Consider the following 141,537-nt stretch of genomic DNA (forward strand, 5'->3'; position numbering starts at 1 on the left):
ATGTTTGTTAACAAATTTGGCTTCAAACAGAAACAAATATTTATACTCATAATTATACTCATAATTGAAAAAATATGCGTTTAGGTTGATAACAACAAGCATTTATGGTATGTCTAAGAGAAACTTTTGCTTAAATACATAGTTTTCTTCATTTTTGAAGGTTTAATTTACAGGGGTCCACTTTTGGAAAGGTTTGGATTTTCGTTGTCCTATATTGGACCCCCCTAATTTTTGCTCGAAAATGAGCAGTTCTTCGCTTTATTTTAGTAAAGTTCCTTAAAATTACATTATTTCGACTTGCTGAAGTTAAATGATCAGTCAAACAATGATTGAATAGTTAATTCAATCATGAAATATAAATGCAGTTTTGTTGTGAAAATGCTAGTGGCCATGGCTGATTTCTGATGTCGAACTCAAAACACTTATTTTGGTAAAAAGGACAATTCAAGATCAGTCAACATTGATTTAAATGATGCTGAACATGTCAAATAAAAGATTTGTAGGTAACAACACGCTTTAAATTGTGATTTTATTGAATTTTTCATCAAAAACCTTTCAGAGGGTCCACTGTAGGAAAGGGGTCCACTAATGGATAACGTACCCGACACAGGAACGCTCGCGTGATCACTTGAATCAAATTTTGTAATATTTTCAACACAAAAATATTATTTTTGATTAAGCACGCCATTTCCCTCGCCATTTCCCTTTTTTATGTAAACAATCAGGAGACACCAATACCAAACCAATACTATTATAATAAACTGAAAATTTGCGTTTTGGGTGTTTTTTAATACCCCTGACTCAAGGCGGTTTAAAAACACCCAAAAAGCAAAAACTGAAAATTTGGTTTATTGGACCTTTAAAAAAAACTCCAGACATGGACGAAGGCCATGTAAACAGTGCACTCGAGCTGTCAAATGACGTCACGGCGTAAAATCTAAAAGAGGTTTCTACGTGCACATGTATTGCGTGTGCGGACACGAAAAAGATTGTGGTTAAATTTTGTCCCGCCAGCAAAATCAGATGGTGCGCTAGTGCGCGTACGCGAAACGTCATAAAGCTCTATTAGGTTTTACAGCGTGATGTCACGAGCGCACACGAACACACATTTTAACTGAGACACGTGTAAAAAATGTAAACAGTGCAGCCAAGCTGACAAATTTCTAACCTAAAAATCGAGTCGGCGTAAAACCTAATAGAGCTTTATGACGTTTTGCGTACGCACACTAGCGCATCATTTGGTTTTGCTGCCTGACAAAATTTAACCTCACTTTATTTCCATGTAAGTACACGCAATACATACGCACGTAGATTACTCTATAGTTGCAACTCTCAAAAAGAGTCGACTTTGTACCAAATCACACTTTGACCCAAAAAAACAACTCCCATACCAATTTATTGAAAATTAGCCGACTTCTGCTCTAGCTTCTGCTTATGAATTTGCTTTTAAATTTAATGTTCAAGGTAAAGATTCACTGATTTCCACTGTGAGTGTATCCAAATTAAAGATAACGCCAAGGGTAACGCACACATTTAAAATGATAACGTCTCATAACACCCAACATTTCTAGATTTTTAATTTGTGCAACACTGCAACTGTCAAACGTCAAACGCGTGTAACGCAAGTTTTTTTTTTTGCTCATTCGTGTTTCTGTTTTCTCCGCGAGCAAACAAAGTGGAAAAAAGTGATGAAAAATGCGTAAAATTCACCCCTAATTGCCGATAGAAACGTGAAAATCCCATCTGAATTTTCGTTTGCCCTTGGCAGCAATCTACGGCACCGTGTTCCGGACGAGGTAGGGGGTTCGGAATTTCCCAATCGAAATCTGGCTTTGTTTTGCTGTCATCGGACGATTCGATTGGCCTGCTGCCACAACGTAGCAAGAAGTTGCACAAAGTTTCAGGGTGTTTTTTGTTTCTTCTGTTACGGGCAGGTTCTGTGCGGTTCTGTTCCTGTTCCGATACGAGCGCGGTGGTTGAGTGTGTTTCGAAATGAACCAGGAGAAGCTGTTTACCAGCGTCGAGGAGGAGTGTCTTTACTGGAAGGAACGGTGCTTGAAACTCGGTCAAGAGCGCAATGACGTGCAGCGGGAGTTTGACGACTTTACGGTATGGAATTGCGAGATTCGGTGAGATGGGGTTTGTTGTTTTATGATGTTGTTTTTGCAGGAGGAATCGAGGCAGCTGGAAGCGGAGCTGGAGATGACCGTGGAGCAGCAGGAGAAGAAGATCCGAGATTTGAACCAACTGGTCAGCCAGTTGCGGATTGAATGTGAGTCATTCAAGCGTAAGGTCGCCAACAGCGAGAACGAATCCAACAAGATCGATGCCGACTATAAGCAGCTGGTCAAGGAGAATGAAAAGTTCAAGGTTTACATCCGCGAGCTGGAGCAGAAGAATGACGACTTGGAGCGTGCGAACCGGGTGGCCAGCGAAAGTGTGGCAGAGTTCGAGTCGATGCTGAACCAGGCTTACGAGAAAAATGCTCTGCTAGAATTGGAGGTGGACGAGAAGGAACGTATGCAGATTAAGCTGCAGCGGCTGATGGACGAGGCACGGGATTTGAAGCAGGAACTGAAGGTCAGACACATCCCCAAGGGCGAGGACGAAGAAGACATGACAAGCGTTCCGACGACGGAAGGCGCAGCGGAAGAGAAAACACTTGACGTTCCCACCGAGGAAAGACCCGAAACGCTCGGATCCAACACCACTGCAAACGTATGCCTCAGTACGACCAAACTGGAAACTCTCAACAACAACATCAACAGCAGCAAAAAGACGGACCCCAGCGTGGTGGCCCTCACGAAAGCAACCAACAAACTTGACCTGGAATCCACCCTTGGATCCCTTAACGCCGTCGTTCCCACGCAGCTAGACGAGAGCACACTGCAGCAAAAGCTGATCATCGAACGTAACGGAAACCTCAACAGTCCCTCCTCGGCGCTCATCCCAGCGCTGAACAATGCCGCGATGGCCCCGAGCGATCGCGTCTCCACACTCAGCATCGTAGCCGATTTGTTGCGGCGGCTGGACAACATGGAGGCAAAACTGAAGGCGTGGAAAATCCGCAAACCCTCGTCCCGCACGAACCTGGCCAGCTCGGGCAGCCATCGGCACCGGGTCGGAACGGGCTCGAGTGGGCTATGTTTGCCCGGCGGTGACAGCAACGCATCCCTCAATTCCATCGGAAGCGGCGAAAGCTGTGGCAACGTTCAGCTACACTCGTACCAACCGGGAGTGTCCACCATCGGAACGCAAACGGCCCAGCAGGCGCAAGCAAGCAAAGCCGAACTTCGAACGAACAAGTAAGCATATATTTCACTCGCTCTTTTACACTTATGCGTATACAATGTATTGTTTTTTTTTTAATTAAATTATTAAATTTAATGGCTAATGTTTTACAATTAAGTTCGTCAATGTGTGTTTTGTACATACGTGGAGCCATGTGTCGAAACGAGCGCAGAATTATTTGCAACTTTACGTTAGGCCGCTAATCCGTTTCAAACATATAATCATAAGACTTACTGTTTTTTCCCCAAACGTGTCCCATTGGCTTCGTTAGAGTTTCTATTTTGAAGAAAAGCCTTCGTCTATATTTTTCGAAAGACTTTAAAAAACGTAATAAATTGTAACGATTAAAAAGTAAACTTGTCAGAGTTTAAATTTCCGCACTACTCGCTTTAAAAAAAAAACCCTGGAGCTAAGCAAATCACAATACAAAAATAATAGCACACACACACTCACACAAACGCGTGTAATCACTCAAAATAGCAAACTCAACTAGTTCTGTGTGAATAGAGAAAAAAAAGCATCATCTGCTTCAAAACTAGATTTGCTCCCTTTGGAATGAGTAGCAAACGTGACTGTTAAGCCCATGAACATTAAATAAACCGTACCCGCATGATTTCTCGACTTTATAAATGCTAGAAAAGAGATTCAAACCTTTAAACAGAAATACAGTTCAAAGATTACGGGGGCATAACTGAGCCCACTGGGCGGATAAAAAAAGAAAAAGAAAGATAAAACTAGCAAACGGATAAATAAAACAATGACAGTGTAACATTACATGAGCATACAATACAACTGTTGAATAAAAAGGATATTTATTGGAATAATTCTAACCACATGGAAAGGGTTTTCAATGGCGGAAGGTATCCGAAAATCCATCGATAATCAATTCAAAGCAATCCGACGAGCGCGGTAAAATCAATCAAAGATTTAAATTTCCTGAATGGAAAGAAATAAAAAAAAACATTTTATCATTTTATTTATTTGGTTTTTTTCCGTTACATTGCATTGGTTAGCTTGAGGCAAAATTACTCTACTGCGTAATTTAAAGTGCACATTTTGCTTATCATACTTTAAGGGGTTACATACATGCAAATCGGCAAAATGTCAAGGTTTGGTATGAGCACACACTCAAATTTTTGTTAAATTTGTTTTCAGGATATTGAAAATACATTTTCAACAATTACCAACATAAATTTAAAGACACTTGGCTGCATATTTGCCGAGATATAGCTATTTGAAGTTAGCAGTTTCACGTGCCACAATATCTCAACACTGCTTTGCCCAAATCTACTCAAAATTTTGATGAAGAATCATTAAACAAACCCCGTGTGCATGACGAAGGCCGATTTCCAAAAAGTGTATTTAAAAAAAGATAAAAATATTTTTTTTTTGTTTTGCATATCGTCAGTTTTTGAATTTTTTAATTAAAAAAACGAACTTTCAAAATCGGGCTACGTCATGCAAACGGGATTTGTCTTAAGAGTCCTCACTCCAAGTTTCAGCCAATTTGGTCCACCAAATCTCGAGTTATCGTGACAACTCGGTGTTTCGAGAAAAACGCTCAGAAAGTTTGACAGTTCGCTTTGCGCATGGTAAAACTTTAAACTTAAATCGTCTTCTACTCACTTAAACCATAAAATAACTTTATGAAATTTTTAGGAGTGATTGGAAATTATTTTTTAAAAGGATTTAACAAATATACGGAAGTATGAAATTTTGAGATTTTGTACGTGTGTGTAACTCCTTAATGTACCTTTTTTGCAATTCTTTCGTATAACTGTTTATTTTTCCAACCGCTCTCAAACTCAGACACGAAGAACACCCATGAGAGCTTTATTAGTAGAAAGTTGTGTTTCGCCTTCCTGATTAAGAATACGTTAGATTAAAAATAATATAACGGCGAAATCTTTCCATTTAGCTGCAGGCCAAGGGTGCACATGATACTGATGATACTCGTCGGTTGACACACCTAGGCGAGGAACATCCCGAAAAGAGCCCAACTACATCCGTAGTGCTGTTTGGACAAAACAGCATGGCTCTGGTTCCTTGCAAGTGTCCTATTTTCTTACCTCCACGTTGGCTTGGTTTAGTCATCATGATGACAAGGTGTAACCTAGCTGGTGGCCTGTGGAAACGACTCGTAAACCTTTGACCAGCGAGGGTCAGAGTAGAGACGGCTAGAAGAAAGGGGCGCGACAATGTGGGAAAGGAAAGTAATTTGTGATTGTAGACGGTATTGTTTTGATTCGCAGTATGTTGAGTCAACTGCTGTGGATGTACCTGAAACATCGCACAACGGGGTTTCTCTTCTCTTCATTCTCAGCTACCACCTATCTTCTGTTTATTTTGTTTCACTGATTTTCTAACGCGGCTTCTGTTTACTATCCTCCATTTGATTTCGATTTTCCTCATTTGATTCTTTTATTTCTCAACGCTTTCCACTCTATTTTACCAATTGATGCTGCTGTAACAAACTTTCTGCTTTCCCTTAATTTGGCAGCGATGTCAATTTGGTTTATCATGTGCCTTTTCTTTATTTATCTATTTGAATAATTTCTCATCTTCCTGTAAATTGCCCTGAGTACAATCTAAGCTTGTTTGTTACCTCATTTTATTAACTATTGTTAATTTCTATATCTACTTCATAAATTACTATCTTCCTTTTACTATTGATTCTTTACATAGTATATTTCTTTCACTGTCCATTGTTTTGAAACTTCACCTTTTTCATAAGCAAGTGAGGTTCGAGCCCTTACTCAATTTTTGGAATGATTAAAGAATTAACACAAATATTACTATTGTACTTTTGAAAAACGTTTATAAAATGCTTAGGACCAAAAATTGTAACAAAACACCGCGACAAAAGAAATAGCAACATATAAACACGACTCAACACTAGGAAAGATTTCAGGAGAAAACAAAACACAGTAAATAACAATTAGTTTTTGAATTCAAACTAAAAATAAAACAGTTTTTGCTTTAATGAAAGTTGATAGGCACACTTTAAACGGTTAGGCGCTTATACTTACATCAAACCCTACGTAATGTACCACCCCCGGCCGAGTTAAAATGCGTAACCGGAAAAGAAGGTGTGCATGCCTGGCACGAACACTCAAAGCGTGTTCTAGCGTGTTGCTCGTACTGACTCAGAGCAAGGGTGAGATGTAGGTGTAAGGGCAGTGCGTGTTCGTCGGGAACCTAGTGCATAAGATCGGTCAAGGCCCGTTCTTACACTGAAAATTGCGAATTGCGAATTGCGAATTGCGAAATCTTTCCATTTAGCTAAAGAGATAAATCATTGTTCAGAATACTTAAAGAACCTGCAGTTTAATTTTTACCGAAAACATATGAGTGTAAAAAATTAAATCAATGGGAGCAATCTAGAGTTTTTTAAGGTTCAATAAACAAAATTTTCATTTTTTTAGCTTTCTGGGTGTTTTTGAATATCCGTGACTCAAGGTGGGTTTAAAAACACCCAAGAAGCAAAATATGGTAATTTTGTGTGTTGGACCTTTTAAAAAAACTCCAGATATACCCTTTCCTATTAGACCGCACAACAAAATTTACAAATTCAACATAATTCAAATTGCATAATAAATTGTCCATACAAAACTTCGGAAATCAAGCTTCACGGGTTCTATGTACAATAGGGTGGCTCGACATGATCGAATTTTCAGAACAGGCATTTTCCGGTCCCATTTGGGCCCCCAAACAACCCCCCAAAATTTGGGAGCGATTGGGTTTAACCCGGCTTTCCGCAAAGCGATTCAAATTTGTATGGGAAAACCCTCTTTTACAATTTAATTTTTATCATTTTCATTTTTCACTCAATTTAAAAACTAACACCGTAGAAGTATAGCCCTGAATGTCCTCTAAAACTTTCCCCAAGAAAGTATGGTCCTATCTTGCTTCTGGAAAAAGATACAGAGTTTTTAAAAGAGGCATTTCAAAATAAGTGCTGAAAATTATATTTCTTGCCAACACTGCCAGTACTTCGGTAGATATTTAGAAATCCTATTTTTTAACATAATAAGGAAGTCACCTAGCAAAATGGTGTCTTAGAAAAAGTTGTTGTATATGAATGTGGCTTTTATTTAAAACTATTGACATGCACGGTGACACACCTACAGGGTGTCAACCAAGCCCTAACTTCTACTAGTGACCTTTTAAAGCGTTGGTGTCTTAGGAAAAGTTGTTAGGCTACTTATTCGAAGAAATTTTGACATGGTTGGAAGACAGGGTGGCACATCTACAGGCTGTCAACCCATTTCACGTTTCTATTTAAGACCTTTTGATTTGGGCGAAAAAGGGCACAAATCGCAAAAGGAACAAAATAACGTCAATTTTTCACATAAAATTTCCTGAGGAATCGATTGCGTATGATTAAAAACAGTTTCTGATCTTGCAAATTTAATTTTACATAAAAAATGAGGTAAACAAATTTTAAGTACCTTCTGAATAACTTAAAACATGCGGGGTTTTGTCACCTAAAACATAAAAAAATCAAAGATTAAAAAATACGGATTTTGGGAAACAGATTTTTTTGTAAAAAAAAAGTTAATTAAAAAAATCACCAATTCTTGTCCATGTTTCTATTTTTTCGGAATAGTCTTCATCAATCTACAACTTTACCCAAGACACCAAACCAATAAAAAAAAAATCTTGAAAAGTTACAGATTTTTGAATATTTACGTACCATTTTTGTATGAACAGCTGCCAAAATTGTTTGGTATAATTGTATGGGTGAACCAATAACACAAAATGGCTACTTTAAAAAGCCTCCACAAAGTTTGAGCCAAATCGGCCGATTTTGTAGAGATTGCTCAAATGTTCTGAACATTTCTACAGAAAAAATCCATTATTCAGCTTCCTTTTATTTTATAGAGCAATTTACAGAAAAAATACAACTTATCAGAAAGTTTCCAAACTAGCATCTTAACCTTCTTACCGTGTTTTTATCATGTGCAATCGATTCCCCAGAAAATTTTACGTGAAAAAATGACTTTTGACGAATTTTTGTTCAGCCTACTTTTGCGTGGCAGGCCTAATTTGCGATTTGTGCCCTTTTTCGCCCACTTTACAGTGGTCAAAATGGTCTTAAATAGAAACGAGAAATGGGTTGACACCCTGTCTTCCAACCATGTAAAAATTTCTTCGAATAAGTAGCTTACCAACTTTTCATGAGACACCAACGCTTTAAAAGGTCACTAGTAGTAGTTAGGGCTTGGTTGACACCCTGTAGGTGTGTCACCCTGCATGTCAATAGTTTTAAATAAAAGCCACATTCATATACAACAACTTTTTCTAAGACACCATTTTGCTAGTTTTTAAATTGAGTGAAAAATGAAAATGATAAAAATTAAAATGTAAAAAAGGGTTTTCCCATACAAATTTCCATACATATTTGAATCGTTTTGCGGAAAGCCAGGTCAAACCCAATCGCTCCCAAATTTTGGGGGGGTTGTTTGAGGGCCCAAATGGGACCGGAAAATGCCTGCTCTGATTGAATTAGTCGATTTTAAAATTTTCCCATACAACTTCAAGCCACCGTAATGTACAATTTTACAAAATCTGAGTGTTTTTTCAAGGCCGTTGCAAATATTTTTCAAAAATTATTTAGGCCGATGAAAATATTTAAAAAAGTTTTTGTCCCTCGGCCCTGGCCAAGGTCAAGCGGGGGTCTTCACATTTCAATGAAAAGGTGTTTTAAAATGCATTTTACACTAGTTCAGTTGTTTTGCAATCATTAGTTTTCAAAATCTAAGATCTGACAAAAACAAAAATTGTAACGAAAAAAGATTTTGCATCGAAAATTTTCAAAAATCTTAAGATTTTTAACAAACCCAAACATGCTAAAAATGATTTTAAACGCAGGAGAATGTATTTTAATTTGATTTCAGCTGGTTGCACTTGAATTTTCATTGAAATTTTGAAGTTTATTGTAAAAATATTTTTTTTGCCCCCTGATTTTTCGGGCCAATTTTGAAGGGGGGGGGGGGTGACAAAAACTTTTAAAAATATTTGTACCAGCCTTATTTCGAAAAAACTTCAAAATTTCCATAAAAATAAAAGTATAATCAACTGAAAACAATCTATAATGCATTTTTTGCAATTCCGCTTTTCCTGTCCTTCTGGAGAAACGAAACGGCCTACTTTTCCCTACCATAAATAACAGAAAGCAAAATTAATACCTTTCAATACCAGTGCTGAAAAGTAGAACTTTTCAACACTATTATCGAAAAGTAACACTTTTAAATATTTTTTTGTTTTGAACGGTGAATTTACTAAACACATGAATGTTTGACATAAAATTCCATTCAATAAGCGTTTTTTCGGAATTGCAAAAAATGTTGTAAGCATGTCGTTGCAAAACTTGATTTTTTCAACACTCGTCGTATTTATCCAACTCGGTAAACCTCGTTGGATAAATGTACGACTCGTGCTGAAAAAATCTTCTTTTTGCAACTTGTTGCATAAACTACTATTATGAAATTTTCAGGAGTGATTGGAAATTATTTTTTAATAGGATTTAATAAATATACGGAAGTATGAAACTTTGAGATTTTGTACGTGTATGTAACTCCTTAATGTACCTTTTTTGCAATTCTTTCGTATAACTGTTTACTTTTCCAACCGCTCTCAAACTCAGACACGAAGAACACCCATGAGAGCTTTCTAAGTAGAATACGTTAGATTAAAAATAATGTAACGGTGAAAATTTTCCATTTAGCTAAAGATATAAATCATTGTTCAGAATACTTAAAGAACATGCAGTTTAATTTTTACTAAAAACCTATGAATGTAAAAAATTAAATCAATAGGAGCAATCTAGAGTTTTTTTTAAGGTTCAATAAACAAAATTTTCATTCTTTTTTTGCTTTCTGGGTGTTTTTGAATATCCCTGACTCAAGCCGGGTTTAAAAACACCCAAGAAGCAAAATATGGTAATTTTGTGTGTTGGACCTTTAAAAAAAATCCAGATATAAATACCCTTTTCTATTAGACCGCACAAAAAAATTTACAAATACAACATAATTCAAATTGCATAATTTATTGTCCATACAAAACTTCGGAAATCAAGCTTCACGTATTCTATGGACAATTTTACAAAATCTGAGTGTTTTTTTTTAAGCCGTTGCAAATATTTTTCAAAGTTTTTTTTTTTCCAAAAAACTTCAAAATTTCCATAAAAATAAAAGTATAATCAACTGAAAACAATCTAAAATGCATTTTTCTGCATTAATAATCATGTTTAGCATGTTTGGGCTTGATTAAAAATGTTTTGAATTTTTATAAAATTGCTATGTACAGCACCGCAATTTTTTTTTCGCAAATTAATAAAATTTTCGTCAATACTTAGATATTTTGGAAACTAATGATTGCAAAACAACTGGAAAGGTGTAAATTAACTTTTTTATTTTTTTGAACGGCGGTCGATACCAATGATGTCGATGTCGTCAGCGCATCCAAGCAGCATGTGCGATTTGGTGATGAGTGTTCCGTTTCTTTCCACGCTATGATGAGCATCGCCCTGCTTCAATCCATCCAACGTTACGAAAGCTTCAGATATCTCGTTACTCATTCGCACGACTGTCGAGCGTTGCACGAATCAGTCTTATTAGCTTCGCCGGAAAGCCGTGTTCTAGCATAATTTTCCAAAGTTCGTTTCTTTTGACTGAATCGTAAGTCACCTTGAAGTTGATAAACAATTAAGAGGCAGTATTTGTAAATATTGCTCGGTTTGTTCTAGAGGTCGTATCGAGGTGCTCCGATTTGGATGAAACTTTCAGCGTTTATTTGTCTATACATGAGATGAATTCATGCCAAATATGAGCCCTCTACGACAAAGGGAAGTGGGGTAAAATGGGCTTTGAAGTTTGAGATCCAAAAAAACCTAAAAAATCTTAAAATTGCTCGCATTTCCGTAAAACTTCATCAATTCCAACTCTCTTAGATGCATTCGAAAGGTCTTTTGAAGCACTTCAAAATGTGCCATAGACATCCAGGATTGGTTCGACTTTTTCTCTTAGCTTTTGCAAATTACTGTCAAAAATGGATTTTTTTAAAACCTTAATATCTTTTTGCAACAGCCTCCAACACCCATACTCCCATAGGTCAAAAGATAGGTAATTACATAGACTAGAAGCCTACGGAAATAACTTTTTGGCCGATCGCAGTTTTTCTCATAGTTTTTCGATTTTTCTAGAACAAACATTTTACAACGTTAGTTTTTGCCCTGTAGGCCGCCATAGCGGCACTTTTTGCTCTCAATTTTGTCATATTCGAAATCCTCGGACAATTTCACGTATGTTATAAGTATTGGAGTTGTAAATTTGATTTAATAAATAATTAAATAAACATTTTGAAAAAAGAAATAGATCTTATTTACCCTGTGATCAATACGTCAAATGCAGTATCAAGTAGGCGAAAACCTGTTTTACCCCTAATTAAACAAATTGTTAAAAAATATTTTAATTCATTCTTCATGGCAATTTTTCCAATCAAATTTACAACTCCAATACTTCTAACTTACGTGAAATTGTCCGAGGATTCCGAATATGACAAAATTGAGACTAAAAAGTGCCGCTATGGCGGCCTACAGGCCAAAAACTAACGTTGTAAAATGTTTGTTCTAGAAAAATCGAAAAACTATGAGAAAAACTGCGATTGGCCAAAGTTAATACCATAGGCTTATAGTCTATGTAATTACCTATCTTTTGACCTATGGGAGTATGGGTGTTGGAGGCTGTTGCAAAAAGATATTAAGGTTATAAAAAATCAATTTTTGACAGTAATTTGCAAAAGCTAAGAGAAAAAGTCGAACCAATCCTGGATGTCTATGGCACATTTTGAAGTGCTTCAAAAGACCTTTCGAATGCATCTAAGAGAGTTGGAATTGATGAAGTTTTACGGAAATGCGAGCAATTTTAAGATTTTTTAGGTTTTTTGGACCTCAAACTTCAAAGCCCATTTTACCCCACTTCCCTTTGTCGTAGAGGGCTCATATTTGGCATGAGTTCATCTCATGTATAGACAAACAAACGCTGAAAGTTTCATCCAAATCGGAGCACCTCGATACGACCTGTTACACATTGGTGAAAAACTCGCTCTTAATAGTATGCTTGCAGGTTGTACTCCCGGAACTTGTCAAGTATTTGTCGCAGAGTATGTCATAAATTCTTAATTAATCTAAATAATTCGTTGACAGGTAGCCTTAATCATAGGAAAGTCTCACAAAATGTTTCAGCCAAACCTAAAAAACATAAAAATTAAATTTCGTAGATGTTTGCGAAGGAGTATTTGTTATTTTACCAAGAGAGCGTTTCTTTCATTTTGAAGTAAAATGTCTGCGATTAATATTAATTAGAGCTAAATAAACGTTTATTCAAGAACATTTAAGCGAAATATTTTCCATCCCGTCACATTAACAAAATTTTGCGAATATACAAATATATATGTTCTATTTTTGTAATCCCAATACAAATTTACTCACAACAAACAACGGAATACGTCTAGGAATTTTTAAATTTTTATCAATGGTTTTTATTAATTAGTATTATATGGAATCACAACTTAGCGCCGCTATGAAAATCTTTGGTTAAATAATGATTCGATCAATCGTTGGTGCAATTTATAACGATAAAAGAAGCAAAAGCATGTTTTGGTGCAAACCTAATAAATTATTGCTAATGTGGTGCTATTTATTTCAAATAAATTTCACAAATTCCGACGGCATTTTAAAATCAGACTAGTCAAAAATACGTAATTTTATCAGCAACATTTGACAAAATCTTGTGCTTGCCAACTTCAAACCACAACTGCACCCGCCTCTGATCGGCTTGTCGGCAACTCTGGACAGTGCTTCCACTGGTCGTTTATCGGATCATAGCATTCGAACGAAGCGATGGTAACCTGCGCCCGGTAAAGTTAATCTCGCACGGTTGATCGCCACCGGCCACGTACAACAGTCCGTCGGCGGCGGCCACCGCAGGGCTTGCACGGCTCACCGACATCGGTGCCACCATGGACCATTTGTTTTCATCGAACGAGTATTTTTCCACCGTGCAGAGCACTTCCTGTTGGCTGCTGTTGCCACCGACGACGTACAGATAGCGATCCAGAATGGCGACACCCATTTGACAGCGGGACGTTTGCATCCGGGCCAGCGAGTTCCACTCGTGCGTTATCGGATTGTAGCTAATAAGATCCGGCAGGTGACGGCTGGACGTTGTGCAACCTCCAACGATGTAGATTAGGCCTGCGAAATTTTAAGGTTATTAAATATATTGTTTGATGAACAAGTCAACGAAGTAAATATTACCTTCAAAGCTAACTACTCCCATGCTGAACCTTGGTTCAGGCAGGTCGCCAACCATACGCCAGGAATTTTTCATTGGATCAAAGCACTCGATCGAACCGCCTATGTCCTCGCCGATCCATCCGCCCATGGCGTACAGCGTTCCACCCAACGCACACAGGCCAAACTCGCACCGCGGCACGATCATCGGTGCCATCGCTTCCCAGTTGTTGTTCTGCGTGTCGTAAACCTCTCCGTTGGCCAGTATCTGACTGCCACGTTCGCCACCGATCACAAAAATCTTCCCCCCGAGAGTGGCCACTCCGGGCAGAATTCGTCCAATTTGCATCGGTGCCGATTCGACCCACTCCCGCCGGAAGATGTCGTACTTGATGACGCTCTCGAAGATGCAATCCGCCGGAGTCCATCCGGCATTCTGCTCGCGCCTCGACCCGCCAATGATGTAAATGCTCTTCTTTGCACAAACCCGTGGACAAACGCGCAACGGCACCAGCTGTCCGCGCTTGGAAGTCAAATCCTTGCGCACCGAACGCAGAGCGATTTTCAACGAAACGTCCCTACAGTCAGCAATCGCCTGATCGATCAGACCCACCGGAACCAGCGCCAACCGGACGTGCGACAGAATCTCAAACACGTACCGACGACGTGGCACCACGTCGTGCTTGATCCAGCGCAAAGCCGCCTTAAACACCTGATACTCCGTGTCCACCCGAAGCGATTCCGACGAGATCACCTTCATCAGCAGCGTGTGGGGAATCTCCAGCAGTTCGTCCTCGTCCAGTGCGACCTTGGGGAAGTTGGTGTACACGTAGGTGGCGGCCGTTTCCGCCAGCTGGCGACAGTTGTGGGCTTCGGCGAACCGGAGAATGCCAAGCGCGTTAGAAGAGTGCAGCTCCCGGCACAGATACTCGCAGCATCCGTCGACCACTTCCGGCAGCTGGATCATGTCGGCGGCCGCGAGCAGCTCCTGGACGTTGTTCTGGGAATGACAAAAAAAAAATGAGTGAAACTGTTTCACACAATAACAGTTCTCTACATTTACGGAAATTGAATTTTCACTGTTTAATGGTTGCGGCTTCTGTCTCACAAGCTGAACGTTGAGGGATCAAATCCCGGCGGAAGGGATCATCGATCCGTCCGCATTGACATACTTTTTTTCAATTTTCTTCTTGTCTACATGTTTTACATTGTTTTTTTTTGTCTTGTAAGGAGATACTGAGCACGATTTGTTATCATAGAAACCTCTTTTTACGCGATGCGTTACGTTTTTCTTATTTGTCGATTTCTGTGGAATAGCGCAACATTTTTGCAATCTTTTAAAAGCAATTTGTAGGTTTCGTTCAGATCTACAAAACGTGTTGCGTCATTCCAAAGAAATCGACAAATTAGAAAAACGTAACACACCGCATAAAAAGTGTTTTCTCTGTATATATTTGCTCCGTCCGCATTGACCTTTTCTCATCCATGATTTTCCTTCTTAATAGACGTTAAAAAGCCAAGGATTGAGGTGGGATCATCAGGGCTGTGGACATTTTGCTTCAATGGTGGAGACTGGATGTGGATTGTGAAAGACCTGAACTACGTCACAAGGGGAACATAGTTTTTTAATTGTCAAAAAAAAAAATCAAATTATTCGCTCTACAGCATTGCCTTGGCGTTCTCGATTGCGAGATTCCTACTCGAAACTAGGTGTCCGAAGGCTTGATTGTTGAGGCAATTGCAAACCTATTTTTACACCTTAGCTTCCATCCACCCCGGGATTCGCACTGACGACCTTTGGATTGTTAGTCCAACTGCCTACCAGCGACTCCGCCGAGACAGGACCCAGGGAGACGACTCCTACACCTGGACTGAGCAAACGACCTAACTTTCTGGGATCGAACCCAGGCCGACTGGGTGAGAGGTAACCACGCTTACCCCTACACCACGGGCCCCGACTAAATGAAATGCAATACAATAATAGAATGCATAAAAATAGTTAGTTATTTCTTTCGAAAAATACCTATTTATTCAAATTAGGCTAGGAAAATAAATTTCATTGAAATTTTATGGCTCCGGTCGAGGTCGAGAAGGGCTTTTACACATTAAAAAATAATAATTAACGAAAAAAAATATTATTATAATTTTTACTTTTTTCTATTAAGGTGGTCCCACTCGAAATTTCTAAAAAGATAAAAAAAACTTTCTTTTGATTTTTTTTTTTGTATTTACTAAGTACCTTTTCAACTTTTTTTGATTAAAATTGTTAAAATATTATTTTAAATATAAAATATGATGTAAATTTTAATTTTAAGCAAATAATTATTTTGGCCGATTTTAGCGTGACATACTTTATGGATGACGCCTTGAACAAGTTTTGGAAATAAAAAAAAAACAAATTACAGTCGACTCTCTGGCTGTCGATCTTATGGATATCAATAGGTCTATTCCCGTACTGCAGAATTCTGCAATTCTGCACAAAAACGGCAGCAGAGCGTTCCCGTACTTTTCTGCAACAAAAGTAACTTTTCTCTCAGGTAGAACTTCTGCAGTGAGAGAGGTAGAAGTTGCAGCAAAACCGTTCCCGTACTTTTCTGCAAGCTCTCTCTTCTCTTTCTTGTTGAAAAGTTACTGCAATTTGGTGTGATGGATGTTGACTACACGCTTACATAAAATGAGCAAGTTTTGTGAAATTAAGCATTATTATAAGTTGTAATTATAGATGATTTTGGGGTAGTTTTTTGATGTCTGGTTTTATTGAGAACGATTTTTTTATGTTAACGATTTCAGGCTTAGTTCAAACAGCACGGCTAGTACCCCAACAAAAAATTGTACTACAAATCAAATTGTTTTTAAAAACTTTTAAAAGACACATTTCTTTTGAGTTTAATAATTTCAAATAAATATTTGTTTAGGAATAATTTTTGATCTTTTGTATCGCAGCAACCGTGCGCGAAGTTGGAAGCGAAAATTTTTAGCTGTCGTTTTTTCACCCATTTTTGTTTTTTGTGAAAAAAGTATTTCAATATTATGAAGATCAACGCAAAATTTCTGATGATGACCAGTGGAAGTTTTGGAAGCGAAGCTTTCGCGATTATCTGGACCAGCTCAATTCCTCAAGTGTCGTCGTCGGATGAAATGGCAGTTTTAGCCAGATGAGGTCTGCGGTCCGGGCCCCCCTAGCTGCAGCCGTTGTTGGAGTGGAGATATTCGGAGTTAAGGAACACTTCCACTTCATTCGATCGGCCTGTTTTTTTCATCAAGAATTTGGGATCTGACGATCGGGACCCCACCAACCTGGCTGTGTCTTTTGAAGATTTGCTGTTCCTTGGTGAGAGCTTTCCATCATTATTTGCTTTTTGACTATATTCCCCTTTATTATAATATAATATTATAAATTCAATAACCCTCCTACCCCTTTCTCACTTTCCCATTCCCCAATCCCAATTTCCCCAACCCCAATTTTCCCATTTCCACTTCCCCCCTAAAAATATAAATAATTGCCAATTTACACTAACACACCACACCCAACTTATTCGGAGCGTTTGGTACGGTATGTCCACGCATCCTTCCTCCCTGTTGATTCTGTGAAATGTGGTCCGTTCACAGAATCTGTCTCTGCGGTTAATGCAACGCAGTAGGCCTGGCCGCTTTAATTTTTGCAATACATTTTCGGGGTAACTCGGATGTACTGCAATTATTACTATTGACAAGAAAGAAATTGGGGCGTAATCTAACCACAAGTTCTTCCAGGATGCTTTCTTCGGACTGGCTGCGTTTGTGTTCGATTAGATTAGATTAGATTAGATTAGGAATAATTTTTGATCTTCAATTGTTTTTTAATATACCTCGGAATATACTAAATATGTGTGTTAAATAACAGGTAAATTTAATTGGCTAATAATAAATTATACCTTTAACGGTGTTACCAATTTGTATTCTTATATGAACCAAAAAACAAATGTTATTTTGTCTTAATTAAAATGCTTAAATTCTTAGATTCTTAAGTTCTTAAATTCTTAAAATCTTAAGTTTTTAAATTCTTAAATTCTTAAATTCTTAGATTCTTAAATTCTTAAATTCTTGAACTTTTAATTTCTACGCCACCTTGAATCATATAAATACACATTTTTCGAAGTCATATTTTAGGTTAGAAACTCAAATTTAGAGGATTTAGAGATTGGAAATTTTGACTGTTCCTATTTTTTTTTATATTTGAGTTTTAATAATTTTGATTTACAGAACTTATTCATTTTACTTGTATTTGAAATTTCAATTTCTTTAAGTTTCTATCTTATAATTTTCAACTGTAGCTTTTGAATTTGTTGTGTTTTGATCTCATAAATATTAAAAAAAACTTTTGTTGTTTTATTTTATTTTTTCAACGTTTTTTTTTTTTATTTTGAATTTAAATTCGCAATTCGCAATTTTCAGTGTAAGAACGGGCCTTGACCGATCTTATGCACCAGGTTCCCGACGAACACGCACTGCCCTTACACCTACATCTCACCCTTGCTCTGAGTCAGTACGAGCAGCACGCTAGAACACGCTTTGAGTGTTCGTGCCAGGCATGCACACCTTCTTTTCCGGTTACGCATTTTAACTCGGCCGGGGTGGTACATTAAGTAGGGTTTGATGTAAGTATAAGCGCCTAACCATTTAAAGTGTGCCTAACAACTTTCATTAAAGCAAAAACTGTTTTATTTTAGTTTGAATTCAAAAACTAATTGTTATTTTACTGTGTATTGTTTTCTCCTGAAATCTCCCCTATTGTTGAGTTGTGTTTATCTGTTGCTATTTCTTTTGTCGCGGTGTTGTGTTACAATATTTTGGTCCTAAGCATTTTAGAAAAGTTTTTCAAAAGTACAATATTTGTGTTAATCCTTTAGTCATTCCATAAATTGAGTAAGGGCTCGAACCTCACTTGCTTAAGAAAAAGATGAAGTTTCAAAACAATGGACAGTGAAGGAAATATACTATGTAAAGAATCAATAGTAAAAGAAAGATAGTAATTTATGAAGTAGATAAAGAAATTAACAATAGTTAATAAATAGAGGTAACAAACAAGCTTAGATTGTATTGAGGGCAATTTACAGGGAAGATGAGAAATTATTCAAATAGATAAATAAAGAAAAGGCACATGATAAACAAAATTGACATCGCTGCCAAATGAAGGGAAAGCAGACAGTTGGTGCAGCAGCAGCAATTGGTAAAATAGAGTGGAAAAGCGTTGAGAAATAAGAGAATCAAATAAGTAAAATCGAAATTAAATGGAGGATAGTAAACAGAAGCCGTTTTAGAAAATCAGTGAAAACAAAATAAACAGAAGATAGCTGATAGCTGAAATGGAAAGAAGAGAAACCCCGTTCTGCGATGCTCAGGTACATCCACAGCAGTTGACTCAACATACTGCGAATCAAAACAATACCGTCTGCAATCACAAATTACTTCCCTTTCCCACATTATCGCGCCCCTTTCTTTTAGCCGCCTCTACTCTGACCCTCGCTGGTCAAAGGTTTACGAGTCGTTTCCACAGGCCACCAGCTAGGTTACACCTTGTCATCATGATGACTAAACCAAGCCAACGTGGAGGTAAGAAAATAGGACACTTGCAAGGAACCAGAGCCATGCTGTTTTGTTCAAACAGCACTACGGATGTAGTTGGGCTCCTTCCGGGATGTTCCTCGCCTAGGTGTGTCAACCGACGAGTATCATCAGTATCATGCACCCTTGGCCTGCTTTTTTATTTTGAATTTAAATAAATTAAATATTTAGTTTTTAATTATTTGATTTTTCAAGCTTTGAACTTGTGATTTATTGTTTTTTCCTGATATAATTATTTGCATTTTAAATTTCTCAAATATCTGATTTAATGTTTTTTAATGTTTCTTGATGTGGAAATATTAGTTTTCTTTATATTTTTAATTATGGATTTCTTAATTTCCCGATTGCTTAATTCATTATATTAAAATTTTTGAGTTTGTGATATTTTTTTTTATTTGTCAATTTTACTGCGTCACCGTTGTTCTTTAATGTGACATCCATTCATAATTTATTTATGTTATCCTGAATAATCTTTCAAACATTCTATTAAACATGTATTTTTGGTCCCGTCTATATTAAACCTTTGTTTGTCTTTTTTTCAAATCATGTTTTTTAAACGTACCTGCCACTCTCATTTGTAAGATATTTTACCTAATGTAAATTTTTAAAGTTGTTTCTAATATATGATTTCTACCTAAGCATAATTAATTTCTAGTTACTTAATAAATAATACATCCTTGATTTTTCAAATAAAATATTGTGCTGCATTCCCATTGCATTGCAATGTCCCAGTTCTATAGGTAAACTTCTTTGAATTACCTTTTTTGTCAACCTTTTTTTTAATATTTTGAAATAATAAAAAAATAATACCCAATTTGAGTAAATCCACTCAACTGTGTACAATGTTGCAGAAAAAGTACTGGAACGCACTACCCAGGCAAAATTTTTGCCGCTTCTCTACTTGCAGAACTTCTGCAAAAGAGAGAGATGAAGAGATCGAGCTGAAAAGTACGGGAACGTGCTGCAAAAAAGTTACTTATGCCGGCTGCAGAATTCTGCAGAGGCTGCAGAAATTCTGCAATTCTGCAAGTACGGGAATAGACCTAATAATTCTCCATCTATCGATGAATTCTTCAGTCCCTTCAATCTGCATACTTCAATTATCTTCATTCCTCGATATTTTCCCTTGCTTGAAGGATCTCTTCCTCGACGGTCCCTTAGATTCTGTTTGCTTTACAAATCTCTTCCGGTAGTCAATAATTTCAGTTTCTCATGGTTTGCATAGACATTTTTCTTAGCGAAACGAAGCTTTGAAGGGTGTTTGACATTAGTTTGTTTTTGTTTGATGAACGTTGCCATGATTCTCTCCCAAAGCTGGGTATCAAGAAAAAAATATTTTCAATCGAGTCTTCATTTTGCATCGTTCTGGAACTGTAATACAGTCGACTCACTGGTTGTCAATATCCAAGGGACCGTCGAGGAAGAAAATCATCAGTTCCAGAATGATGCAAAATGAAGAATCGATTGAAAATATTTTTTTCTTGATACCCAGCTTTGGGAGAGAATCATGGCAACGTCCATCAAACAAAAACAAACTAATGTCAAACACCCTTCAAAGCATCGTTTCGCCAAGAAAAATGTCCATGCAAGCCATGAGAAAGTGAAATTATTGACAACCGGAAAAGATTTCTTAGGCAAACAGAATCCAAGGGACCGTCGAGGAAAAGATCCTTCAAGCAAGAGAAAATATCGAGGAATGAAGACAATTGAAGTATGCAGATTGAAGGGACTGAAGAATTCTTCTATACATGGAGCAATATTGATACCGAGAAGATCGACAGCCAGAGAGTCGACTGTATTAATATTTTCATAAAAAGCTCACTTTCGAGATAATTTCTGGAGTTTTTTTTTTTTTTTTTGAAAAGGTCTAATAAACCAAATTTCCAGTTTTTGCTTTTTGGGTTTTTTTGAAACCGCCTTGAGTCAGGTGTATTAAAAAAACCCAAAAAGGAAAAATTGGTTTATTGGACCTTTTCTAAAAACTCCAGATTTGCTCAGTATATTTTCACCCGAAAGCTCCACATTCCACAGTCCATAACAAGCATCCAATCGTCGAAACCCCAACACTCACCTGTTTGATCTCAATCTGGCCGGTGTACACAAAATCGATCAGCAGCTTCAGTATGTCCGCCCGCATCGAGTGCAGCGTGACGGACTTTTGCTTGCCCTCGCTCAGTCCCAGCTCGGGTCGGAACATGGCCTCAAAGTAGGCGGAAGCGGCACTCAGCACCGACCGGTGCGCCTGGAGCGACGTGTCTCCGACGACGATCTCGACGTCGCAAAACCGCGAACTCTGCCGCAGGGCGTTCAGATTGAGCAGCACCTTTTGCGGATACTGCGAGCAGGAAAAGACGGGCGGTCGCCCGTTCGGACCAACTTCGTTCCCCGGCTGGTTGATGGCCATCTGGGACTGGGTGAGCGAACAGATGATGTCGCTTGCGGTGGTGCCTCCATTGCCGTTGTTGTTGTTGTTGTTGAAGCTGTTGAGCGGGGGCATAGCGCCAGCTGCGGAAGGCTGCGTCGTTGCGGGTTGGCGGGGAGAGCGGAAATAAATTGAATCTCGCCCGCGGAAGATCTGCTGCGAATGCCACACTCAATTTCCACTAATTGTCCGCTCGCGTAACGAGAGTCGTGTGGAAGCTCACTGCTGCTGCTGCTGCTGGTGGTGGTCGTTTGTCTAAAACGCCCCAAATTGAGAATAGTGGGGCATGATTTCGATTTTCGTTTTTTTTTTGCAAATGGAGTGCAACTCTTGATGTCTGTGCCCGTGTCAGACGATTAATTGCTAGGAATCAATTTAAGTCCCCTCTTTCACTCCCTTCACTTCACTACACATTCACACTAAGCAAGCAAGCACCAACCATCGGCAGCAGAATCTGGTTTACGCCCCAACTCGAAAGAGAGACAATGCAGCTCTTCTACTATACACAGAAAGAGCTATATGTAGGTACTAATAAAGCTTCCCAGACTCTGCTGCGACTGACAGGATATGATAACACCCCACAGCTCAGTTTATGTTTATGCTGCTTTCGATGTATTTGCGGCCAATGTTTTTGGAGCACTATTTGGGGTTTCTATCGTTGTTTTCCCCGGTTCAATATGTTTTGTGCCAAATATCAAGCTTTTTTTTGGCTCACACTACTTTCTCTTGCGATATTGCACTCTACTTATGTTTCGTTTGTCACTGTTTTCTGAATGTCCATGACTTTGAACCACTAAACAAACTTCAATTTGAGTTTTCTTAGATTTTAAAGAAACTTCACATGCATTTTCGCTTCTTTTAGACCACCAACAACTATATTTACAAGATCATCAAAAACAATTAACATTCACTAACAATAAAAACGGAACTGTTACGACCATGTCTTGGATAACAACTGCGACCAGCTGTCAATGTTGTACATGACGTCCCGTCGAAAGCAAAATAAACAAAAATACCAACTCTCTAGCTCTCGTCAAATCGGACAACATAGGGCAAATGCACCCATTTTTGGGGGGAGGATTTTCTATCGAGGTTCACGTGTTGCTGGTGGATGTACGCAGTTGCCGGTACAGTGAAATGACGTTCTCACTCCGTTGGTCACTCTGCGTCAGCCGGAGTTGGATTGTCTGGAGAATGAAGAAAGAAAGGGAAATTATATTTAACGACTTTAAATTATGTTGAAACAAATAGTTTAAAGATACCTTGTACATATTTTTTGGATTTTATAACATTCTTTTATTTTTTAATTTTTGAATGCCGCCATCTGATATCACAAATGTAAATGTATAACAGTAAAAATACGATCAAAAAAAAAATAAATTGACAAGAGATCATTTTTTCGATAGATCAACTATAGTCCCCTTGGAACGATCTGTCAAGTAGGACCTTTTCTGTCAAGAAGGACCTCGAGGTTAATATCTGGAGTTTTTTTTTTTTTTTAAATGTCCAATAAATCAAATTTTCAGTTTTTGCTTTTTGGGTGTTTTTTAATACCCTTGTCTCAAGGTGGGCAGAATGGCCCGCCTAAGTAAAATGCGCCAAAAACCATAGAAAAACATACAAATTTATGAATTCAGTGTAGTAGGCTTATGCTTTGGGATGTTCCCTTCACTGTGTAATCACCACCAAGCCTCTAAATAGACGAATCCAGTTTGAAATGGCCGCTAGGTGGCCAATGGTGTTAGAAATGACAGCTTCCATGTTTTTGAATATGGGAGCTCAGGAAAACTCAATTTTTAAGCAATAAAATGATTATTTATGATAAAAGTATTGATTGATTAGGTGCACAAAATGTGTCTAGAACATTATTAAAATAAAAACTGTTCGAAAAATTTGCAATCGAGATAAGTACACCATTCGATTTAGCAGGAATTTTGGGCACCAAAAATATGGGATTGCCACAAAAGGCGATAACTCAATAGGCGAGATCTCGAAAGGCGAAAATTCAAAAGGCGAAAAAGTAGACCCACCACGCTAGGCGAAATAGCACAAAAGGCGAAATGGTTCAAATGGCGAAAAAGTATTATTTGATTAGGATTCCTCCTTTCTCTCAGACAATGAAGTACGAAGTGTAAACAAACAATTCATCCTGCTCGTTCGAGGATGGATTGTTGGTTACACATCTACACTGAAATAAAAAAAAGTACCAAATTCCTAAATTCTAGGCATTTTGCCTACTTTTCTTATCTGGAGCAACATTTGAAAGGGGCGGTACGACATTGCTATTAGGGCCTTTGGTCCCATTTTAACGCGTGTAATGAAATGCCGTAAGAGCAATGTTGTACCGCCCCTTTCAAATGTTGCTCCAGTTATTAAGTAATCAAAAAAAAAAACCCCAATTACTAAATAAGGAAAGGAGCCAAAATTCCTAGAATTTAGGAATTTGGTACTTTTTTTTTATTTCAGTGTAGAGTATTTTTAAAAGGTTCTATAAGCTATTGGCTTTTATAGGTTTATTATGTTTATAATCGGATTGATAATTGGATGTAGACATTTAAAAATGCTCTAGACTTCGTATTTGAACTTTTACGTGGTTTGGTTGATCTATAGTTTTATTGTGTAATGTTTATGCATTTTTAATTCTGAATCTTTATCATTCGGGATTGGGCAACGAACACACGACCTCTGGAAGTCCAGTACGCTGCTAGTTGAAACCCCTACGGTCAGGATTTCGAGTGAGCACTTTGCTGCCGTTCTACGCATATTTGTCCCATGTTCAAAAAAGTGCAACTGAGAAAAATTCGATTGAATTTTTTCGACCGATTTCTGTGTTTCTACGCATAATTGTCCCGTGGGTTCCTATTCGCCCTATGTGTCCCTAATCGCCCCAGTTAGCAGTTTATCACCCTTATTTGTGATTATCTTGCTATACAACAGGTAAACAAGACATAATGCTTAGTAAAACTAATGATTCCGTGTAAGAAAATACTTGGTGGGACAATCATGCGTAGAAGTTCAACGATGGGACAAACAGACTTGGTGTTGTTTTTGATGAGTTTCCGAACAAAGTACCAGATTTTATGTGTTTTTCTTAAAGTACACATCAGACTAAACTTAAAAATGGCATAAAGTCAAAATCGTCAAAAACTGACATGGGACAATTATGCGTAGAACGGCAGTTTGCTCTTTAAGGGAATCTGACTTTGGCGTGCCAAATAGTAATCTAGAGGCTTTGTTTTGATCTAAAAAATTGTTGACAAATTTGTAATAACTAATTTGAAAAAAGAACGGGAATATTTGAGGAAATGCTTTATAAAAACGTTACTTAATCCACCCTTAGGTGGTTGGTGCCTTCCTCTCATTCAAAGGGTAATGCTATCCAAAATAGACACGCTCGTGGGAAGGTCTTTAAATTACCTATCCAAAGATAGGTCGCATGATATGTTTGGAATACGTTTTCATCTAAATATCTGAGAACTAGCCTCCAAAAAGAGTATAAATAACTCTTAAGTGCTTATAACTTTTGATAGGGTTGTCAGATCTTCAATGTTTTTGACGCGTTGGAAAGGTCTTTTGATTACCTGTTCAACGACGGGTTGCATGATAGATCCGGACAACGTTTTCATCGTGATATCTGAGATCCGGCTTCCAAAAAGTGCATAAGTAACACTTAATTTCTAATAACTTTTGATAGGGTTGTCAGATCTTCAATGTATTGGTCGCGTTGGAAAGGTCTTTTAAATACCTTTCTAAAAATGTATAACATGCTGGGGTTTCTTACAAGAACCACCCTTTTTACAATCTTCCGGACTTTAGTCAAAATCGTTTTTTTAGCATAACTTTTGAAGTACTTTACTAAACTTCATAATTTTCAATAGGGACTTATGGGACCCCAAGACGAATCGAATGAGACCAAAACGGTCCAAATCGGTTAAGCCAGTGCTGAGATAATCGAGTGCATATTTTTTGGTGCACAGACCCACATCCCTACACACACACACACACACACACACACACACACACACACACACACACACACACACACACACACACACACACACACACACACACACACACACACACACACACACACACACACACACACACACACACACACACACACACACACACACACACACACACACACACACACACAGACATTTGCTCAGAATTCGATTCTGAGTCGATAGGTATACATGAAGGTGGGTCTAGGAGGTCTAATTGAGAAGTTCAGTTTTCGAGTGATTTTATAGCCTTTCCTCAGTAAGGTGAGGAAGGCAAAAATACATTTAGCGAAAAAATACCCAAAGTACGCGCCAGGTGGCCGTGTCGAGTCTTCGCCAAACGTAGGAGACTCAAAAATATATGTTAAGTATTTTATTTTAAAAGAAAATTAACAAAAAATATGAAAATCCAGACATTTAGTATGGGAGCTGTCAAATCTCTCACCATCAAAAAGCAGCGTTGAGCTTTCGCTGGATTTGTCTATCGATTTGAGGTTCCGTTGTTGTTTGATTACTTTCGTAATAGCTCCTGGTAACATTATAAACATTGAACAAACTTTTTCAAACATCTAACAATCTAACTTTCGAGAAAGCTTATTTAACAATCTAACTTTCGAGAAAGCTTATTTAAGAACCTCGAAATAAACAACATTTGCGTAGTTTTGTCAGTAAATTTACATTTTTGCTCATAATTTGAAATATACAATGAATTCAAACGTGGTTTTCGGTGTGGTGATGTTATTTGACGTCCTTTATAAGACCCTTGCCTTACAGTTGGTTTAAATCCATTCTAAAGCCCAAAACCAAGGGTGGCCCATTCGGCCCCCATGAGCCATTCTGCCCCCCTCCCCCCTGCTCCTATCATTGTGAACAATAATATCAGCAATCTAAGCTAAATTTTAGGACCCAATTTTGGAGTTTTTTTTTGTCAAACTTAGGGTTAGAAACCCACATTTTGAGAAAAATAAAAATCGTGAATTTTCCAAAGTGAAAATTTTGTGAGGACTCTTGAGCAATTCTCTCCACCAAAACTGGAAATGGATTTTATTTATATTTTTGAATTGGCCAAACTTTTTGAGGACCTTTCATATGACCAAAGAAGCCACTTTGTGCCTTTTGTTCACCCATACAAGGATCCATACAATTTTGACAGCTGTCCATTGTCTTTTGCAAGCAGCAACACCAAATTTTTCGGCACCCTCTCAAGATGGTATTAGACTACCGCAAACAACCAAACAAGCTCGCACATTTTGACAGTTTGTCTGCGTTGTTTGTTTGCAGAAACGTCAGTCTGCATATATTTTGTCTTGTTTGCGAGTTTGGCAAACTGTTAAACGTAAAGAAGTGCGAGTTTGTTTGTTTGTCATAGTCTAATACCACCTTCTGCAAACGTCAATTTAACACAAATTGCTGCCAAATCTGTCTCGGAAAATATCCGGCAGCAATTTTGTATGGTTTGACATTTGCTGAGGGTGACGAGAAAATGTAAACAAATCATTTCGTGCATCAGCTAATTTTAAAACGTTATTACGTAAACATGTAGGTTTTTATTCTCTATTTTTATTTTTTCCGACGTTTTAATTAATTTTTAATGGCTTATTTGGTCACAGGAGAGGCCCTCACAAAGTATGAACCAAATAAAAAAAAAAAAAATATCTCTTTTGATAATCGAGTACATACGAACTGTACTTTATTTTTTCAAATCCCTTTTATTTTTTTGAATATAATCAAGCACGAAGTGAGGTGAGTAACAAACTGTGTTTATTTTTTTCAAACCCATCGATTTTTGTAATGTAAATTTTTATTTTTTTCAGTTTTTTTTTAATTTTTAAATGTTTGAGATTCTGAATTTTAGATTTTTTTTTCCAGAAAATAAACGGTTGTTAAACTGGGTTTACCCAATGTTTTACTTGATTCGAAGCAGAAAATTTTGAATTTGCTTATAAAGTAATTTTGGATTTGTTTTTTTTTTTATTATATAATATATATAGATATATAATCGAATACAACAAAATTAAAACCTCAATGTTTTCTGTCAAATGAGAACGTCAAACGTCACTTTTCGTTTCTGATTTTTTAGAAAACATATTTTGAGAAATTTATCAATCAAATGATTATAACATTAAACCTACCTTCAATTTGTCCATGCTTACACCATCCTTCGACTGAACTCTAAAGCTCGCCGTTTTCACCAGCTTCAGAATCGCCGGCGAGCACGATTTTAAGCAAATCTCACTGCCCGTTGCGTCCCACCGTACTTCCACTTCGGCTCCTCCCAAGGAGAGGTAAACTTGCACCGTCGATTCGCTAACCGTTTCCGGCACCGCAAACCCAGCGCGGGTGAGGAAGGTTGCCAGACTTCTAACGGATGGTAGCATTTTCAAGCGATACTCAATGCTGGCAGTTGTTTGCAGCGGGCGTCGCTCGTTCAAGTTGATCAGCGACCGGATGGTATCGTGCCGATCTTTTCTCCCAGCTGCGAGTTTTTTGAGCGGTTGAGCTCGTCCGAATTCAAGCAGTTCGGCGAAATCGTCGTTGGATTGAAGCTTGATTGGTATCTGGAGGCTAAGGCAATCGCGTGCGTGGTGGACCAATCGCACTAGGGATACGATAATGGTTGGAAGTCCTTTTTGGATGAAGTATTGCTCCGAGAGGGGATACAGCAAGCGGATGGAGTTGTAATCTGAATTGAATGCATCGAGCTGTATGTGGTGCACTTTGGCGTCAATTGCCACGACTATCGTCCACTGCTTTTGCAGGTTCAGTATTCGCTGGAAATCGTTCTTGAACGTAAGTTGCACTTCGGCCATTAGTCTTATGTCGCCGGAAACCTCTCCCAGCAATAATACGTCAGACGAAAAGGTCGGCATCTTCCGGTGAAACCGTAGGTGGGCATTGACGAAGTTTTTGAAATACGACTGATTCGAGACGCTTGAAAGGATTTCAATCTTTGTCTTTTCCTCGCCGACTTGTTGAACGGTTTTGCGATTTAGTTCGGCTTCGTTCGTGAGCAAGCAGGTCATCTGCTTGGCTTGACTTAGGACTTCGTCGGTCAGTTCGAAATAGTCGTCGTCCGATCGTCACACCATGCCAGAGATCGCTCCGATCTCGGATGTGTTCCCTCAAGCGTTCGACACTCGCGCGACGATGGAAACACCACCAACTCGCCACTTTCCTTCAGACCCACGGTATGATCCACAAGCGCAACGATCTGCACCAAGCTCGCGTCCGCCAGCTTAATGTTGGTCACATTGTGCGGACTGCCGCAGGAACGGATATTTTCCGTTAGGTTCTTCACCACCAGCGTGTAGACATCGCGATCGCCCGGAACGATAAACACGGTTTTGTCCTCGTTTCCCACACTGTACAGCGAGCATGGGTAGAACGATCCGCTGGGGAACCGCCAGTTGGTCACTAGCTTCGCGGACATCACTTACGGAATCGAATCACGACAAACGGTCCACTCGAGTTGGGTTTGTTTTGATTTTGACACGCGCGCGCTCACGCTCACCCAAAAGGGAGTTAGACTTTGACTTGGTCATTTTAGAAAGAAAATTTAGGCAATGTTCGTGCAGAACCAGTTTAGTGTGTAGAGCGGTTTTTAATAAAATCAAAACAAGACAGCTTTGGCGAACTCATTCGTGTTAAGTCGTGAATCTGGAACGAATCATTTCGATATTCGTGAATTATAAAAACACCTCATAATTTGATTGATTTACATTAAAAATATGGCGCGTACAAAGGTGAGAACAACTTAAATTTGTAATGTTTCAAATTCAAACAAGAACACACAAAAATCGGCGGGATTTTCTTGGAGACGTCATTGAACCATGACGTAGGACTACTTCAAAATTAATCAGTTGATTTTGAATTTTCTCGAAAAAATACTACTAAAACGTAAAAAAAAGAAATCTATTACTTTTGTTTTTTTTTTTTTTTCAGGAAGCCTGTATGCTGATTTTGGACGTTGGAAAGGACACCTTGGTCAAAAGTGGCAAGAATGATCTGACGTTCTTCGAAAGGGCCAAAGGATGTGTTACAAAAATCGTCCAACGGAAGGTTTGTAGCACTATTTAGTCAATATTTTAGGTTTGTTAACTACTACATATTTATTTGGATACCTGCCAGAAAATCAACAATTTAAAACAATTTTACAATTTAAAAAAAACATATACCCAAAACCTTTTTAAAGCTATGATTCCTCCCATTTTTTTTCCAGATTTTCAGCAAGCCACACGACGAAGTAGGGTTGGTGCTGATGGGTACGGATGATACGAGCAACCAGCTGAATGTCGAATGCGGCGGGTACGAGCACATTGCCGAGGCGTTCGAGCTGGGACCTTCAAACTGGAAGATGCTACGGATTTTGGAGAGCCGCATCCAACCGTCAAAAGTGAACGCCAACTGGTTCGACGCCCTGCTGGTGGCGACAAACTTTTTGAAGGTTGGCGCTCAGGCCAAGAAATTCGCCACCCTCAAGATCATTCTGATATCGAAGCTTTCCGGCGTGGTTGAACTGGAAGCCGGTGAGCTTGATTCGTTTGTTGATAAACTTACCAACATGCCCTGCGAGCTGAACATAATCAACGACAATGTCGAACACCAGTGGACGGACGAGCAGGAGGAGGATGGTGTAGGGTTCGACGCGCTTGGAATATTTAGCCAGCGCGGAAATAGAAGTAAGGAACAACGTAAAAATGAGAAATTACTGGCGGATATCGTGTTCAAGTCGAACGGCGCTCTCTGCAACATTGACTCGGCGGAACTGCTGCTGGTCCACTTCGAGCGAAAGGTAACTCGATCAATGCCGTGGAACTGTATGCTGACTATCGGGTCCAAGCTGCAAATCAGCACTTCAACGTATGTACTGATATCTGAAGAGAAAGGGCTGAGCTCGTTCAAGACTGAATGTGTCGATCCGAACGCGGTCGTCAAGTTGAAAACGGACCACTTCAAAAACGACAAGCTGTACGAGCCCGACTTCGAAAACCTCATCAAGGGCTACATGTACGGTAGTACCGTAGTTCCGTACGACAGCCAGATGGACTTTGATTACAAATCCGGCGAGCAGTGTCTTTCCTGTTTGGGATTCACGGCGGCTGGTAACATACTCGAGGAATATCTGTGCGGCACCGGCACGCACGTGGTCGTGGCCAAGAAGGATTGTGCTGCGTCCGAAGCGAAGCTAACTGCGTTGATCAAGGCCATGCTCGAGTTGGATGTGGTGATGATCGCTACCAAAGTATACCGACGGGATACCAAGCCAAAGATTCAAGCACTTTTTCCCACATTCCGCAGACGGTTTCCCTGCCTGACGATGTTGGAGCTGGTTTTTCAAGGTGAGATGGTTGGAAGTTGTGTTTTTTTCGGTTTAAAATATATAACTATTTTTTTATTCAGAGGAAGTGGCCCTGCTAAAGTTCCCACCTTTGTTGTCCAACAGACACAAGCCAACCGACGCGCAGTACGAAGCCGTTGATAAGTTGATCGATGCCATGGACCTGATGGACGGTCTGGACGACGAAACGGGTTCGAAGGAGGCGTTCGCCCTCCACAAAACCCTCAATCCAATCCATCAGCACATGTACCGTACGGTGGCCCACCGTGCAATCCACCCGAAAGCACCACTTCCGGCGATGGACGAAGAGCTGCGACAGCTGGTTGACGTCCCATCCAAGATACGAGAGCGATCCAAGGAAGCCCTAGAGGACATCAAGAACTTGTTCCCGCTAAAGGAATTAAAGGTGAACGCTCGGCTCAAGTGGCTTCAAAAAACGGCCAAGATCAACGTTCAACCGGATGGCGATGCGGCGGGCAGTAGCTCACAACCGAACGATGGCTCCGCCGACGAAGAGCTGGACGATCACAGGACCGTGGTTGAGGTGGGCACCGTTACCCCCGCGGAAGACTTTGCCCTACTGCTGAAGCGCGGTGAAAAGTTCGCCACCGTCTGCACCCAAATACAGAACGTCATCTCTGACTTGGTGTTCAAGTCCATGACCACGCAGTACGAAAAAGTCGCCATGGCCATCATGATATTCCGCGAGGAAGCGAAGCTGCTCGGTCCGTACCGGTTCAACGAGTGGATCGGCGAGTTCAAGAAGAGCCTGCTGTCGCGCAATAAGCAGGAGTTTTGGCAGCGAGTTGTCGTGCAGGAACGGTTCGGCCTCATCGGTGCGGAGGAAAGCGAAATGAGCACGATAACGGCGAACGAGGTGGAGGAGTTTTACGACGTTGGCGTCACGAGTAAGGTCGGGGCTGCGGAAGATAACGCCGATTACGTGGATGCGGACGACCTGTTTGCCAACATGTAACCGACAGCGATAAAAAGGGGTTGGTCTGTTCTACTAGCTGTTGATGGGTATCGTTTCGATTCACTGAAAAGAAGCACTCTGCTACCAACAACGGCTGTTTACTTTTTGCAGTTTGAATGGTGTGTATTTTAAGAGATAATGCACATGAGTTAAATGGAATTCAGCGCGTTGTACGCTTGTTTCCACTTTTTGTTATCAGTATTCAAAGCACAGAGTTGAAAGCTTTCGGATGTATTCAGCTTATTGAAATAAAGACTTCTTAAAGTAAAAAATTATTTTATTTTGCATGATATCGCTAATATATGCGTTTATTTTTCCTGATGATATTGAAGCAAACACTAAAATCTAATTAAAACTAGAATCAAGCGATGACAAGCGAATAACTTGTGACAAAATTAGACAGATTGATCTAATTAAAGGTTCGCAGCTTACACTGCAGCAGTGTTAAAACATAATTCTATTTGATAACACACAGTAAACCACATATGGCAAGCCTAATCGGCTCTAGAATCTTTATAGCAGGAAATTAATAATTGAATTTGTCGAACTGATAATAACCACTATCAACAAAACTCTCTTTCCAAGCGCGCTCCAGCACGTACGTGACTTGCTCGAAGCGTATCTCCGATGCGCACAAAAATAACGTCACGCGACTTCATTTTTTTCTGTTCTACTGATACAACATTTGCCCAAAAACAAGACGCGTTTCGAATTTGCTAGAGCGAAGAACACAAAAAAAATCACACACAATAAAACAAGACCAGCGCAGAGAGATAACAGGTGATAGCAAACGGTTTGTAGTCCTGTACGGCTGGTGATAGGACGACGCTTCAGGAAGCCAGTTGAAGCGGCACTTTCAATCAGTTCAGTGGGAAAAAATTGGCGCAGGTCGATTGAAAAGAAGAAAAGAATAATGCTTTGTGGAATTGGCTAAATGTCCAAAAAAGTGATTTTATTTAATTTTCAAGTTATTTGTGGGAGTTTTTAGACTGGATTACAAAGATCAGTGTGCCGACTAATTAATTTCATTACCTCCTGAACGTGATGTGCGAAATATAATATAATCTTATCTCGAAGAATGTGGATAATCCCAAAGTGTCTGCTGAACGGTCAAATTCCGCAGTGTGTTCCACGTTGAACAAATAACGCTCAGAAACTCTATATCCAGCTCGCGTGATGCAATACCTGCGGGAACGACTTTCGTTAAACCTCACAGTAAATCAACCAGCAGCCAGTTCCGAAGAAGCACGGGTTCCCGAGCCGCAAGATGATCCACCAGAGCGTCCGGCCAGGAAAGTCCGCGATGTACAAAACTCTCCAACGTACTCGCATTTTTCGGAAGTTTCAGAAAAGGAGGTAACATCCACGTACGCCACTCCCTACCAAAGCCCTGTTGCGTCGGAAAAGTGGTCCGAACACAATCGGTCAAATGTTCCAGCTCATCAACTGGTTGTGCAACTCCAGAACCCTAGCCCATCGCGACCAGTCTACGTTATAGACCACGGTCAGTTCGGCGGTTATCACCATCCAGCTCCCGTCCAAGGAGGATACGCGAATCACGCTTACACGACTGATGGCGGAACGCCAAACTCCACTATCCAAGCATATCCCAAACAAACGCAACCGCCACCGTGAGTACAGATTCAAATGTCAAAACGTGTTCAAATAATTTACACTGAACAATTGCAGCGTCGTTCGTGAACAGTATTGGACCTGGTCCTGCAAGTGCCGACATTACACCAGCCGGGAAAAGGTTCTTTTACTGGTTATATGCTTCCTATTATTAGTCATCGGTGGCCTGTCGGCTTACGTGGCCATCATCTCCGACAACGGCAACCCACTGCAAGGTGAGTAAAAGTTTCACCATAACCGGATATCGTACTTACCTCGGCAGCAGTAATGCCAACTGGTTAGAACAGATCGATATCGCGTGACTCATCCGTGTCAAGGCGGATTTTCTGTTATCTATCTTGCTGGAAATCAATGTGTATGGCTTTTGCATGTGACAGCACGACAAGATCGCGCGCTATTGTCCTGCTGCCGCTCGCTGTCTGGGCAAATCCGCAATCAAACAAGATTTGCGCACGATAGCAGAGATAGCAGCACACCTGGGAAAGTCGCCGGAGTTCAATTGGAACTGCACTCGAGATAGCGAAAACCCACACCTGGCGCAATGTTTTGCTTAGATTTTTGTTTAAATTTAAATTAAATGGTTATCTTTTGCTTGCTTTAGGCGGACTGCTAACACCTGGAGGACTGTCCCAGATGACGATACACTGAGCATCCCTGGAATCGCTTCATCATCAGTAAATGAACTTGTATATTTTATCAAATGTACAATTGTAAAAAGGTGTTAGAATATTTTTATATACTTTTACAAATAGACAAATAAATCAATCCATATGGTCAGATGTTCCTTCCACTTCATGGAGTGAGATTTAATGATAAAAGCAATAAATATTTACAGCTTGGTTACAAAAAAAATGTTTTTAAGTTTCTTCAAAATGTATCCGCAAAACATTTTTAAGACATTAAAGCGATTAAATGTGTTTAAGATGTGAGTGTATGTCTTGAATAAACATTATCCTGAGTAAATGTTTCGAAAAACCTGACCAATCTTATGCACCAGTTTCCAGATGATCACGCAGTGCCCTTACACCTACATCAAACCCTTGCTCTGAGTCAGTTCGAGCAACACGCTAGAACACACTTTAAGTGTTCGTGCCAGGCATTTACACCTTTACCGGTTATTTTAACTCGTTCCGGGGGCAGTACATTGATTGTTTTGGGTTTGATGTAAGTTGCCGGGACCGTGGTGTAGTCGGCCTGGGTTTGATCCCAGAAGGTCCCGGTGGCAAATTTTGAGACGAGTTTGTATGATCACGCCTTCCGTCGGACAGGGAAGTAAATGTTGGCCCCGGACTAACCTAAAAAAAAGGTTAGGTCGTAAGCTCAGTCCAGGTGTAGGAGTCGTCTCCCTGGGTCCTGTCTCGGTGGAGTCGCTGGGAGTTGGACTAACAATCCAAAGGTCGTCAGTTCGAATCCCGGGATGGATGGAAGGGAGCGTTCTTTTATTACGTAACGCAGTAGGGGGAGGGGGTCGGAGGCCGTGTTACGCTCCATACAAATTTTTTAAAATTTGTATGGAAATTTTGTTACGAGGGGGGGGGGGGGGAGGGGGTCTAAAAGTCCGATTTTTCGCGTTACGTAATAAAAGAACGCTCCCGAAGCTTAGGTGTAAAAAGAGGTTTGCAATTGCCTCAACAATCAAACCTTCGGACACTAGGTGAGTAGGAATCTCGAAATCGAGAACGCCAGGGCAATGCTGTAGAGCAAATACCGTCTACAATCACAAATTACTTCCCTTTCCAACAGGTGCGTCCCTTTCTTTTAGACGTATTCACTCTGATCATCGCTGGTCAAAGGTTTACGAGCCGTTTCCACAAGCCACCAGCTGGTTCACATCGGTCATCATGATGACGAAACCAAGCCAACGTGGAGGTAAGCAAATAGGACACTCGCAAGGAAACAGAGCTTTACTATCCTAATCAAGAATGATCGAACAGTACTACAGACTAGACTACAGACGTAGTCAGTAATGCTCCTTCCAGGGTTGTTCCTCGGCTTGGCCTGCTTCGAAAAAAAAAAACTGGTAACATGTTCTCACTAAATAATATGAAGGTGACTTAGAGATATGCTCAATTTCAGCCTATTGCAATTTATGTCAAACCTTTTGATAATTAAGCCTTCGGAAATCTAGTCTGGACCGAGGATTTTCCAGTTTAATTCACTTCTTCTAAATTGGATTTACTGCGGTGTATAGTTAATTTAACAGAAATTTCTTGCCAACTGCATACACTAGACTCAATCTGTGTTTGTTTGTTTTGATAGTGTACGTGAGCGCCGTGTGAAAAGTGACTGTTCGTCACTTTTTAGTTTAAATTGGATCAACCAACGGGGTACAACCTAAAAAAGTGTCAAACGAAAAAGTGACCAACCACCGGGGGTTGCGTTTATTGTGTTTCATATGTTTATAGGATCTTTACAAAAAAAATCTTGATATTTATTCTTGTCATTTGCGGATAAATATTTGTCAGTCAAACGTAGTTCTACGCCAACTTACAAAATCACACGTGTGTGTTTGTGTGTCAGAATGTCTCTTCAAAAAGATGTCCTTGAAGTAAAATGGCCCGATTATTGCGAACACCCCAGCATCCCGCCAAATTTGAGCATAATTAGACCGATGTTGCCTGGAAATTTCGAAACATTCGTTAATCTGCTCTCGATCTGATAAGTGCGTCGCAAATAATCGCGTTCGGATTCAAATTTAAGACGTAATTAACAAAAAAACGTGCCATGGCACCACGCCGTAAACGTGCTGCTGCAAAGACCTCGGAGGTAAGATTCTAACAACAAATTCTGAAAAGTTTACTGAATTTTAACTGAAATTAATTCTCGCAGGCTGCCCCGGCCAAAAAGGTCGCCAAGAAAGCCAGCCCCCCTCCGAAGGAGGAACAACCGGAACCAGTGGCTGCCACGGAGGAAGCAGGGGCAACCATCTTCATCGAACACTGCAAGTCATGATCCGTGTTCAAGCGCAAGGCGGCCCAGATCCACTCGGAACTGGGTGCCCTTGCGCCGGAACAGTCGTTCAACCTGGTGCTGAACGAGAACGGAAAGTCCCGCCGTGGGGCTTTCGAGATATCCGTGGCCAAGGCGGGCGAGTCGGAGAAGGTGCTCGTCTGGTCCGGACTGCCAAAGGGTCCGCCGCGGAAGGACAAGTTCCCCGAGGCTGAGGCCATCTTGGCGGATGTGTTGAAGGCGTTGAAGTAGGAGTGATTTGTTTGTTTTGAGATAGTGTGTAGGTTGAATTGGGCTGCGAAGGGCTGTTGAATCTTTGCTGTATGAAGATATCGAGGCAAACCCGCGAGGGACCTTGAAGTCGGAAGTTTGCAGACTACCTCAGTGGTGAAGGGAGTTTCGGAGCTGAATTCAACTGGACTGTCTAACCGATTTGTGTTCTAATAAACTCAGGATGTTCCATGTTCTAATATGCAGCTAGTTTCATTTGCACAAACAGAGAACGCACTGACCTGCTTACCGCAGCACGTAGTCCTTGGGATAGTCCATGATCTTGGGGAAGTTCTTGACCAGCTCCGGGTCCAGTTGGTCTAACCGTTGCGGGACGCGCCTTGGTTGGCGGATCTGGTTCGATACATTTTCCAGGATTTCCTTCGGGACATTGTCGTCCTTGAAGAGGTGCAACCGCTGCATTGTGTAGCGCCGTTGAAGGTTACCGTGCATTGACCGGTAGACGGCTTTCTTCATGATCATGGTGGGATCCTTCTCGTGCAGCTCCCAGGCCAACGTCCAGCTAGCTCCACCGGCATAACCCGTGTGGTGAAAATAGGCGCGCTTCTTCCACTCGTCACCAGGCAGGGCAATCTCGGCAGTGTTGATGACCACCACGTGGTCTCCGCAGTCATCTGCGGGGAGGAATGCGATTTAGGATACGTCCCTATTCCGGCTGAAGATTGAACTCAACTTACTCATCGGGTGGTAGATCGGCTTGTGCAGCCCCATCAGGTGCTTCCGGATCAGCGAGGCCGACTCGAACGGATTCTGCCAGGCACAGTCGTAGATGTGCCATGCCCGCGCAAAGGTGGCCCATTGCTGGAAGTGGGAATGTTTATGTAATTACATCCATGTAAAGTTTATTGGCGTTGGATTGTGTCGCAGTAATCTTACCTGAACACGTTGAGTTACGGACATCCTTCAAAGTTACAGATTTCCGCTTATTACAATTTTTAAGTAAAAGAACGGCGAAAATTGCTACAATCGAATCCGGATCGATCGTGAAAATCAAAACAAGAAGTCGATTCTCGCGACCGGTCGCGTGTTTTTGTTGTTGACAGCAGCTGCTGTCAAAATTTGCTTTTGATGTTTTGGTCTCGCTGTCTACTTGGTCGTTTATTTCATAAGCACGAAGATTTGAAACGGTTTGAAACGATTGTCATATCGTGCGAGGGGGTTGGGTGTTGGGTGGGGTGGGAGCAAACCGGCACACTTGTTTGACTTGCTTCAGCTCAGTCATTGTTTTCGTGAGTGGCTTCGAGGTTGGATGTGAATCGGCGGAGTCATCTTCCCAGTTTTGTGCATTTTTAGCAGTAATTAACTTGCTTTTTGTTCCATTAAGTGCTTGAAAGTGTTGATTAGAATTTGAATTTGTGGTATGTGTTGAAAAAAACTCCTAACTATCGATTTAATGACATCATTTTGGGTCGCAAATTTTTAACCAATTTTGCATCACTTGCTGCCGACTTAATTGCAGTTACCGTGATGTGGGGTATAATTATCCCCATTTTTTTTTTTTATTTGGCTATGCAGTCAAAATATTTTTCAAAGTTTATGACATGTCCCTGGACTCTGGACGGCAAAAATAAAAATAAAGTTAATAAGTAAACTTGTGAGTCTCCTTGAAAACCATAATTTTGGAACCTCTAGGATGAAAAGACTACAGAGCAAATTTGCTGATTCGAATGGACCTGCGTTCGAATTAACGAATCTGGGGAAAAAAGCTTGAAACTTCATGCTCGGAAATTGTCGAACAATCGGGGTTAACATGTCTGCATCAGTTTGGTTTCAATCTTCGCTTACTTTTTTAACTGCTTCTATGTTCATAGGAAACCCATGGCGCATTTTTTGGTTTGAAAAAGTCTAAAACAATCGGACATTCGAAGAGCGATATTTGAATTAACGAATCCGATGTGTACATATCAGTAATAATTACAGTCCAGACCTTGGTCCAGACTTGATAATCCGAATTTCGATTTAACATTTTTCAAATATCAAATATTCTTAAACATTTTTTTTGTGTTTTATTTTTATTTTTTCATAAAATTTGAGCAACAAAACGTTTCTAAAACCACAAATATGCAAAATCTGACCTTAAAAATATCTGGGGTTTTTTGTATGGTCCAATAAACCAAACTTTTTTGGGTGTTTTTGTCGGAGTCGGTGGTGTAGGGTTAGTACCAGTCAACCTCATCCGTAAGACGAGAATTTTGTTTTTGAACTCGCAATGCAAAAGGCGAATCAATGAGTGAAAAAGTCCTTGAAGTAAAAAGAGGTTCAAGCCTTCAGACTCTTAGGTTTCTTTTCTAAACTTCTAAATTTTAATGAAAATAGAAGTCAAATCAACTAAAAATCATCCTAAACGCATTTTTCTGCACTGATAATCATATTTAGCATGTTTGGGCTGGAATAAAAATATTTTAATTTTTTTGCAATTTCTATGTACAGTACCGCACCAGTTGTGTTGGTCCGAGCCGGGATTTGAACGCTGATCTACCGCTTACGAAACGGAAGCGTTTCCTCATAAAAATGTTACTTTGATTTTTCACTCTTCAATTTATTTATTCCAGTTTTTTTTTTTGTTCTACTCGTAGAGTCTAAGATATTTTTTCATACAAATAATTCTCTCACTGCACACAGTGATAAGACAAACAGATTAAAACTCAATCACTCAATGATAGGGGAGCCCCGGGCCAATATCGCCCCTTTAATTGTTTGATACGCGCTCGTTATCTGCTCCGCGGTTAACGAAAGTATGCGGTTGTAACCGTCCACCCCAACCATTCATTCAGTTCGCCATCCTCCTGCGATTAGTTAACACAAGTATCTTTTTACTCTCTGTAGGAGAAGCTGCACCACGATGCGTCTAAGCCCAATTGATCCCAGTTCGTACTCGAACGCCCGTAAGTGTTTACAAGCCTGCTGAAATAGCTCCTTTACGTTAATCGGTTACTAACTTGGTTGTTTGTTACGCATTCCACAGACGAGCTCATCATCCGTCACGTGGACCTGGACTGGACGGTCAACTTCGAGAAAAGTACAATTTCGGGGTCGGCCACGCTGTACTTCAAGACGCTGAAGGATGATGTTGAGGAAATTGTAAGGATGTTCACTTTCAATTGCGTCGATATTTCTAATGGTACAATTTTTCAGTTCCTGGACGCCAGCGAGCTCAGCATCGCGTCGATGGCCATCAAGGGCTCTGCGGGAGAGATTCCGCTCAACTGGGACGTCGGTGGCCACGTGGACAACATCGGTTCCAAGCTGACCGTCTATCTGCCGACGAAGACGTCCGGCGAGTTTGTCGTGGTGATTGAGTACGAAACGGACCCGAAGGCGAGCGCCCTGCAGTGGCTGACGGCGGCCCAGACCTGTGGAAAGCAGCACCCGTACCTGTTTAGCCAGTGCCAGGCGATTCACGCGAGGTCGATCGTTCCGTGTCAGGACACGCCGGCGGTCAAGTTTACGTACAATGCAACGGTTAGTTTCAATGTTGTTGGTTTGGTGCCTGGTTATTCTAAGTTCTGACTTTGTTTTAGCTGCGCCACCCTGTCGGCGTGACCGGACTGATGAGTGCCGTTAGGAAACGATCCGAAGCTGGTGTTTCCTACTTTGAGCAGAAGACTCCGATCCCCAGCTATTTGCTGGCCATCGTTGTTGGAGCGCTTGTCGAGAGAAAAATTGGACCGATGTAAGTGAGTTCGAATGATCATCAAGAATAGTTTAATAATTTTAATTTGTTTTTACAGTTCAAGCGTTTGGGCCGAGCAGGAGCAAATCGACGAGTCTGCGGAGGAATTTTCCCAAACGGCGGACTTCCTCGCCAAGGCGGAGGAGATTTGCGGTCCGTACGTCTGGGGTCGGTACGATCTGCTGGTGATGCCACCAAGCTTCCCCTTCGGCGGAATGGAGAATCCCTGCCTGACGTTCGTCACGCCCACCCTGCTGGCCGGAGACAAATCGCTGGCGACGGTCGTAGCACATGAAATTGCCCACAGCTGGACGGGGAACTTGGTTACGAATCGGAACTTTGAACACTTTTGGCTCAACGAAGGCTTCACCGTGTTTGTCGAGGGTAAGATCGTTGGTCGACTTTCGGGGAACGCCTCGCGGGACTTCCACGCACTGCACGGTCTCAGCGAGCTGACCGATTGCATCAAGACCCAACTTGCCTCGACGCCGGAGCTTACCAAGCTTGTGGTGGACCTGTCCGAGTGCAGCCCGGACGATGCATTTTCAACGGTTCCCTACATCAAGGGATCGACATTCCTGCGCTATCTGGAGGATTTGCTCGGAGGACCGGAAAAGTTTGAACCATTTTTCCGTGCCTACCTCAACAAGTTCAAGTTCCAGTCGGTGCTGACGAACGACTTCAAGAAGGAGCTGTACGATTGGTTCCGCCAGGATCCGAAGAACGAAGTCTTTCTCGAGCGCATCGACTGGGATCTCTGGCTGTTCGGCGAGGGCTTGCCACCGGTAATCCCCACCTATGACCGCTCGTTGCTAGATTCTTGCCAGAAACACGCCAGCCTGTGGGCTGACAACGACCTCGACACCATCAAGTCGTCCCCAACTCTATCCGAATCGCTGACTTCCATTCAAATCATCGAATTCCTGGCCCAACTCCTGGAGAAAAAGCAGATCAAGGACCTCACCCCGGAGAAGATCGCCCTGCTGGATCAAACGTACCACATTCACGCCACCAAGAACGCCGAAATCCGGTTCCGCTTCGTGCGCCTTTACATCCGAGCCCGCATGTTGGACAAGATGGACGAAATCCTGGCCTTCCTGAACAGCAACTTCCGCATGAAGTTTGTCCGTCCAATCTACAAGGAGCTCGCCTGCTGGCCCGAAGCCAAACCCATCGCGGTGGAGAACTACAACAAAGTTAAGGACGAGATGATGTCCGTGTGTGCCTACACCGTGTCCAAGGACTTGGGCATCGACGCCGCGTGCAAGTGAGTGAAAAGTTGATTTGTTTTTTTTTGTACCACGCTGTTATTTCTTCTCTGAGAATATAAAATCGTACACGCTTTAAACGAGAATCGACTTTCGCGAGAGGTGCGGATTGGTGCGCTGTCCCGGTGACCGCGGAATGTTCATCTGGATGTCGTCGACGCGCTCCTTCGAGCGCCAGTCCAGAAACAGAAGCGTCCCACCGATCGCCAACAGTATCGCGCCGGATATCGTAAGGGGCTGCAAATTTGGTAACAAGATCAGATATCACTGCCCTGAAAAATAAAACGCCAACATTGAAGCGAAACTCACCTCCGGAATGTGGTCAATGGGGACCTTCTTGCCCGTGCACTGGGTCATCATCACGATGGAGACTATCATGAGCAGCAGGAATATTACGTACGCCACCGTTATCTCGGCGATGTGCTGCACTTTGAGGGCGGTTGTCGATTTAATCAGGTCGAGCGCGTACAGAGCGTACGAAAGGAACGCGAGCGCGGCACTCGAGGTCGTCGTGGTGACGTAGGCGATGGCCCTGGAAGGAAGGGAAGGAAACAGGTTGCGTTAAATTCTTACTTTTAAAATCTTTTATGTAAACCAAAAACTTTCGCTCTTCAATCAACACAGTTCTTGGCGGTCTCTATAGCAAGATTTCTACTCAGATCTAGGCTTTCGTAGGCTTGAATGGGGAGAGCTCCTAAGTAAATTTTTGCCTATTTTCAAGGGTTCTCGAAAGTACTGAACTTGTTAAAAATCAAAACTTAGAACTTGGGGTGTGATTAAACCACAATTGGTGTGAGCGCATGTGACGGTGAGATTTTTGAGTGAAAGAATTAAGAGCGAGTCCACGAGCAAAGCATACCCATCTCGCATCGACCTCACCAATCTGCCTGAAATTTGCAGGGATTGTTTGTACATATAAAAATAGCATCTGGCCAAAATATGAACACTCTAGGTCAACGGGAAGTGGGGCAAATCGGGACACAAAATTTAAAGGTTCAAAAACGTCAAAAATCAAAAAAAAAAGAAATAATCAAAAATACTAAAATAAAAAAAAACACAAATTTGAAATTTCCGAGGAATAAAATCTAAAATTCTTTAAATAATTAATTGTGAAATTCTAGAATAGTAGAATTCCAAATTAAAAAAATACAGTTTCGTAGAGAAAGAGGAATTATGATGAGAACTTTAAATAATCGAGTACGTATGTTTTATAATTTGTTTTTAAGCCCTAGATCTCTGATTTTTATCTTTATGGTTTATTTAATATTACGTTCATAGATTATTTTTAAATTTTTGAATTTTCCTAACGACGCCCCATGTCAGACGGTGAACACGTGGCAGAGCATCCACTCATGTATTGATTCAGAAACATACTTTAAACCAATAAAATTATAATTTTTGATGTTCCTGTAACAATTTTAACTATTCCAAATAACGTAACATGATGATTTTGTAATAATAATGCAATCGATGCTTCCCCACGTGTTCACTGTTCACCGTCTGACATGGGGCGTCGTAATTTTCAGCTAGCCGTCATAGCATACTAAGGACAATGCGTACATTTGAAGGGTGAATCGTTGATTCTGGAGACACCGGACGTCGATCCAATGCGCACCTTGGGGACAGAATGGACAACCCTAATTCCTTCTGGAATTTGTTCCTTGGACCATCCCCTACACACCTATCTTTATTCCGAGTGAATCCATTTTGTCCCCAGACCTGTAGGAACGATTGAACGAAAAGCATAAAAATCCCATAGTAATTTACATGTAAACTTTGAACCGCTGGGGACAGGCCAATTCTCAACCAAATGGGCTGATATTTGGCATGAGAGTCCCTATGGGTATCCTCTACTAGGGGAACCTCGGTTTGCCTGATTCTGAGAACTATTTTGTTTGGATGAAACACCCTAGTGCGTATGTATTGCGTGTACGTACACGACAATAAAGTGAGGTTAAATTTTGTCAGGCAGCAAAACCAAATGGTGCGCTAGCGTGCGTACGCGAAACGTCATAAAGCTCTATAGAGCTTTATGACGTTTCGCGTACGCACACTAGCGCACGATCTGATTTTGCTGGCCGGACAAAATTTAACCTCAATCTTTTTTGTGTACGTACACGCAATACATGCGCACGTAGAAACCTCTATGGCTTACAAAAAAGAGCCGCGGTTCTTTTTGAAACTCCGGTCTTTTGAAAGAACCGTTAAAAGATGGAATGATTTAAAAACTTCTGTCTATTTTTATATGCAGCAATTCCCCACGAAAGCAGCATGAAATAATAAAACAAAAGTGCTCGGATCGGGATCAAAAATTTTCTGGAGGTTCCCTGGCCGAAATAATTAAATCCATATTTTTTGTTAGGCAATTAGCAATTTTATTGTGCAATTAGGGTGACCTATGCCGTCTTCGAGTGGTCCGAAAAATTGCCGTTTTCGTCGATTTTTGTTTAAAAAAACACTTTTTTTTTTCAAAAAATCATAACTCCCCGCCATTTCAACCGATTTTAGATGTCTTAGACGCAAATAAAAGGTGATAAGTTGGCCTAAACAAAAAAAAAAAAAGAAAGAAGTTTCAAAAATTCATCCTAACCTATGAAAAGCTCGTATCAAACTTTAAAATGCCGTTTTGACGGCGTCTGAACCAAAGAGCCTATGTCTGCAAATATTTTTATCGGATTCCTCGGACAATATTACATAACACAAGGAAAATGAGAAAAAGTTCAATAACAGGATTCTGAGATATGATTTTTTGAAAATAAAATCCGCGCTCAAAAAAGTGATAAAATCAACTTTTTCACTAAAACTGCGATAACTTCAAAATTTCTACATGTTTGACAAGACGCAATGTTGTACCTGTTCTTAAATTAAAGTATTACCCGATATAAATTTGAGCATTTCAGATTGCTTAACTTGGAAAATTTAACCAAAATATAGAAAATAACCTGCAATATTTTGAAAAAATAAAAAACAAATCCTCTTGCCCGATTAAACTTTAACATGTATCGACTTTATCGATTTAATCTAATAAGAGAGTGAACATTTGAACATTATGAGCAGATTATGTTAGTTTGTAACACGAACAATGGGTAAATAAATTATTTTTAAAAACTGAAAGCAATCAGAATGTAGAAAAGAATTTGCAAAGTATGTTCTCCAAATATCAGAATTTTGGCAGAAATAAACGCAATTTCATAAAATTAAGAGCAGTTTTCACATTCAATTATTCGAACGTTTAGGTTTGAGTATAAATCTTGACATAGAGACCGCCAAGAATTATGGTTTTCAAGAATTTTCTCGTTTTTAGTTTATTTTTTTTTAAATAATTTTTACAAGTCCATTTTAATTCTTTGCATTGAGTCATTGAATCGTTTAAATCAAAAAAATGTTAAAAAGTATAACTTTTCCATAGAAATGGCGAAAAGTTCAACTTTTCAGCATCCTTTTCAGTGCTGCAAAGTAGAACTTTTCAGCATTTGTTTTGAAAATGCTTAGGGGAGTGTGGGGTAATTTGGACACCCTAAGGAAATTGCTCTGTCACGGGCTGTATGGATATTTTAAACGAATGTGGATGACACCAGAGGATAATAGAGACCATATTTGATGGAAAAATGTCATTATTTCGATAAATTTTGATGAAAACCCCATTTTTATCGCAAAAATTAAAAGGTGTCCAAATTACCCCCACATTTTTGTGTGGGGGTAATATGAACACCCCTATGAGGTAATTTGGACATGCCTTGTGGGGTAATTTGGACATGCCTTGTAGGGTAATATGGACATACCTTGTGGGGTAATATGAACACCTTTTGTGGGGTAATTTGGACACATGATGAGGAATAAGCTTAACATTTCAACCTGGTTTTGTAATTGCTTTATATTTTGAAGTATTGTTTTGCTCACAATATTTTATCAAAGGTTTAAATAATGATTTTGTGATAGAACTATAATTCAATAGGAAGATAACAAATCGTTCAGTGTAGTATACATAATTTAATTATTAATACTGAAATGATTTAAACATTGATTCTGGATTAGGCACAAGTATAGTTTTTAGTGATTAAGGTATCTTTTTTGTTTATATAAATCAATCTTTATATAGAATTTATTAGCCTGGAAATATCAATTTTTTAAATTTTTACATTCTGTAGCCCTTCAAATTTAAATATTATTGTAAATCAGCAGAGAAATTAGAAATGTTAAAGAAATTAATTAAAAGCAATCAACATTAGAGTCTTGTTGAACGCCAAATGTACAGTAATCAGATTTTCATCAATTCGAATATTGGAATAATTTTATCTTAATTAAAAAATAGGGGTTTTGTGAAAGTTCTCATTGCTCATATTCCTTTTCGATTGTTTTGACATATAAAATCCCTCTAAATTTAGCTAAATCCCTTAAAAAACTCATCCAACCATGAAAGTTATTTTTTGTTGCCTGACAGGTAGACTTTCAGGTATGTCCAAATTACCCCACAAGCCATGTCCAAATTACCCCCATAGCATATTCTATCATAAATTGCAATTTTTGATGATAAAAATTGATAAAATGCACAATTTTTATACGTACATATCTCAGGCATCGTCCAAGCAACCCCCTTAAACAAGAATTGTCCACTTTTTTGCCATATAACCCCTGCAAAACCTTATTTCCCAATCCTCAAATATTAGAACTTAAGCCAGTGCCAACCTGCCTTTGGAAACTTTTACATATTAGGGGAAAGTGGGGCAAGTGTAACAAGCTAAGGAAATGCTCGTTAGAACCCATTAAAAAGTAAAAAAATCTGTCGGATTTTATTATAATCATCTTATTCTAGGTCTTGACTAAGACTTTGTTTAAACAAGTTTTTAAAAAATCCTGTTTTTTAATGTGAAAAATTGATTTTAAAATTTTTGATTTTCCGTACGTTCTACTCAACTAGTGGGGCAAGACGAGCAACCCGTTGGGGCAAGAGGAACAATGCATGAAAAAATATGGTAATTTGCTAACAATTGAACTGTTATCACTTAGATACATCAGATTAGAATGTATTTGAATGGTTTCTTCCATTTTTAGATTAAATAATAATATTTTACTAAAAAATTTATCGTTTTTACGAAAAAAATACTACTTCGATGATAAATAGTAAATTTTCATAATATCACTATACTTTGTATGTACAATTTTTTTTAACGATTGTTTATCAGTTTTTAAGTTCTTTCATGTATTTATTTCCCAATAAAATATGTTGTTGCAGCAATTCGTAATTTTTTCCATACTAAAAATCCATATGGTACACTTGCCCCACCTGAACAAGATTTTTTAAAAGCTCTCAACAAAAATAACCAAAAGTTAAATCATACTTTGTAATAGGTGCATGTCATTTGTAGGGACACTACTGATCTAGGAAAAATAGCATTTTGATAAAATGAGCCTTAAAACGAACCCTAAGCCTTATTTTGTACTTTCCAAATATTATAAGAAAACAAAGGTTACGAAAAACTTCATTAAATCTTATGCCCCGTGGCGCTTACGTCATTTTGGCGGTTATGTGGTAGTAGAATCAGCTAATTGCATTGCTAGCAACAATTCCTCATACTGGAAATAATCAAAATTGTACAAATTACGGCCGTAGGAGCGATTGTTCCTCTTGCCCCATATGGTCGTCTTGCCCCACCTTCCCCTATACCAAAACTACTTAACCTATTCCAACTTTTTTGGTTTGTCCATACTTCTAGGCCATTACTAGTACTAGCCTTATCACTAAAATTGCTGTTTTCACTTTATATCCAAAGAAAACGTGATTTTTAAAGGGGTGTCCAAATTACCCCCACTGTCCATATTACCCCAAACTCCCCTACTATTCGATTCTGTTATTTTTGGTACAGAAAAGTAGGCTGTTTTGTCGTTCAAGAAAGTTTATTTTAGAACTTATTTGGGCGCCGAAAAGTTCAACTTTTCAGCAGTTTTTTGGTTTGTTGAGTTTACTCGATAGAGCCTCGTTTGATAAATCTAGGGCAACATATGAATGACGGCATTTCTTCCCATTTAAACACATCAAATGAATTGTCTTAAGAGCAATGTCGTACTGCCCCTTTGAAATGTTACTCCAGAAATGTACGAATCTTCTAGCAATTGTGTGAAAACCAGCAACTTTCTGCAAAAACTAGGTGCTATTATCACAATTATGATGGTCTAAAAGCTTTAAATTACTTACCAAAACTGTGATTCTTTGCAATCTCCGAGTGTAACGAATATCAATCCTCCTATGATCATGCACAGCTAGATTTTTGCAATTCAAAAAAAAAAAAGCAGAAAACACTTCACTCAATGCCTTCCTAGAATGCCACCGATTCTTCAACAACTCACCAGTGATATAATCTTCAAGATCCCCGCCGGCGATATAATAAACCCTACACCACTGACCATGTTTGCAAAGAGGGATTAACTTACGATACGCTAGTTTTGAAACAGTGACGACGCCGCACCATATCGCGCCCAACGGTGACCAAGTACTAGCCGGATAGTTTCACAAGCACGAGTATTCGCGCATCGAAGAATCACTTTTTAATTACCTTCCCAGTTATTGTGATCTCTTGTCGCGATAACGCGCTACCGATTCTTGGGGCGCGTATCGTACTCTCGTCTTGAAAGTGTGGCGATAAGAAGAAAGCGTGAGGTGGGTGAGTGTTTACTTGGAGCCCGAGGACCGCTATTGAACGGGTTTGTGTATAATATCGTAGAACAAAGAATGTTTAGTTTGCAGAATTTTATATTTTTGATAGTCTCGTGATACAGTGAGAAAGTTAAGGTATTGTTGTTATAGCGAACACAAAGCTAGTCTTAAAAGTAAGTAAGATGTCGTTGGTTTATCGCTGCTTGAAGCCGTACTTTTTCCTCTCGTAGAACAGATCCGTTTTCGAGCTACCCAGGTTGACGATCTTTGGACATCCATCTCTCTGAAAGCAAGGGAAAAGTTGAGAATCTACCTGTCGAAAAGAGTGATCTATCTTACATCCTTCTCCTGAATGGTGCATTCCTTGCAGTAGTACGCGTCCGATACTCCGGGGCCACCGCAGATGACGCATCGACCCTGGTACGAACCGTAGTTGCACTCGTCGCAGATTCGGACCAGCGTACAAGGACGCACGTACGAATCGCAGATTACACACTTTCCGTCGCACTTTTCGCACAGGCGACCAATGGCTGCGAAAAATCGAAACGTTATCATTGTTTAGAACAGGGAAATGTTCCACACTTACCGACGCCAGGTTGCTTCCGGCAGAAAATTAAATCGGGATGATGCTTGGCCATTGCTGCGCTGCTTGTCGACGATTCCGGTGCGTTTGTAAACAGAAATGAGACGAAAAGCGCTTTGAAAAGTGACACTTCTTTGAAGGGTGACGTTATGGTGCGTTACATATTTTTAGGCATTCAATTTGGCAGGCAAGCAAATTATCTGTACCTACCACCCACCGTTATCTGTGGTAATTCCTAAAGAGGTAAATAAAAACAAATTCACGAAATTCGTGCACGCACGACTGACGACGACGCGTGATTTCGTGTGCTTCCTGGTTTCAAATCCGAACTCGCTAATGAATCGTTATCTAATAAATTTGTCCTACGTTGGAACTCACTTTAGGTAAGACATTCGCGCGAGGATCAAGATAACGATTCAGGCTCTCTCGTTTCTTCAGAGGAATTCAGAAAAATCTCATCAGAGATAACGGACGGCTGGAGGATCCGCAGTCGGTGGAAGGAGCGCTCGAGATTGCCCTGAAAAAGTTCCGGCCGGTGAACGAGTTCAAGATCAAGCTGTCCAGTCGGTGAGTATCCTATTTTTTTTGTTACATGATTTCTTCAAGGTGGTAACACGTGTTGTAACATAAGTAAAACTAAATTCAAATTAAAAATCAAGAATAAGTTTCATACAAAAATACTCACAACAACTCAGCACCGACGCCGGCGTGCACGCCCTCAACAATGCGGTCCACGTGGACCTCGAACGGCACAACGGCAAGCCCTACGAACCGGACAAGGTGACGCAAGGGCTTAACCGAACCTTCGGCTCGCAAAAGATCCCCATCCGGGTCCTGCGAACCCGGCACGTCCCGTTGTCCTTCCACGCGAGACTATGCGCCAAATCGCGCACCTACCTGTACCGGGTGGGCGTGCTACGGCCCGAGTTCTGCGACGACCCCGAGCAGATCCACCCGTTCACGAGGTTCATTCCGATCGACGAGCACGACCGGTGCTACTTTATCGCGTAATTATTCTTGGATTTGGGTTAGTTTTGAGGGGGAACGAAAATGACGACACGCTACCCGTTCTGTTTGTAGCAACAAAAACTTCGACCCGGACCGACTGAAGCGGGCGGCGGCCCTTTGCGAGGGTTATCACGACTTTCGCACGTTCATGGCGATCGCCCGGGGGAACCAGTGGCAGCAGATGCCGACGTACACGCTGCGCAGGATCGAGCGGATCACGGTGGAGCGGGGCAGCTCGATGGCGTCGGCGTTCAGTAGGGAACTCGCGGACAGGTACTACGAGTATTGGGACATTCGGATTAAGGCGCGCTCGTTTCTGTACAATCAGGTCATCACCCGTTTTGAGAGTTAATCTTGATGAAAAGTCAACAAAGATCCTTTTCTTCCCTCACGCAGGTCCGTCGCATGGTAGGAGCTTGGATTGCCGCGGCCGAGGCACGAATCACCGAGCGCGACGTCCAGCAGATGCTAACCGTCCCAGCAAAGAGCTCGTGGTGTGATCAGGCCGTTGTAGCGCCCGCGTACGCGTTGTTCCTCTGTCAGGTCGAGCACGACCCGGCGGATTTTGAGTTCCGTCACGATGAGCTTCCTCGAGCAGCTGCAGAAGAGTCGCCACTCGTTGCAGCCAACTGAAACCACGGTGACGTACATGGACGGCAGCAGGAAGGTGTTTCGGGGGGAAATCGAACGGGACATACCCAAGCGACTGGGCTTCATCATAGACAACAGTCCCGACCAGGTGCCGGCGTGCATTCTGAGCCAGTTTCTGTACTTGGGCTCGCAGGATTGCGTTCGAAGGGAGGTTTTTGAAAAGTACGAGATTAGTCACGTCTTGAGCGTTGGAATAGAGACTCCTCCGTTCGAAGGTTGTCCCCAGGTTCGGTGTAAATTTATCGAGTGTTTGGACTTGCCGGAGACGGACCTTGCCGTGGTCATCAAGCAATCGAGTGAATTTATCGAGGGATGTCGCCGGGACGGGGACGCGTTCTTGTTCACTGTAACGCAGGCGTTTCCCGGTCAACGTCGGTCGTCATCGGTTATCTAATGAAGCACCACGATTACTCCTTCCTGCAGGCCCTCGGACTGGTCAAAAGTAAAAGACCGTGCGTACAACCAAACGTTGGTTTTATTAATCAGTTGAAAAAGCTGCAGTAACAAAAATAGTCGGTTATTCTGTTTGTTTCTGAATATCAAAAGTATATGTATAAATTTTTGCTCTTCTCTTTAGTTTAGAGTAGCTATTGTTTCTGATTTTGGATAAGAGAGCGTTAGGCTTATCGCTAGGGTTAATGTCTACAGCTGTAGTTTATTTGCTTACAATCTAGGATAGAGCAAATATAGTGCTGCCACTCTACTTAGAACCAAAGTTTTAATTTTTTTCAGAAAGAAATTCTTAACCTCATTCCAGGGTATCTAATCAAAACACCTACACGCTACAATACTCTTCCTGTCACCCTATCAAACGACAAGAAGTGAACTCCAAATCTTATCCAAACTTAGCCAAAAATGCAGAGTAGTATTCATCGCCATCCCCCGGCTCTCCCCCTTCACAGAATTACATGGTTCGTATCCTCGTTATCATCGTCGCTATCGCTCAGCGCAAACAAATCCGTCACAACGCGCCGCCGAATCGTAACCGGTTCCCGACTCCCACCCGCCCGAGGCTCACTCAAACTAAGCGAGTTTAAATTATTAATAGCCTCATCCAACGCTACCGCTTCACCGCTAACCGACGCAGCTTCCTCCTCCTCCTCCTCACCAAACGAGTTATTCGCACTGTTCGTCGCATCACTCTCAAAGCTCCCGTCCAAATTAACCCGCCTAATCTGCTCCTCCACCTCTTCCTCCTCCGTCTCCTCAACCACAATGTTCCGCTGCATCTGCAGCAAATTCGTCTCCGCCTGCAGATCCGCCGAGCTGAGCGCCCCGTCCGAGTTCGAGCTGGGGCCCGCCCCCAGCGTGAGATCGTTCGTTTCCAGCCGCAATCCGGCGACGCCCTTCTTCGGGATGCTCGTCAAGTCCCGCTTGACGCGCCGTATCCGCGACGGGTCGTTCTGCCGGATCTGGCACTTGTGCTCAAAGTCCACGATGTACAAAAACCCCGCGACCAGAATCTTGCAGAAGCGTTCCTTCTTCTGGAACTCCTGTTCCAGCTCCTGGCTGGTGCGCTCGTCGTACTGCCACCACCCGTTGCGGCCCTCGTAGTACCACTGGAACTCGGGCGTGCCACTGCCGTCCTCGGTGCGCGGCTTGGCGGCCTTCTCGACCTCGCGCAGCCCGTTCACCAGCTGGGGGTGCTCCAGGTAGCTCGGCGGAATGTCCCGGCGGCACATGGCGCAGCGGCGGTTCTTGAACGCTACGCCCTAGGGGGAAGAGACAACAAAAATACAGTACAGTACTTGTTTGGTAACTGAGCTAAGAACGTAGCATATCGACGTCATCGTGCTATCTTGTCGCACCCGCCCTTTCGGCGTTCTGAGGAAAACGCGTTTTAATGTTTGACCATGAATAAACAAAAACGAAAGCACGCAATGTAAACAATAACAAACACGTTTTGTTTGGCTGACCATTCTGTGCATTGTCCCGAAGTTTGGTTGAAATTGGTTGCTGGGGTCCCGAGTTATAATTACAAATGTTTACGGTAGTCTAACTTGTACGTGTGTCAAACGCATTCTGACCTGAAATCCCTTTGGCCAGTTGTCACACTGTGTGTGTGTGTGTGCAACCAACCAAACGGGACCACGCGGTCGCTTCTTACAAATTGAGTTGTTTCCATGTATTTTTAGATCTACATTCTATACATGCAAATAACTCGCATAGGCATTTGGAAGGTGTTAGCTCTGCCGAGCTTCGGTGACCCATTTCTACGCTGGCTAGCCGAGCGCGAGGTACTTCAGCTTTGTCGACAAGCCCCGCCCTGAAGAACGTTTGGACCAATCGGATTCAAACGTTATTTAGAACTTCCGAACCCTTGTCAAATGGACAAGGACCCAGCGCGTATATAGTTGATGGTGGTAACAGTATTCCTAATTCCAGTCTTAGCTCACCAAGTCGCGATGGCCTAGTGGTTAGCATTTCTGCTTACCAATCCAAAGGACGGGGGATCGAACCCCGACTCGAGCGACTTTGATTTTTCGTACATGTTCAGAATTTCAAGATTTATATTTCCTATACTTTTTCGTTGGGAGCAGATGGGAATCGAACCCAGGACTATTCGCTTACAAAGCGAACACCGTAACCAGTCAGCCACGGCCGCTCCTCCCTTTGGCCAGTTGTCACACTTACATCAATTTTCATGGAGTGACAAGATAGCACGACAAGATTGAAATTACTTTCATATGTAAATTCGCAATTCGCAATTTTCAGTGTAAGAACGGGCCTTGACCGATCTTATGCACCAGGTTCCCGACGAACACGCACTGCCCTTACACCTACATCTTACCCTTGCTCTGAGTCAGTACGAGCAACACGCTAGAACACGCTTTGAGTGTTCGTGCCAGGCATGCACACCTTCTTTTCCGGTTACGCATTTTAACTCGGCCGGGGTGGTACATTACGTAGGGTTTGATGTAAGTATAAGCGCCTAACCATTTATAGTGTGCCTATCAACATTCATTAAAGCAAAAACTGTTTTATTTTTAGTTTGAATTCAAAAAGAAGTTGTTATTTTACTGTGTATTGTTTTCTCCTGTAATCTTTCCTAGTGTTGAGTCGTGTTTATATGTTGCTATTTCTTCTGTCGCGGTGTTTTGTTACAATGTTTTGAACCTAAGCATGTTATTCAAAAGTTTACCAAAAGTACAATAATATTATGTGTGACTTTGATCATTCAATATATTGAGTAAGGACTCATACCTTACTTGTTTGAAAAAAAGGGCGTAGATTAAAACAATAGACAATAAAGGAAAGTTGTAGACAATAAAGGATAAAGTTCGATACTGAAAGAATAATTGTATGTTGAAGGAAAGAAGAGTACAGAGTGAAGTAAATTAAAAATATAGGCAATAATTTATGAAAAAAAAAGCTATTTGATAAATGATAAATAATATCATATAAGCTTAGATAGCATTAATGACAACTTTAGGAGCCGATTGGGGATGTTAGGGAAAACACAGCAGTTAAAACTGGCAAATAGAGTAGAGGAGTCTTGACAGATAAGTGAAACATGACTAAAGTAGTTGGAGATAATAAGAAGAGATACTCCGAGTTGCAATGTTCTAGGTACATCCACAACAGTTAGTTCAACATGCTGTGAATCAAAACAATACCTTCTACAATCACAAATTACTTCCCTTTCCCACTTTGGCGCTTTATGATGTAGTCCATGCTCTGCAAAGAAAGGGATGTTAGTAAAATATAAACACTATAAAATACCGATACAGTTACTTTCGGGAACCTGAGTGAAATCAGGGTTTCTAATGTTGTTGCTGTTGTCTCCAGTGTGATAATATCACTCCGAAGTGGTTGTCGTGGTGCAATCGTTCTCCAACCGTAGGTCCAGACACGACATGAAATGGAAACAAACAAAAACAAAACAAAACAAAAAGATGCATAAGAGTATATGAAAATAAGAGAAACAAAGGATCATGCAATCAAAATAAAATGGTGGATAGTAAACAGAATCCGAATTAGAAAATCAGTCGAATTAGAAAATCAGAAATAGAAGATAGATAGTAGCTGAAAGTGGAAAGAAGAGAAACCCCGTATTGCGATGTATCAGGTACATCCACAACAGTTAACTTAACATGCTGTGAATCAAAACAATACCGTCTACAATCTTCCCTTCCCACATTGCACATCCCTTTCTTTTGGCCGTCTCGACTCTGACCCTCGCTGGTCAAAGGTTTACGAGTTCGTTTCCACAGGCCACCAGCAAGGTCACGTGTTGTCATCATGATGACGAAACCAAGCCAACGTGGAGGTAAGAAAATGGGTAACTTGCAAGGAACCAGAGCAGCTGTTTTGACCAAGGTCAGCTAACAGCACTACGGGTGTAGTTCCGCTCCTTCCAGGATGTTCCTCACCGGGTGTCAACCGAAAAGGTATCATTTCACCCTTGGCCTGCAATTACTTTCATATGTAAAGTGACAAAAATGCACGGACTTTTTCGGATTTCGTTGAATATTTCAGAATTGAAATCTAATGTTGGGGATCTGTGAAGGTCAAAAGATGAGGCATTGTGAGCTGCACAAAATTGCGTTCTTAACTCAATTTGGCCCAAAATGCACGTACGACAAGTTAGCACGACGGCGACGATATATTATAATATATATGTTAATTTGAAGATTTCCGTGAAATCCCGCGAAATTTATAAAGTCTTTTAAATAACAACATAATAGACATAATAGATATTTCATGTGGAAACTTTAATGGTGTCAATTTATGTTTATTTATTTATTTAGGTTATTTTTTTTAATGATGTGAATGATTTCGTTTTTCCTGACTTCTTTCAACCGTATAATTTTAAAAGATTGCTGTTTTTTCTAGATTGAATGAATAGTAATTTTAACTTTAAAATCACATTTTAAGAACAGTTCAGAGTCCTTAGGTGGATAGTTCTCATGGAAGTTAAAAAATACCATTTTTTTTTGTTTTCTGCTCTGATTTTGAATAACATTTTGAAGATTTCGTTACAGATTAAATTATTTTTGGCATATTGATTTTTTATTTAGCTTTTAGGAAGTAAGATTCAAATCGTAAAAAAAAAATACTGGGCTACACTGCCGTTCTACGCATAATTGTCCCATGTCAGTTTTTGACGATTTTGACTTTATGCCATTTTTAAGTTTAGTCTGATGTGTACTTTAAGAAAAACACATAAAATCTGGTACTTTGTTCGGAAACTCATCAAAAACAACACCAAGTCTGTCTGTCCCATCGTTAACATTCTACGCATAATTGTCCCACCAAGTATTTTCTTACACGGAATCATTAGTCATTATGTCTATGTGTAAGCATTATGTCTTGTTTATCTGTTGCAAGAGAATCACAAATAAGGGTGATAAACTGCTAACTGGGGCGATTAGGGACACATAGGGCGAATAGGAACCCAGGGGACAATTATGCGTAGAAACACAGAAATCGGTCGAAAAATTTCAATCGCATTTTTCTCAGTTGCACTTTTTTGAACATGAGACAATTATGCGTAGAACGGCAGTGTACTGAACAGCAGCCGCGGGACCGTAACAAATATTGTATTTCGACGAAGTTTTTTTCTGCAGAAATTCTTGGTGAAACGTAAATCAAATTTTGTTTTGAAGTGTTAAGAATGTATGAAAAGTTCACTTTATAACATAGAAAGTTCCTCAACTACGAAAAACTAGAGAGCCTAGAGCTTATTAGAGAACGGACATCTCAAACCCAAAGGTGCCAATCGAAGCACGAGAACTGTCAAACGGAGGTACCAATCGAGCAAAATCCTTTGTCTTAGGCTCGCTTGGTACCTCCGTTTGACAGTTCTCGTGCTTCGATTGGTACTTTTGGTTTGAGATGTCCGTTCTCTAATAAGCTCCAGGCTCTCTACGAAAAACTAACGAAAAAGGAAAGGGCACAATTGGGTCCTAAAATGAAGCTTAGATTGCTGATATTATTGTTTACAGCGATAAAGCTTATTTTTCTGAGTACAATGACCCTTTGTACGACCACAAAGAGTTTAAAATGGATTTTTAAATCAATTTTGAAAAATTAACCTCGCGGTCCTTCTTGACAGCTCGTTCCAAGGGGACCATAGTTGATCCATAAAAAAAATGTTGTCTTGTCAAAAAAAAAAAAAAAAAAATGCATTAAAATGAAAAAAAGTGATCAGAAATTGTTTTTAATCGTGTTTTTTATCGTTGTACATAAAAATTGACATAGGGCTTTAGTACCCAATTGAACTTTTTGTCTAGTTTGGAGTGAACATTGTTATGTGCCCTTTTGTGTTTGTGATTTTTTCAATAGGAAATTGTTTGTTATCAATCTGAATCTTGGAGGGCATGTAGAGAGTGTACTTATTAATGGAATAGTGGAACAATCCCGAATGTTTACGTTTTGGTTTTGTGCCCTAATGAAATGTTTGGCCCTAACTTTCAAAACAGTATCGAAAATTATTACATTACATATTAAGATGTAAGTGTAGGAAACTTAAACTTTTAAGCACTAAAAGGATGCTGAACAGTACTGTTAGTTCAGTAATGTTAATTTTGGCGACGAAAATTAGGCGACTTCGTTACATGAGAATGATAGGAAAATAAAGTAGTTCTACAACGGAGTTTCAAGAAACGATTTTAAACAATTATTCAAATAATTCCTAGTTATGTTCCTCATATGTGACCCTAACTCAAATCTAGGTAACAAGATTTAAATTTTTTTGAAAAGTATGAATAAGGTTACTTAATCCACCTATAGGTGGTTGAAGCCTTCCTCACATTGATATGGTTATATTTTTCATTTGATTGGGTTGTTAGATCTTCAATCTTTTGGGCGTGTTAGAAAGGCCTTCTGATTACCCACCCAACGATGGGCCGCAAGATAGATGTGGACAACGTTTTCATCAAAATGTTTGAGGTTCGATCTCAAAAGGGTGTATAAATAGCACATAAGTGCTTATAACTTTTGAGAGGATTGTCAGATCTTAAACGTTTTGGACTAGTTAGAATGGTCTTTTAAATATCTTTTTGAAAATGTGTAACATAATTGGTTTTTTTTTTTTCAAAAATCACCTTTTCATAATCACCTAAACCTTTGAATTACTTAATTAAACGTCTCAATTTTGAATAGCGAGTCGCGCTATTAGCGACTTATGGGACCCCAAGGCGGATCGAATGAGGCCAAAACGGACAAATTCCGTTGAGCCGAGATAATGAAGTGCGAATTTTTTTATCAACATGATACAACTATGTTTTGTATTGCTTTTTTTGAGCAAACTAATAAAAAAGTATGACCCAGTTGAAAAACTCGCCACTCACCTTGACGCATAGAAAACAAAAGATATGACCACAGGGCAATTTCGCTGGGTGGATGCACGTCTGGAGACAAACTGGACATTCCATTTTGACTGCAAAAAATAGTAAAGAAAAAATAAGCTCACGGAAGCCCTGCAAGAATCCGATTCCGACTCACCCAGCTCGGTGTCCGATTTCTCCCCTTGCTGCTGCTCGAGCGATTGTTTGTTTTCGTCGCCATTGCTGCCACTACTGCTGGGGGACGGTGGCTCCACCAGATTAGCAGCCACACTGGACGAGGACGCGCTGGAACCCATCGGTGCACCGTTCTCCAGCGATTCCGCCATTTCCTGCGGCAGCACCTCAAACCACTGGAAGTAGATTTACGTTTTTTCGACGCGGACCAGTCCCGAAAATAGCGAATTTTAATTTGCGCAGCTTCCGCGATAAACAAAAATCAGATGGTGGATGGCGTAAAAGTTTGCGACCCCCCCTCCTTTTTCGGAGGCGCTGACGGATGGTGTCTGTCAACAATGTGAATTTTTGACACATCATTTGTAACGCAACGCATCGTAACGTGGCGTTACAATGAGTGCTGTCAAAGTAGAACATGTCAACAAAAGAGCCGCATCGAAATTTGGAATGTTTTGATTCTCACACGCGGTTGCTTCAGCGTAGAATGCCTGTTGGCAGTAGTTGAATTAACTAATTTTAATTGAAATAAGAAGTTATTAGGACTAAATTTTAGTTTCGAATAAAGGTGAATAACTAAGGCACAAGGTAAGCATAGTTTGAATGGTTCAAACTTTGGTTCCCATATGAAAAATCTGATCAAAAGTAAACAAAACAGCCTATGACTGGCCAGCACTGTATTATACTTAAGGCTACCAACTCTTGCTGAGCAAAAATCCGTACACTTTGCCGATATGCCACCATGGTATAACAAAAACTGTCATTGAATTATTTAGATAAATTAAAATTAATTAATCTTAGAATTAAAAATATAAAACTGTGTCGTTTTTACAGCTAACAAATTTCACAAAATGCTATCAGAGTGCTTATAACTTCTGGAGTTTTTTTTGAAAAGGTCCAATAAACCAAATTTCCAGTTTTTGCTTTTTGGGTGTTTTTGAAACCGCCTTGAGTCAGGGGTATTAAAAAACACCCAAAAAGCAAAAACTGAAAATTTGGTTTATTGGACCTTTTCAAAAAAACTCCAGACTTGCACGTTTAAAAGTATTCATAAAATAAACCGTGAAAAAAATAATTATGTTCTTCAATTTTGTTTTGTTAAACGTTTGAAAGTTTACGAAATGTCAAGATTGTTTTTACGAATAATATCGCTTTTAGTGTTTTCACGAACACTTTTCCAGAGTTTTTTTTATTGAAAAGGTCCTATAGCATGTGAAACACAACAGTTTATAGGACCTTTAAAAAAACTCTAGATTTGTTAAATGTTCAAATGTTTTCACAAGTTTTAGAATGCTTTTAGAAATGGAATATATTTAGCAAGGAATTTCTAAAAGAACAATTCTAGAGTTTTTTTTTAAAGGTCCTATCAACATAAGCAAGACAATAGTTTAAAAACTCTAGAATTATTGATAATCAAGTTTGAATTGAACAAAACCCCGGAAACTCTCCCTTTTTAATCAAACTCACAGAAACCAAAAATTTCTAGTTAACAAAAGCTTCGACCAAATCAAAAAAGCAATTCAATGATTAAAAGGTTTTTTTTTAAATTCCGTACAAATCCGTATTATGCGTAAAATTCCCTACAAAAATTCCGGCCTGTTAAAAATCCGCGAAGAGGTTCGAAAATCCGTATGGTAAGGAATAAATCCGTACAGTTGGTAGCCTTAATATACTTATAATTGCCTTTGGGTTTAGTTAGGTAGGATATTTGAAAAATTTAAATCAAATATGAACATCTCAAAATGTAAAACGTAGAATATGTTTACAGAGTGCAACAAGCACAGTCGAGCAGATTTTTAGATGAAGACAGAAATCTATATCTATGTGAAACAAGTCGCGTTGAGCAAAAAATATAAAACCTTGAGGAAAGGTTATAAAACCATATAAAAAATTAACTTCTTGATTTGACGTACTAGACCCACATTCACGGATGCATATCGAAAAATTGTGACTCGATTATCTCCGGACTGGCTGAACGGATTTTGACCTTTGTGGCCTCATTCCATCCGTCTTGAGGTCACCTAAGTCGCTATCTATGACATTGTGGCAGAAGGATTTCTCCACATTTGGCTTTAAAATTGGTTTTGTCAATTTTTTAACATTTTACTAAATGTTATAACATTTTAATTAAATTTTGGTTAGATATATGTGCAAAAGCACTTTAGGGAGCGTTCTTTTATTACGTAACGCAGTAGGGGGAGGGGGTCGGAGGCCGTGTTACGCTCCATACAAAATTTTTAAAATTTGTATGGAAATTTTGTTACGAGGGGGGGGTCTAAAAGTCCGATTTTTCGCGTTACGTAATAAAAGAACGCTTCCTTATAAGCGACAAATATAATTTTGAACCTAAATTTTCAGATTTTCCTTTGCCACGTGGTGGCCGATTGACATGTGGCGTCCTCTGATCGAAGCAGTTTTCTTAGTGTGCTTTGATTTGTCCCCGTACATTTTGCTGGGAGCATGGGATATCGGTGACGCCGGAATGAATCTGCTTCTAGGCAAGACCAAAGGCCTCAGCTAATCTTGCACAGTCAGCCGCAAATAAATGACGTGGCGCGGTGGTTAGCGGCTTCGGCTGCCGATCCCTAAGTTGCTATGGGGCGTGGGTTCGATTCCCGCCTTATCCTCCTGGCCTTCTATCGGATGGGGAAGTAAAACGTCGGTCCATTTGCGTAAAAGAGGTTTTGAGTGACTCACCACACATAACCTTCGGACGCCTAGAAATGAGCAGAAACTTGCAACAGAGACCACAAAAGATCCGGGGGTCGTTAAAGTGGATTGATTTTTTTTTGTACAGAGCAATTTACCTAAATGTTCAAGTTTTACGGGTTAATTCCCATTTAAACTTTTTCCTGCTCAATGCAAGCTAGTTTTCAAATTGAGGCCCAATTCGGAGTGCTCTTTCGGGCAATCTCATATATTTTTAGATTTGAGCATTTTTATTTTTTAACCCGGGCTAATGGGTTATCAAAAGATCTTTCCAACGAGCCCAAAAACATTGACGATCTGACAATCCTATTTAAAGAAAGGAGTGATAAAGCTGAACCTGTTAAAATTGTTAAAGGGGAATGATGATATTTTTACTAGATGTATTCAATGTAGGTATGAATGTAAGGAAGGCACCAACCACCTTACGTTTTTTAAAAAGGTGCAATAAGTTTTTTTTTGGCTTTTTGAGTGTTTTACATTGCTGTTAGGTCATGGGTATAGATTACAACGTGGGTGGTAACCTCAACTAAATTCTTCCAGCTCAACCATGTCGGACACCATCAAAGTGGGGGACTTCCTCGTGATCAAGCGCCAAAAGTACACCAAGCTGCAAAAGTTCACCAGCCTGGACACGACCGTCCACCTGGGCAAGGATCAGATTGAGCTGCGCGCGCTCGAGAACCAACCGTACCACAGCACGTTCCAGCTGGTGCCGAAGGAGGGCCGCAACCGGCGGCTATACTCGCTGGACCCGGTGACGGAGATTCGCAACCTGAAGGAGCTGCTGATCAAGGAGAGTGGAGTGGACAACCGGAACATCGTGGACGATCGGAGCACGCAGAACCTGTCCGCGGAGGAGATTCAGAAGCTGCGCGAGGAGTGCGAGTCTTCGTCGGAGATTGTGGGCAAGCTGGTGGAGAACTCGAAGAGTTTCGCGTCGAAGACGGAGTACTCGCAGGAAAAGTATTTGAAGCGGAAGGAGAAGAAGTACTTTGAGTACGTGCAGATTAAGCGGCCGTCGATCCGGCTGATTGCGGACATTTACTGGCGGCTGGACGTGGACAAGGTGATGGGCGTGCGGTTCGACACGCTGTCGCAGATCATTTCGTACAGCGGGGTGTGTTCGGTGGGGAACTTTTTGCTGTACGAGTCGGGCACGAACGGGTTGCTGCCTGCGGCGTTCCTGAACTCGATTGGAGCGGGTTGTTCGGGGCGGGTCGTGCATCTGCACCCGGGGAATGTGGCGCAGAAGCAGGCGCTTCAGGCGATGGACTTTCCGCAGGAACAGCTGGAGCGGTGTATTTCGGTGAACATTTACTCGGTTTTGAGGCACTTTCATCAGAGCAAGCAGAAAGAGAGTGAGAAGGGTGTGGAAAACGGGAAGGAAGTGGTGATTGCGGAAGGAGGAGATGAGGAGAATCACAAGAGAAAGATCGAATCGTCCGAGGATGATGGTCCAGAGGCGAAGCAACCCAAGCTGGAGGAAGTCGTGAAGAAGCCGCCGCAGCAGTGGGAACTGGACAACGCGGCCGCCTGCGAGCTGATGGGAGAAAAGTTTGACGCGTTGGTCATCGTGGCCAAGGAGCATCCGCAGAACATTATCAAGGCGCTGTTGCCGTTCGTGAAACCGAGCCGACCTGTGGTGGTGTTTAGCACGACGCGGGAAATCCTGACCGAGTGCTACATGGAGCTGAAGGCGGCCGCCAACGTGACGTATCTGCGCATTACGTCCAACTGGATGCGGCAGTACCAGATTCTGCCGAACCGCACCCACCCGGACGTGACCATGTCCGCCAATAGTGGATACTTGCTGACGGGTTACACCATTCGATAGTGTATTTAGGTTGAGGACGTGAAATAAATTGAACTTATTTTTGAATTGAAACATGTGTGCGAGTTTGTGTTTCGGATCAAGTGAAAAGCCTTACCCACTTTTTTTTCTTAATAAAGTCAAATACATTTTATGCATTTTTTTTTCCTTGCTTAAAGATTTGCTCTTCCCTCGTCGTGAATCCTTCCTGCCTGATAACAGTGACATTACCATGCTCTAATGTTAATAAATTATCGTTACGTTTTCTTTCATTTTCTTGCTCTTAAAAGTATGTTCAAAGTATAATTTAGAAATCCTATCGTTCCTTTCGTTACTTAACGTTGCTGTGCAGCTTTCGTCACAATCCGTTCTTCCTCTGTTTGCGAAAAAAAAAAGCGTTCAAATAATAAACAAGATCGAAACAATCATGGTTAGTTTCTGCGCGGGGGGCTTGCGTGCTCTCAAACCCGGTAAATTATGTATCAGTTTTGATAAGCTGTTACACTTTTCTTTTCTGGCTAACTGTAGTCTCTCTTAATAGTTAGAGGGTTACTTTTTTATCATCGTGTGTATGTGTTTTGCTTGTTTTTGCATTTACTTTCGTTTTGTTTTTTAGTGTTAGGTAGATTTTCTTTCATCAGTTATCAATAGTTTTTTTTTATTATTTTTAGCATTTTTTTTCTTCATCTTCTTGTTAATATGTTTGTTTGTATAAACGTGATTATTATTTAAAATGTTCAACCACTGCTCATGCGCGCGCGCGTCGCGATCTCTGTCTCAGTTGTTTTTAACTTGATCGTTAGTCTGCTGCTTTCAGGGTGTGAGTGTGTATGAGTGTTGCTTTGTATAGAGAAATGGTGGTACAAAAAATATTGGTACAACGAAACAATTGCAAAAAACTTTGATATTAACTTTCTTCCCGTTGAGTAATTGTAAAAGCTAAAATAGTTTTTCTCTCTCAATCTGAAGTGTGTGTGTGGTTGACAAACGGACAATCTGTCTGTGGAGTATTTTCAGACCAGGAAGTGTGAGCAAAACGTGGCCTTAAAGAAAACAAACAAATCATGCAGAAGAGAACAGGCTTCGAAAATACGCTGAGTTCGATTATTCGGTGTCCGGGTTTTCTTTTCTTCTTTCTTTTGTATAAGAGGGCGGAAATGAAGGCAATATTAAGTGGGAAATATTGTGTGTGGGCTTTCCCGCGCGTGTGTGTATGTGCAACTAACGATGTTCTTTCCATCCGAAAGAATGCGCTTACCCAAACCCAGATCCAGAACCACCTCTCCTCGCTACTTAGGACGCAGCCTCCGACGTCGGTTCCTCTTCACCGGTTGCCTCCTCACCAGGGTCCTCGTTGGCTTCCACAGCAGCATCCGCCAAATCCGGCTCGTCGTCCGGATCGTCCGTCACTATGTGTATGCAGTTGGCCGTCGACGTCGAGTTGTTCTTGGAGTGGCGCAGCTGCTGCAGATAGTGGCGCTGGGTCGGCTTGTGAAGGGCCAGCTGCGCGAGGGCTTCCTCGATCGAGAACCACTGCCGCTTGCGGCCGATCGTCTTCGAGTCCTCCCACTCCTCCAGCTCCTGGGTGACGACCATGACGAACACCTCGGTCCGGTGCATGTGTTCAGTATTCTACAAATAAAAATTTAAACATCAGCAACTCAAAAATACCAACAAACATCACAAAAGCACTCACTTCGAAGATTCCTAGACATCGACCCAGTTCCCCGGTGACGCCTGCCTCCTCCAGGACCTCGCGCGTTGCTGTGAGGGAAGATTCTTCGTCCGGCTCGACGCCCCCGCCCGGGACGATCCAGAGCTCGGGCCGGCGGGACGATGTTACCAGGAGCACCTGTTGAAGAGAAGAAACGTTGAGATTAATGTACGTAACGTAACGTGATGTCAAATGAAACTCGTCGGCAAGCCACCCGAGCTACGATGCTATGGATGCGCATTAGGGTGCTTAGAAACTTATCTTATCGAAGCATGTAAGAATCCCGATTTTGAATCAAATTATACCACCCTCTTTTTTTTTGGCACCGCCTCAAAGTTTTGCGACTAACGTATTTTTTTTCAAAAACTTTGATGCATTTTGCGCAATTAGGTTTTACGCCGACTCGGTTTTGAGGTTAGAAATTTGACAGCTTGGCTGCACTGTTTACATTTTTTGCACGTGTGTCTCTGTAAAAATGTGTGTGCGTGTGCGCTCGTGACGTCACGCTGTAAAAACTTGACATGTAACTTTCTCAATATACATGCGATTTAATTTTGAGTTAAACATCACCATCGTGTTTCTCGGTTTCTCCTCGTTTCGAATTTTTCATCGTGACGTTTTATGGTTCGCGATTTTCAGACTTTCCGGCGGGACAGTTCCGTGAGAAGTTCTTTCGGTAGTGTAATGGTTTTGATTGGTACAAGAATTCAGACGGATTTTTGCAGGTTTTCATGTGATTTGGGTGTTGTGAAGAAGTGACACTTTGATGAGAAATCTCGGTCACCGAGCGGAGTTTTTTGAAGCCATTTGTTAAATTTTGGTCAGAAATTTCTGCCGATACAGGAGGTGCCCTTTAAGAGAAAAATGGGTGGATTTTCCAAGTTTTTATTGTTGTAAAGTTGTGAAAATTGCTGAGGAAAATGTTGATGGAGTTGAGTCATGAGTGAAGGGGATGGGAGTAGGCAACGTTTGCTGAGATTGGCGGCTCGATTTCTGAGCGGCTCAAAATGCAGGCGACTCGAGAAGTCGCCGGATTCGTGACGATATAGTGAAAGCAATCGCTGCCGGTTTGACGGATGATGCTGCTTTTCGGGTGAGAAACTTCCAATTGGAAATATGGAGCAGCCGTGACTGAATGGTTACGGTGTTCGCTTTGTTAGCGAATGATCCTGGGTTCGATTTCCATCTGCTCCAAACGAGAAAGATCAGGAATTATGAATTTTTGAAACTCTAAACATGAACGAAACATCAAAGTCGCTCAAACCGGGGTTCGATTCCCCGTCCTTTGGATTGGTAGAATTAGGAATACTACTACTACAAACTATATACGTGCTGGGTCTTTGTCCATTTGACAAGGACTAGGAAGTGCTAAATAACGTTTGAATCCGATTGATGCAAACGTTCTTTAGGGCGGGGCTTGTCGATTTAAGCTGAAGTACCTCGCGCACGGCTAGCCTGCGTAGAAATGGGTCACCGAAGCTCGGCAGAGCTAACACCTGCCAAATGCCTATGCGAGTTATTTGCATGTATAAGATTCAAAATCTAAAATACATGGAAACAACTCAATTTGTAAGAAGAGACCGCGTGGTCCCGTTTGGTTGGTTGCACACACACACACACACACACAAACATCACCATCGTGTTTCTCAGACGATTTTACATAAGAATCATTTTTTCATGTTGGGAGAATTGAAATCTCTTGAGAAAACGAATTTTTAATCTTGCAGTTGCAGAATTTACCATCTACGCGATCAATGTTGCCTAAAAAATCCAATTAGGCATCCAATTTCCCTTAAAAATATCTAGTTTTGCTTTATTATTTTTTGTTTTCAAGATATGGTCATTTGAAAAATGAGGTTTTTTGAAAGAAATACGAAAATCGCAAAACTTTCGAGCGGCACCGAAACAGAAGGGGTGGTCAAATTTGGTTCATAATCGGGATTCTTACACATTTTGATAGTATCAATAGTTCCACCAATTTGAGCTTGATCAGAAAAGGACGATTTGAAATTTGTACTTTTTTTTTGTTTAAAGTTAAGGCGAAATGACTCATATACGAAAATACTAAAAAATCATAGAATCGATCAGCCTTTTTGTGACTCACATACGAAAATACTAAAAAAATCATAGAATCGATCAGCCTTTTTGTGACTCCCTTAGGAAAAGTTGACAATTCAGTTTGAGCAGTTCATGGGAGAGAAAAATAAAAGAACCTTAAAAATTCTAGAGTACAACAATTTTTCAATTCATAAAGTACAGAACAAAATCCATAAAACAAAAATTCAGAAATTTTCAATTCAATTAGGTTTTATTGGTGAATAATCAAGATACAATAAGTTCTATTGAGGTACATAACAGAGTTTTGGAGTTCCTTACAGCTGTGTGTTACATCATAATCCATTTTGGAACAGTTATTACTTGTAAATAAAGGTGTCACCAAGAGTAAGAAAAAATTAAAAAAAACTTACTAAAATTGCAAGGGAAAAAATATAGAAATAGAGAAAGTTTGAAACTAGATGACAGTTTTATATCCTTTATAGATGTGCTTGATCATCAGCTCCCCAAGGGCCAGGAATTGCTCCGCCTTGTTACGGCAGGTCCGAAACCGCGTCATCATCTCCCCTGCGAGAGAAAAGAACTCTGGCAGGGTAACGAGATCTTCCCCGGTAACTTCTTGCTGGGCCGTATTGCCACTACCGGCATCGACCACGCTGGCGAACGATCGCCCCCATCCAGGAGGGAACGCTGAATTGTCTGCTGGAACCGTACGATGACTAGCTACCGGCACGGTTACGCTCGTACTTCGCTGAGGAGGGAGGGACGCTGTCACGCGGCGTTATTCCAGCACCCGAGAGGTCCTTCTTGAGATCGGAGATCGGGCGGTCTTGGTAACCCTGCAAGACGACCTTAACGGCTGTCTTCTGCACGGGGTCGAACTTGCAGAACTTAAAGTTTTTACCCTTCAACCGCGTTTTTCTCAGTGGCACTTTTTTTAACATGGGACAATTATGCGTAGAACGGCAGTAAAGCCCTATGTAAATTTTTATGTACAACGGGTAAAAAACACGATTAAAAACCATTACTGATCACTGTTTTTATTTTTATTTTAATGCAAAACATTTTTTCAATGAATCAATTATGGTCCCCTTGGAACGAGCTGTCAAGTAGGACCTTTTCTGCCAAGAAGAGGCACAAAGTTATTTTGTTTTAAAATGATTTAAAAATCTATTTTAAATCCTTTGGGGTAGTACAAAGTATCATTGTACTCAAAAAAATAAGCTTTATCGTTCTGAACAATAATATTCCAAATGTAAGTTTAATTTTAGGACCCAACTCTAAATGCCGTTATCATGATTTACAAAAAAAAAAAAACATTTTTGAACTAATAGTTTAGGTTAGAAACTCAACTTTGAATTTAGAGATAAGAAATTTTGACGAGGAATTCGGGCAATAAAGTGCGAACTGTTTTTAAATTTTTTAAGTTCCTCGTTTTCGAATTTTATTTATTTTATTTTTAGAATTATTGATTAATTAAATTTTAAAATTGTATTAGCTATTTTTGAATTTTCAATGTTTGAATTTACAAATTACCAAATTTTAATATTATCGAATATATATTTGAATTTGTGATTTATTGATTTTTATAACATGCATATTTGAATTTTAAAATTTAAAATCGGGAGATGTTTTTTATTTTCAAAAAACTTCAAATTGTTTATGAAAATAGAAGTCTAAATAAATCTTGACATCACTTTAAAATTTAACTTTTAAATTTAAAAATGGAAAAATCACATAGAATTGGCGTGTTTTTTTCTACAAGTTTGTCCAAGTCCAATTTCCTACAAGTTTGTCATTGACCGAACATGCAGAAAAATAAGGCATATTTGAATCAACACTAAACGTCAAAGCAACTTTTCAAAACAACAAAAGGTTTTTGTGGAATTGAGAAAACCAAGGTTTGTTTTAACACAAAATCGGTGTTGATTATATTCAACAAAATTTTTGTTGAAGCAAACCTCGTACAGGCTGATTCTACAAAACATTTTTCTGCGTGAAGTAACGGTTTCGAGGTGCAGTGATTTTTAAATTACAAAAAAATAAATAACTTACGCCCTTCTCAAATGTCATTTACGAGTACCATTGGCTCCATATACATAAAAATGCATTATAGTATGCTTGTCTACATAGTTTCATTGAAATCGGAGAGGGTCGGGTACAAAAGTGCAGGAAAAATTCCTGATTTGAGCTTGAATTGCTCTGCATACCAAACAGATAGATAGATAAATAAACAAAATAGACAGTTTTGCATTCTTCAATGAGGAGAGGCTATAAAATCACTCGGAAAATGACTTTTTTGATTTGGCCTTCTTCACCCACATTTATACTTATCGACTCAGAATCTGAACAAATCGAGCCGAACATTTCATTAGGTCACAAAACCAAAGACCGCGATTCGAGAAAATCGCTGGCAAAATGTGGACAATTTGTTTTAATTCCTATTTAAAAAGAAAGCTTGACTGGTGGTATTTTTACTGATGTTTAATGCTTCTCAATTTATGTTGATTTTCGCAATAAAACTCATTATTTTAAAAAATCTCGTTATTGGGCCCTTTTATTTTCCAAATGTTGTTCATAATGGGCCCTTTTTAAATGCAATTTCGAAAAGAACTGAAAGGGCACTAAAGCGCTGTCACCTGATTGTTGTTTTTGATGATGTTCATGGGCCTTTTTGTTTAGTTAGAAATAATGAGGAATTCAGCGGAAATTTTGATAATTGTTGAAGTTCTGGGATCGAATGGTGTAGATAAGGTATGTGAAACATAAAAAATGTTCAAAAGTGTACTGAACAGCAGCCGCGGGGCCGTATTAAATATGTGTTTCGACGAAGTTTTTTTCTGCAGAAATCCTTGGTGAAACGTAAACCAAACTTTGTTTGGAAGTGAATTAGTGTTAAGAATGTATGAAAAGTTCACTTTTTAACATAGAAAGTTCCTTAACCACGAAAAACTTACGAAAAAGAAAAGGGCACAATTGAACTTTTTTTTTCTGGTTTGGAGTGAACATTGTTATGTGCCCTTTAGTGTTTTTGATTTTTCAATAGAAAATTGTTTGCTATCAATCTGATTCTTGGAGGGCATGTAGGGAGTGTACTAATGAATGGAATAGTGGAATAATCTCAAATGTTTACGTTTTGGTTTTGTGCCCTAATGAAGTGTTTGGCTCAAAATGTCTGTGCGTGAGTGTTTGTATAAATTAGGGTAGGGTAGTCATCAATGAGACACTTTTGGTTTTCAACTTTCAACGATTTTTCTATTTTTTTCATCAATGCTTTTTGTTGCATTTTTTTTTCTTTTAGAGTGTTCTAGCATTGACCAAAATATGAGATCGATCTGACATCTACAGCCAGAGTTATTCAACTGTCTCATTGTAGACGCACTTGGCAGGAACAATGAGACAGAGGGGGAACAATTAGACACTCTATGAAAATCAATACAATACATCATGTTTTTGTATTGTTCCATTACAGGTGACTTGCCTTGAACATTTTAGAGCAATTTTGCCAACATGAAACATTAATTAACAAAAGATATAGTAAAAAGTATTTAAATTTTGTAAACTCCATAAATTTATTCCAAATTACTTTGTATTTTTGGTTAAATGAAGTTAAAATTCTATAAATATGCCAAAAATCACTTTTCATTCATGTTTTGAAAGATTTCCATAGATTTTGAAAAGTTTAATGAAGAAAAATCAAAGTGTCTCATTGTTACTCATGGGCTGAAATGAGTGGGAAACAATGAGACAGCCCTGGATGCTGGGTATATTCTAAATTTTGGCCATACCTAATGAAAGAACATTGTAGTTCAACTCAATCCCTATGGAACGTCGAAAGAAATATGAAGAAATATTAGTTTTGGTGTAAATTGCAGCCTACGAGCGAAAAAGTATTTTTTGTCCATAATTTACTTTTACACCTCAGAATCAAATATTTATGAATAACTTTTCAACGGAGCGTCCATAACCAAAGCCACTATTCTGGCAGACGTGTATTCAGTAGACACACCTTTCCTCCAAATATGATCCTGATTGGTTGAAACTACGACTTGTGAGAGCCATTTTATCATTGTTCTCCGTGTCTCATTGATGACTACTCTACCCTAACACATTTTAGTTAATGATGCATTCTGATTCTAGAACTGGTGAACTTTTCAAAATAACAAAAAGTTAGAACTTTGTTCTACAAAAGTTGATAATTTTTTTTCGCGGTTTTCTAATACGTATCAAAGAAGAAAAAAAAAAGATGGTAATATTCATTAGGGAATGGTGAATTTTTATCAGTTTCTGATGAATTTTTATCAGGTTCACATTTTTACAATTTTTGTTAGTTTAGTACTCAAAAAAGAGGTCATTTTTAACCTTCCAAAATTCAACTTTTTTGCTTTGCATTTTTTTGCTTGCTTGACAGACCACTTATTTGGAATTTATATTTACTTTTTTCCCCAAACAAAAATATGTTTGAGGGTTTTAATCTGTTTTAACAAAGGCAAGTTGCCTGCAAGTTTTTATTTTCCTATTTATTACTTTGAGGCAGTGTAAACATGATTAATTACTGAAAACCAATTGACGAAACTATCAAGCTATAATTCTAAGCAAAGTGCTGATGATATGCCTGTTTAACTAAGATTTATTTTTTATTTAAACGATTTACTCACCTCTTCTTCGGCCTCCGACCGCACGCAGATGCAGGCCGCTCGCCGCCGGTATCCGTCCTTATCGTAGATTCGAGTTGAGTTGGGTTTCTCCTTCACCATCTTTTTTCAATCTAATATTCCCTTACTTGGTAGATTAAAAGTTTGTTTCTTGTTTTTTTTTGTTGCAGAATTGCCGTTTCCGGAACTCGTCCGTCGGTAACAGTGGATGAAGGTGGTTCTAATTATTTGTTTGTTCTGTTTAGTTGGTTATTTCCGGCTCACCAACGGGAATTAATCCACCGGAAATCTATTCCGTTTTGGTACGGGTATTTCGAGAATGGGCACACAAAACGAAAAAAACACATACACGCGCGCGTTTACTTTCTTCTCACAATTGATTTCGGAGACTCCAGGAAACAATAACTGATAAACGCTTCTTGCACTTCGCTCGTCCTCGCGGTTTCCTCTTGTGAAATCTGCAATTAAAAGAGAGAAGACACTAATTAAAAATCAGTTTCCTTCTACAAGCTATTAATTTACAGAAATGTGTAACGGTCAGAGATTTGCTCTCGTGGCCACTTGGCCAGGTGCCCGCCGCCGACTTGCCAAGATGACCGGAAGCAATCGAACGCGGTTGACGAGTGTCGAATTTGCCACCTCCCCCCCAACAAGAAGATGAGATTTGAGGATCTGGAGAGTGTGGATGGGGGAGCTAAGCGCTGCAACGAGGAAGTGGGTGTACTGGGTGTTTGCGCAGGTTTTAACGCCAGAGCGCGATTTTGTCCACCAACCGCTGTGGCGCTGAGGAGATCAATTTCGAATCGCACAGATTGATCAACGATCGTTTAATCGTGGGCGTGGGAACACCACTCTAGCGAGGGGGAATGTATGACCGTGTCGTATGTGGACAGCGATATTAATTTTTATTGGGATTAAATGTAGAAATGTGTTTAAAAAGTTGTTATTTTTTCCAAAATTAATTCTTAAATAGATTCCAGATATCGATCCAGACCGCCTCCCCCCGCCGCGTTGATATAGCATACCGCGGGACACCTGGTTTGTGCAAAGTCGGCATTCGATGGCAAGATAACGAAAATAAAAATCGTGTGTAAATTAATGAGAGTCCAGCGCGCGCGTGATTTGTATTTAATCCGACCGATTCGCTTGCGCACGCCTTATCCCCTCTCGTGCCCTCTGCTCTCACTCTTTCGGTGCGTGGCGTTTGCAAATATGTAATTAATTAGGTTGATAATTTTTACACGCAGGAAAGTGGCAAATTCGCAGTTGTGACTTAAACATTTTTGCCGTAGTCCACGGGGAAAGAGTATAAATGGATCGGGTCTTCCGAAAAAAAAATGCTGATTTTAATAAGATGCTCAAAAATACATTGTTGTTTTGAACAAAAGGGGTTCAGCATGAAATAGTGTGAAATACGCAATGTGAAAAAATGTCAATCAAAGATATTTGCCAGCTTAAGTTCACGTTGCATTTTTTGAGAATGATAATTGGCTTGCGTTAATCGCAGCAATGATTATCGCCTCTTTTATCACGATAATAATCCAAGCTGAGAGGTGATAATTTGCGATTATTTCGTTATTGGTTCTTGCTTTTTAAACTACATTTCGAAACAATTTATGAAATAATAAATATTATTAACTGTATTTTTGAAATATGGGATCAACGTTTTTTTTTTACATATTTTCGTCTTTAAGCAATTTATAATAAAATAGTACAATAGTCCTTTAGTCACTCCATAAATGAGTCAATCTGTCAAGTGCATATGATCATTTTTATGTAAAATTGTCTGATCTTTCCGATAAAAATATTTTCAGATTTTTTAAAACTGACCTAACATTTGAGAACGTCAAAAAACAGCTTTTATAGCGGAATTGGTGTTTAATGAGCCCTAGATGATTTTTGCGGTGTACAGTCATGCCCCGGTTTTGCACGCCTCAGTTTTGTACTGCCCCGGTTTTGATTCGTTCAGCTGCCTCGGTTAGGCACGGCCCAGTGCTTAACTGAAGCACAGAGCTTACCCAAGTAACCACAAGCACTAAATTGAAGTATTAATTCAGTACTAAATCAGCACTGGAATGTTTTGAAGTAGTAAATAAGCTTTGCGAATGCTTTAAAGTACCAAAACTTTGCAAATCGGTCCCGGCAAAAAAGATATGCGTCGCGCCTCGCGACGCCCTAGACACCATTTGATTTTGCCGGGGCCGATTTTTCGAAAAAAATGCCAAACTTTGAAGGCCTGTACCAAGCTCCAGATTGCTCCAAATTTCAATATATACCAAAAGATGCGCAAGGATCTGGCCAACACGCCAATGATGTTTCGTTTTTCGTTTTCGTTTTACGGAGCAAGGTGGGGGACGCGGCCTCAAGTCAATCCAAGTCCGGTTTCTTGTGGAAAAAAGGGTAGTGGCCGAACTAGTATTGCATACCAAATGAACACCACCGGAAGATATAGGGGATCGGGAGGGGGAAGGTGAAAGAAAATTAGTGTAGGTGTGAGAAGTAAGAACTTGGATGACATGAGCAGTTACGTTAATCTAACTTCTAACTAAAACTGAATAAAGGAACTATGAAATTATAATTTAATCTAAAACTAATTTGAGATTTATACAAAGGAAACCTATGATGTACTTCAAATTTAAAGGAAATCAAATAAATTTACTGGTAAATGAATGATGAAAACTAACTTATCAATGGCATTTTTTCTGGGCTTCGTCCTGTCGCGTCCGTCAGTAGTCTTGTCGTACATTGCAACTAACTTTAATTTAACTGATCATTTATGTCCAATTATTCATTTCAGAAAACTAACTAACTTGAATCAACAACCTCAACTAAACTGTCTGAAAGTAACTTGAATCTCAAATCCCCGAAATTTTAATTACAAAGCCAAACATTCCTTTACCTATTTGTTAAACCTGTCTTGCTGCTTCCAAAAACAATAAACATTAATGAAACGTTCATATTTTACAAGTTGAACACTCGTTGTTAATACGACTATTTCGTGCCTTCCATTTCATTAGGGCACACAAGCTTTGCAAACAAGAGTGTATCCCTATCATACCTTATGTAAACTATCATTAAAATTTTGAGTGAAAGAGACACAATCCTGTTCACACCTGTGTCCTTTTAAATGTTAGGCTCTGTTTGATCGTCAAAACTCCAGTAGATCCTCGATTCGCAACAATGGTCGATACAACCATAATCCGAAAACCGTTAGTTCAACAGATTAACGAATTTTGTCCGATATCATTTCATTATTGATTGATCGAGACTCTATGGATTTTTGACAATTCAGAATGGTTAGTATACCACATGAATTGAAATCAGAGATTCTGATAGCATTACTAAACTGGCTTACACATAACTGGAGTCTGAAGTATTAAACAACCTAGAAGAGTTACAAAAACTAACTATTCTCCTAATATCAAACGGTTTTACCTGTTCCTAACAGATTTCACGAACAAGAATATTGAGACTCAAATAAAAAATTTCAATATCTTGCAATTTTACATATTATAAAAGGTGTGATTTCTATCAACACAAGTATATAAATATAAAATAAATGTGTGATATATATCAACATCGGAAACCATCTTTGCAAATAGCCCTGAAACGACGGCAACGTGTGGCTCCATCTCCAGGGACTGGCCAACACGCCAATGATGTTGAAAATAAACGCTTCAGTGGCCAAAATGGCTCAAAAAGTGACATTTTTGAAAAAATCTTTTTTTACGGGTTAAATCCCATTTAAAATTAAAGGGCGGAGCGCCAGCTCCTGTTACGTCCAATCAAGCTCATATTTTGGATTTGGGCTTAGTCTGCCCACCGGAACAAACCCTTGAATGCCCGCCAAAATGACGTTTTTGTTACATCCTACCCTTACACCTACATCTCACCCTTGCTCTGAGTCAGTACGAGCAGCACGCTAGAACACGCTTTGAGTGTTCGTGCCAGGCATGCACACCTTCTTTTCCGGTTACGCATTTTAACTCGGCCGGGGGTGGTACATTACGTAGGGTTTGATGTAAGTATAAGCGCCTAACCATTTGAAGTGTGCCTATCAACTTTCATTAAAGCAAAAACTGTTTTATTTTTAGTTTTAATTCAAAAAATTATTGTTATGTACAGTGTATTGTTTTCTCCTGAAATCTTGCCTAATTTTGAGTCGTGTTTATCTGTTGCTATTTCTTTTGTCGCGGTGTTTTGTTACAATTTTTGGTCCAAAGTATGTTATAAAAATTTATCATATTTTTAGTAATATTTGTGTTAATCCTTTAACCATTCCATAAATTGAGTTAGGGCTCAAACCTCACTTGTTTGAAAAAAAGGGTGAAGATTGAAAACAATTGACAGTAAAAGAGAATTTGTTTTATAAAAATCAAGTATCAACAGTAAGAGAATGATGAGCGTATTTTGAAGAATAAAAATGAGAATCTAGATGTATTAGATGTAAAATTAGACAATAGTTAATAAATAGAGATACAAAACAAGCTTAGATTATAGTAATGATAATTTATAGGACAGATAAAGAATTATTCAAATAAATAAATTCGCAATAAAATCAAAAAAAGATTAGGCGAATGATAAATAGACTTGATATTACTAGTACATTAAGGAAAAGTATATTTTTAAGGAAAAAAAACAAAACAAAGTTTGTTACAGCAGTATCAATTGGTAAAAAAGCGTGGAAAAGCTTTGAGAGATAAAATAATCAAAAGTAAGTAAAATCAAAATTAAATGATGGATATTAAATAGAAGAATCAGTGAAAAAGTGAGAATCAGTAGAGCAAAATAAAAATAGGAGATAGGTGGTAGCTGAGAATGAAGAGAAGAGAAACCCCGTTGTGCGATGTTTCAGGTACATCCACAGCAGTTGACTCAACATACTGCGAATCAAAACAATACCGTCTACAATCACAAATTACTTCCCTTTCCCACATTGTCGCGCCCCTTTTTTTAGCCGTCTCGACTCTCGACCCGCGGTGGTCAAAGGTTTACGATCCGTTTCCACAGGCCACCAAGCCAACGTGGAGGTAAGAAAATAGGACACTCGCAAGGAACCAGAGCTATACTGTTCTGATCAAGATAATTCGGATGATCTAACAGAACTACGGATGTAGTTAGTTATGCTCCTTCCAGGATGTCCCTTAGGGACCATCCATAAACCACGTGGACACTTTGGGGGGTATGGCGATTGTCCACGCTCCATACAAAAAGATTTTTTGTATGGACAATTGTCCACGAAGGGGGGTTGAGATAACCAAAAAAGTGTCCATGTGGTTTGTGGATGGTCCCTTACGTGGACGTCAACCGAAGAGCACGCAACAAGGTCAGTGCCATTGCATGCTCTTAGGTATCAATCCTTGGCCTGCCATACGATTATAATAATCGTATGAAAAATCATACTAACATAAAAAATAGAGTGTTATGGAATCGGAAATCGAAAATTTTCACAAAAATATGTATTTTTCCTGTATTTTGAAAATGCAATGTTTCTCGAAAAACGTTACTTAATACACCTTAAGGTGGTTGGTGTCTTCCTCACATTCATGTTGTATTGTAGGTTGTATTTACATATTAATTTAAGAGTTTTTTTAAATGTTTTTTATATATATTTTTTTAAATTAATTTTCTTTTTCTTTTTATTTTTTAAAAATTCTTGTTTTTACCAGAACAGCAATTTTCAATTTTTTTTAGCCAACTCTCCAAAATAAAGAAGAAAGGGGGGAGGGCTGTAATTGAATTTAAAAGTGCTGATATGCCAACATTCGGTGCACGATGGATGAGTTGTATACACTTAAGTGCTTATAACTTTTGATAGAGTTGTTTGATCTTCAATCTTTTGAACTCGTTGAAAAGGTCTTTCGAAAACCTTTCTAAAAATGTATAACATGACGAATTTCTTACAAAAACCACCTTTTTTACAATCTTCCGGACTTTTAATAAAATCGTTTTTTTAGCAAAACTTTTGAAGCACTTAACTAAACTATGTCATTTTCAATAGCGACTTATGGGACCCCAAGACGGATCAAATGAGACCAAAACGGTCCAAATCGGGTCAGCCAGTGCCGAGATAACACAGTGCAATTTTTTTGTCCACCCACCTACACACATCCACACAGACATTTGCTTAAAATTTGATTCTGAGTCGATATGTATACATGAAGGTGGGTCTGGGAGGTCAAATTAAGAATTTCGTTTTTCGAGTGATTTTATAGCGTTTCCTCAGTAAGGTGAGGAAGGCAAAAACTCTAAATTTTAGTTTTTTTTTTACAATATGGGTATCAAACGATCGGGATTTTTTCATACATTTCGAAAGTCATAACACATTTTTTTTAATTTTAATTTTTTTCACAAAAATACGATTTTTTGAAAAAATGAATTTATTTTTTCGTAATATGGGTATCAAATGATCGGATTTTGCTTTTTTTATACATTTCGATTGTAATAGCACCATTTTTTGAAAATACTAAAAAAAGAACACAAATCTACGTATTTTCGAAAAAATACTTGATGTTTAAGTTTTTTTTCATTATGGGTATCAAATGGCTGGGATTTTTTTTATAAATTTCGAGTATAGCATAATTTTTTTGAAGAAATACTCAAAATTTCAAAGTTTCAAAATTTATTACATTCGAAATGTTTGGAAAAATTCCGATCATTTGTTACTTAACTAAAATTTTGAGTGTTTTTTTCGAATATACGTATTTTTGTAAAAATTTTGAGTATTTTCAAAAAAGGTTGTTACCGTAAACTGGGGTCAATCGGGACACATGGGGCGAATTGGGACAGCAGTTTTAACCATGTTAGAGCACAATATTTTGATTTTTCTGGTTGGTTTCGGTTAGAACAGACTCTGGCCAACAATATGTGTACATCCATTTCCAAATTTAAAAGCTTTAAGTGCTCTAAAAACTGCTGTCCCTATTCAGACTGTAGTCCCGATTCACCCCAGATTACGGTATGACATTAGAAGTGTATAAAAAAAATTCGATCATTTGATACAAATACTGCAAAAATTTTGAGTATTTTTCCAAAAAATATGCAGTTTTGGTAAAAATTTCAGTATTTTCAAAAAAAAAAAGTATGTCGAATGTATGACAAAAACACGAACATGAGCAATTCTCGCTAAAACCGTCCCACTAGATTCACATGTTCTCAAATCGTTATGGCAATATTCTCATTCGATTAAGTGCGCCATAAAAACCATAAAACAACCTTCGTACCAATGAAAATGTTAGCCGTTAGCCACCTGTAAAGAAAAACTTGTTGTGAACAATGGATTTTTTCGAAAAAATGCCCTAGTTTGAAGAAATGATATCTCCCAAAATACATTACCAAACATCAAAAAGTTATATATCGTTGGAAAGGTATTCGCGAGGGCTTTCCATCGCACTTTGATAAACATTTCAAAAATATTTTTTTGAAGGGTAATTTTAAGGGTTTTTGGAAACTTACTCTTAATTTTGAATTTTGATCGTGTTCGCAACCACTTATCATTACGGAACCATTTTCATTCGAAAGATTGGACGATTTTGCATAAAACTAACTTGAGTAGTGTAATGACATAGTTTTCGCATAGTTATTAGCGGATGAAAGAAATTGACCAAAAAGGTTAAAGTTGACCCCTGAAAAAATATCCTAGCCTTAGCAAAGTCGCACAAAACCTAAAATAAATAAAGTTGTTTTTTAAATGCTTTTTCAGATACAAATTTAAGTTGAAAAAAAATATGGCGAACTTTTAGATAGAATCTAGCTTGAAAGCGGATTTTCATTGTTAAGGGTACACACAATACTATTTTATGTGTATATTTGCAAAACAAAGAGCCTACACGATGATTAATCATCAATTAGCATTCACAACTCATGAGCGCAGTTCAATGGAGTGAAAGAGAAACAACCTCAACTGGTTTAAACAAGTTCTCTCAGTTTGTAGTGGTTCCAATGTTTTCTCATCAAAAAATTATTTGCCGATTTGGCTAGAGTCCTTCCAGTCCAAACTATTTCGCCACTCCATTTTTCCCCCCAAATTATACGAAATCAGCGGAGAGTGTCCTGCCGAATAATCTCACCACACGGCCACAACATTGTATGTGTTGTTGTGTTTTGAATGTGGGTCACACCACGCTCAATTTGTGACCATTTTGGCCGCCACACATTCGATCGAGTTTCGGCAAAATGTTCTCCGAATAGGAAATGAATTGATTGTTTCGTTTTTTTCGCTTCGCTCTCCTACGAATTCGTCCAGTTCCAACTTTGAACCTTGCTTGCTTGTCCTCCGCTCTACCCCATTCCTCTCCCAAGCGAATAGTTGATAATCGCAAATGTTTTCTTCCAGCAGCGGTCGCTACGGCAGTTTTATTCTTCTCGCGGATTCCCGTCGTCGTCGTACTTTTGTAATCGCGAAAGGCAACCTTCAAATTAACCAACTCTCCTTTGCCAATCATCGCCCAGCTCTCTTCCATCCCTGCCCTCTCCAGTTGCTGATTTTGCGGCTGTTTCAACCATTTTTACACCTGTTGACGGGGGGAGGCGAAAACGATTCACTTTCTTTCTCGTTCCCAGCGATCACAGCCGAACTTCCGGCCGTCTACCCCAATCGGTACTCACCACCGGTGGAGCGGATTTCCGGTTCCCGGATTGGCCACGCGACAACAGCAGACACACACGCACACGCACGCACCCACAAACGCAGCAGCTAGCTGCGGTCGATGGCCGTCTGTTGTAAAGGTTTGCTAATTTGGGCTGTTTCCGGCAAAGCATCCATCTTGGGGTGGAAGAAGCTACTGCCGAGAATCGCTTCTCTCGCTGGGCTTCGTCGTCGTCGTCGTTCCGCCGGGATGTCCGCGCTCTCGTCAATGGACGACCCGCTCGCCGGTCAACACAGTGTCCGCGGGGAGCTGCTCCTCCTACTTCTCCCACCAAACCCACAAACCGAAACAGAACCCAGGAACCACAATCGGCGATTTCCTCGCGAAAAACGCCAACAAAACCCACTTTTCACAATCGCAATCGACGCGACGCCTTCCACCAGACAGTCCGCGCCACGAGTCGTCGATTTCGGAACCGCACACACGGATTGTGGTCCGGATTTTCGCGACACGATTCCTCCGATGGGAAATTATTAACTCACAAAAACCTCGAACAAGAAGACAACACCGACTTTGGCTGACGGCTGACAGCGCTGTCATCGGCCCACTGTGAAAGAAATGGTGGTTCGGTTTCCAAAGCGGTCCTAACTGGAAATTCAAGAAAATGTAGTGAAGGTGCTCACAGTAGGTATTTATAATGCGAGGATTTTATTTTTGGTTAATGAGTCCCAAAAATTAGTTTTGGTTCTCGTTTAGATTGTTTATTATTCTTATACACAAAGCGATGAGGATAATGTTTCGAATTACAATGATATTTTGAATTTCAAAAAGCATCTGAATGGGCTCAAAAATGCAACAAGTTTGAAGCTTCTCAACTTTTAAGCCTTTTTTTGAAGATTTCCATCCAGATCAACACAATTCAACCTGAACCTACAGGATATCTAGGTTTTACAACCCCCGGACGACACCCGCATTTCTTTTTTCAAAATTCTTGGGGAGGAGGAATAAAGGAATAAAAAAAAAATGAAAACCACTGGCTTCAAATCATATTTCCGTAGTAACAGCTCAATAGGGCGAATCTGCGTTTGTAAGCAAGCAGTCTATCCCTTTTGCACAAGTGACAGTTCACGTAAAGTAAGAGGGGGATAGACTGCTTGTTTACAAACGCAGATTCGCCCTATTGAACTGTTACTACGGATTTAGCATGTTTGGGATCGATTAAAAATATACCGTCAACTGGGGCGAATTGGGACAGCAGTTTTAACCATGTTAGAGCACAATATTTTGATTTTTCTGGTTGCTTTCGGATCGAACAGATGTAGACCAACAAAATGTGTACATCCATTTCCAAATTTCAAACCTTTAAGTGCTCTAAATACTGCTGTTCCTATTCAGACTGTAGTCCCGATTTACCCCAGATGACGGTACTGATTTTTTTTTAATTCCATTGTACAGTAGGAGGGCCTCGTGGCGCGGTGGTTAGCGGCTTCCGCTGCCGATCCCTAAGTTGCTATGGGGCGCGGGTTCGATTCCCGCCTTATCCTCCAGGCCTTCTATCGGATGGGGAAGTAAAACGTCGGTCCATTTGCGTAAAAGAGGTTTTGGGTGAATCACCACTCATATAACCTTCGGATCTAGGCGTCCGCAGAAACTTGCAACAGAGCCCACAAAAGACCCGGGGGTCGTTAAAGTGGATTGCTTTGCTTTGTACAGTACTGCAAAAAGTTAAATCATAACTCTACGACAAAATTTCTGTCCATTCTTCTCTATGGCTTAGAAGTTGCGGTTTTTTTTGTACCCCCGGTTTTTTGTATGGCCATTGCAGATATTTTTTAAAGTTTATGTCGCCCCCCCTCCTTTAAAATCAGTTCAAAAATCAGGGAGCAAAAAAATATTTTTATGGAAATAGAAATCTAACCAACAGAAAACTATTTGAAAAGCATTTTCCTGCGTTTAAAGTCATTTAAGCATGTCTGGATCCACCTCCGTGTACGCACGAGAGCAAGCAGCAGTCAAGTGCTCTGTGCTCCATCGTTTTTTCGATTTTTTTCGCCGTAGTTTACCGTGATTAGCCGCGAGTTTGCTCCAGCAGCATGCCAAGGGCCAGCCGTGGCCGTGGCAGTTCGAGTGCGGCCTCGAAAAACCCGCGAAGTTCGTCTACCGGCCGTGTGCAAAAAAGTAAACAAATCAACGCCGTGTCGGCCGCCATCGCGCTGGGGAGCGTGAGCGCAGATGGAATCGACAAAAAGTTACTACATCCCGGATATGTTCCAAGATCACCAGTGCGAACCCGTTCGGGTACCTCCGGTGCCACGACCAGTGGCACATCAACATCCGCCAACGTTCCCATCAGGAACGAGTTCCAGATGCTGAGTGACGACGAAGAAAACAACAACAACAACACCGACGGTAGCAGCACTACCGACGACGACGATGATGGTCGTGCACGGAAAAAAGTGCCGACGTCAAAAAAGAGCAAGTCTCCAACGGAACGAAGACCACCTCCAATTTTTGTTTTGGACACGTTGGCGGACGATGTTGACGAGTTGCTGGAAGGCCTCGGATATTGTCTGAAAATCGGTAAGTCGCCAGTGCAAGTGATCACACTGAACAGAAAAGATTTTGACCTGGTGCTTGAAGAACTGAAGCGTAGCAACTTCAACTTCTACACATACGACCCAGAGAAGCCCCCTGTTAAGGTCGTCTTGCAGAGTTACCAAGACCGTCCAATCGCCGACCTGAAGCGACACCTCTCGAACGCCGGAATAAAGCCACGGGAGATAAAAGTGCTCTCGCGAAAGACAACAGTCACGGGTATGCACACACTGTACCTGTTGTACTTCGACCGCGGCACCGTCAAGATCCAAGACCTGCGGCGGACTAAGACGTTGGACGGTTTTTGGGTAAACTGGCGGTTTTACACCAAGAACCCGACGGACGTAGCGCAATGCCACCGTTGCCAGAAATTTGGCCACGGCTTGCGGAACTGCAACCTCCGGCCCCGCTGCGTGAAGTGCGGTGAGTCACACCTCTCGGAGGCGTGCGCACTGCCACGTAAGGCGGACTTGGAGGACAAGGCAGAACAAACTAAGCCGCGCGTAAAGTGTGCGAACTGTGACGGTAACCATACCGGCAATTACCGCGGATGCGTCGCGCGCAAGGTCTACCTCGAGGAGCAGGAAAAGAGGAAGAAGAAAGCAGCAGCGTCCCACTCTCCTCAGCGAAGTACGAGCGCAGCCGTTCCTGCAGTTGGGCAGCGTACGGTTCCAGCGGACAACCCAGCGATCCCTCCTGGATGGGGGCGTTCGTTTGCCAGCGTGGTCGCTGCCGGTAGCGGCAATGCGGTCCAGTAAGGAGCCACCGGGGAAGATCTCTTTACCCTGCCGGAGTTCTTTGCTCTCGCGGGGGAGATGATGACGCGGTTTCGGAGCTGCCGTAACAAGGCGGAGCAATTTCTGGCCCTCGGGGAGCTGATGATCAAGCACATCTATAATTGATTATTTTTGTCTGTGATTTTAAGCTTGCGTGAAGGTATATCTAGGAGATGTATTAAAGAAGTTCAATTTTCGGGTGATTGAGGCAAAACAAAAAGTAATCTAAAAATCGGCAGAAAAAAATACTGTGTGCCTATTTTGCCTTCCTCACTGAGGTAAGGCTATAATCCTGCTCTAAAAATGATTTTTTTATTAAAAGCTCGAAGACCCACCTTCATATATACATATCGACTCAGAATCGAAAACTGAACAAATGTCTGTGTGTGTGTGTGTATGTGCACTGGCTGAACCGATTTTGATCGAACCAGTTGCATTCGACTTGGTTTAGGGTCCCATACATCGCTATTGAATTGTTTGAAGTTTCGATAAGTAGTTCAAAAGTTATGTATAAAAATGTGTTTTCACATATACACTCAACCCCCGGTGGTTGGTCACTTTTTCGTTTGACACTTTTTTAGTTTGTACCCCGTTGGTTGGTCAAAGTCAAACTAAAAAGTGACGAACTGTCACTTTTTACACGGCGCTCACGCACACTATCAAAACAAACGTTTGGTAGTGTGTGTGAACTCCGTGTAAAATGGGTGTCAAACTAAAAAGTGACCCCGTTAGTTTGACAACAGTAGGTGTCAAACCATCGGGGTTTGAGTGTATCCGGATCTCAATTATATGCATGTAAACGATGTCCGGATCCATCATCCGACCCATCGTTGGTTAGGTAATCGAGAGACCTTTCCAAAGAGTCCACAACTTTGAAGATCTGGCAACCCTGTCTCGAGTTATGACCACTTAAGTGATATTTATGTACTTTTTTGAAGCCGGATCTCACTTAAATGCATGTAAACGATGTCCGGAACCATCATCCGACCCATCATTGGTTAGGTAATCAAGAGACCTTTCCAAAGAGTCCACATAATTGAAAATCTGGCAACCCTGTCTCGAGATATGACCACTTAAGTGATATTTATGTACTTTTTTGAAGCCGGATCTCACTTAAATGCATGTAAACGATGTCCGGAACCATCATCCGACCCATCGTTGGTTAGGTTATCAAGAGCCCTTTCCAACGAGTCCAACACATCGAAGATCTGGCAACCCTGTCTCGAGTTATGACCACTTAAGTGATATTTATGTACTTTTTTGAAGCCGGGTCTCACTTAAATGTATGTAAACGATGTCCGGAACCATCATCCGACCCATCGTTGGTTAGGTAATCAAGAGACCTTTCCAACGAGTCCACAACATCGAAGATCTGGCAACCCTGTCTCGAGTTATGACCACTTAAGTGATATTTATGTACTTTTTTGAAGCCGGATCTCACTTAAATGCATGTAAACGATGTCCGGAACCATCATCCGACCCATCATTGGTTAGGTAATCAAGAGACCTTTCCAACGAGTCCACATAATTGAAAATCTGGCAACCCTGTCTCGAGATATGACCACTTAAGTGATATTTATGTACTTTTTTGAAGCCGGATCTCACTTAAATGCATGTAAACGATGTCCGGAACCATCATCCGACCCATCATTGGTTAGGTAATCAAGAGACCTTTCCAACGAGTCCACATAATTGAAAATCTGGCAACCCTGTCTCGAGTTATGACCACTTAAGTGATATTTATGTACTTTTTTGAAGCCGGATCTCACTTAAATGCATGTAAACGATGTCCGGAACCATCATCCGACCCATCATTGGTTAGGTAATCAAGAGAACTTTCCAACGAGTCCACATAATTGAAAATCTGGCAACCCTGTCTCGAGATATGACCACTTAAGTGATATTTATGTACTTTTTTGAAGCCGGATCTCACTTAAATGCATGTAAACGATGTCCGGAACCATCATCCGACCCATCGTTGGTTAGGTAATCAAGAGCCCTTTCCAACGAGTCCAACACATCGAAGATCTGGCAACCCTGTCTCGAGTTATGACCACTTAAGTGATATTTATGTACTTTTTTGAAGCCGGATCTCACTTAAATGCATGTAAACGATGTCCGGAACCATCATCCGACCCATCGTTGGTTAGGTAATCAAGAGACCTTTCCAACGAGTCTACATAATTGAAAATCTGGCAATCCTGTCTCGAGTTATGACCACTTAAGTGATATTTATGTACTTTTTTGAAGCCGGATCTCACTTAAATGCATGTAAACGATGTCCGGAACCATCATCCGACCCATCATTGGTTAGGTAATCAAGAGACCTTTCCAACGAGTCCACATAATTGAAAATCTGGCAACCCTGTCTCGAGATATGACCACTTAAGTGATATTTATGTACTTTTTTGAAGCCGGATCTCACTTAAATGCATGTAAACGATGTCCGGAACCATCATCCGACCCATCGTTGGTTAGGTTATCAAGAGCCCTTTCCAACGAGTCCAACACATCGAAGATCTGGCAACCCTGTCTCGAGTTATGACCACTTAAGTGATATTTATGTACTTTTTTGAAGCCGGGTCTCACTTAAATGTATGTAAACGATGTCCGGAACCATCATCCGACCCATCGTTGGTTAGGTAATCAAGAGACCTTTCCAACGAGTCCACAACATCGAAGATCTGGCAACCCTGTCTCGAGTTATGACCACTTAAGTGATATTTATGTACTTTTTTGAAGCCGGATCTCACTTAAATGCATGTAAACGATGTCCGGATCCATCATCCGACCCATCGTTGGTTAGGTTATCAAGAGCCCTTTCCAACGAGTCCACAACATCGAAGATCTGGCAACCCTGTCTCGAGTTATGACCACTTAAGTGATATTTATGTACTTTTTTGAAGCCGGATCTCACTTAAATGCATGTAAACGATGTCCGGAACCATCATCCGACCCATCGTTGGTTAGGTAATCAAGAAACCTTTCCAACGAGTCCACATAATAGAAAATTTTGCAACCCTGTCTCGAGTTATGACAAGTTAAGTTATATCTGTGTACTTTTTTTTCTGGACCTAAAAAATAGCTGAAATATGTGTCCAAACCACTCATATTGCCCATTGTTGGTAAAAAGTGAGGAAGGCATCAACCACACAGGTGGATTAAGTTAGTTTTTCTGAATAGTCCTTGTCAATACCTACAACTTTGACGAAGACACTATGAGACTTGTATGAGTGAACCAATCACTGAGGAAAAAGAATGTAAGATTTTCATAAGACTACATCTTATGTGCTGCCTGATTTGAGTATCCACTAGGCTCTCGCGATTTTCATAGACAATCTTATGACCGTCACTATAAATTCATATGGTTATATCTAAACTTTACTTATGTATTTGGTCCACTGTTGATAGACTATGGACTTCATAAGAAATTCTTATGGAATTCATCTGTAATTTTTCAATGGTTTTCGCGTATGATGCTAGTGTGAAATTTTTGACATTTCGAGATGGCAAAAGAACGGATCGAGCAGACAATTTTAAACGCTCGCTGCTCCAAATCGCCCCGTAGTTCGTTCCGGTAACTACTTCACAAAGCTGCCACCGCCAAGGCCGCCGCCGCTATGAGTTTTATCGCGACCGCCAAGACACAGGTAAGTTCTGTGTCGGGTGTTCCGTGGGTTTTGGCTCGAAGTTGAATATTTTGTTTTGGTATTTTAGGTAATATCAATGGCCGTTGGTTCCGCCAACGGCCCTCCCCAGCATCCTCCAGAAGGATCCGGAGAATAGCATCGGTGAGGACAGTTCCGAGCAGCGGTCGAAGGTTTAAGTTTGATTGACGCGGTCATGCCGAAGGTGGTGGCCATCCGGCAGAACATGCCGAATCACCAGCAAAAGACGATTAAACCGGAGGTTGCGGAAACCAACGGGACGACGAGCAGCGGAAGGAAATGAAGTTTTGGTTATATTACCATAATTTAAAAATATATATACATTGAAAATTTAAATATTTTTTTTGTTTTCATTCAATTAAAAATAAGAAAAAATGGGTATAAAAAACAATGTTTATTAATATAATCTCCATGAGCATTGCCATATATTCTGTACACAATTCCATCTATGAATGTCATAAGATAACTCAATGGTAATCTTAATTGACGGCTTTGTCAAATTTCCCCTCCCAGCCATAAGAAAATCTTATGACATCCGAATAAAATCCTGATGTCGAAAGGTCATAAGACGTTCTTATGGATTTTGCCAGTACTTTTTTCTGAGTGATGACATAAAATGGCTTCTTTGGCCATTAAAAGTAATAGGGGAAATATACCATTTCTCAGCCTATTTCTATTATCGGCCTATCAGCACTTTGATCATGAATTACAGCTTTCATAAAGTGTTTTTGACTGTTCCAAAGTAATAAATAGCTCAAACAAAAGTGAGCAAGCAACCCTACATTGTTGATACATCTGAAAATGTTGATTTAATAGTGATGAGAATTGGTCGAACGGCTTGGACTGATTAAAATGGGTTTATTTCCCCTATCATTAAAAGTTTGAGCCAAATAAAAAAATAGAAATGGTCCAAATCGGCCGTTTTGTAAAGAATTGCTTGCACCTCATTTGATAAGACACTAAGTTTAAGTAGCATAATCTACAAATTTCACAAAAAATATGTAAGGGTTATTTTTTAAGTGAAATTATGAAAACTCACCCACCGTTCCCGAGCATCAGGTGCAATGCTTCTGTCGCGGGTGTAAACGAATTGATCTATGGTTTAAATTCTTGTTCGAAGGTACTTGTCACCTCAATACATCAGCCACGCAGAATGAAAGGGGGTGGTGCACGTGGTCCCGGGGTGGGTGAATAAGCGAGGTGAGATATATGGCAATGGGAGCCGTCGATCAGCGGCCGCGTTATAATTCACTGACTTGAGAAGATCATTGCTCCTGATGAAATACGCACGACTACCCATTTAGCTTGGTAGTAAGAAGAACTCTTAGAACATGTTTTGGGGGACAGGTCCACCTCACCGCATCTCACCTCTCCCCCTAATCTCCCTGCAGTGGTGATGGCGAGGGAGGAGTTGTTTTGTAGGTGCTCGACTTGAACGCCATGCCATGCCAGCTGAGTGTTGGCCGGTCTTTGGTCCCGCGGGGTGTCAACGGGCGATGGCCGCGAGACCGAAACCCGACAGTCGGCTCATGTAGCGCGAGTGTCCAATTTAATTAGAGAATAAATAAGCCTCCTCGCGGACTCTTGATGGGGCGGCAGAAGATGGCAAAACGAGACGGAGCTATAGGCGAGAGTTCTTAATGTCACTTAATTATATGCGAACAAAATTGCACATAATTTATATCAAATTGCTGATTTTAAATGTCTCATTTAAGACCAAATCTGCTGCCACCTTCACCACCCGCCGTCGGTGCCGCCGCCGTCGTCGTTGTGCGTTCAAGAAAGTGCACAGACCACTAATATTTATTGCCGTATTTATTCAGTGCTTTGGCGACTCAAGTTCATTGATTTATGTGGCTTGAAGTAGAAAATCGGCTAGCGCAGAATGCAACGAAATTCTTCCGTCCCTTCTGATAGTAAGAAACGTGGCTGCGATGGCATTGAATTTTTGGATTTGCAAATTTCTATTATTTTCAGGCAATCATATTTTTTTCTTTATGGTCAGAGACAGAAGCTTATGGGTTTTCTGATCTTTAAAAAAAAAAGGAAATTTGAAAAAGTTACTATTGTACAAAGAAACACATACACAGTCTTACTTGCAAACGACGCCCGGTATGAAATTTGTGTAATGCAGAATAAAAAAAATTACATTCAAAAAACTAGTAAATTAATGCAGAACCAAATTTATTTTGACTCTTATTAAAAAATCATGCCTATTAAAATATCTAAGCTTTTTTATATGTTTGCATTCTGTTTTCTGCAATGGTTCTTTTTCTTCAAAACAAATTTATTTTCATTCTTAAAATGGATAAATATTTAAGCAAACCTAGTTTTAGTTTGAAAGGGTTGAATTTAGAGGTAAGTTATTTTTAAGGGTTTAACATTTGTAATAGCAATCAGAAGATTAGCTTCTTTCTCAAATTTTGAAGAGATTTATTCGGAACATAGCAATTAAAAATAGATTTTTATAAAAATAGGGAATTGCAGAATAAAAAAATTAAAAATGGAAAAATACTCTAAAAAATCCAAGTATAATTTTAGTTCATTAAATTTAATTTTGATATATGTACAACGAATTTTTTATATACAACGAATTTTTGTTGTTTCTTTTGAAATTTTGCTCTTATTTTCAATCGGCGATATCGGGGAAATTATTGATCCGATTTTCTGAACCCAAATCCTGAAAATATATTTTTCAAAATGATGAGAGATGTTTTTAAAGGTTTCATTTCCTGATATTTGAAATCGGATCAATAGTTTCCAAGATAAATTCTAATCTAATCTAATCTAATCAGACCCTAGCGCAGCCAATCTTTCGAAGGGATCCTGGAGAGTGCCTTAGGTTAGATGACGCCTAGCACTCTTCTTGTCATTTATTAACATTTGTAGTGCGCCATTGCATCGGAATGCATTGAAACATCACAAGCGTTAAAGCGGCCAGGCCTACTGCGTAAAGCCGTATCGCAGAGATGACTCGTAATTGGGTTGAGTTTGAGCGCAGAGTGTTCGAACAACAACACAATTCTGAATCGACAGGGGAGGAAGAAGCGTGGGGACACACCACCATACGCTCCGAGATTTGGTTGTATTCGTTGGGAGCACCATGCTAAGAAGGTTTGGTACTCCGGGACCCTCTGGGATGGGACATTGTATTTCCACGAATGCCCTGGACACTATTTGCCGTGGTTATAGCGCCACAACTCGCTCTCAATAGTTTCCAAGATAAATTCGAGCACAAAATTATGACTGATTGGGCAACACTTTGAAATATTTACTATTTTTTTTTGATATTTAAGGCCATATCGTAGCAAACAAATATTTATTCAAGAAAAACGTAGATAGGGTAGGGTAGTCATCAATGAAACACTTTTGGTTTTCAACTTTCAACGATTTTTCTAATTTTTTCATCAGCATGTTTTAATGAGCTTTTTGTTGCATTTTATTTCTTTTAGTGTGTTCAAACATTGACCAAAATATGAGATCAAACCGACATCTACAGCCAGAGTTATTCAACTGTCTCATTGTAGACGCACTTGGCAGGAACAATGAGACAGCTGGGGAACAATGAGACACTCTACGAAAATCAATACTTTTCTAGTAAAACATCATGTTTTTGTATTGTTCCATTACAGTTGACTTGCCTTGAACATTTTAGAGCAATTTTGCCAACATGAAACTTTAATTAACAAAAGTTATACTAAAAAGTATTTAAATTTTGTAAAATCCATATATTTATACCAAATAACTTTGTATGTCTGGTTAAATGAAGTTAAAACTCTATAAATATGCCAAAAATCACTTTTAATTCATGTTTTGAAAGATTTACATGGATTTTGAAATGTTTAATGAAGAAAAATCAAAGTGTCTCATTGTTACCCATTGGCTAACATGAGTGGGGAACAATGAAACAGCCCTGGATTCTGGGTATATTCTTAATTTTGGTCAAATCTAATGAAAGGACATTGTAGCCCAACTCAATCCCTATGGAACGTCGAAAGAAATTTGAAGAAATATTAGTTTTGGTGTAAATGGCAGCCTACGAGCGAAAAGTATTTTTGTCCATAATTTACTTTTACACCCCAGAATCAAACATTTATGAATAACTTTTCAAGGGAGCGTCCATAACCAAAGCCACTAATATGGCAGACGTGTATCCCGTAGACACACCTTTCCTCCAAATATGAGCCTGATTGGTTGAAACTACGACTTGTGAGAGCCATTTTATCATTGTTCCCCGTGTCTCATTGATGACTACTCTACCCTAATTTGCCTGCTGCCATTTGAAAATTTGTTCTATATAAATCAATATAGGCTGGTACAAATATTTTTAAAAGTTTTTGTCGACGCCGCCCCCCCCCCTCCTCCCTCCTCCGTCCATCATAAAAAAAAATTGGCAAAAGTTAGAAATTTATCAGAATTAACAAATCATAGGATGTGTTTTTCTTTAAAATGATAAATATTTTGAAAAATCTTTGAATCAATTACATATAAAAATACTATTTTTATTTGTAATTTGTTGAATTTTTGGGTACGATAACTTGTTAGTTAACACTTTTGATCAGTTCAAGGAAGACGATTTTATCTAATCTTAAGTGCATATGGGAAATTGCCTTGACGAAGATTTGGTGACAAACAAACACATTTTTCACGGAATACTTGATTTGACATAATAGAAATTATTTTAAAATATTATGTATTATGTTGTTTATGTAGATCTAAGCAATTTTTATTCAATAAAAAATATTATTAAACATAAATTTTATTGTTCCAAGCTTGAACTGAACTCATTTCTTTATACGTTGATATAGGAACCCCGAACCAATGCACATGTAAAAACTCATAGAAGCTAGAAATACTTCTCAAGCCATTAATTGGCCATCCAAACCTAATTCAACGGTCCATTTGCAAGAAGATTTGTGTTGCATGCAGAATTACCAGAAATCCACAAACCAGTAGTAGTACACTCAGTTACACGCAAAAAAAATTAGGATGTTGAGAATAAAAAGTTGAAAAAAAGAATAAAAAGGTGGATAACAGTTTTGAGAACAAGTGTTAGGTTAAGAATTTTTTTATTTCTATGTTTATACTGACTGTACTTTAGCTGCATGCGAATCGCCAAAATCCGACCGCTACTCTTACGTAAGGACGCGAACTATTCGTCGTGACACGTCCTAACAAAGCCGACCACTTTACCCCGTGCCTCACCCCCCACTAATCCGCGGTTGGCACACCATAATTCATAAAAAAAGTTCACACTTAATGGATGTCGATCGAATCGATATGTGAGTGCAGCCAGCAGCAACAAATGCGAATGAAAAAACAAACTGCCGTACCTTGAAAAATCCCCCGCCAGGTCTCCCCGCAGCAAGTTGTTTTGGGCAAGCAAGGAGTAGTAGGTAGGTATATCGCGAAAGTGTACGAGATCGTACTTAAAACGCCATAAACATAAATCAACCCGTGACAACAGGTGCATCTTTGGCGCGTCAGACGCCGTCGAGCAATATCGACTGGCCATTACTCGGCACCAAACCGCGCACAACGAAGAGTACGTGAGTAACGCTCTGCTTCTCTCCCCCGCATCCAAAAACGTGAGGTTCTACTCAACGACCGGTAATATCCATTAATAACATCGACACGATTTTCCCACCGTCCCGTCCTTTCCCGGTTTCACCTGCAGTTTCCACCCTTTTCCACCTTTGACACTTTTAAGTGGATAGAAAATACGTGAAATATGCCATGAATTTTGCGAATTTTCTTTTTTGTCGCCTAACTTTCGGCGTTCTGAACCACAATTCGCCTGGAAGCAGGCAAAACACTGTTGATCTGAATAACTTTTGGGTAAATAAATCAAATTTTATTGCTTGTCGATTGGTTTTCCCACCACCTTCAGCACCAACACAAAATTTGAACATCTCAACCACGTGGAGTGCACAAACTCTTTACGTTTGACTCCGCATAACGATCATAATCTCTCCTGACTGGTTTACCTTCGAGGTTGTCGGATGCCTTCATCCATAGAAACTTTAGGTTGTTTCAATGATTTTATGGATTTTTTTTTAGGATGTAATGCTCTTGTATGATTTACTAACATTTCCCAATGCTGGCCGGCAATTGCCGGAAATCGCCGGAATTTGCCGGATTTGTATGTTTTGAATTCACTAAAACTTTTCAGGGGGTTTCCCTAAGACTAAAGAAGCAATTTTGCATCATTGGTTTTCCAAAACAAGTCTCCATAGTCCATAGTTTCTGCAGCTGTTCTAACGTAAATGATATTTAAATATTCGAAAATCTGATCGATTTGGTATCTTTGGCATGATCTATGATTTTTTTAAATTGATTTTATGATGTAAAACCGTATCTGCAATCGAAAAGTACTATTCTTTTTTTTTAAAGGACTCCACTTCAGTTTTTTTTAATAATATGTTCATACCGTAACATGGATAAAAAAATAATATGTACCTATTTATATTTTTTAACATTCCAACGCCCAAGGCTCCAAAAAAGTTGGAACGGTAACTTCAACTCAATGGTTCTCGGGCATAACTCAACCAATCAAGATGATTCTTCTTTCCAGTAATTTGTTAGGATGTCTAGATGATTCTAGAACTTTGCAGAACTTAATTTGATCAAATCTCTAATTTTTGTGATCAAAAACATCGTTCCAACTTTTTTATCGCGTGTAAAAAAAAATCGCAAAAAATTCCGCGGAGACAGTCGTTTTAAAAAAAGGTGGAACGATGTTTTTGATCGCAAAAATTACAGATTAGATCAAATTAAGTTCTGCAAAGTTCTAGAATCATCTAGACATTCTTACAAATCGCTTGAAACAAGAATCGTCCCAATTGGTTGAGTTATGCCCGAGAACCACACAGAAAAAAAAAATCATGGTAATCTGGGAAGGGGTACATCTTTTATGTCAGAAAAAAGGTGTAATTTTACCTCTGGAAATGTGTAATTTTACCTCTGGAAATGTGTAATTTTACCACTTTTCTGGTGTAATGTCACTTTTTTAGTCTAAATTGAGGTAAAATTACATCATAAAAGAGGTAATATTCAACCTTCCAAAATTACAGCTTCCAAATTTACATTATTTTTTTCTGTGCAGCGAGTTGAAGTTACCGTTCCACCTTTTTTGGGAGCCTTGGGCGTCCGTGTAAGTTGGACATGCGTTGGGCGTTCCAGTGTTAAGGGGTAAATTTCCTTTAAAATGCAAATGTTTTATAAATTTATATTCCATTGTCCAAAAATAAAATTTTCTGATCTTTTTACAAAAAAAACTTGAAAACAATAAAATAAAGAATAACATTTTAAAAGGGTCAAAATTTCAATATTGAAATTTCACGAATGATTGACTTTTTGACAATTAAAAACGGACTAGTTATAAGTTTCTGAGATATCGGCAATTGAAATTTGAGTGCTGGTTTGGTGACACTGAGAAAACTCTCTTTTTTTAATTTTTTTATGTTTGAGGGGCTGTAATCTAGGAACTTCAATGTTCTAAGGGTTCTAAGACGATCCCATAGGCAATTTTAAAGGATAATTTCATCGAGAATTTTATCAGCTTGGGCACTACTGAAAAAAACACAGATAAAAAATGTCTTATTTATTATATTAAAATAGACCGATTCTTAGCACTTGTTTACCAAGCAGTCATTTTTTCAAGTTGCACTTTGGATGGTTCTGATAATTTTCAATGTTTTCCAACTATATGAACAACACAAAAAACATATTTCCACACCAAAGTCCCTTTTTACAACATATATGTAAGCAGAAGTTGTAAAATGTATAAACGCTGAAAATTTTTAATTTTCCCAGCTTTTTCAAATATTTGCACAAATTAATGGATGGAATGCAGATATTTTATCATTCTATTCGGAATTTTATAGTAAAACGACTCTTTTATAATCCCTTTTATTAACAAAAGCAGATTCTGTATGTATAAAATTATACAGGACATTTAAAAAGGGGGTAATTGGAAGCGTTGTCCCGTCACGAAAAATTACAATTGTTTAATTTGCAATGGTTCGTGATATCGGATTTGCATCATATTTTGGATTCTCTTCGCACTCGAAAACCCCTTAAAATGCTTATTAGAAATCGAAAATTGGTCAAAAGGAACCAGAGTTACGACTGACGCAAGTTTGCGTTGTCCCGTCACGCCAATTTTTTGGTCAAGGCACGAATACAAAAAAAAGGTGCTAATTTCTCGTGTCTAGAAGCAAATCGTGTAACAGGCCAGTTTTTGATCGATCTAGACTAAATCGACCCTCCTGTTTCCAAATTTGCCTGTTGATTTCCTGAGTCTCAAAGGGACGCGAGATATTCAAGATGGCGTCTAATATGGCGGCTGAATGAAAAAAAAACACCATAAAAGGATTTATAAGTTCAATCAACTAGTCAAATTTAACTAATTTGGAATCGCTGAACTCGGATACGACCTTTTGAATACTTCAAAGCATTCGGGAAATGTGAAATTCAAGATGGCGATCCTAGAATATTGGAAATTTTTATACTGAAATGTAACAGGCTGTCAACAGGTCAAATTTAATTAATTTGGGGACGCTGAACTCGAATATAAGCCTTATAATTTTCTAATGTACTCAGGGAATGCAATTCAATTTTTTAGCTTCGCCATATTTGCCGCCATCTTGGATTGCACATTTCCTGAGTATTTTGGAATATTCTAGGGCTCATATTCGAGTTCAGCGACCCTTAGTTGAATTTGACCTGTTCATTGCCGGTTACATTTCTTTATAAAATATCGTATATTCTAGCACCGCCATATTGACCGCCATCTTGGATTGCACATTCCCTGAATACTTTGGAGTATTCTAGGAGTCATATTCGAGCTCAGCACAACGCGAGCAAAACCGTCTTTTGCAAAATATCTGCGTTGTCCCGTCACAAAATGAAGTACATACAAGTCAAATCAACAAAGTTTGACGAAAATGGATGATCCAGGAAGCAAAATCTTCGTTTTTCTTTTTAGAAATAACTAAAGAAATAGTTTTTTCAGAAACTTACTAGGAGAGCAGAGTTCTTCGATTTTGTGTATAAAAATAAAAAGGATCCAATTGCACGGAAAACGACAATTCTCGAAATCGTGAATTTTATTCATGATTTTGAGCACCACGAAGGTGTATATTCACGTTTATGGTGCAAATGAACCATACTCTTGAATAAATTTCTTCGTGGTTCTCAAATTCATGAACACAATTCACGATTACGGGAATTGATTTTTTTCTGTGTGTACGATGTTGTCCCGTCACGCTACATAGGGGGGTGGCGTCGCTATTTTTAGACCACATTTTCCACTTTTTCTCATCGAAACCGACTACTTTATCGACTTAATTTTGCTGGGCGAGATAGGACGCCGTCTATTTTTAGACGATGACTCAGCACTTTTACACTCTTGCGCTTAAAAAAAACAGGTGGCAGCACGATGTAACGCCACGTCCCTATTTGTATCCCACTTGACTCAAACTTTGTGTTTTTTAAATGTTTGCTGGAGTGAATCTTATTGGAAATTTAATGTTCTTTCAAAATTTGTATAAATATTGGTACCTATTCCCACAGATTTTGAAGTTATCAGCAAAAAATTGAAAACATATGCGTACAAACGTTGTCTCGTCACGAAAGAATCGGTCATTTAAGTAATAAATAATAATCTAAAAAAAATATTCGGTTTTCGTGGAAAACATTGTCTGAAAATCATGGCCTGAACCAGTCTAACATAGACCCTGCCAACCATACAGTACACGGCATTTTGCAAACAAACGCGCGCGCTGGTGTTGACTAGTAGGAGGAGCAGAATCGCACAGGTTAGTACACAACCAACACACGGGGCCACCTAAAGGGCAACCTCAAATCGCGGCGCGGCGATGGCCCTCCCCCTCAATCGCGGGTGTTCGTAATAACGCTGCGGTTGTCAATACGATGCCGGTTGTGGTTGTCATTCTGCCAAGAATCCGGTGGCCGAGGGGTGCGGTACGGTATATCATATAAAAATTCCACATAAATCAATTTGATTGAGTCGATTTGAGCAGTTGGCTTGTTAGAGGGTTTTCCATATTTTTTTTCAATAATTGTGCAGTTCTGGCAATCTTTAATTATTTTATCAGCCATAAATTTTAGTCAGATCTACATACAAAATCTTTCTTTTTGGTTTCATTCATCAAAACCATTCATTTGCTCTTAAAAACCCAATAAGAACCCCAACTTGTTTCAAAATCAATGAATTGTTGCAGAAAAAAGGCCCTTCATTAGAAGGCAATGCACGCGCATCTTCATGTCGTCGTTTGTCAAGATTCATTCATGTTATTTTTCTGCACGTTCCTGGCAATTGATTTTGCGTCTCCTTCCTCATAACATGTAAGTCGTAAGACATCGCCCAGTTCGTTCTTGATGTTTGCAGCATAAAATTAAGTCTCGCTGGCCGGTTCAGAAACTGTATCACCGTCAGGCGCCTGTTAAGGAAAATGTCCTGAAAAAAACGGGATGTGTGACAGGTTTTTTTCTGTTTTTCCACTCATTGAAACATATTGATTGTAAATTTATTTCTGCCTGCTTAAACATATTGAAGAGCTCATTCAGAACTGCCACAGAGAATGGATCTTTCTCAAGTTTTTAACAAATACAGTCCAGACTCGATTATCCGAAGTTTCGATTATCCGAAGTTTCGATTATCCGATGGTTTGTATGAGACTTCGGATAATCGAATCACGATTTTTGTTTATTTCTTGTTTTTAACAAAAAAATCGAGTTCTGCGACACCATTCTAGTCGAATTTAAATTGTTGGTTGCCAATTGAAAAATAAAATGCATTTTTCAAATATTACATCACCACCATTTTGGGCGCCATATTGGATTTAAAATTAATGAATCATTTTAGCGTAGTTTAGGGGTCAATCAATCAAAAATTAGACAACAAAAAACATTATTTCTTGATTCGATTATCCGAAGTGAAATTTTTCCGAGGCCTTCGTATAATCGAGTCTGGACTGTACTACCAAAAAACAAAATCTCTTCCCTGCAAATGTTAAATTTTGTTACTTAGAAAAACTATTAGCGTTCTTAGTAATAAAATTTAATTTGTATAAGTACAAACATAGACAAATTAATAACATCCTAGATAAGCCTTTGCCTCCTAAAATTTACTAATAAGTTTCTCAAACTGTTGAAAAAAAAAAAACCAACTGCAGCTTATTTAAAAACCCAAAATTCGGTAAAAATCATAAATTTTTAATTTGTCAAACTTTTTATTTCTAGTTAAACATTCTTTTTTTCTTGTCTGTTGTTTAAGGCTGCTGCAGAAATTGTTGTCCAAAAATAAAAAAAAGATGTATTTGTTATTGAGGTGGTATTGCTCGGAAATTTTCTTGCAAACTAGCCAAGACTCAAACCTTATTGTGTTTGACAGCTTGATTGCCTGCACCTGATTACCGTAAAACGGGGTGACTTTGATAGCCGGGGTGAATTTGATAGGTTTGCGATTTTTCCGCAAAATGAAGAGTACATTAAAAAAACGTAAGGAATGGTTCAGAAACATACTGACCGTGGTAGAGAAGTGTTCAAAGTACCTCAAGAAGATCTTTTCATAAGTTTTTGAAAGGTTTATAAAGTTAGTTAACTATAGTTTAAAAAAATGTTGATGGAAGTCATTATTTTAAACTTCTCAAAGTGTCATGATTTTCTCAATGATCATGATTTTTAATCGGAAAACGAAATGCATTTTCGGATTCTTTGGACAATTTTCCACTAGGAGAAGGTTAAACAAGTTTGTAAATAATAAATAATATGTGTTTTTGAAACCCAGTTAAATAAAAACTCAAAATTTATAGGCATTTTCAGTTGAACAAATTTCATTTAAAATGTGAAAACTTGTGATTCGTGCTTCGAATTCAGTATAAAATGCAATAGAAATCGATAATTTTGTAAACAAAACTAGTTTTAACAAATTTCAGGCAAAATTCCGACTTTTAAACAATTTTACCTAAAATTTATATGTATTTTGTTAAAAAGCTTATAAACTTAGTTAACTTAAAATAAATATTGATTTTTTTTCTTACAAACTATATCAGCTACTTTAGTGATGGTACATTTAACGTACAAATAAAATTTGAACATCTTAAATATGATTTTAACAAGAAAAACTATGACTATCAAAGTCACCCCGGAATTAAAACTAAGAATTTTTAACGTAACTATTTTTCTTAACACTATTGAAAAAACTTTTTTTCCAAAATAGTGCATGGACTTTGTGTGGCCTACCCCAGTACATGTTTTAAAAATAATAATCTTGAGAAAAACCTTACCTGTTGGAAAAATTGAAATCCTATCAAAGTCACCCCGGTTTACGGTACGCAAATATTCCCCTACATGCCCTGCATACATATTGCCGGCATAATTTTTTTAAAGTTGTTTTTAACCTTTCATAAAACTATTCTTTGTAATTGGTCTTTTTAGGAAATTTAGCAGAATGCAATTTATTTGAAGTAGTTTTGAGCAAAATTTCACCTGCTGAATAAAACTGTTTCAGGAACAATTTTGAAATCCCGTTTTCAATTTACGCAATACGTTTTTTTCGACCAACGCTTGCGGCAATCAATCCACCCAGTTGTAAATAAGTATGTTCCAAACTTAAACTAGATTCTCTAAACACTTTAGAAACGCTTTTCCGCACGCATGCAGCGGATTCGTGGGTCTCTTCGTGGGGTCCCATGCCGGCAACACAGATGTTACAGATGTGTAGGTGACTAGATGCAAAAGTTGAATTTTCAAAATGAACTTTTGTTTTTTTTTAATTCAATATTTCTGAAATAAAAATAACTATTGTTTTACAATAGATTATTTTTACAATAGATTTAATATGACAAAAATCTCAACCTGACAAGTCTGTGCCCCCCGGGTTGACCATTCGGCTAAAGCTGACCCGGCAAAGACACTTTAGCTTAAAACTATAATTTAGTCATGTTTCCCACTGGCCGCCCATAAATTTACTTTCACACGGGTGGACGACAGTCGGAGACGCGGCCGCGGTGTGGTACTTTGGCGTGTCACAAAAGTCATAGAAACTGGTCCTGGCGGTTGGTTGGTAGGCCGACTGTGCGTTGGCCACAGGTTGGTTTCGGGTCCTCGTGGGCCCTGGGGGCGCTCATAAATGGCAACTTTTGAGAGACAAGTCCGAAAGAGTTGAAAAAAAGAGTCGGTGGATTTTGCAAGAAATTGGAAATCTGGAAGTAAAGCGGTATTTTACGTGCACCTACATTTTGTTGGATTTTTAAGAGGTGTTAGAATTAGTTCAGCGAAGCTTTAAAAGAAACCGTGCCCTAACAGTTTTTTTTTAACATTTCATGAACTAAAATCAAGTGAAACTAAGTGAAGATTTCATTGTACTTATTCTTTTTTGCTTCACATTTCAGTTAAGACAAACAGATTCTGGCCTGAGAAGGCTTTAAATGTGCACTTTTTAAATCAGGGGTGCCCAAAATGGCAGTGAGGTATTACTTGAGCATGAGCATGAGCATGGTTGACTGCCAATGAGCTGCTACTCCGTTATTGACAGATCAGCTGAAGCTAAACAATGAATCAAAATGATCAGTGGGAGCCAACCATCCGTTCACTGTTTAACCTCTGAAGATCCCTACTTTATTAGTCAATACCGGCGCCCTCCCAAGAAGCCTGCAGTTCAACGAAAGGGAGGAATGTTAGTCCGATAGTTGAAGTTGCAGACTCATCAAGCACACAGTTTTTCGCTATATACTTGTTGATACCGCTTGAGACCGTTGAATCCACAGCATCTCCTTCAAGCATCACGTGATTATTATTATTTTTGGTTAGTAGGATAAGGTATTGGCTTTTCGATGCCTCCCGAGCTACGATGCTATGGGGAGGACTTTCATAACAGACCTGTCGGCGAGCCTTCCGAGCAACGATGCTATGGGAAGGTCTTTTTGGTTAACACACAAAGTCACTCACACACAATTATTTCACTCCACTATTAATTAATCCAAAATGTCAGTGCGTCTTTCGATCATTATATAGAAATGGCTTTTTCACAATAAAAAATAAAACCTTATTCAAAAAACTATACACAATTTACCCGACGCCGTGCCTTCCGATCAACGATGATATAGGAAGGGCTTTGAAAATCACAAAACAATTAATTAAGATCACCAAAAACAATCACAAAAAACACCAATTACTCAACGAAAATTACGCTTAAGACACAAATAATTCAGTACGTCATGCTATTATTCGATTACCACAATCACTCACCCCATACCAATAGCGACACAAAAGCACACAAAAAAATTAACCTGCATAATCACGACTTCTCGTCCCCCACTCGAACAGCGACACAAAAGAGATGGAAAATAACACGAAAAAACAGGACTGCGCGTCCACACAGGCACCGCACTCATAATCCGAAAACCGTTAGTTCAACAGATTAACGAATTTTGTCCGATATCATTTCATTATTGATTGATCGAGACTCTATTTATTTTTGGACAATTCAGAATGGTTAGTATACCACTTGAATTGAAATCAGAGATTCTGATAGCATTACTAAACTGGCTTACACATAACTGGAGTCTGGAAGTATTAAACAACCTAGAAAAAGTTACAAAAAAAACTAACTATTCCTCCCCATTATCAAATAGATTTAAACCTGCTCCTAACAGATTTTACGAACAAGAATATTGAGATTCAAATAAAAAAATCAATATTTTGCAATTTTACATACCGTCAGTGGGGGTGACATTGGGTCTGGGGGGTGAGATTGGGTCAAAGTGATTTTTGACGGATTTTACCATTTCTCAGGTTCTTCTCAATGAAAATGAATTCTGTTGAAAGGGTTGTGTAGGGGACATCTTAAGATGACTTCGCTGAAAAAATCTCGTTCCTAGAACAAATCCTGTTATTTTGGCAGCTGTCTAAAGTTGGGGTACGTTTTTGGTCAAAAATGACCTCTCGAAAAATCATTTTTCCAATATTTTTGTTAGAATTGCTCGAAAACTACCCAAATGTTTGAAAATCTCCACTTCAAACACTGTAGCGTGTCAATACGATTCCCTCGAACAAGAAACACTGTTGGATGACTTGTTTTTACCATATCGTTGTATTTGAGCATCATTTTAGTTTGAATTGACTCAATGTCACCCCCTCTAAGGGGTGAGATTGGGTCAATTTTCAAACAATAGGCATTTAAGGTAGTGTTCATCAAAATCCACCATATTTTGGGAAAATGTTAGTAAACTATCTAAAAACAAATCTACGTTGAAAGATTTTCGATGTTATTTGAATTGTTTTTGTTATTAAGAAAATACGACAGGTGTATCGTTTTTTGACCCATAGTCACCCCCACTGACGGTATTATAAAAGCTGTGATTTCTATCAACACAAGTATATAAACCCGAGCATAGGTAAATAACAAGGGAAATGCGTAATAATACCTTTCTCTGGTATCAATACCAAATTTTGGTATTCCTGGACCCTTTAAAATTTGTCTTGAGGATTATGCAAGAGCAAAATGTGGTATCATACCAATTTAAGGTATTGTTTTCATATTGCAAAATTGCAGAATTTGTCAATGGTCGAACACCACATATTGGTATTCTTTTGGTATTACAGTGTTTTATCAAATTCCTCTGAAACTATGGGAAAATTTTGACCAATTTTGACAAAATAATTAATTTTGCGCTAAAATTATGTCTCAAAGCAAATGCTTTAATTGAAAACCGGAAATTTCAAACTTGATTTTAAACATTTTTGATATACCCCCTAAAGAAATTACTTGAAATTGTTGAAAATTTTCTAAGTCAGGATGGCACATTTTGGTATTATTTTGGTATTAAAGTGTTTTATCAAATTCCTCTGAAACTATGGGAAAATTTTGACCAATTTTGACAAAATAATTTATTTTGAACTAAAATGATGTCTCAAAGCGAATGCTTTCATTGAAAACCGGAAATTTCAAACTTGATTTTAAACATTTTTGATATACCCCCTAAAGAAATTACTTGAAATTGTTGAAAATTTTCTAAGTCAGGATGGCACATTTTGGTATTATTTTGGTATTAAAGTGTTTTATCAAATTCCTCTGAAACTATGGGAAAATTTTGACCAATTTTGACAAAATAATTTATTTTGAACTAAAATGATGTCTCAAAGCGAATGCTTTCATTGAAAACCGGAAATTTCAAACTTGATTTTAAACATTTTTGATATACCCCCTAAAGAAATTACTTGAAATTGTTGAAAATTTTCTAAGTCAGGATGGCACATTTTGGTATTATTTTTGTATTAAAGTGTTTTATCAAATTCCTCTGAAACTATGGGAAAATTTTGACCAATTTTGACAAAATAATTAATTTTGAACTAAAATGATGTCTCAAAGCGAATGCTTTCATTGAAAACCGGAAATTTCGAACATGATTTTAAACATTTTTGATATACCCCCTACAGAAATGACTTGAAATTGTGGAAAATTTTCTAAGTCAGGATGGCACATTTTGGTATTATTTTGGTATTGAAAGGTTTCATCAATTTTCTCTAAAACTATGGGATTTTTTTTACCAATTTGGACAAGATAATAAATTTTGCGATAAAATGACTTGAAAAAAAAACCAAATACTTTGAAAAACGAGTCAATCGAAAGATTATTGAATTTTGGTGAATTTCAATCCAGTTTTATTTTAATAACACTTATTTTTAAATCTTGTTATTTTTCAGAATCTTCAAGAACTTCATGCACAGGCCGTTCATCAATGACAAATGCATTCGGTGTGGTGAAGAATATCACTAAGAACAACATGGAATCATCAGGTGAGTAGATTTGGCTGTTGCATATGGATCATTTCCGTTTTTCACTAACTGCAACTGCTGCACTAAAAATGGTATGAAAATACCAAATTTTGGTATTACTTGTGCAAATATCAGCGACCAAAATGTGATCTTGGTTGCCCAGTAATAGATGGTAAAATACCATGAAATCATACCAAATCATGTATGTGGAAGACCACAGGAATACCAAAATATGATTTTCCAAGGGCGCGGGAATACCTAAAATTAAAACCATGGCAATACCAAGTTTTGGTATTCAAGCAATGTTCAAAAATCCAGAAGACCTCAACTTGGTATTGAAATGGTTCTATTTTGAGGTATTATTTTACCCTTGGAATAACATGGTTTGGTATTGTTGTGCCCTTCCACATACAAAACTTTGGTATGATTTCATGGTATTTTACCATCTATTACTGGGCAACCAAGGGCACATTTTGGTCGCTGTTATTTGCTCAAGTAATACCAAAATTTGGTATTCCCGTGTTATTTACTCCTGCTCGGGAATATAAAATAAATGTGTGATATATATCAACATCTTTGCAAGTAGCCCTGAAACGACGGCAACGTGTGGCTCCATCTCCAGGGAAAATGGCAGTGAGGTATTACTTAATAGTAACAAGTTATATTACTTAATTATTTGTCCAAAAATAAATTTTTATTCAATTGTTTTTAAAACTTAAAACTTAATCGAAAAATTAACTTATTTTTTTGAATAATTTTTACAGTAGATGAAATCAACCTGCAAAAAATAGCGGACTTTCAGAATTAAAATAGAAAATAGCCTTGCTTTTAAATTGGTACAAAAATTTGTATTTCCAAAACCAAAAGTTAGGGGAACATCATGTAAATCCAGCGTGCCTCCAATGTTGGCAGGTCAGAACATTGACATTCAATTAAAGCTAATTAAAAGCGTTTTCAACTGAACTTGAGTGATAAATAGCTCAATAAGAAGTGAGCAAGCAAGTGAAAATCAGCAAATTGGATGGAGTTGGGAGCGAGTGCTCAACCTGCCAAACATACAAGAATTTCCCTTACGTACTTCGAATTAACCTTTACAAAATAACCAATGATTTTTTTCTTGTTTTTTATAACTTATTTCTAAAGATTTTGTTTAATCACCCCTGATTAAAATTATGCCTATGTCAGTCGATTATGCAGATTAACGCGTTCGATGTTGGCTGCTAAACCAAATGTATTCACGAATGTCTGTGTGTGTGTTCTCACGCACATATGCCTGCACCATATACGAAGGGGAGGGCAGACTTCGCCCTGGTCGCATAGCTCGGTGGGTGGTGAAAGCGGGGGTTCGGTGGGTGGTGGCAATCGTTCATAATAACTATGCGAAAACAGTCGTCAGCAGCCAGTTAGCGGCCGGCCTGGGCTCAGTCTGCTTGGTTGGTACTGGCGGAGAAGCGCAGTGAGTCCTTGCCAATAAAAACTCACGGACGATTAAAAATGAAATAAACATATAATTTTCGCCAGCACTTTACACAAGCAATCTGCGGCGAGGGGCAGAAGAAGCCACCCAAAGCAGCGACGACGAGCGTCTTTAGTTGGTTTAACTAACTACTGGCTAGGACCTCGAACTTGCGCCAGTTGGGTGAAGTGAGCTTCATTGGACATCACGGTGGGAAGAAACTGGTTCGGCACTGGGTTTAATAACAGTTGTCGTAAATATGCTAATAATAATTAAACAAATCGTAACATCGGAACTGGTGACGAATGCGCACTTTTCGGTTAAAGTTACCTGAATACACAGATCTAGTTTAAATACTAAATTCGTACTAAATTAACAAGATGTAATCTTTGAAAAATATTTGCTTAGGCCGTATTTATGAGAAATAAACACAAATATTTTTTTTATATTAATGACCGAAATATTGATATTTGAAATGAATTTAATGGATATTCTCTTTAAAAAAAAAATTCAAACAAAGATTAAAACTTTTTGACCAACTAATTTTCCTTTGCAATTCTAATATGCTTTCACATCGTTTAAAATTACACGTCATGCGTGTAACGCCACATCATTGTCATAAAACTTTTAAGATTCACCAAAAACCGCGCATCCTTTACTCAACAATGGTTGGCAAACCGACAGTTCTATTAGGGAAACGATGTTCACTCGTGACACTAGATGATGATAATAATGAGTTACGATGTCTCGCGCGGGTCTAGTTCTGATTGTTTTTTTTTTTTGCGAAAAACTTGTCAACTGCAACGTAAATTATTGCTCACAGCTGAGAACTATATACTAGGGTGTCTTAAAATAGTTCTATTTTTATTTATATGATAAATTTGAAATTTTTTGTAACACAAATTATATTGACAACGTTAGACTTAAAAAATAACTTTCATAAAAGTGACACCCTATTAATCTGTAATTTAAAAGCAATTGTCGTTGCAGATATCAACTTTGAAAATTCATTAAAAAATACCTTCACCGCTCGAGCGTCACTTCAAAAACGGGTGGTACACAACGCAAAGGTATGTTCATGCTCGACCTGGACCATTCTCAAGTGATGGTATGGTTTCAGTTTCACGGAAGCACTTGGCTAAATTTGCGTTTTCCCGCGAGGTGCTCACTTTGCTCGAGTGCAAAACACTCGTTGGGCTCAACTATCAGCGCCACACTTGGGCCACTAGAACGCCGCCCTAAACCGAACCAAAGGTGTTGGGTTGGGGAGGTAGAGGTTGACTGACTTGGAAATCCCAAATGCTGCCGATTTTTTTTTTTTTTTTTTTAATTTATATTTATTCAAATTTCTTTTCCATGTACATTCATTCAGTTAAAATATTATTGAGTGTCCAATCACAAACGATGACTTTTCACCTCAATTTTAAATACTAGCAACTTTCATTTATTCATGAAATATTGTAGCTTTCGCTATTCAGTGATTTCAAATGTAGGAGGTCCTACATGTACAAAAGGGAAAAGGGATACCTTAAAACTAACTTATAAACTATATAAAGAGCGGATCAATGCAGCTGAAGACTGCAATGATTTTTGTCGAAATGCATCAATTATCTTATTGGACATAACATCCAAAGTGTCAACTTCGGCTAATTGATGAAGTTCACTGGTGCTGAACCAGGGAGGAAGTTTCAGAATCATTTTCAGAATTTTGTTCTGAATCCTCTGAAGTTTTTTCTTCCTGGTTAAGCAACAGCTTGTCCAGATCGGCACAGCATAAAGCATGGCAGGTCTGAAAATTTGTTTATAAATTAACAGTTTATTCTTGAGACAAAGTCTAGAATTCCTGTTTATAAGTGGATACAAACATTTAATATATTTGTTACATTTAACCTGGATACTTTCAATGTGATCCTTGTAAGTAAGGTTTTTGTCAAAAGCAAGTCCAAGATATTTCACTTGATCCTCCCACTTTAAATTTACCTCATTCATCTTTATAATGTGATGACTTTTGGTTTAAGAAAATCAGCCCTTGGTTTGTGAGGGAAAATAATAAGTTGAGTTTTGCAGCATTTGGAGTAATTTTCCATTCTTTCAAATAAGAATTGAAAATATCCAAGCTTTTTGTAATCTTCTTGTGATGACACGAAGGCTTCTGCCTTTGGCGGAGATGCTTGTATCATCAGCAAAAAGTGATTTCTGACATCCTGGGGGCAAATCAGGCAAGTCAGAAGTAAAAATATTGTATAAAATTGGACCCAAAATGCTTCCTTGAGGGACGCCAGCACGTACAGGTAGTTGATCAGATTTGCTATTCTGATAACATACCTGCAGAGTACGATCCGTCAAATAATTTTGAATAATTTTCACGATATAAATCGGAAAATTAAACCTTTTCAATTTCGCAATCAAACCTTTATGCCAAACACTGTCAAATGCTTTTTCTATGTCTAGAAGAGCAGCGCCAGTAGAATAGCCCTCAGATTTGTTGCTTCGAATTAAATTTGAAACTCTCAACAACTGATGAGTAGTTGAATGCCCAAGGCGAAATCCAAACTGCTCATCAGCGAAAATTGAATTTTCATTAATGTGCGTCATCATTCTATTAAGAATTATTCTTTCGAATAATTTACTAATAGATGAAAGCAAACTAATGGGCCGATAGCTTGAGGCTTCAGCAGGATTTTTATCCGGTTTCAAAATCGGAATTACTTTGGCATTTTTCCAACTACTGGGAAAATATGCCAAATCAAAACATTTGTTGAAAATTTTGACCAAGCTACTTAAAGTTGCTTCTGGTAATTTTTAATTAAAATGTAAAAATGCCATCCTCACCAGGGGCTTTCATATTTTTAAATTTTTTGATAATAGATTTTATTTCATTCAGATCCGTATTAAAAACTTCATCTGATGAAAATTCTTGTTCAACAATATTCTGAAATTCTATTGAAATTTGATTTTCAATAGGACTCAAAACATTCAAGTTGAAATTATGAGCACTCTCAAACTGCTGAGCAAGTTTTTGAGCTTTTTCCCCATTAGTTAATAGAATATTATCACCATCTTTTAAAGAAGGGATGGGTTTTTGAGGTTTCTTAAGAACCTTTGAAAGTTTCCAAAAAGGTTTGGAATAAGGTTTAATTTGTTCGACATCTCTTGCGAACTTTTCATTTCGCAGAAGAGTGAATCTGTGGTCAATAACCTTTTGCAAATCTTTTTGAATTCGCTTCAGTGCAGGATCACGAGAACGTTGATACTGTCTTCGGCGAACATTTTTCAGACGAATCAGAAGCTGAAGATCGTCATCAATAATGGGAGAATCAAATTTGACTTGGACTTTAGGAATAGCAATATTCCTAGCATCCAAAATTGCATTAGTTAAAGATTCCAAGGCTGAATCAATATCAGCTTTGGTTTCTAAAACAAAATCATGATTTAAATTATTCTCAATATGATGCTGATACCTGTCCCAATTAGCTTTGTGGTAATTAAACACAGAACTATTGGGTCTGGTAACTGCTTCATGAGAAAGTGAAAAGTTACTGGAAGATGATCAGAATCAAAATCAGCATGAGTCACTAAAGGACCACAATACTGACTTTGATTTGTCAAAACCAAATCAATTGTTGATGGATTTCTAACAGAAGAAAAGCAAGTTGGCCCATTCGGGTATAAAACCGAATAAAGACCAGAAGTGCAATCTCTGAATAGAATTTTACCATTGGAATTTACTTTTGAATTATTCCAAGATTGGTGTTTGGCATTAAAATCACCGATGATCAAAAATCGAGATCTATGCCGAGTAAGTTTATTCAAATCCCCTTTGAAATAATAAATTTTATTTTCCCCAGTGCATTGGAATGGCAAATATGCAGCTGCAATCATAATATTCCCAAAAGAAGTTTCAAGTTCAATGCCCAAACTATCAATAACTTTTAACTTAATGTCACGTAACGTGCTATAAGTCATACTACGGTGGATAACTATTGCAACATTTCGATTCATTCTGTTATTGGTTATTACTTTATAATCTGGATCACTTTTCAAATAAGTGCCAGTTTTTAAAAATGTTTCGGTTATAACAGCAACATGCACGTTATGAACTCGTAAAAAGTTGAAAAATTCATTTTCTTTCGATTTTAAAGAGCGAAATGCTGCCGATTATCGCGGTGATCATCCTGGGCAACTTTTCAGTAGTAGGGTGGTTTACAGTGAAACCTGATTTTTTTTTGTTGAGAATATTACAACTTGATTTGTAATTTTCAACAATTCTGCTTTCCGTATTGCTTGAATAATATACCCAAAAATGAACTATCCTAATGCGCAGCAAGCAAGTGACTCTTCCAACCCCCTGGCACCACTGTAAATGGCTAGAACATTTGACAGTCACCAAGTTGTTTACCGTGGGCTCTTCACTAATACTACTGCGTGGGCTCTGTGCGTGTAGCAGTATTGGTGTGGTGTTGTCTGTTTGTTTACACCAAATTTTCAAGAAACATCTCTTTTTGTGTGTGCAAATCTGTTACGAAAAAAGATGAGAACTGTTGCTTCCGATTGACCGGGAAGATTGTCCGGGTAGTACTGGACTGGGGACTGGCCAAGTCCCGCTTATGATCCTTCCGAACAACTTGCTGCAATCTCCGGCAGGGAGTAACCGACCAAGTGCAGAAACATCCGTGATTCCGGTGATTGTGGCGGAGCTGGTCTTTCCGAACATCCTTCGATAACCTTCTCCGAGGACTGGCCCACTCCCGCTGTCGACTCGCACAGGGAATCGAAGGAAACGCGTGCATGTGTAGAATCCGACCTTTCGTGGACTCTCAAGAAGTTCATCGCGAAGTGGTCCGAACAAATCTGAACTTTGAACTTGCAAAACCGTCTTCATCGCCACTTCGCGGGGCATTTATCCATAGTCTCTGGCGGATAGGGTCCTTCGGGAACTTGCGTTTGGAAATCCGTCCCGTGTCCCGTGCCGTTATTTTTTCATGGAAATCATTTCAACATTATGAAATAGTGCCTTTTTTACCACGCGGTTTGTTTATTTTTAAATTTTGACAGCAAATGCGTTCTTCATCTTCTTTGCGTCTTCATGTTCGCGTCGAACATTTAGGTTTCATAAACATGGCCGTCGTGACAGAGGGCTGGACTCTTCACAAATTTGAAAAGTGAGAACATAATCACCCCACTTGAGCGGGCCATTGAGCAGGGTGTTACTGGAAAACCTGTGGTGACTGTTGTGTTCAGTGTATCAGAGTCAAGTCTACCTTTTTTGCCAATTGCAGCAAGCACGCCACCGTTTCTACATAATGACTTGTTGAACACTCCGAGCGCTGATGAGCACTTGGGGGCGAAACATGAGAAAAACATTCCGGATGTTAGAGAATACGATTTGAACAGAAAATTCTAGTGTACATTACGTTCTTTTGTTTGTTTTGAGTTCTGCGAGATGTTTTGTAAGAAAATTTTCTGTCTAAAATTAATCAAATTTGACATATTAAATGCAGTTTTATTTTTGATTGAAACTTTTTGTTTTTCTCAAACACGTGATAATTTTTCGAAAGCGTTGTTTTCATCATTCGTGTAATTCCTTTCTGCAAAAAAGCAATTGTTCCTCCCTCTGCCCCACAAGAATGCCCCTTTCTGATCCTGATGACTGTTGTATACAAGTTGCTGTACATCGATACTATCAGAAAGGGAAAAACAGATGCTGCGGGCAAGACATTCCCGTCCCACATCCCCCCCTCAAAAGAAGACAGAAGCGTCTGACAAATGATGGCGTGGGCATTGTGATAATAAAGCGACATCGGCAACATCATCAACAGCAGCAGCAGCAGCATACTTTTCCTTCATCTGCTGTTGTGGTGCGCCGTAAAATGATGAACGGGTGTTTCCATCCGTCCAGACCCTGAACCATCAAAATAACCACGCGGTCCTGGAAGGAGGTTCATGCGGCCAGGGGGAATATAGAAATCTTGAAACTAATCCAGAAACTATTCGCCGAATTTTCGAAATTTCAGAGAGAAAATTGCAGGAAAATTTTCCCGCTTTTTAAAAAAACATGGTTACTTTTTGTGCAAAAAAAAAGAAAACAAAAAAAAAAAACCTAACAGTACTTATAACTAGAAAACGTTACATCTTATAAAAAATTAAAGTGCTTTTCGATTGCAATATTTAAAAAAATCTCCTGAACTAGATTTTGTACCATCACTATGGCAACTAATATGGCCCTGGCAACAGCCCTCAATCCTATCAAAAAATTTGAAATAAAAAAAACGTATTTTTGGAATTTAATTTTTAATGATAAGGCTGTTGCAAATATTTTTCAAAAATTGGTACGAAAAATCAGGGGGCAAAAAATATTTTTTTCAAAAAACATCAAACTTTGAATGGAAATCGAAATTTAATCAACTTAGAACAATATAAAATGCCTTTTTCTGCATTGATAAACATATTTAGCATTTTTGGGCTCGTTAAAAAATATTTAGAACTTTTATGAAATTACAATGTACAGCACCGCAGAACAAAATTTTCTCGTCAAAATAAAATTTTCGTCATTACTTGGAAATTATGGAAATTAATGATTACAAAACAACTGGACAGGTGTATAATGCATATCAAAACACTTTTTCATTCAAATGTTGACACTGCGTCCTGTAATTTCAATTTTTTTACTTTTTTTTTCGTCCCACCCCTCGACATCAATCAGAGTCGAGGGACATAATCTTCAAAAAATAAAAGCCTAAAGGTGAAATAAAAAAAAAACTTTATCCGTGTACTATTTTTTTCCGAAAAATATTGATCCATTCCCTACAACTTTGGCAAAGACACCAAATCGATCAGAAACTTCCTTCTTAAGATACAGAATTTCATACATTTACATACCCATTTTGTCCCAGTCCCCAAAATTGTATGAATAGTATAAACTTGTATGGAAAACTAATTATGCAAAATGACTTCTATCAACATAGGGAATGCATGAACAAAGTTTCATCCAAAACCAAAATGAAAAATTAAAAAATGTCGAAAAATTTGCGAGATTGGGGGGCGACATCTATATTTAACTAAAGGTAGCTCACTCGCAGCCATCACAAGCTTTCAATTACGGCACCAGAACAAAAGGGAGTTGTCATTTACGGCACCTAAACAAAGCCTTAGCAAAAGAAGAGCTGTTCATTACGGAACCAAAACAAATCAACTGCGCACTGTAAAAAAGTACAAAAACTGCTTGCATAAAATGGAAAGAAACTGACTATTTTTTCATGTAAAATTATACCGCAGATCAAATAATTTTGTTTTTACTGTGCGCAGTTTGCGCATGATCTCGACCCTCGTCCCTCAAGATGACTGCCTTCAGCATCTCCTTGGATTGTAGAGAAGAAATGGTGTGGATACTTGTATGGAAAACTAATGATGCAGAATGTCTTCTTTTGACATAGGGATTGCATGGACAAAGCTTCATTCAAATAAAAGTTTTGAAAAAAAAATCGATTTACGAAATCGTAGAGAACACCTTATTTGTTAAATTACAAAATTCCTTCTTCCAAACTTAACAAATCAATCATGAATACATTCAATTCTATATTGTTTATTATTATTATTATTTTTTATTAAATCTTAATTTTGTTTTGAGCAACAACAAATGAACACCCAGAAGTTTGCAGCCGTTTAAAATACTATTTGCTTTAACTTTGGCGAAACAAAACTGTAATAGCTTAACTCCAGCCCAAAATCATACATACACGTACAAATGTAAGATTTAATGTGAAAGATAAGTCAAAATAAGTTGAAATCGATTTTGTAAACAATTGTTCTGTTAAGATTGCTGTTATTTTAGGAAAAGCTGTATAAACCAATTATAGACCCAACTTTTGGCTCGGTTAAAAATCATATGAATACACGATTAGGGTGTTTCAGAGAATAAAACATATCCCTTACACCTAATTGGTTGTTACGCAAACAAGTTTGGTAGTTTAACAAAATGTCAAGCTCGAAAAAGTGCGAGTTTGTTTGTTTGCCATAGTCCAATACCTCCTTCAGTAAGCGGAATACACTGAATGTTTATATATGTTTATAGGACCTAATAAAAAAAGTCCACATTTGTTCTAAGAAAAATGAGAAATCTTTAATTAAAAATGTTAATAATTCATTGAAAAATGTATTATTTTATGTCAAACAAATCTAGAGATTTTTGAAAAGCCAAATTAAAATTCATAATCCATGCAACCAAAATCTGACCAAAAATCAATAGTTTGACCATTTGGCTCAATTCTAAGTGATATCTTAGGGAAGATTGAGATTCAGTGGGAAAAATTACATAAACAACATATTCCTAAGCCAGGTAGAAGGATTCACATAATCTGTGTACTGGTTCAAATGTCTATGGTGTAGTAGTGGCAAGTAGAAAATGCAGTTCAGTAATTGGATATTAATTTTCAAAACAAGGATAATTATTTTTTTTCCTGAATCAAAATTTTGTCATGAATTATACAATTTTATTATGATTAGTACGTTATAACAAAACATTTTTTTTAAATTTTTTTTCACATGTATTCAAAATAGTCATAAATATAAAAAATATTTTTATTTTGAAATACATTTTTAAAAAGCGTTTACTGCGTTTAAAAAAAAATCTTTTAATAACACTGCATTCTCCCATGGCGTACTTCCTCCTCCCACTTGGTCAACGTGTCCTCCCACCTCCCATTGCAAGTCAAAAGACTTCTGCGGAGGAGAGACGAAACGCAACGCAACACTTGCCCCGCAGAAAAATGGAAGTAAACAGGCTGCTGCTGCTACCGAGTATTTAGTACCATGAAAAAAAAATAAGAAAAAGCCAGCAGAATGATGATAAAAAATATGGAAAAAGTCATTGTCCTTCGTATCACTCTTTTTTTACGGAAACAGGTTGTAATGGACTCTCTGCGTTGCGGTGGCGTTGGCTGGTCGTGTCCGTGAAGAAACTCCTCTCGGATGGCTATTGATGAACTGGGTTTCGGGGGGTGGAGTACTGGGTGAATGAGTTGGGAGGCTTTTTTTTGTTGTTGTTTTATGTTTGACTTATGTTCCTGATGCTCTGGAAGGGCTTTTTGCTGTTTTCGTGTCAAGCAATTATGCACGCAAAGGGATCTGGAGGTTTTGATGCCGGTGTAGATTCGAAAATTTTAGATTTTCAATAAAATAATATCTGCGATAAAAGTGAAATCATTCCAGAACTTTGAAACCAAAAGTATTCAGATTTTAATTAAATGGTCACGATGAAATATTTTGCGAACAACCTAAAATAACATTTCATGTAAAGTGACAGGCTTTCAAAAAGATTGAGTCCAAATTTGCGACCAATGAGACTCGGATACGTCAATGACAATGATGGAAGTCTTCACGTTAAACATAGTTTTGCCTTTCATTTTACAAAATAGTGTTTTAGAAAATAATACTTACTTTTTTCTGTAGTAAGTTTTGCCTTCCTCACTGAGGTAAGGCTATAATCCTGCTCTAAAAATGAACTATGAGCAATTCTCTACGAAATCGGTCTTTTTTCTTCAATTTTAATTTTTGTATTTTTTAATCCGGCTGAAACTTTTTTGGTGCCTTCGGTATGCCCAAAGAAGCCATTTTGCATCATTAGTTTGTCCATATAATTTTCCATACAAATTCGGCAGCTGTCCATACAAAAATGATGTATGAAAATTCAAAAATCTGTATCTTTGAAGGAATTTTTGATCGATTTGGTGTCTTCGGCAAAGTTGTAGGTATGGATACGGACTACACTGGAAAAATAATACACGGTAAAAAAATTTGTTGATTTTTTATTTAACTTTTATCACTAAAACTTGATTTACAAAAAACACTATTTTTAATTTTTTATTTTTGATATGTTTTAGAAGACATAAAATGCCAACTTTTCAGAAATTTCAGGTTGTGCAAAAATCACTGACCGAGTTATGAATTTTTAATCAATACTGATTTTTCAAAAATCGAAATTTTGGTCGTAAAATTTTTCAACTTCATTTTTCGATGTAAAATCAAATTTGCAATCAAAAGTACTTTACTAAAATTTTGATAAAGTGCACCGTTTTCAAGTTATAGCCATATTTAAGTGACTTTTTGAAAATAGTCGCAGTTTTCATTTTTTAAATTAGTGCACATGTTTGCCCAGTTTTGAAAAAAATATTTTTGAAAAGCTGAGAAAATTCTCTATATTTTGCTTATTCGGACTATGTTGATACGACCTTTAGTTGCTGAGATATTGCAATGCAAAGGTTTAAAAACAGGAAAATTGATGTTTTCTAAGTTTCACCCAAACAACCCACCATTTTCTATCGTCAATATCTCAGCAACTAATGGTCCGATTTTCAATGTTAATATATGAAACAATTGTGAAATTTTCCGATCTTTTCGAAAAAAATATTTTTGGAATTTTCAAATCAAGACAAACATTTTAAAAGGGCGTAATATTGAATGTTTGGCCTTTGTGAAATGTTAGTCTTGATTTGAAAATTCCAAAAATATTTTTTTCGAAGAGATCGGAAAATTTCACAAATGTTTCATATATTAACATTGAAAATCGGACCATTAGTTGCTGAGATATTGACGATAGAAAATGGTGGGTTGTTTGGGTGAAACTTAGAAAACATCAATTTTCCTGTTTTTAAACCTTTGCATTGCAATATCTCAGCAACTAAAGGTCGTATCAACAAAGTCCAAATAAGCAAAATATAGAGAATTTTCTCAGCTTTTCAAAAATATTTTTTCAAAACTGGGCAAACATGTGCACTAATTTAAAAATGAAAACTGCGACTATTTTCAAAAAGTCACTTAAATATGGCTATAACTTGAAAACGGTGCACTTTATCAAAATTTCAGTAAAGTACTTTTTGATTGCAAATCGAAAAATGAAGTTGAAAAATTTTTCGATTTTTGAAAAATCAGTATTGATTAAAAATTCATAACTCGGTCAGTGATTTTTGCACAACCTGGAAATTTCTGAAAAGTTGGCATTTTATGCCTTCTAAAACATATCAAAAATAAAAAATTAAAATAGTGTTTTTTTGTAAATCAAGTTTTAGTGATAAAAGTTAAATAAAAAATCACCAAATTTTTTTACCGTGTATTATTTTTTCCAGTGTAGTCCGTATCCATACCTACAACTTTGCCGAAGACACCAAATCGATCAAAAATTCCTTCAAAAGATACAGATTTTTGAATTTTCATACATCATTTTTGTATGGACAGCTGCCGAATTTGTATGGAAAATTATATGGACAAACTAATGATGCAAAATGGCTTCTTTGGGCATACCGAAGGCACCAAAAAAGTTTCAGTCGGATTAAAAAATACAAAAAAAATCGAATGACCGAAATCCTAGAGAACTGCTCCTATGTATAAAAACGTCGTAGACCCAGCTTCATGTATACATATCGACTCAGAATCAAAAACTGAACACATGTATGTGTGTATGTGTGTGTGTATGTGTGTGAGTATGTATGTATGTGACCAACAAACTAGCTCATGTTTCTCGGCACTGGCTGAACCGATTTGACCAAAACCTGTTGCATTCGATTTGGTTTAGGGTCCCATAGATCGAGTTTTATACAGATTGAAGTTTCGATAAGTAGTTCAACAGTTATGTATAAAAATGTGTTTTCACATATATCCGGATCTCACTTAAATGTATGTAAACTAAGTCCGGATCTATCATCCAACCCATCGTTGGTTAGATTATCAAAAACCTTTCCAACGAGTCCATAACATTGAAGATCTGGCAACCCTGTCTCGAGATATGGCCACTTAAGTGATATTGATGTACTTTTATGAAGCCGGATCTCGCTTAAATGTATGTAAACTATGTCCAGATCCACCATCTAACCCATCACTGGTTAGGTTATCAAAAAACCTTTCCAAAGAGTTCAAAACATTGAAGATCTGGCAACCCTGTCTCGAGATATGCCCACTTAAGTGATATTGATGTACTTTTTGGAAGCCGGATCTCACTTAAATGTATGTAAACTAAGTCCGGGTCCATCATCCAACCCATCGTTGGTTAGATTATCAAAAAACCTTTCCAACGAGTCCAAAACATTGAAGATCTGGCAACCCTGTCTCGAGATATGGCCACTTAAGTGATATTGATGTACTTTTTGGAATCCGGATCTCGCTTAAATGTATGTAAACTATGTCCAGATCCACCATCTAACCCATCACTGGTTAGGTTATCAAAAAAACTTTCCAAAGAGTTCAAAACATTGAAGATCTGGCAACCCTGTCTCGAGATATGCCCACTTAAGTGATATTGATGTACTTTTTGGAAGCCGGATCTAAAAAATAGATGAAATTGTTGTACAATTCCATCATATCAGCCATTGTTGGTAACAAGTGAGGAAGGCTCCAACCGCATAGGTGGATTAAGTTAGTTTTTTCTTTTCCCTCACAAATTATCCGCAAGTGCAAATTTCTGCATAACCTCCCTAATCGATCGCTATAGATTTAATAATGTAATTGGCATTTCCTGTTTCAACGACTCGCACCGTCAACTCTTCTGGTCTCTGTCTCTTACTCTAGGAGGAGATGATGATAATGGTGATGCTGATGAGATGGACCTTTTCCAGAGGGCTAACGCCATATCTGGTGTACGTCGTCCGTACGTACGTGTCGGTCGCGATGAGTAACTGAAAAATGTTTTGTTTTTCTTGTGCACTGCTGATGCCACTCCCCACATGGATGGTGCAATCTCTCGCCCCCAAGTGCAATGCAACAGGCGGTCAACGCCGGAAATTGGCTGGAAAAACAACGTCTAATTTCAAGTTTCCCAGCGATGATGCTGCAAGTGCGTGTTGTGTCGTCGTCCCCACCATCTTGGCTGTGAGAAGACTGATTGTATGCTCCGTATCATTATGCTCCCCCGTGGTTGAAGTCGTTGTCGCGCCGGTCAGCTGCAGCTCGGCTCTTCGAGACTTGAAGTCGTGGTCTTCAGCACCGCTGCCACCACCACCACCAACAGATCTTGCTCCAGTTTTGCAAAAAGAGTGAAGCGAATCAATTAATTACCATTTGACAGTTATAAATTTTATCATTTTATTATTATTTTATAGTGTGGCAAATGCGACAAACCGCCTAAGAAAGAGTGAGAGAGAAGCAGGTGGAGGTGGAGGTCGGTCAATGGAAATGGCAGACCGTTTCCTCTGTAAGTCGGCGGGACGCGAAAGCAAGTGGTCGGCGATGTCTGGCACAGCAAGGTTGCGGCAGTTTTCATTCGCGCCCGCGTCGGGCAGGAAAGGTGAGAGAAGCTTTTTCCCTCAATGAATTAGAACTGTACAGCTTGGAGTGAGGGTATTTGGATAGTTGATTGGTCATATGTTGATATCGTTGAGTATACGTTAAGTTTACGATGTGAAAGATTATGCGTCGACAAGTTTGTAGTACATTGTTGCACTGTGAAAAAGTTACAATAATTAAAAAAAAATTTCAACTGAAAAAAATCGAAATATTGGTCTCAAAAATTTTTCGACTTCATTTTTCGATGTAAAATCAAATTTGCAATCAAAAAGTACTTTAGTGAAATTTTGATAAAGTGCATCGTTTTCAAGTAAAATCCATTTTTAGGTGACTTTTTTTAAAAATAGTCGGAGTTTTTCATTTTTTAAAATTAGTGCACATGTTTGCCCACTTTTGAAAAAAAATATGTTTGAAAAGCTGAGAAAATTCTCTATATTTTGCTTTTTGGACTTTGTTGATATGACCCTTAGTTGCTGAGATATTGCCATGCAAAGGTTTTTTTTATTTTTTATTCTTAACTTATTTTTATTAGGTCCTTTTAGGTACTGTGACCAGGTTAAGACCGAGGATCAGTAAAAACAATATATAATAGAAAAACCAAAACAACTCTTTAAATTCCATACTTGGAGATTATGTAACTGGGCCATGCAAAGGTTTAAAAACAAGAAAATATATAGAGAATTTTCTTAAATAGCTCTTCAAAATTATTTTTTTTCAACGGTAGGCAAACATGGACTCTATTTAAAAAAAATCAATCACTGCGACTATTTTGAAAAAAAAGTTATATAAAAATGACTATAACTTGAAAACGGTGCACTTTATCAAAATTTCACTAAAGAGCAATTCTCTACCAAAACCGGAAATGGATTTTATTTGTATTTTTTGATTTGACTCAAACTTTGTGGGGGCCTTCCCTATGACCAAATAAGCTATTTTGTGTCATTGGTTCACCCATACAAGTCTCCATACAATTTTGGCTGCTGTCCATACAAAAATGGTATGTAAATATTCAAACAGCTGTAACTTTTGAGTGAATTTTCTGATCAATTTGGTGTCTTCGGCAAAGTTGTAGGTATTGTTGAGGACAATTGAGAAAAAAATAGGTACACGGAAAAAAATTTGCAGATTTTTTTATCAACTTTTTTTTTACTAAAACTCAATTTCCCAAAATACGTATTTTTTGATTTTCGAGATTTTTTGATATGTTTTAGGGGACTAAAATCCACAACTTTTGAGCTATAGAGAAACATGGTCAAAAGATCTGCCGCCAAGTTATGAATTTTTGAAAAAATAGTAATTTTTGGAAAAAATCCAAATTTCATGCAAAAACAAATTTGAAATCAATTTTTAATGCAAAATTGAATTTGCAATCGAAAAGTACTTTACAATTTTTTTGATAAAGGGCTTCGTTTTCAAGATATAGGCACCGAAAGTTTGATTTTAGCAAAATATTTGAAGTTTTTCGATTTTTAAAAATAGTGACCATGAGCGACTATTTCTAAAAATATTTTTTTTGAAAAGTTCAGAAAATTTGCTATAAAATGGTCTAAGAGACATTGAAGATTGGATCTCGGGTTGCTGAGATACAGCCGCTTTAAGAAAAAGAAACACGAAAATTGAAGTTTTCTAAGTCTCACCAAAACAACAAACCATTTTCTAATGTCGATATCTCAGCAACTAATCGTCCGATTTTCAATGTTAATACATGAAACATTCGTGAAATTTTCCGATCTTTTCGAAAAAAATATTAAAAAAAAATTAAATCAAGACTAACATTTTAAAAGGGCCAAACATTGTTTATTACGCCCATTTAAAATGTTAGTCTTGATTTATTTTTTTCATAATATTTTTTTTCGAAAAGATCGGAAAATTTCACGAATGTTTCATATTTTAACATTGAAAATCGGACCATTTGTTGCTGAGATATCGACATTAGAAAATTGTGTGTTGTTTGGGTGGGACTTAGAAAACATCCATTTTCCTGTTTTTAAACCTTTGCATGGCAATATCTCAGCAACTAAGGGTCGTATCAACAAAGTTCAAAAATGCAAAATATAGAGAATTTTCTCAGCTTTTCAAACATATTTTTTTCAAAGGTGGGCAAACATGTGCACTAATTTAAAAAAATGAAAAACTTCGACTATTTTCAAAAAAGTCATCTAAAAATGGATTTAACTTGAAAACGGTGCACTTTATCAAAATTTCACTGGAGTACTTTTGTTTGCAAATTTGATTTTACATCGAAAAATGAAGTTGAAAAATTTTTGCGACCAAATTTTCGATTTCGATCACATGCTGGAAATTTCTGAAAAGTTGGCAAAATAAAAAAAATTAAAAATAGTGTTTTTTTGTAAATCAAGTTTTAGTGACAAAAAGTTAAATAAAAAATCACCAAAAAATTTTTTACCGTGTATCATTTTTTTTTCAGTGTAGTCCATAACCATACCTACAACTTTGCCGAAGACACCAAATCGATGAAAAAATTCCTTCAAAAGATACAGATTTTTGAATTTTCATACATCATTTTTGTATGGCCAGCTGCCAAATTTGTATGGAAAATTATATGGACAAACTAATGATGCAAAATGGCTTCTTTGGGCATACCGAAGGCACCAAAAAAGTTTCAGTCGGATTAAAAAATACAAAATTAAAATTTAAGAAAAAATACCGATTTCGTAGAGAATTGCTCAGAAATGTTTCGCTGCCGATGTTTGCAAAATGCCCAGTTTATAATCATGGGAACATGGGCAGCGGGGTGTAGTAGCAAAATCATTTTTTTCAGCACAACGATTTTCCAGTTTCTTTTGGGGTCTCAAAATAAAAAACCCCTAAAGTTTGGGTAATTTGGGATTGGTTTAGTACCCACATTGCGCAAAGCGATTCATTTTTGTCTGGGAAAATATTTATTTTTTTGGTTTTAATATTCAAATAATCCACGTTTTTTGTTTCAATACTATGAAAAGCTTTTTAAAAGTAGTAAAATTAATGACAATATAACTGGAAATTGGAAGAAAAGCTATTCTTGTCATAAAAAATAGAATTATTAAAAGCTGCAAACTTTGGTAGTTATTCATTATTCCAACACTTCAGAATCCCCCTTTTCAAAAGCACCCAATCCAGTTTGGCGGTGCACTTGTTTCCTCGGCGTATCGTCTGTCGTCCCCGAGAAGGAAATAAGTTGGCGATAGTTGGCGGTTTCCGATCCGCAAAACGCACACGCCCGTCGCCGCCGTCGGTGCCCACACGCGTCTAATAACAACATCAACCGGCGGCGGCGGTGGTGGCGTCCAGGACCCGGGCCACGCGGCGGCCAAGACCATAAGACCTCTGCAGTTTGCACGCTAAGGCCACTGCCGATGTTATTGCCAGGTGATATGCAAATTTTGTCCATTCCAAGCAGCAGCAGCAGCGGCCTCATAATAATCACCCATGAGTTTCCTTCTTATCACACGCGGTGGCACGTCCTTCCTCTCCATGGTCCCGCCTGCGTTGAATGTTCTTTCCCTCGTGCAATGTCCTTCAATTCCTTTAGGGGAGAACGTCTTTCTTTAGAAGATTTTACTCATGTAGTTCAGTACACGATCATGTCCTGAAATACCCGCATAACTGACCCGTGCAGTTACATCCTAGTCCACAGTGGGCACTCTCCCCTAACCGGTCAATATATTGGCGAAGCAAGGTGCATCTTGCGTGCTGCTGCTGCCGCGGTGGAGGTGGTGGCCGTCATCATCCTGCACTAGTCTACCTCCTCCTCCTTCTCCTCCCTTCCCAATCCCAGAAGGACCACCACTCGTACAACAACACGGACGGACGTCTGATATTAGTGATAGGTGGTGGTGATGGGGTGGCGGGGACGTTCCAGGGGACATTCTGGTGGGAGCGTGAGTGCATCTGCCAGACCTGGGTTTCCTGCCAACAGCGACGAACCCGACGACGACGACGACGGACGGCTGCCGCACATTTTGCCGCGCGCCGGTTCGTGTTGCTGATTAAATGCGACCAAACGACTCGCGCAAGTTCTGCAAGTTGTGCCCCCGGACGGATCAACCTGGTTCCTTGGGGCAGGAGGTGGTGCGGGAGAAACGGTGGGTGGTGGCCACGGAGGTCTGAATGGATGGCGGCGATGGCGGAAAAGTAAAATAGAGCGAGAGAGGATGGCAGTAATTATTTTTCAATGACACATTAATGTCAAAGCAGTTGTTTATTGTTGAGCTGCGAAGGATCCGTCCCCAAAGGAGGTGGAAGATGGAGGAAACACTCACTTCAACGCGTGGTCTTGGTGTTATTCACCACCAGAACAGGTTGATGTGCACGAAATATGTTTTCATGGCCACATGGGTACATTGGACTTGGGGGATGTTGTGGGGCATTATTTCAAAATTGGAAAAAAATATTTTCTGAATTTGATGAGATTCAAATTTCGTTTGTACCTACTTTATTAAATCTATAAATCACTTTTTTATGAAGTTGTCTTTGAGTAGTTCTATCAAGATTTTTGGAGGCAATTTATAACGGCGTCGGTTTTTACGTTCTCAAGCGGAAACGGAAATTACGACGTCTGTGAAACACTTTTTTGTTTTAAAAAAAGAGGGCCTTTTGTCGTTCGAAAATTACAAAAATAGTACGTTGTTCGCGATAGAACTACACAAATTTTTTTTAACAAAATGATTATTTTGCGCAATTTTTTTTTAATCTAAAAAAATATCTATATAGCAAAAGCTTTTTTCCTAAATTATTTTCCTGATTTTTCCTAAATTTATTTAAAAATACCGTCATGCTGACCAGTTTTGGATAGATCCAGGATTGCCAGGTTGCCAGATAAATCTGGGATTGCCAAATTGTTTAAGTGTCAGCCACAATAAATATTCACCCTTATTTGAGCTAGATATTGACAGATATTGCCAGATTCTTCACTTTATGCCCATTTTGAACATTTTTTTTATTAAAATGAAAAAAAAAAAATGGAAATAAAAAAATATTGCGATTTTCCTAAAGAAAATGTAAATTCAACTTATTTGGTGCTTTAAAATCTGTTAAACCATCTCAATTTTAAATTTCTTTGAATTAATTCATATCCTCCCCCCCTTCACCTTTCAGAATTTTTAAATTAACGATTGTCAGATTTTTCCAGTTCGTCGCTTTCTGAATTTCAAGCTATCAAGTGCTTTAAGTCTGCTGTCCCAGACTGCAGTCCCGATTCACCCCAGTTGACGGTACCTAGGAGAGTGTGAGGTATTTTGGACACCCTAAGGAAATAGCTCACCCACATGCTACATCAGCATTTTAAGAGAAAGTGAATGACAAAAAAGCAATTTACGAAACATTCATTTTAATCGCAAAATGTTCTACAAAGTTGTTACCCGGATCAACACCTTTAAGAAATTTTTAAGACGAAAAAATTTTATCGGTTTGTGGAAATCTTTCTAGAAGGAGAGTTTAAAAGTGAAAAATAAATCAATTAAATTGATTGGAAATACACTTCAGATATAAACTGGAGCAACTAAACCTTAAGGGGTTACATACATGTAGAATATCGCAAAATTTCGTATTTCAGAAAACTTATTAAATCTACTTAAGAGCGAGTTTTTCACCGAAGTGAAACAGGTCGTATCGAGGTGCTCCGATTTGGATGAAACTTTCAGCGTTTGTTTGTCTATGCATGAGATGAACTCATGCCAAATATGAGCCCTCTACGACAAAGGGAAGTGGGGTAAAACGGGCATTGAAGTTTGAGGTCCAAAACACATGAAAATTCTTAAAATTGCTCGCATTTCCGTAAAACTTCATCAATTCCAACTCTCTTAGATGCATTCGAAAGGTCTTTTGAAGCCCTTCAAAATGTGCTATAGACATCTAGGATTGGTTTGACTTTTTCTCATAGCTTTTGCAAATTACTGTTAAAAATTGATTTTTTTAAAACCTTAATAACTTTTGGCAACAGCCTCCAACACCCATACTCCCATAGGTCAAAAGTTAGGGAATTTCATGGACTATAAGCCTACGGTATTAACTTTTTGGCCAATCGCAGTTTTTCTCATAGTTTTTCGATTTTTCTAGAACAAACATTTTACAACGTTAGTTTTTGCCCTGTAGGCCAAGAAGACGGCACTTTTTGGTCTCAATTTTGTCATATTCGGAATCCTCGGTCAATTTCACGTAAGTTAGAAGTATTGGAGTTGTAATTTTGATTTAAAAATAATTAAATAAAACATTTTGAAAAAGAAATAGATCTTATTTACCCTATGATCAATACGTCAAATGCTGTATCAAGTAGGCGAAAACTTGTTTACCCCAAATCCGACAAAATTCTAAATAATATTTTAATTAATTCTAAATGGCATTTTCCAATCAAATTCAAAATTCCAACACCTCAATCTAATGTAAAATTTTCTGAGGATTCCGAATATGTCAAAATTGAGACCAAAAAGTGCCGCTATGGAGGCCTACAGAGCAAAAACTAACGTTGTAAAATGTTTGTTCTAGAAAAATCAAAAAACTATGAGAAAAACTGCGATTGGCCAAAAAGTTAATAAGGCTTAAAAAGGCTTATAGTCCATGAAATTCCCTAACTTTTGACCTATGGGAGTATGGGTGTTGGAGGCTGTTGCCATAAGTTATTAGGGTTTTAAAAAAATCAATTTTTAACAGTAATTTGCAAAAGCTATGAGAAAAAGTCAAACCAATCCTGGATGTCTATAGCACATTTTGAAGGGCTTTAAAAGACCTTTCGAATGCATCTAAGAGAGTTGGAATTGATGAAGTTTTACGGAAATGCGAGCAATTTTAAGAATTTTCATGTGTTTTGGACCTCAAACTTCAATGCCCGTTTTACCCCACTTCCCTTTGTCGTAGAGGGCTCATATTTGGCATGAGTTCATCTCATGCATAGACAAACAAACGCTGAAAGTTTCATCCAAATCGGAGCAACTCGATACGACCTCTAGAACAAACCGAGCAGAATCTACAAATACTGCCTCTTAAAAGATGATTTTCAATCATTCCTCAAAGTTTCATGAAGATATTTTATGAATAAACTAAGTAAGAGACGAATAAAGCTCAAAATTTTGCCATGCACAAAGCGAACTGTCAAACTTTCTGTTCGTTTTTCTTTAAACACCGAGTTGATTTACGATTTGATTTGTTTTGTTAATAAATAAAAATGTATATTTTGATGCCCTGAAAACAGATTTAAAACAAGTTGAAGTGTATGCTCATACCCACTCCTGATTTTTTGCCGATATACGTGTATGTAACCCCTTAACCAAATAAGCTTAAATTTAAAAAGCATATGGAACAATAGTGCTTAAAATTTCCGGTTGATGCGTTTACTTTTATCTTGTTCATATATCCATGAACCACGCTAATGGACACCCCCATAAAGTCTAAATTACCTTAAAAACTACCGTTTTTTTGTAATCCTTGTAAAACCTTGTTTCCCAACCCTGAAATATTGGCATTTAAGGCAGTGCCTACAGGATTTCGGAAGCATTTGCAGATTGTTTCAAAACTGTTAAGAGATTTCCATAATCTAAAGCCATTACTTGAACTGGCTCAGTCGCTTACATTGCCGTTTACAATTAATATTTGAAGAAATTAAGCGATCAGGGACTGAAGCGATTCTTATTTAAAGAAAAAAATATTTTTAACTGTCCAAACTACTGTTTTTTGTATTGTTGTTTTGTAACACCCAAAAAACTTCTTTGACTGTAATAAGTTTAATTTTTTTTCTAACAGAAAGAAATTGCTTTTTAACTTGAGATGTTTTTTCATTTTTAATAAGAATAAGCATATTTTCCCTGTATGATTTCAATATTTGCAACATTCTTTATCTGAATTTAATATTTCCCTGGCACTACTACACGGAGAAAAAAGAGTTCCCAAAATCGTGAACAAGCGTTCATGAAAATGGGAACCTCGAACAAAGTGTTCAAATCCCATGGTACGATTTTGAAAAACGTACCATGAAATTTGAACACTTTGTTCGTGGTTCCCATTTTCATGAACGCTTGTTCACGATTTTGGGAACTCTTTTTTCTCCGTGTAACTGAATCATCCTAATTTGAATATTATAGTTAAAATTACTCAATATTTTCACTAAAATATTTGTTCACTCTTCCTCTCAAACACCCACGAAAAACATTCACTTTACGCAACATGCCAACAATGTCCCTGATGTCTTGCGCCACAGTTTTCCGCCCAATAAAATAAATTCACCTCGCATAATCCCCTCCACCGTTCAAGGATCGCCCGAAAGCAATTTTCGACCGCGTGAGTGTGGACTTAAAATCGCGGGGGACTATTTTTGCGCAATATCGCGCCCTCCACGGCTGTCACTCGGACCCCCCTCTCTCGTGGACGGAAAAGTTGTGGAGGTACCCCGAAAAGAACGATCCGCCAACGATCAACGGGAGGGTGAGGTTATTGAGTAAAGTGCCAATTGCGGACCGGCTCCGAACGCCCTGTCTGGTCTTCGAACCCCGTCGAGAGATCTCTTAAGAAAGAAAGACACATATACCTGTGCGGCCCTAATAATAACCGCTGCCGCGACCGTAGGTATCCGCTCCCACACTCTTATCAGCGACATGTAAAATGCACATAAATAATGTATCTCTCTGCTCTGGCAGGGTCCAAGAGAGGGTTGTTGCTGGGTCTGACTGTCTGGCTGGCGCTCCAATGTGGGATTTTGACTCCACAAGTGTCTTTCTAGAGAGCTTATTGGCACTTTGCTCTTTGAGGCGTTGTTGTTGCGATTGTGGGGTACTTTTTACTCTGGTAGATACACGCATATCTCTGAACAACCCGAGCCAAGAGCTTGAAAGCTTTCCGAGGAGTGTTGAAATTTTGTTTATTTTTCATCTGGATGGGCATGTTTTTTTTTTAATTTTAATTCTAGTTAAACCCGAAATTTCATAACTCATGACTTAAACTGCATAGATTTTACACAATTTTTACGTCTACCTCAAAAAGATCAAAATGAAACATAATTTCAAGCAAGCAGTCTAAAATGTATCAATTCCCATCGTCCATACCAACTTCAGCATATCTCCAGCAACATCAAACGGCAGTCATCACGTAGTGATAATATCAATAAATCAGGTGCAAAAAACGGCAAGCAAAACGATCCATTCATCGCGAACACTGCAGCGCTGCCGCCGACTGTTGGCACTTACACGAAACCGCTTGATAAACATTAGAATGGTTCCTCCCTGAACAGGTTCCCCGGCGGCCGTGGCACCCATAAGTGCTGTATCACATTTCCGAGCGCAATACCGCCGACCAAGTCGAGTTCGATGAGTAGTCATGAGTTGGTACCGCGCTAGATTTTGCCTCCAGGTGCTCAGACATCTCCCTCCAGGTTGAGGTTGGGCTGGGCTTGGTGTGGCGTGCCGAAGAAATTTATAAACAACACCTGTTTAAGGCGCAATAAAATCAATTTTTATGTGACTTCAATGCTCTCGGGCTCGAGCCGGTAGGCGAATGCTTGTTCGCAGGTTATTTACTACCTCCATCAAGAATCCAACGCCAATAAATCTCTTCATTTTTTGCAGCAGCACCAGCTCCAGCAACGTTCTCCTTTTTTTGCACTATATATTAGACTTTGGAGGCAGAAGTGAAGCGAAGGAATATGACTGACTGAACTAGCGGCATGGCGGCGGGAGTACCCTTTTGCCACTCCAAAAACCGCAACCGGAATTGTGCCCCCAACAATCGGGTGGTGGTGTCTGGCCTGTGTAGAGTGTCGAATCCAAAAGCAAACCCGGCAAAATAAAGACTTTTCCCTTTGGAGGTTTTTCCAAAAGAAACAAAATATGCGAGCGTTACAATTTATGGCGGCTTTGATGATACTCACCGAAGTACACTTGTTTGAGGAACTCAAGCACCCAGAAATAAAGGGCTGCACGCCGTGGTGTACCATTCGAAGTCAGCAGCATAAATCATCTTTATGCGATTTTCCGAATGCACACACTTTGAACATGATCAATAACGTGCCTTGAAGTGGCCATTACACGAGCCGCCGCCGTCACTATCCTTCTTCGTGGTTGAAGGCAGGAAGGATAGGCTATGGAACTTGCAAACGAGGAACCTGTTGCGTTTGTTTTGGGGAATTCCTTGAGGAATTGAAGAAACAAATCTGAGCTGCATAACGTCATGATTCGAAATCCGGACACTTAGTACCATATTATTTTTGTTATAGCTGGCAAAAAATCATGTAATAAGTTGGAAATGTAGAAATATCATCTTCATTTAGTATAAACAGTCAGTTTTAAGAGAATGCATGTAAATTATGTCTTTTCTAACAATTTTTCATCAGAATTTGAAAATTGAAATGACTTGTTGTGCTTCAAATCTCGGACACTGTTAAAAGCTGATTCGAAATCCGGACACTTTTGCTTCGAATTCCGGACACTCGATTTTGCTTATGAATCGCACAAATTTAGACTGAAATGTTAGTGAATGGCATTATTCAGGTCTCAAACAAGATGTTAACTTCAAAACAATCGATAGTTTATATAAAAAATTAAATTAAATGGATAAAATCAAAAACAAAAATTTCTGCTTTGCCTTCCCGGTGCTTCGGACACCTATGAAATATTTCCGTTGAAATGTTTCGCATTTTTGGTAGACTTATAATTTTATTTTATTTAATTGTTTTGGCATTAACTACAGCGTTCAAACAAACTTGAAATGAAAGTTGATGTTAGAATTCATCAAATAACATAGTTTTGACATTCATAATGCGAACTTATATCCAAACAATTGATAAAACAAGTTGAAGTGTCCGGGTTTCGAAGCGTCCGGGAATTCGAATCATGACGTTACAACATCAAAGTGCTACCTTCGAATTTTCTGAAATTTTTCCTTCAAAATTCTCAAATATTAATCTCAATTATAGTAGTTGAAAAGGCTGTTGAAAAATTTTAACCTTTGACGCAATGACATCTTTGAATCTGAGGCTAACTTTTTGTGCAAATTTATCTTAGGTATCTTATGTTCACAAGTTCCTTCATTGCATTAACAATGGTTTCACAATTAAACTCAACCAAAACTTTAACACAAAAATAAAACTGCTCCCCCCCACTAATCAGTGTTGTCGTGAAACCACCTTCTCAACCCGAAAATGGCCACGTTTTGCCATTCGTTACGCAAAACCTGCGCGCTCTCGTGATGTAGATTTGTTTTTTTTCTGACACATGTAGACCACCAACACACCAGGCAGAAAATTCGCTGCCACAAAAATGTCGCACAAAAGATCCATTATCTTCTGGTTGCACATCCCCCATACTTTGTAAATTTGGCAACAAGCTAGAGACTGGCCCCCACAAAACTGTACAACAAAGTGTTGCTGGCAACATGGTGAAATATGGTCGGTGGTCATGTTCTGTTGTCGTAACTGTTCCCATCTGAAAACTGTGGAAGTTACCGTGGTACTTGTTTTCATTTAGTTTTCATTTAAAATACTAACAAAATTTCCTATGCAACAAATGGTTTTGACGACGACAAAGAGTTTTACACCAGAAAATGGACGTAGCCCTGAAAGACTGTGAAAATTGCAGCAATTTTAATAAAACTTAGTTTTGTTTTAGTTAAGTAATAAATATATATTTTTTTACTTTTCATATTAACACAAAACTCTAAAAATTCGGCATCAAAAGTTCTCCTTTCAATTCACGTTCAACCCCAGAACAACAGTCCATCATAAACGCCTTCGCCTTGGTGTAGGAATGGTCGCGGGGATATAATTTCACTTACATTAATTTAGCATTTTGATTTATTATACACCGTCCAGTGTCTGGCTCAAATTGAAGCAGTGCATGAGAGTTCTGTGCATGTGCATTTCGGTGCGCTTATGTTTCAGGTCGAGTTATGTTGTTAAGCGGTATGAATAAGGTAAAGGTCATTGCGAAACATTCAACGTTCATCAACCAACGCAACGGTGATATAATATCAGCTGTCGGACAAAAAAGTGTGACCGAATTGTTCTTGTTTATTGCGTAAAAATGTTTACATGTTGAGAAGGAGGAAGAAAAATGTTGTGCAGGAAAGTGTGAAAAGAACATTTCAATTGAACTTAAGCATTGTAAAAGAGTAATAAAAAAATGCGGGTTTAATTTTCTCACAAGTTGTTGACTTTGTATAAGCACAAAATGTAAAAAATGTGTTTTTTTATTATTCAAAAATTTGCATAAAACCTTAAAACAGACAAGCATTGGGCATTTTAGCAAAAAGCTTTACTGAAATGAAAATTCGTTTTTATTTGTATTTTCAGTAAAAAAAATGCAAAATTACTTTGCTCGTACAGTTACCTACATACAAAAAAAGTTTGTAGGGGAGAGTGGGGAGACTTGATCCCCGGGGACACTTGATCCCAAGCCTGTATCTCGTCAGCATGTGGGTAAAACAATTAGCTTTGTTCTAGAAAGTTGTGCGAAATTAACTAAAACTCATTGTAGAGAACAAAGAAAAAAAAATTAAACAATGTTTAGATTGAGTTACACACATTTTTCTAAAACGAGCTGCAAAAAACTTCCAAGAGATCTTTTTTTCTTTGTTTTGATATGTATAGAAAACACTCAAAAATTATTTACAAAAATATTTTTTATACATGAATTGTTCGATAAACTTTTCAACTCCAAAACCCTTACGTATTTGATGTTAAATTTATCGTCATACTATTTTTACAATCAATTGTTTAAAACACCCACAAATTCGGAACACTTTTGTGGTAAATTGTCAATAGAATGCAAAATGCAACTTTTCTGCCGACCCTGTTATTTTTAGGGCCTTTATTTGAACATTCTCTTGCTATTTCACTAGTAAAAGTAACAATTTTTAAACAAAAACTGCATTTGAGCAATTCTCTGAGTTTTTGGTCATTCGATTTTTTTGTATTTTTTAATCCGGCTGAAACTTTTTTGGTGCCTTCGGTATGCCCAAAGAAGCCAATTTGCATCATTAGTTTGTCCATATAATTTTCCATACAAATTTGGCAGCTGTCCATACAAAAATGATATGTGAAAATTCAAAAATCTGTATCTTTTGAAAGAATTTTTTGATCGAGTTGGTGTCTTCGACAAAGTTGTAGGTATGGATATGGACTACACTGAAAAAAATGCTACACGGTAAAAAAAATTTTGGTGATTTTTATTTAACTTTTTGTCACTAAAACTTGATTTGCAAAAAAACACTATTTTTAATTTTTTTTATTTTTTGATATGTTTTAGAGGACATAAAATGCCAACTTTTCAGAAATTTCAGAATGGGCAAAAATCTTTGACCGAGTTATGATTTTTGAATCAATACAATTTTTTCAAAAATCGAAATATCGGTCGCAAAATTTTTCAACTTCATTTTCGATGTAAAATCGAATTTGCAATCAAAAAGTACTTTAGTGAATTTTTGATAAAGTGCACCGTTTTCAAGTTATAGCCATTTTTAGGTAACTTTTTTGAAAATAGTCGCAGTTTTTCATTTTTAAATTAGTTCCCATGTTTGCCCACCTTTGAAAAAATTTTTGAAAAGCTGAGAAAATTCTCTATATTTTGCTTTATTGAACTTTGTTGATGCGACCCATAATTGCTGAGATATTGCTATGCAAAGGCTAAAAACAGGAAAATTGATGTTTTCTAAGTCTCACCCAAACAACCCACCATTTTCTAATGTCGATATCTCAGCAACTATAGGTCCGATTAACAATGTTAAAACATGAAACATTCGTGAAATTTTCCGATCTTTTCGAAAAAAATATTTTCAAAAATTTAAAATCAAGACTAACATTTCAAATGGGCGTAATATTGAATGTTTGGCCCGTTTAAAATGTTAGTTTGGATTTGAAATTTTTGAAAATATTTTTTCGAAAAGATCGGAAAACTTCACGAATGTTTCATGTTTTAACATTGTTAATCGGACCTATAGTTGCTGAGATATCGACATTTGGTGGGTTGTGTGAGACTTAGAAAACATAAATTTTCCTGTTTTTTAGCCTTTGCATAGCAATATCTCAGCACCAACTCGATCAAAAAATTCCTTCAAAAGATACAGATTTTTGAATTTTCACATATCATTTTTGTATGAACAGCTGCCAAATTTGTATGGAAAATTATATGGACAAACTAATGATGCAAAATGGCTTCTTTGGGCATACCGAAGGCACAAAAAAAGTTTCAGCCGGATTAAAAAATACAAAAATTAAAATTAAAGAAAAAAGACCGATTCCGTAGAGAACTGCTCATTTCAAGACTATTTTATCCAGAGCACCAAAACACTGCCTCCAAATTGCCTGTTCCATGATTGTGGGATGTTGTGTTGTCTGAATTTAACTAATATTTTCATAAAAAACGTTATCAGACCATTCATAAAACATTACTAAGCATGAGTTTTATTGGTTTTAGAGTGCAAAGTCATTATTTTTTAAAAAATAGGTACTCCTGGGAAGAAAAAAAGTTTGTTTACATCGTAAGAAAAAAGTGTTCCGAATTTGTGGATTTCAAGGGTCAATGATTTTCTTTGAAAACTCGATATAAAACGGAAAAATATATAGCCGGTCTATACATCAATCGAAAGATCGCAAGAAAAGCTTTCACATGAAGGTTAAAGCAAATCATTACGTTCAATTATCGATTTTCTATGATTTGTTGAACATAGGCCGATCTGCAAACTGTTCCGAATATGAGGGATGACTGTACTCTTAAAGATAACCCTGCAAAGTTACGAAAAAAAGTACCGTAAAACGGGGTGACTTTCATAGCCGGGGTTACTTTTATAGGTTTGAAGATTTTCCGCAAAATGAAGAGTGCAAATTTAATTCATACGGAATGCTATGGAATTATACTAACCATGGTAGAGAAGTGTTCAAGTAGACTTCAAGAAGATAAAATTGTGAAAAGTTCAAATAGTTAGTAGACTATAATTAAGAAAATGTTGATGAAAAACATCATTTTAACATTCTCAAAGTGTCATAATTTTCTTAATAAACATGATTTCAAATAAAAAAACGGAACGCATTTTCGAAGTCGTTGGTAAAATAAATTTGTAAATAATGTTTATGCGTTTTTATAATAAATAAATAAAAATCTGTAAATTTAAAGGCTTTTTAAGTAGAAATAATTTCAAATGAAATGTGAAAACTTTTGATTCGTGTTTCGAATTGAGTTTAAAATGCAATAAATAAATTGAAATCCTATCAATGTCACCCCGGTTTACGTTAATTTAAAAATGAAAAATATGGTTCCCAATGGAAAAAAGACCCTTTTGGGTGAACGAAAACTGGCAATTGTGATTAAAAAAAATGTATTTTTTTTTTCGATGAAAAATACGATTTTTTTAAATTTTGAGTACGCAATCAAGTTGTGCGTTTAATTTCACTTTTTTTTGCGCCAAATTTCTGAACCACAAGATTTTAAAAAATTGACCTGCGATTCGTGATCAAGGACCAAAATTATCCTTAAGACAATGTTTCACGCAGAACGAAGAGAGGTCGGGGCAAATCCTGTGTGAGTTGATTGGATTGATTAAAAAATGTAAATTTTAAGATGAAAGTTCAGTTCGTTGCAACCATTCCTGAGATCCATCAACTTAAAACTCAGAAACAGGGAAATTGATATTTTCTTAAAGCCATCAATAAAAAGCACAAAAGCTATTTTCTCTGTTTTTTTGTATGACATCTCAAGAAAACATGTTATCAAATCTTCAAATCTTCTGGAAAATTTATTTCAATTGTAAATTCATGCTTCCAGTTAAAAACATAAAATTCTCGTTGATACAACAAATGACAAAGTTAAAGATCCTCGAGTTCCTCATAATTACTTTAAAAAACCCCCAACGCAACCCTATTTCCAGCGAAAACCTGTACGCGGAGTTCTCTCTCCCAACATGTTAATTATGACCTCTGACACTTGGGACATTCACATTTTAACGACCTAGTCCGTACCATGGGACCTCACACACTCCGCCTCCATAGCTGTGGGTCTGGTCATGTAGCCGTTTTTTTTCAACTGACGAACCAGAATAAAAAGAATCTTGGTCCCACGATCGTTGCAATCTTCCCAGCTTGAGGACGCCGGTTCCTGGTTTGGCGACTATATGGACGCATATTTTCCAACGAAATGACGACAACACACTTCTCGACTCTGCTCTGCTTAGATGTCGTGGCGGTCATTTGCGTTCATGCTGTTGTTCTTGGCCTACCTTTATTTCTTTTTTGCTTTTTTTTGGGTGGTTCCGAAAAAAAAGGTCGGTCGAGAATGGTTCGCATTTTTGAGTTATTTATACCGATTTCTTCTTGTTTTTATGACACAGTGCGACGGCGATATCTATCTTCTGGCTCCGCGGTGCGACCGTTTGTTATAATCATCATCGTTGATGGGTTAGCCATCGGAGCGCAACAAAGCAACTTTGAGTTAATTCTGGCAACAAAACGTCCGACTTGTTTCTAGGCGAAATCGGTGGAAGAGGTCCGTGGCGCCGCTCCATCTCCCACTGCTGCTGCTGCTGTCCTGGGCAGAATCTCAGTCTTGCGGGTTGAGTTTAATTTGATGTGACACAACGAGCAGCAACAGCTGGGCTCTCAGGTCTAGGCAGGGCCAGAGTGGCCAAATTTGCGGACATTGTTACTGAATAGGTAGTGTAGGGAATTTTCTTTTTGTTTTATTATTGTCACGTGTGGAACTTTTAAACAAATAAAAAAAATCTGAAAAATTGCAGTGAGGAATCCTTAAATAGCCAGTTTTATCGCAGGGCCGTGTACAAGGGGGGGGTTTTAGGGGTTTAACCCCCCCCTGGCAAATTAAGTTAGTTACACCCCATGCGCCCCTCGGCCCGAAGGGCCGATTTTTTTTTAAGCTATGTTGCTAAAATGCCAAAGAGATTTTTTTTCAAATCGATATGAAAAATTTGACTGGAGGCGCCCCTATGACTAAAACATTTTTATGAAAATTATGATAATTTAACTGGAGGCGCCCCTAAGACTTATTTTTTTTTCAATACGAATATGCAATATAAAAATTTGACTGGAGGCGCCTCTACGTCTTAAAAAATGCAAATTCTCGAAATGAAATATTGAATGGAGGCGCCCTATGACTTAAAACAAATCATATTAATTTTTTTTATAAAAATTGACTGGAGGCTCCCTTATGACTTGAAAAAACATGAAAATTCTTGATATAAAAAAATGACTGGAGGCGCCCCTATGACTACCACATTTTTATGAAAATTTAACTAGACGCGCCCCTTAAACTTAATTATTTTCAATACGAATATGCAATATAAAAATTTGACTGGAGGCGCCCCTACGTCTTAAAAAAATCATGCAAATTCTCGAAATGAAATATTGAATGGAGGCGCCCCTACGACTTAAAACAAATCATATTATTTTTTTTTATAAAAATTGACTGGAGGCTCCCTTATGACTTGAAAAAACATGAAAATTCTTGATATAAAAAAAATGACTGGAGGCGCCCCTATGACTACCACATTTTTATGAAAATTTAACTAGACGCGCCCCTTAAACTTAATTATTTTCAATACGAATATGCAATATAAAAATTTGACTGGAGGCGCCCCTACGTCTTAAAAAAAATCATGCAAATTCTCGAAATGAAATATTGAATGGAGGCGCCCCTACGACTTAAAACAAATCATATTAATTTTTTTATAAAAATTGACTGGAGGCGCCCTTATGACTTGAAAAAAACATGAAAATTCTCGATATAAAAAATTTGACTGGAGGCGTCCCTATGACTACCACATTTTTATGAAAATTTAACTGGACGCGCCCCTAAGACTTATTTTTTTTCAATACGAATATGCAATATAAAAATTTGACTGGAGGCGCCTCTACGTCTTAAAAAAATCATGCAAATTCTCGAAATGAAATATTGAATGGAGGCGCCCCTACGACTTAAAACAAATCATATTAATTTTTTTTATAAAAATTGACTAGAGGCTCCCTTATGACTTGAAAAAACATGAAAATTCTTGATATAAAAAAAATGACTGGAGGCGCCCCTATGACTACCACATTTTTATGAAAATTTAACTAGACGCGCCCCTTAAACTTAATTATTTTCAATACGAATATGCAATATAAAAATATGACTGGACGCGCCCCTACGTCTTAAAAAATCATGCAAATTCTCGAAATGAAATATTGAATGGAGGCGCCCCTACGACTTTAAAAAAATCATATTAATTTTATTATAATTGACTGGAGGCGCCCTTATGACTTGAAAAAACCATGAAAATTCTCGATACAAAAAAATTTACTGGAAGCGCCCCTATGACTACCACATTTTTATGAAAATTTAACTGAACGCGCCCCTTAGACTTAATTTCTTTCAATACGAATATGCAATATAAAAATTTGACTGTAGGCGCCCCTACGACTGTAAAAAAAATCATACAAATTTTGTTATGAAAATTTGACTGGAGGCGCCCTTATTACTTAAAAAAATCATGCAAATTCTCGATATGTAAAAAATTTGACTGAAGGCGCCCCTATGACTAAAACATTTTTATGAAAATTATGAAAATTTAACTGGAGGCGACCCTAAGACTTATTTTTTTTCAATACGAATATGCAATATAAAAAATTGACTGGAAGCGCCCTTACGACTTAAAAAAATCATGCAAATTCTCGATATGAAAAATTAAATATAGGCGCCCATACGACTTTAAAAATCATACAAATTTTGTTATGAAAATTTGACTGGAGGCACCCTTATGACTTAAAAAAATCTTGCAAATTATCGATATGAAAAATTTGACTGCAGGCGCCCCTATGACTAAAACCTTTTCATGAAAATTATGAAAATTTAATTGGAGGCGCCCCTAAGACTTAATTTTTTTCAGTACGAATATGCAATATAAAAATTTGACTGGAGGCGCCTCTACGTCTTAAAAAAATCATGCAAATTCTCGAAATGAAATATTGAATGGAGGCGCCCCTACGACTTAAAAAAAATCATATTAACTTTTTTATAAAAATTGACTGGAGGCGCCCTTATGACTTGAAAAAACATGAAAATTCTCGATATAAAAATTTGACTGGAGGCGCCCCTATGACTACCACATTTTTATGAAAGTTTAACTGGACGCGTCCCTTAGACTTAATTATTTTCAATACGAATATGCAATATAAAAATATGACTGGAGGCGCCTACGTCTTAAAAAATCATGCAAATTCTCGAAATGAAATATTGAATGGAGGCGCCCCTACGACTTTAAAAAATCATATTAATTTTATTATAATTGACTGGAGGCGCCCTTATGACTTGAAAAAACCATGAAAATTCTCGATATAAAAAATTTACTGGAGGCGCCCCTATGACTACCACATTTTTATGAAAATTTAACTGAACGCGCCCCTTAGACTTAATTTCTTTCAATACGAATATGCAATATAAAAATTTGACTGTAGGCGCCCCTACGACTTAAAAAAATCATACAAATTTTGTTATGAAAATTTGACTGGAGGCGCCCTTATTACTTAAAAAAATCATGCAAATTCTCGATATGTAAAAATTTTGACTGAAGGCGCCCCTATGACTAAAACATTTTTATGAAAATTATGAAAATTTAACTGGAGGCGACCCTAAGACTTATTTTTTTTCAATACGAATATGCAATATAAAAAATTGACTGGAAGCGCCCTTACGACTTAAAAAAATCATGCAAATTCTCGATTTGAAAAATTAAATATAGGCGCCCATACGACTTTAAAAAATCATACAAATTTTGTTATGAAAATTAGACTGGAGGCACCCTTATGACTTAAAAAAATCTTGCAAATTATCGATATGAAAAATTTGACTGCAGGCGCCCCTATGACTAAAACCTTTTCATGAACACCCTTACCAAAAATCATGATTTTTTGAGTTCCAAATCCCACTTTTCATACAAATTTTTCAGTTCAACCTATATAACCATTTTTATGGTTGTAGTACCTGAACTCAAAAAATCGTATGAAAAGTGGGATTTGGAACTCAAAAAGTCATGATTTTTGGTAAGGGTGGAAAATTATGAAAATTTAATTGGAGGCGCCCCTAAGACTTAATTTTTTTCAGTACGAATATGCCATATAAAAATTTGACTAGAGGCGCCCTACGACTTAAAAAACATACAAATTTTATAATGAAAATTTGACTAGAGGCGCTCTTATGACTTAAAAAATCATACCAATTCTTATATTGAAAATTTGACCTATGACTATGAATGAAACATTTTTATGAAAATTCTCAATATGAAAATTTAACTGGAGGCGCCCCTACGACCTAATTTTTAAACATATTCTCAACATTAAAGATTTGACTGGAGGCGCCCCTTAGAATTAAAAAATCATGCGAATTCTTGATATGAAAAATTGACTGAAAGCGCCCCTATGAATTATTTTTTTAAATACAAATTCCCAATGTAAAAATATGACTGAAGACGCCCCTACGACTTTAAAGGCATATGCTCGATATGGCAACTTGGATTGAGGCGCCCTTATGACTTAAAAAATCATACAAATTCTTATTATGAAAATTTATTTGGTGCCGCCCCTACGACTTAATTTTTAAACAAATTCTCAATATTGAAAATTTGACAGGAGGCGACTTAAAAAATCATGAAAATTTTCGCTATGAAAAATTTAATGAATGCGTCCCTACGACTTTGAAAAAATCATACAATTTCTTATTATGAAAAAATGACTGGAGGCGCCCTATGACTTAAACATTTTTATGAAAATTCTCGATATGAAAATTGAATTGAAGGCGCCCCTACGACCTAACAAAATCATGCAAATTCTCGAAATGAAAAATTGATTGGAGGCTCCACTACGACTTAAAAAATCATACAAATTTTATTATGAAAATTTGACTGGAGGCGCCCTTATGACTTAAAAATCATGCAAATTCTCGATATGAAAAATTTGACTGGAGGCGTCCCTTTGACTTAAACATTTTTATGAAAATCATGAAAATTTAACTGGAGGCCTACGACTTAATTTTTTAAATAAAAGTTCACAATATAGAAACTTGACTGGAGGTCCTTTTAACTTAAAATATCATGCAAATTCTCCATATGAAATATTGAATGGAGGCGCCCCTACGACATTAAAAAAATATATTAATTATATTTTAAAAAATGACTGGAGGCGCCCTTATGACTTGAAAAAAACATGAAAATTCTCGATATTAAAATTTGGTTGTAGGCGCCTCTATGACAAAAACATTTTTATGAAAATTCTTGATATGAAAATTGAATTGGAGGCGCCCCTACGACTTAAAAAAATCATGCAAATTCACGATATAAAAAATTGAATGGAGGCTCCCTACGACTTCAAAAATTCATACATTCTCGATATGAAAAATTTTACTGGAGACGCCCCTATGACTAAAAATTTTTATGAAAATTATGAAAATTTTACTGGAGGCGCCCCTACGATTTATTTTTTCCAATTCAAATTCTCAATATAAAATTTTGACTGGAGACGCCCTAACGACTTAAAAAATCAGGCCAACTTTCGATATGAAAAAATGAATGGAGGCTCTCTTTGACTCAAAAAAATCATACAAATTCTTTTTATGAAAATGTGACCTATGATAATTATGAATGAAACATTTTTATGAAAATTCTCAATACGAAAATTTAACTGGAGGCGCCACTACGACCTAATTTTTTTTAAACATATTCTCAACATTAAAAATTTGACTGGAGGCGCCCCTACGACTTAAAAATATCATGCAAATTTTGGATATGAAAAATTGACTGAAGCACCTATGAATTATTTTTTTAAATATGTATTTAAAAAAAATAATGTTAATGTAAAAAATATGACTGAAGACGCCTCTACGACTTTAAAGGCATATTCTCGATATGGCAACTTGGACTGAGGCGCCCTTATGACTTAAAAAAAATCATACAAATTCTTATTATGAAAATTCAACTTGTGACTTAAATTTTTTAGAACAAATCTTCAATACCAAAAATTTGACAGAAGGCGCCCCTACGACTTCATCATGAATCATGATGATTTTCGCTATGAAAAATTTAATGGATGCGTGACTACGACTTTAAAAAAATCATACAATTTCTTATTATGAAAATTGACTGGAGGCGCCCCTATGACTAAAACTTTTTATGAAAATTATGAAAATTTAATTGGAGGCGCCACTACGACTTTTAAAAATCATACAATTTTTTATGAAAATTTGACTGGAGGCGCCCTTATGACTAAAAAAAATCATGCAAATTCTCGATATGAACATTTTGATTTGAGGCGCCCCTACGACTTAAAAAATCATGCAAATTCTCGATATGGAAAATGGAATGGGGGCGCCCCTATGACGTAAACATTTTTATGTAAATTCTCAATATGTAAGTTTTACTGGAGGCGCCCTTATGAGTGGGGAAAAAAATTGGTAAAAATATTGAAAAAAAAGTTGAATAATCAGTGCCCAAATCAGCTTAAAAATGATAAAAATATTTTAAACATAAGATTTTACTGGAACCGCTATTATGACAAAATTAAAACATTCAACAAAAAAAAGTTTGACTATCGACGCCCCTCTAGCAACATAAAGACTGTTTAATAAGAGCAAAACAAAGTTTGGCGTACGGTAACATAAAAAAATAAAAATTCTGTTTAGCGTTCTAGCTACAACAACTTTTTGCGCCGGTTGGCAAACTTTGTTTGACTAATTTTGAATAGTCTTTATAGCTTGAGGAGCGCCGATAGTCAAATAATTTTATCAACAAAACGCCGCTGGTAAAATCCTATTTTTAAAATATTTATCTTTGATCTTTTTTTATGTTGCTCTACTTTTTCATTTTTTTATTTTGTCATGAGGCCACCTCTAGTGAAATTTTATTTTCAAAAAGGTAGTCAAATTGTTTTATTTAAAAAAATATTTCATCACAAGGCGCAACTTTTTATCATTTTTATGTTGCTTAAGCTAACTTTTTTTTGATTATTTTTTTTACGTGTTGTGAAACTTTCTTTGAAATCTAATTTTCAAAATATTTTCATCATTTCTATGGTGCTATTCAGGCGTTGATAGTATTTTTTTAATATGTTAATTATTTTATCATTTTTAAATTTTGTTTATGAGAGAGGTGCCTTTTCGGAACATTTTCTGGGGTAAATCGAAATATATCTTTGTTTCCTGTAGCAACTTTGTTACTTTTTATCGATTTTCTAGGACGTTTCTTCAGAAAAGTCAAGGAATCGATAGAAATATATTCAAAATTATCTTTTTAATTTTTATACTCAAAAAATCTGTTACAAATGTTTGACCCAAAATGAAGTTTCTTATCTAATTTTTCAGATTTTCAGAAAATTCCGTCCAAAGATAC

At 38.3% G+C, this 141,537-nt stretch overlaps 15 protein-coding genes and 1 long non-coding RNA gene across 18 annotated transcripts; 9 read left to right on the top strand and 7 right to left on the bottom strand.

Moving 5' to 3' along the window:
- Positions 1–1,614: 1,614 nt before the first annotated feature.
- Positions 1,615–4,126, top strand: LOC6050869 (nuclear distribution protein nudE homolog). The gene is made up of 3 exons (XM_038255967.1): positions 1,615–1,796; positions 1,935–2,109; positions 2,170–4,126. The coding sequence occupies exons 2-3, from the start codon at positions 1,993–1,995 to the stop codon at positions 3,307–3,309; spliced, it is 1,257 nt and encodes a 418-aa protein (XP_038111895.1). The 5' UTR covers positions 1,615–1,796; positions 1,935–1,992; the 3' UTR covers positions 3,310–4,126.
- Positions 4,127–12,647: 8,521 nt separating this feature from the next.
- LOC6050870 (actin-binding protein IPP) lies at positions 12,648–22,612 on the bottom strand. Its single transcript, XM_001867360.2, is given in 4 exon segments — positions 12,648–13,217; positions 13,220–13,549; positions 13,613–14,588; positions 21,264–22,612. Coding segments are annotated over 4 exon segments (1,851 nt in total). The 5' UTR covers positions 21,690–22,612; the 3' UTR covers positions 12,648–13,098.
- On the bottom strand, positions 21,917–28,682 carry LOC6043915. Its single transcript, XM_038251751.1, has 3 exons — positions 27,751–28,682; positions 22,677–22,801; positions 21,917–22,487 (listed from the first exon to the last, which is right to left on the bottom strand). The coding sequence occupies exons 1-2, from the start codon at positions 28,639–28,641 to the stop codon at positions 22,709–22,711; spliced, it is 984 nt and encodes a 327-aa protein (XP_038107679.1). The 5' UTR covers positions 28,642–28,682; the 3' UTR covers positions 21,917–22,487; positions 22,677–22,708.
- A 664-nt stretch (positions 28,683–29,346) lies between these two features.
- LOC6043914 (X-ray repair cross-complementing protein 5) lies at positions 29,347–32,203 on the top strand. Its single transcript, XM_001861462.2, has 4 exons — positions 29,347–29,361; positions 29,561–29,677; positions 29,838–30,957; positions 31,019–32,203. The coding sequence occupies exons 1-4, from the start codon at positions 29,347–29,349 to the stop codon at positions 31,930–31,932; spliced, it is 2,166 nt and encodes a 721-aa protein (XP_001861497.2). The 3' UTR covers positions 31,933–32,203.
- A 451-nt stretch (positions 32,204–32,654) lies between these two features.
- On the top strand, positions 32,655–34,413 carry LOC6043913. Its single transcript, XM_001861461.2, has 3 exons — positions 32,655–33,563; positions 33,622–33,779; positions 34,166–34,413. The coding sequence occupies exons 1-3, from the start codon at positions 33,109–33,111 to the stop codon at positions 34,210–34,212; spliced, it is 660 nt and encodes a 219-aa protein (XP_001861496.2). The 5' UTR covers positions 32,655–33,108; the 3' UTR covers positions 34,213–34,413.
- A 1,707-nt stretch (positions 34,414–36,120) lies between these two features.
- LOC6043912 (selenoprotein H) lies at positions 36,121–36,985 on the top strand. Its single transcript, XM_038257245.1, has 2 exons — positions 36,121–36,330; positions 36,394–36,985. The coding sequence occupies exons 1-2, from the start codon at positions 36,289–36,291 to the stop codon at positions 36,763–36,765; spliced, it is 414 nt and encodes a 137-aa protein (XP_038113173.1). The 5' UTR covers positions 36,121–36,288; the 3' UTR covers positions 36,766–36,985.
- LOC6043911 (39S ribosomal protein L13, mitochondrial) lies at positions 36,946–37,859 on the bottom strand. Its single transcript, XM_001861459.2, has 3 exons — positions 37,681–37,859; positions 37,482–37,605; positions 36,946–37,418 (listed from the first exon to the last, which is right to left on the bottom strand). Exons 1-3 carry the CDS (start codon positions 37,702–37,704, stop codon positions 37,030–37,032), a joined length of 537 nt encoding a protein of 178 aa, XP_001861494.2. The 5' UTR covers positions 37,705–37,859; the 3' UTR covers positions 36,946–37,029.
- Positions 37,860–38,009: 150 nt separating this feature from the next.
- Positions 38,010–41,831, top strand: LOC6043910 (leukotriene A-4 hydrolase). The gene is made up of 6 exons (XM_001861458.2): positions 38,010–38,162; positions 39,631–39,689; positions 39,770–39,885; positions 39,940–40,266; positions 40,326–40,477; positions 40,536–41,831. The coding sequence occupies exons 2-6, from the start codon at positions 39,647–39,649 to the stop codon at positions 41,746–41,748; spliced, it is 1,851 nt and encodes a 616-aa protein (XP_001861493.2). The 5' UTR covers positions 38,010–38,162; positions 39,631–39,646; the 3' UTR covers positions 41,749–41,831.
- Positions 41,765–48,366, bottom strand: LOC119766725. Of its 2 annotated transcripts, XM_038252151.1 has the most exons (4): positions 48,091–48,365; positions 47,939–48,003; positions 42,055–42,277; positions 41,765–41,982 (listed from the first exon to the last, which is right to left on the bottom strand). In XM_038252151.1, the coding sequence occupies exons 1-4, from the start codon at positions 48,148–48,150 to the stop codon at positions 41,821–41,823; spliced, it is 510 nt and encodes a 169-aa protein (XP_038108079.1). In that variant the 5' UTR covers positions 48,151–48,365; the 3' UTR covers positions 41,765–41,820. The 2 variants fall into 2 exon arrangements, with proteins under 2 accessions (XP_038108079.1, XP_038108080.1); XM_038252152.1 differs by lacking the exon at positions 47,939–48,003 and having other exon boundaries at positions 48,175–48,366.
- Positions 48,367–48,475: 109 nt separating this feature from the next.
- LOC6043909 (PHD finger-like domain-containing protein 5A) lies at positions 48,476–49,125 on the bottom strand. The gene is made up of 3 exons (XM_001861457.2): positions 48,984–49,125; positions 48,737–48,927; positions 48,476–48,680 (listed from the first exon to the last, which is right to left on the bottom strand). The coding sequence occupies exons 1-3, from the start codon at positions 49,033–49,035 to the stop codon at positions 48,591–48,593; spliced, it is 333 nt and encodes a 110-aa protein (XP_001861492.1). The 5' UTR covers positions 49,036–49,125; the 3' UTR covers positions 48,476–48,590.
- A 57-nt stretch (positions 49,126–49,182) lies between these two features.
- On the top strand, positions 49,183–50,766 carry LOC6043908 (tRNA pseudouridine synthase-like 1). 2 transcript variants are annotated; one of them, XM_038252149.1, is made up of 5 exons: positions 49,183–49,363; positions 49,419–49,547; positions 49,646–49,987; positions 50,061–50,316; positions 50,385–50,766. In XM_038252149.1, the coding sequence occupies exons 1-5, from the start codon at positions 49,317–49,319 to the stop codon at positions 50,619–50,621; spliced, it is 1,011 nt and encodes a 336-aa protein (XP_038108077.1). In that variant the 5' UTR covers positions 49,183–49,316; the 3' UTR covers positions 50,622–50,766. The 2 variants fall into 2 exon arrangements, with proteins under 2 accessions (XP_038108077.1, XP_038108078.1); XM_038252150.1 differs by having other exon boundaries at positions 49,676–49,987.
- Positions 50,638–51,033, top strand: LOC119766390. Its single transcript, XM_038250901.1, has one exon. The coding sequence runs from the start codon at positions 50,638–50,640 to the stop codon at positions 51,031–51,033; it is 396 nt and encodes a 131-aa protein (XP_038106829.1).
- A 63-nt stretch (positions 51,034–51,096) lies between these two features.
- LOC6043907 (E3 ubiquitin-protein ligase rnf146) lies at positions 51,097–58,426 on the bottom strand. Its single transcript, XM_001861455.2, has 3 exons — positions 58,089–58,426; positions 57,935–58,023; positions 51,097–52,351 (listed from the first exon to the last, which is right to left on the bottom strand). Exons 1-3 carry the CDS (start codon positions 58,255–58,257, stop codon positions 51,536–51,538), a joined length of 1,074 nt encoding a protein of 357 aa, XP_001861490.1. The 5' UTR covers positions 58,258–58,426; the 3' UTR covers positions 51,097–51,535.
- A 105-nt stretch (positions 58,427–58,531) lies between these two features.
- On the top strand, positions 58,532–62,696 carry LOC6043906 (tRNA (adenine(58)-N(1))-methyltransferase non-catalytic subunit TRM6). The gene is made up of 2 exons (XM_038253182.1): positions 58,532–58,690; positions 61,352–62,696. The coding sequence occupies exon 2, from the start codon at positions 61,359–61,361 to the stop codon at positions 62,643–62,645; it is 1,287 nt and encodes a 428-aa protein (XP_038109110.1). The 5' UTR covers positions 58,532–58,690; positions 61,352–61,358; the 3' UTR covers positions 62,646–62,696.
- A 47-nt stretch (positions 62,697–62,743) lies between these two features.
- On the bottom strand, positions 62,744–80,220 carry LOC6043905 (diphosphoinositol polyphosphate phosphohydrolase 1). Its single transcript, XM_038253183.1, has 4 exons — positions 79,653–80,220; positions 71,049–71,503; positions 64,318–64,473; positions 62,744–64,253 (listed from the first exon to the last, which is right to left on the bottom strand). The coding sequence occupies exons 2-4, from the start codon at positions 71,145–71,147 to the stop codon at positions 63,915–63,917; spliced, it is 594 nt and encodes a 197-aa protein (XP_038109111.1). The 5' UTR covers positions 71,148–71,503; positions 79,653–80,220; the 3' UTR covers positions 62,744–63,914.
- A 6,033-nt stretch (positions 80,221–86,253) lies between these two features.
- LOC119767343 lies at positions 86,254–87,008 on the top strand. Its single transcript, XR_005277460.1, has 2 exons — positions 86,254–86,654; positions 86,722–87,008. It is a non-coding gene; the product is annotated as an uncharacterized LOC119767343 (long non-coding RNA).
- The last annotated feature ends 54,529 nt before the right edge of the window (positions 87,009–141,537 follow it).

The sequence above is a fragment of the Culex quinquefasciatus genome, chromosome 2 (assembly GCF_015732765.1).
Source record: "Culex quinquefasciatus strain JHB chromosome 2, VPISU_Cqui_1.0_pri_paternal, whole genome shotgun sequence".
In the NCBI taxonomy this organism is placed as follows: Eukaryota; Metazoa; Arthropoda; class Insecta; order Diptera; family Culicidae; genus Culex; species Culex quinquefasciatus.

Coding starts and splice junctions, on each gene's coding strand:
- LOC6043910 (XM_001861458.2), top strand. CDS start 39,647: ATGCGTCTAAGCCCAATTGATCCCAGTTCGTACTCGAACGCCC. Junction 39,690..39,769: donor CAGTTCGTACTCGAACGCCC/GTAAGTGTTTAC, acceptor CGCATTCCACAG/ACGAGCTCATCATCCGTCAC. Junction 39,886..39,939: donor AGGATGATGTTGAGGAAATT/GTAAGGATGTTC, acceptor ACAATTTTTCAG/TTCCTGGACGCCAGCGAGCT.
- LOC6043908 (XM_038252149.1), top strand. CDS start 49,317: ATGAATCGTTATCTAATAAATTTGTCCTACGTTGGAACTCACTTTAG. Junction 49,548..49,645: donor AAGATCAAGCTGTCCAGTCG/GTGAGTATCCTA, acceptor ATCAAGAATAAG/TTTCATACAAAAATACTCAC. Junction 49,988..50,060: donor GACCGGTGCTACTTTATCGC/GTAATTATTCTT, acceptor TTCTGTTTGTAG/CAACAAAAACTTCGACCCGG.
- LOC6043907 (XM_001861455.2), bottom strand. CDS start 58,257: ATGGCGGAATCGCTGGAGAACGGTGCACCGATGGGTTCCAGCGCGTCC. Junction 58,024..58,088: donor GAAATCGGACACCGAGCTGG/GTGAGTCGGAAT, acceptor TATTTTTTGCAG/TCAAAATGGAATGTCCAGTT. Junction 52,352..57,934: donor TTTGTTTTCTATGCGTCAAG/GTGAGTGGCGAG, acceptor TCTTCCCCCTAG/GGCGTAGCGTTCAAGAACCG.
- LOC6043906 (XM_038253182.1), top strand. CDS start 61,359: ATGTCGGACACCATCAAAGTGGGGGACTTCCTCGTGATCAAGCGCCAA.
- LOC6043909 (XM_001861457.2), bottom strand. CDS start 49,035: ATGGCCAAGCATCATCCCGATTTAATTTTCTGCCGGAAGCAACCTGGC. Junction 48,928..48,983: donor CCGGAAGCAACCTGGCGTCG/GTAAGTGTGGAA, acceptor GATTTTTCGCAG/CCATTGGTCGCCTGTGCGAA. Junction 48,681..48,736: donor GCACCATTCAGGAGAAGGAT/GTAAGATAGATC, acceptor CCTTGCTTTCAG/AGAGATGGATGTCCAAAGAT.
- LOC6043915 (XM_038251751.1), bottom strand. CDS start 28,641: ATGACCTGCTTGCTCACGAACGAAGCCGAACTAAATCGCAAAACCGTT. Junction 22,802..27,750: donor TAAGCATGGACAAATTGAAG/GTAGGTTTAATG, acceptor TTCATTCTCCAG/ACAATCCAACTCCGGCTGAC.
- LOC119766390 (XM_038250901.1), top strand. CDS start 50,638: ATGGACGGCAGCAGGAAGGTGTTTCGGGGGGAAATCGAACGGGACATA.
- LOC6043905 (XM_038253183.1), bottom strand. CDS start 71,147: ATGGTGAAGGAGAAACCCAACTCAACTCGAATCTACGATAAGGACGGA. Junction 64,474..71,048: donor GGTCGGAGGCCGAAGAAGAG/GTGAGTAAATCG, acceptor TCTCTTCAACAG/GTGCTCCTGGTAACATCGTC. Junction 64,254..64,317: donor GATGTCTAGGAATCTTCGAA/GTGAGTGCTTTT, acceptor TTTTATTTGTAG/AATACTGAACACATGCACCG.
- LOC6050869 (XM_038255967.1), top strand. CDS start 1,993: ATGAACCAGGAGAAGCTGTTTACCAGCGTCGAGGAGGAGTGTCTTTAC. Junction 2,110..2,169: donor GGGAGTTTGACGACTTTACG/GTATGGAATTGC, acceptor TTGTTTTTGCAG/GAGGAATCGAGGCAGCTGGA.
- LOC6043911 (XM_001861459.2), bottom strand. CDS start 37,704: ATGTCCGTAACTCAACGTGTTCAG. Junction 37,606..37,680: donor CCGTAACTCAACGTGTTCAG/GTAAGATTACTG, acceptor TCCCACTTCCAG/CAATGGGCCACCTTTGCGCG. Junction 37,419..37,481: donor GCCGATCTACCACCCGATGA/GTAAGTTGAGTT, acceptor TCCTCCCCGCAG/ATGACTGCGGAGACCACGTG.
- LOC6043913 (XM_001861461.2), top strand. CDS start 33,109: ATGCAATACCTGCGGGAACGACTTTCGTTAAACCTCACAGTAAATCAA. Junction 33,564..33,621: donor AAACAAACGCAACCGCCACC/GTGAGTACAGAT, acceptor GAACAATTGCAG/CGTCGTTCGTGAACAGTATT. Junction 33,780..34,165: donor CAACGGCAACCCACTGCAAG/GTGAGTAAAAGT, acceptor TGCTTGCTTTAG/GCGGACTGCTAACACCTGGA.
- LOC119766725 (XM_038252151.1), bottom strand. CDS start 48,150: ATGGTCAGTGGTGTAGGGTTTATTATATCGCCGGCGGGGATCTTGAAG. Junction 42,278..47,938: donor TGCAAAGAATCACAGTTTTG/GTAAGTAATTTA, acceptor CCTTCCTTCCAG/GGCCATCGCCTACGTCACCA. Junction 41,983..42,054: donor CCATTGACCACATTCCGGAG/GTGAGTTTCGCT, acceptor CCAAATTTGCAG/CCCCTTACGATATCCGGCGC.
- LOC6043914 (XM_001861462.2), top strand. Junction 29,678..29,837: donor CAAAAATCGTCCAACGGAAG/GTTTGTAGCACT, acceptor TTTTTTTTCCAG/ATTTTCAGCAAGCCACACGA. Junction 30,958..31,018: donor GTTGGAGCTGGTTTTTCAAG/GTGAGATGGTTG, acceptor TTTTTTATTCAG/AGGAAGTGGCCCTGCTAAAG.